Source organism: Trachinotus anak, unplaced genomic scaffold (genome assembly GCF_046630095.1).
Source record: "Trachinotus anak isolate AG129_WGS33_773 ecotype Australia unplaced genomic scaffold, CSIRO_AGI_Tana_v1 ptg000032l, whole genome shotgun sequence".
NCBI lineage: Eukaryota > Metazoa > Chordata > Actinopteri > Carangiformes > Carangidae > Trachinotus > Trachinotus anak.
In genome coordinates, this window is record NW_027273883.1 from 12,712,898 (window position 1) to 12,842,702 (window position 129,805).

General features: G+C 42.3%; 3 protein-coding genes across 4 annotated transcripts; all 3 read right to left on the reverse strand.

Moving 5' to 3' along the window:
* Positions 1-1,680: 1,680 nt before the first annotated feature.
* On the reverse strand, positions 1,681-6,600 carry slc50a1 (solute carrier family 50 member 1). The gene is made up of 6 exons (XM_071469376.1): positions 6,351-6,600; positions 5,998-6,075; positions 5,760-5,883; positions 5,504-5,665; positions 2,849-2,968; positions 1,681-2,761 (listed from the first exon to the last, which is right to left on the reverse strand). Exons 1-6 carry the CDS (start codon positions 6,416-6,418, stop codon positions 2,654-2,656), a joined length of 660 nt encoding a protein of 219 aa, XP_071325477.1. The 5' UTR covers positions 6,419-6,600; the 3' UTR covers positions 1,681-2,653.
* Positions 6,601-9,442: 2,842 nt separating this feature from the next.
* efna1b (ephrin-A1b) lies at positions 9,443-20,379 on the reverse strand. The gene is made up of 4 exons (XM_071469375.1): positions 20,080-20,379; positions 11,091-11,386; positions 10,806-10,994; positions 9,443-10,663 (listed from the first exon to the last, which is right to left on the reverse strand). Exons 1-4 carry the CDS (start codon positions 20,175-20,177, stop codon positions 10,542-10,544), a joined length of 705 nt encoding a protein of 234 aa, XP_071325476.1. The 5' UTR covers positions 20,178-20,379; the 3' UTR covers positions 9,443-10,541.
* Positions 20,380-51,146: 30,767 nt separating this feature from the next.
* Positions 51,147-110,057, reverse strand: efna3b (ephrin-A3b). Of its 2 annotated transcripts, XM_071470050.1 has the most exons (6): positions 109,612-110,057; positions 109,097-109,310; positions 65,118-65,410; positions 63,852-63,917; positions 62,624-62,701; positions 51,147-56,715 (listed from the first exon to the last, which is right to left on the reverse strand). In XM_071470050.1, the coding sequence occupies exons 2-6, from the start codon at positions 109,204-109,206 to the stop codon at positions 56,597-56,599; spliced, it is 666 nt and encodes a 221-aa protein (XP_071326151.1). In that variant the 5' UTR covers positions 109,207-109,310; positions 109,612-110,057; the 3' UTR covers positions 51,147-56,596. The 2 variants fall into 2 exon arrangements, with proteins under 2 accessions (XP_071326151.1, XP_071326152.1); XM_071470051.1 differs by lacking the exon at positions 109,612-110,057 and having other exon boundaries at positions 109,097-109,444.
* Between the last annotated feature and the right edge of the window lie 19,748 nt (positions 110,058-129,805).

Consider the following 129,805-nt stretch of genomic DNA (forward strand, 5'->3'; position numbering starts at 1 on the left):
TGAGTTGTACTCATTGTTCAGCTGATTACCCCCCCCCCCCCCCCCCCCCCCCCCCCAACACACACACACACACACACACACACACACACACATACATACAAAACATAAGCCTCATGCTACTCTTTGGCTGTCAACCAAAGATGTGTACACAACAGTGTGAGGGCTGTGCTCTGATTTCCTGCCTAACACTCTCTTCACGTCTCTTCACAATAAAGCCATAGTATCTAATGAGGGGTGTGTCTGGCCAGTCTATCTGACTCCATGCATTGTCCCGCCAACCTTATTGATGTCTGTCTCTTTTCACCAGAAGAATGGACAACACCGCACACTCCCGCGTCTTCTCCTGGACTCATCATTTAGTCATTTTTCTTATGGCTAAACCCCCCCACCCCCGCTTCTCGCCTTCCTTTTCCTCTGAAATGACACGCTGGATTATATTTCAAGTCAAGAGCAGACCTGATGACTCTGACAAACTCTTCTGCACAATCCTGCCCCCTTTTTTTTTTTTTTAATAAGACATTTTTTATTGAACTGATGTCAAGACAAATCCATACAATTCTCTCAGTCTTGCCCCAAGTTTGACTTTTTTCTCTCTTCTTCTCTCTTTATACACCGTTCCCTTCTGTTTTTTCATCTCCTGCCCACATTTTTAACCATGTTATGTTGTTCTCTCAGTTTGACACTTTGGTGTTACCACTATCCTGCTGACTTTTTCTTTAGAGCCACTGTGAAGTTGACATTTTTGGTTTTGGATGGATTGCCAAAAAAAAAAAAATCTTGTTAAACTTTACTTGTCCAGTACGTTTGGTTTCACGTTCTTAAGTGGACTTCGTGTTTTGTGTTAATTACAAAATGTTGGCAAGCTAACACAAAATTAAGAGGGCAAACATGCTAAACAGTTAGCAGTGTCATTGTGAGCATGTTAGCATGCTGACTTTGGTGTTTGTCTCACTGCACCATGCAGCCTAACAGCTGGCTGTTAGCATGACTGTAGACTCTTAGTCTTGTTTTATTAAACATTGCCATGTTACAACACGATTATAGAACAAGCCAAACTTAAATTTTTCCATGAGATTCTTTCATTCTTGTCCCTGGTTTTAGTGTTTTCTACCTCTATCTCATTTATACATTCCTCTTTTCTGCCTTTTCATCTGCTGCTCAAAGTTTTCCCCTTTTCTTTAAAGTTCTCTCTTTCAACTGTAGCTCACTTATCTCCCACTCCCAGTCTTCTCAGCTTAGCTTTTCTCCTACATAACACTCCAACACAATGCTGTGTTGTGTCTGTGTGTGCTCTTTCAGGGGCAGGCTCTTTGAGCTCAGGAAGAGAGGCCAATGTAACACACACACACACACACACACACACACACGGGATGAGAACCTCTGGCGTGGCCTTTCCCACCGCTGCCCTCTCTGTATCAACATACTCACAAACAAGCTCATTTGCACTGCTGCACCATCAAACAGGCTTTTGTCTCTCACACACACACCCACGCAGTTATCTCCACACATCTGCATGTAAGCTCATTACTGCATCCAAAACAAAAACCTTCAAACTACAACACAAATCTTCCCACTTCAAGGGTCAAGTGCAGCTTTCGCACTTTGATGAGCTACCAAAAACATTTCATCTTCACCCTGTTCACAAATTCATATTCAATCAGCAAAGAGAAAATGGATGGATTAATGGTTAAGATAAAAATTTATTTACATGGCACTTTTACAGATCTTACATCCTTTAGAAGTGAGGGAATTAGCATAATTTGCATAACATATGTCCTTATTAGAGATAATAATGAGGAACAATTTTATTACCCATGACAACAAGCTACCAAAGAAATAAGCATCATTCATTTCTGTAAACAAATATTGTGGTGTTAATCTTATCTTGCAATTTATTTAATCTCACAAGAATTTATAAAAATAGAATCAACAATATAGGTACACTATATATGATTTTGCACAAAAGCCCAACATACATATCCTGTATCAAAAAGATTCAGACACAAAATACATAAAAAAAACATTTATGAACAAATATAATTTACTGCCACTGATATGACTCAATATTTTGTCTATATGGTGAAACAGAAGCATGAGAACCAACTCTGAAAAGATATGAAATCACCATCACCTCACCAGGAGAAATGAAACGAAACTATATAGTACAGCCTTCCATACTACACGTGTACCTGGAAACAGAGAAACTCTATTAATAATAAAATAGCAGCCAACAAGTTACAATTCCACAAAATCTTTGGCTCGTATGAGGTGAGGAAGATTCAGTCCAGTTTCACTGGATTGTGAACAGAGAAAGTCTGTTGGTCAGTAAATGCCATTGATCTTTAATGGCAAACATGAGCTAATGGAAGGCACTTGAGAGACATGGAGGGGAGACACAGGTTTGACAAATAGCTGCAGAAAAAAAACTGCTTAACTGACATCATAACTTTTCTACCTAATCAAGTTTACTGTACTCATTTGTATACCTCCCCAGCAAACACAATACATTATCTCCACTGTCATCTAACGGCATTTTGTTCCTTGTCATGTGACTCTCTCTCGCTCTATCAAAAGCACAAGACGAGTGATGGGAGAGCTGCAGCAAACAGGTCTGTCATCTCTTCCTGTTTTCATAACCATCGCCCTCATATCTTCATATCTGCAAGGACTTATAGGAAGGCGAGCTTTGATTGACAGGCGCAAATCTCCAAAACAGATAAAATCTGATGAGGCTGGTCAAGATTCCAGGTGTGTTTGGAACCTGGAATGAAAAAGACATAGAAGATAGCAGTTTGCATTTCAATCAAGAAATAATGTTGAAAGCTTGTGTTTTACACGTGTGTCTTACCACAATATAGTAATCATTCAGCTGCAGGCCGTAGAGGACCCAGGAGACTGAAGTGAAGAAGGTGGCCACAGTCAGAGGGAAGGACAAGCACTGCACATTACCACTACGTACTATCTCTACCTAAAAGAGAAGAGAGGAACAGCAATTAGTTCACAAACAAATTTTAAAGCCGCATTAATCAATGTTTTTGTATTTACGATGCATCAAATTACTATGTGATATGTGAAGAATCGCTTGAGATGTGAACCCCAGGAAAGATTAGCAACCACTGTGTCGAAATAATTAAATAAAGGCGATGAACAAACAGAATTATCACCAAGCTCCGCTGTTCCCCTCAGGTCTGTGGAGTGCTTTAGTGTTTTCCAGCCAACAACTTTAAAGATCTGATTCAGTCTTTTCAACCCAGTTTCCTGTTTTCAGTCATAAAAGCTTTGATAAACAAACTGTACACCTGCAGAGTACCAAATGGCAGTCAGAGGAATTTAGGGATTATCTGGAGAATACAGTTTAGCATTTATCAGGTAAGGAGGCAGCTACTTCCCGCAGGAACTGGTGAAAAACAAAACAGTGCTAAAAGAAGAGCTCATACTAGATTCACATATGTCAGGTGCCCAGAATAATGATTCCAAACAAGTACTAATGTTGCCCCATGTCTGCTAGATGTGGAAACAGAAGCAAGTGTTTAGTAATACGTTTAGCATCACAACTTTATAATGATAATATGTAAATGATATGTTTACAGCTTCTTCTGCTGCTTATAAGTCACTAAAAAAAATGTAATGATGGTTTTAATACAAGCAGGCAGTGGTGGTAATCATACAATACGATGTATGAAATAGTTCTTTCAAAGCATAAAAAGTCCTTAGATTCATTAAATATTTGCTGAGGGCTGTTAGACAACAGTTGTAAAAAAGCCACCAGGGACATAGCAACACTAGATTTAGTGACTTTTCAACCCCTTTTTTAGAGGCGTTCTTTCAAAAAGCATGTAGCAGCAAATGTAGTGACTTTTGGACACACCTTAGCTACTTTCCATAAAGGAGAGTCGCCAGTACTGCCCCGCGAGAGGCACTCTTTGTGTCTACCGTGCTGAGTGGGAATGTGCTGCAATGTTGGAATGGAAAGACGGCCCTAACAGAGATGGCTTTGGGTTTGCACTCTGTGTAGAACCAACATCATATTACATAAACTGTAAAGAGAAAATGTAACCAAGGGGATGAGGCACAAACAGACAGAGACTGAGAATAACAGGAAGACACAGATGAGGGAAAGAAAGGCAGGAAACGGGAGTGGGGGTCATGTGGAGCTGTGGGGCAGATGGAGAGAAGGAGACAAACAGGATAGTAGATGGAACCAAAGGATGACATGAAGACACAAAAGGAAAGAGAGAGAGCAGGGGATTTGGTCCTTCACTGGTAAATAGCTGCACGTGCAGAGCTGACAAATAGAGGAAGGCCAAAAATGTGCTGTCGACAGTAGTACGTACTGAATACAGGTGGTGTGAAGTTTGTAGAAAACTGCTTTCACAACACACTCAGTGTTTAGAGATAACAGCTCCCTCCTGCCTCCAAAAATCGTGACTTTCAGGCTGTACAGAATGAATTCATATTCTAAGGACTGTAGTAAAAATTGACTCTTTATTTATAAATTATAAAAAGTTATCTTTTGCCTTTTTTAGATTACTAAGATCACTAAGCTCAATGCTTATCTTCAAGGTTAAAACTTGCTAGTTTTGTCTTAAAGAACTAGTAATTAACAGCAAATCCTTATATTTGAGAGCCTGGTACCAACAAATGTTCAGCACATTTGCTTTATTACAAGATGTTTAATTTATCATAAGTGTTGACAATTACTTTTCTGTCCATCAACTAGTCAATTAAGCAGCTAACTGTCTCTTTACTTATACCCTTTTTAAGCCAAAATTAACGAGTATAAGCAGGTTTTTAAAAATGGGCAAACCCCTGTAAGGTGATTGACTCCTTTTACACTGCCAGTCGAGTTTGCTGGAGAGGACACACACAACTGCAGGAAGCAATCACACACAAACAGAGAGAGAGAGAGAAGCAGGGGCGAACAAGTGAGCCTCTAGCTGCTGTGTAGTCTCATCCCCTGCTTGGTGCTCCTGTAAGTCGCAGCCTCCATGTGAGACACTTCAATAGGCGATTGTGTGTTTTTAAAACTAATTTTGGAGCTGCAGGTCTCTCTTGCATCCCCGAGTGCAGCGTAGCCGAGCAGGTGTGATGTGTGTTTACAGTGTCTGCGTCACAGCACAGAAAAGAGGCAGAAAATTAGCATGTGACCCAGGTGTGGTTGATAAATACCCAAATCTGCAGTCATTTCACCCGGGTGTGAATGCCCTTTTCCACTGCTGACAAAAGCCTTCCATTAGTGGGTCTTATCAGGTTTTTTGACCCAGTGGCTTTATATATAGCAATCAGATTTTCTGCATGTTAGCAGATATTATTTGACAATGAATTCAAATTTTTGTTATTATCATGACAATTTTGTTTAAATGATGAACTGTAACTGTATTCCAGATTATGGCACTATGGCATTTTGTTTCTGCATTTTCTAAGAGTCCAGTGAGAGGAGTTCATGTGACTCTGTATATGCTGTCTGTATGCTGCGTCTGTCTGTAATGCATGTGAGCTGTACCAGGTCAGCGAGTGGGGACAGGTACATGCTGACGGTGACCACGCTGCAGGTGAGGCCCAGCTGGCTGAGCCTAGTTTCTCCCTCAGGAAGAAACATGGTGAAGTAGAGCCAGCCAGAGGTCAACACTATCCCTGCACCAAGAGTCTCAGACATCACCAGCCTCTGAAACAAACACACAGGGAGACGCTGAGATGGTTACACAAACAAAATAAGCTGGATCTAGCCTCAGTGGGGTGTTTTCTGCAGAGCAACTGACCTTTTGTTTTGTGTATTGGAAATACATGATGATGTAAAGGAACTGGAGGAGAGCTCCAATAACGTTGACCAGGACAATTGTCCGATCTATCTTCAGAATCCCATAATACAGCCAACCAAGGTTACTATGAAAACAAGACAAGCATCAGACGCGTTGACCAGAGCAGGACAACAATGGTACCGAACTGACTGTAGTGAAAGTTCAACTACTGTGGACAAAAAGAAAAAAACAAACTCACTTAAGACATGTAGTGAGGAAAGGGAGAAACTGGATATTGTCAGCACTTTTTGATTCTCTCATCTTCTTCAGGTCGGTCCTAGAAAAATCACACACACACACACACACACACACACACACACACACACACACACACACACGCAAAGCGAGTCAACACAGATACACATACTTCGTAAATCAAAGACTTCACTTGAATCACTTTATCAAATGAGTTCGCACAAGCGCCGCTAGCAGCCATCTCCATTCGTCATGCCACTGCCTTCGTGTTTTCTACCAACCAAAATGAAAGTAACAGGATTAAATGAGACTGTTCACCTGCTTCGTTGCATGCCATTAATCATCAATACAACTTACAGTCCAGTCGAGAACATCCCGACTGTGAACACGATGCAGGCCCATGACAGAAGCTGCAACAAATCCATAGAGCGGGAGAAAAAAAAAAGTCTAATTCACCAGCCTGTTTGATATTTTACGTGCAGCGTCTACTTTTAATCACCAACGCTTCCGCTGCGTAAAATAAAATATGAACTATAACTATGCTGACGTCCCCTTCTCTTGCTCACTGTATTTCCGTGTTTGCAAACAGTCTGCTCAGAGTTTCTGCACTATGATTGGCTGGATCGGGGGGATTTGCTCCAATGGGGTGCTGAAACGAAGGCGTACATTGCGCGTTGCGTCATCACGTTGAGAGAATTTTGGAAGCCTGTTGGAGGAGGCTGATGGATGGAGGACTGTCGGAGGGGCAGCCAAGGACTGAAGTCGGTTCAATTAAACTTTAATCATCCCAAAATTCAGAGGACCTACATCCAGGATAAAAAAAAAAAAAAAAGCACCACTTAACATAAAGTTTATAATATATTGTGTGAATATGAATATGTTAACATATAACGTGTGTATGCATGCATTACTTTGATATCAGAGTTGTTTTATTACATTTGTGGTTTCCACTGATTTTACACAAGAAGTTTATTTTATTTGTCACGGCTAATACCAAGACTTGAAGACTACTTGAGCAAAGTGGGGGTGGCCCATGGGCCACTGATTTACCATTTGGGTCATTTGGGTCTGCATAATTTTATTCATCATACATTTGTTAGACATTTGCAACAGTAATATCAAGTATAACAGCTACAACCAGCAATCATTTTCCCTATCAATACATCAAACAAATGTTAGGTGAATAATACTAATCAATAATATACATTGGTGTTCTCCGAAGTCCAAGTTGACATATTTTAATAGCTCATTTTGTCTGATTAGCATTGAAAAAACTGAAAGATATTCAATTTACTATTATATTCACATTTGAGAAGCTGGTAGCAGATAATTTTTGGGACATATGCACAAAAAACAATCATCAAAATGGTTGCCAGTTAATTTCTGTCAGTCTGCTAAATGAATAATCAACTAGTCTTTTTCAGCTCTAGTACTGATTGGTTGAGATGTGTCATAAAGCTTGAGGGCTCTAATGAAGTTGCGGTTAGGTTGCGTTATTTGATCCTCACCATTCTTATTCTAATCTGTCTTCTCTGAGTTCCCTATGCTCATGGAAGTGTAATACTGCAGGAGTACTCCTTTACAGAGTAGGAGAGGGAGCAGAAGAAACATGTTTCTGCTACATTGAATTACACAAGCGATCACAAGCAGGCAAAGTTTGATTTAATGGGTTGCAATCCATAAAAGTTTGGAACAACTCGTTTACATAATTACAGGCATATACTATTGGTTCCTCAAAATTCAAAATGTAATGTTTTTAGTGTTTAAAATGACAATTAAAACATACTCGAGTGAGTGTTCCAATATAATTAAACATTTAATTCAATTCCATATCTATCATTTCCAGCTACTCAGTGAGCTAGTTAGGTGACAGAGCGTCATTTCATGGATATTAGATCCAGAAATTAAGAGTACAATTCATTTTCAAAGTTGTGAATTAAAATATTAAACTACTGCTACCTTCCCATTCACCAAGGTTCAGGTGAATTTAATGCTAATCACCTATAATGTGCAGGCATGGATGAGGCTTTTAGCACCATTGCTGCGAATCACAATCACTTTTTTTCAGTCCTCTCAAAACATCTCTCAGACTTGACCTTTAACAACTGTCTCTGGTGTATAATCTTTTCACTCCTCCCCTTTCATTTTCTATTTGTTTTTTTTTTTAAAGTTTGCATCTGTTTGACATTTCATTTTTTTCACCCTATTTTTTATGTCATTATTTTGAATGTCAGCTCTGTATAGATGCTGAACTTGGATCTTTGTTATTAAATTGTAATTTCTTTTCTTTTTGTGGAGATGTTTTTTTTATGTGAATCTCTTCCAGTTTCCTTTAGTACAAACAGAACGTCTATCTTTGTCTTGTATTAATATTTAGATACCCATTGTCTTTTAACAGTTTTTCATTTTTGGAAATGTTGGCATTTTCAGCAGTGATACTTCTATATTGTGTTACATATGCTGCAATAACTTGACACGGACAGGAACTATTTTTTACAGCAAGTGAAGTTCTGGTAATGCTTTTTTATTTCTATGCAACCAAAATTTTATGAAGGACTTGTTCTTCTATCTTTACTTTAACAATATATGGAAGCAAAGGATTTTAAAGCACTTTACACATTGCCATATGACATCATGTTGAACTGAGTGGTGACAGTACTGTGAATACTGCCATATTTGGTCTGTTCCTTCAGGCACAGTTGAAAGTTGTCCTGCACTAACATACTGCACAGATACATAGGTGCCACATTGCAACAAGATTTCTGAGCTGTGTGATCATCTGCAGTGAATTTAAACTGTGACGTGATTATGGAAAAACAAACAAGTCCATTTTACGTTCTGGTTTTGAATGTATATGTTGCATGGTTTTACAGGGGATGACAACTTTTGACAGTTTTCAGTCAGCTGAGAATTTTGCATGCATGAACGTTTGTGTACTCTGCTCCTCTTCATTCTAACACACCACTGTGCAGACGGATGTTTAGCTCTCCCTCCAAAGAGGATGTACAGAGTAGTAAAAGAAAGGGCAAAAAAGGAGAAAAAAGAGTGTGAGTGAGGAGGCGAGAGTGACACCTTCACACCCAGCTGTCAGTTTTCTTGTGGGCCTCTCTCCCTGCACTATCCCGCGCTTTCGCTCCTTCATCGTCCCCCATCTCGGTTCTCGTGTTTGGTTTTCAGACTGTGAAATCTAAGCCAGGGCAAGCTGTGTCACCAGGGATGAAAGACAGAGAGGGCAGTGGAGAGGGGATGAGAAAATAGAGTTTGGGAAAGACCTGGGGGTGGAAATGTGAAGGTAGCTGGAGAGATTATATCGAGTAGGAGATGGATAGCTTTGCAAAAATATTGAGTCATCCATTAAAATCTCGACAAGCTCAGTGGGGTTTCAAGATCCAAAGTAGGTAAATGCAAAAAATAAATTTCACTAGATCTGATAAAAAGCAGACAGATACTTTTAGTACATCACAACTTTTTTTTTTATTTCACAAAAGATTTTTCACATCTTAAAACAGTTTCTTATAGTTTTCTCTATGTACAAATTTACATATAAACACGTACAAAATGACACAGGTATGTTTAACAAATGGGTGAAGTCCCTTTAGTTTGAGGTTTGACAGTGTGCATGTGGGATCACATCTGCACACATCGGCCAGTGTACCATCATACCATGATACTGTCAAGACAGCAGAAATGAGTGAAGAACCATTAGTAGTGAAGAGGCTCAGCTCCCTGACACTCCCGCTAGTTTTAGGTTCTCCCAACCACCTACATGAGAACTTATAATAGATTGGCAAGGGATTACGATTTATGAATAATGGTTTTCTACTCTGTGCATAAACAAGTAACTATTACTTTAACAAAAAAAAAGTTTGGATTAGACAATTTGTTTACAACTGAAAAAAAAATGTGATGTCAAATACTTTCTGTACTCCCTAAACTGCAGCAACTGACTCAAAGTGACTTCAACAGAGACTTAAAGAGACATAACAGGGAGCTGAGTGCTACATGACAAAAGAAATCCTACATAATGTTTACCACTTTGGCAGTAGTCGACAACATTTCCAATACACAATCAATAATTTCTTTACATGAAGAGGAAGAAAAATGACATTGATGGCTTGAGATCAGTAATACAATGCACAGTTGTACCAATGGTATGAAAATCTGAAAACACAGAATGAGGACCTCTTGTCATATTTCAATCTGACATGAATTCATTCGGTGTTTCGATCAGTTCGCTTCCAGTTTTGTTCACAATGGCGGAAAAAAGTGTGCATCTTAAATGGTCAAAAATGAGAAATCCATCCTTATGATAAAGTAAGAAAGAACATCTTTGAGGTCTTCTTCTTTGGAACGATCCACGTTCCCCATTCATGCAAACAAACACAACACACACACACACACACACACACACACACACACACACACACACACACACTCTCTCTCTCATTGACCATGCTTGTATTAAAAAAATCTCTATAAAAAAATCTCTGAGTGTTCATGATCCCAATGACCAGCATTGGGTTAGCATTGTCTCTGTTATGGTCAGCCTTAGTGTAGCATCACAGCTAATAAGACTGGGATAATGGTAAAGACGAGTGAGAAGGAAACCAGCGGTGCTCCTGAGCTGCCGATACTCCTCTGGACGTTTGGCTCCATCACAGCAGGGTCATCTAAGGAAAGAAAAGGGAGGGTGAGTCAGTTTCACATTTCATCATTCAGGCAGGGTAAACACACCCAGCTGGGCTTGTCTTAGCTCCATTCACTGCTGTGAATATTTTCTATTTGTCTGGCATTTTGTAGAGGAATCCTCACCTGCTGGGAGCCGGTTAGAGGGGTTGTGCACTCCTCCAGCAGCAGGAAACTTCACTTTTCCTCCATCCAAGCTTTTCCCTGTCTCCTCTGCCTTGGATTTGTCTAGGTGAGCTTTTCCAGAGCCTTTATGCCCGACTACATCCACTTTCAGCCTCAGACAATCCTGGCCATGGTGATGCATGGGCTTGGCTGGAGAAGGTCAGAAAGAGAGAAAGGTTTAATACAAGAAACCTCCTCAGGATCACAATAGGTTGATTGAAAAAAAATCCAGTGATTGATACTTACAGATATAATAATAGCTCTCTCCCTGTTTGAACTCCTTGCCCAGGGTGAAGGGTGTGAAGCGCTGGAACTTCTCAGAGAATTTCTCAGGGGCATGGAGAGCAAAGGGCCGCGAGCACTCCCAACGGAGCTGGTCAAAGGAGTGAGGTTTACACACCTCGTAGTCCTCCCTCTCCACCATGTACAGCACATAGCGTTCAGCTACATTGGATAGCACCTCACCGTGGGTGTAGTGGGGGCAGATGATGTCCAGATAGTCGTTGATGCGCACTTCCACTGTGTAATCATCCCACAGGAAGCTGCAGAGAGACAGGAAGAGAGAGGAGGTTACTGACTCATGTCCTCATCCAGTATGCAAAAGTTTCTACTTCACCAAACGAAAAGAAACATGAATTACACAGGCAGATGTCATTTGTTTTGCACACATGTCCAACACACACCCTGGCTCATAGAAATGAATTGTTGACAGCGATTTTAACGAGGGCTAATCACGAACAGACACGTGCAGCAACAGAAACCAGACTTACTCACACAAATAACATGTGTTAACACACAGGTAGAGCTAACTAGCAGAATGCATTGGTGCGTTCCGGTATGCTTGTGCAAACCTGTCACCCTGACAGAATTAGAAAGAGCCTGATCAGGTTGGGCTTGTTCACTTTGTTTTTGGATAAGAACACACCTAGAATCTCTTAAGCCCTACCACCATCCCACTCACACACCTTTCTTTCGCTCTACCCCCCTGTTGCCTTCAGCAGAGACTCACTTCTCACTTGCTTACAAGTACACATGATTTGAAATGACATCTGTATCTCTCTCTCAATTTCCCTCCGACTCCATCAGAGACGGAGGCACAGTGGGTGGAGACAGCCAGACTGTCGCTCTCTTTCTCCCTTTTCATCTTTACCCTTCATTTAGTTTTATGGCTCTTTTTCAGCCTTCCCGTCTCCTCTTTGCTCACCTCCAATCCTTGTTTCCCCCCCTTGTCCTAATGAAGTATGGAGAGATGGTAAAAAAATAACTATGAATCCTGTATAGTCTCACTGCTTCTACTACTCTTTGTTAATAAATAGCTACTACTCAGTGTGGAATGGATTTGTTGAGGCAATGAATGACCTCTAACCTGGTATCTTCACTTTTAGTTTCACACTACTAATACGTCTTTCCTTAAAAATAATCGATGCAGGCGAGGCTGTGCTATGCTGGTACATGCGATGTATGGCTGACTGGCTCGCGCTGTGAGATCAGCCAAAAGCCAGGGGGTGAAGAAAGACGGATATGTGCATATGACTCCGATTACATCCTCGGGGGTAAAAACTCTAATCTGCTTAAACTGAATAATTGCTTGTGTGTTGTGTGTGTTTGTGTGTGACCATGTTGCAGAGAATGAAAGTGACAAAAAAAAACCAGCTCCTGTGTGTCTGCCATTGTTTATGTGTGCTGTAAGTGTGTGTGCCCCTGCATCAAAGCATGTTGCGGCTCCTGTTGTTGGAGCTCCTGTTGGGAGCCCCCCCACCCCCAACTCCCGGCCAAGTCAACAGACACACTGGCTCCAAATGTGGGCCTCCAACCCCTCCTTCCTTGACTCTGCATGTGTGTGTGTATCAGTTAGCGCTAACCTACCTGTCAAAACATGCTTTGTTAGCTGAGCAGAGCTCTACACTTGTTATCCGGGGCTAACTGGCTGATCACCACCCTCCACATACAATCACTGCGCTCTCTGAGAAAAGGTTCTTTGTTTGTGTATACACCCCTGTGTAGGTGTGCGCACCTTTGCTTGTGTGTGTTTGCCAGGGCAAGTGCTTCATTTAAAAGGGAAAAAAAAGAAACATCTGTTGCAACCTAATTGGCCAAATAATCCCTGCTCTCATCTTGTTCCTCTCGTCTTTGTTTTCTTTGAGTAAAACCAGTAATAACAGACTCAGAGAAAACAAGCTACTTGGAGATCTCTGAAGTGAAGAATAGTTTAAAAGAAATTGTACGGGATACACCTTTTTTCCCCCCACACTGTGTCCTTGTTAGTGGCCTGGCTGCCCTCCACATGAAAACACCGGCTTGTCAAAAGCCACCAAAAAACAGATTGTGTAGCTAAATTCATTAATGGATCACGCTTTTAAGAAAACTCTCCTTTTATCCTTCTCCTCACCTCCTCATTTCCCCCCTCCTCCTCCTCCTCTCCTCCATTGGTCTGGCTAATTAAAAGCTGTTAGGGGTCTGGGGCCAATGTGTTCTCTAGAAAAGGAGGGGAGGTGGAATGAATAGGGTGTAATTATACCCTTTCCCTCCCCAAAGACAGAATGCCTGAAGGCTACAGGGCCCCTTCAACCCTTGTACCTAACCCCCTGTGGAGCTTTCACTGCCCTCACTGCTGTGGATGTGTGTAATATGTATGCTCATATGACTGTCCAGGTTTGTTTATGGTTGAATGAGGCTTTTTTTTTTGCTGTTAGTTGTGTTATCTTCATGCGACCACAAGTCAAGAGGCTGGGCAAACTCAGTCGAACTAGGCCAGAGTCTTACAGCGCACACCCATGTCTTTCACTGGTCCTCTCCATCCACACTCCTCACGCTCTCTGCCCTCTTCACTCATCAAAGCTCTCAAATGCTGGAGACTTTCTCTGCGTCTCCCCTCTCCTCCGACTGGCAGTTCTCGCATTGATGTGATAGCTATGTCGTATGTGAGCTAGAGAGCCAGGTGTGTACGTTGTAACAACCCTACTTTCCACACAGCTTCTTCTTCCTGTGTGTTGCTTTGTCTCCCTGTGTGTGTGCGTACATGTTTTCAAGGGAGAGAGATTCTCTGAAGACCTTTATCCAGGACGTCTCATGCCTCAGGCTGATGGGCACATCTGCAGCCTACTGCAGCCTCCTGCGTGTTTGAGTGAGTGTGTGTGTGTGTGTGTGTGTGTGTGTGTGTGTGTGTGTGTGTGTGTGTGTGTGTGTGTGTGTGTGTGTGTGTGCATGAGTGCGTGTGATTTCTTGCATGTGACTGAGGTGTGGGTAAACAGCGAAGGTTGAAGGTGGTTGTTTCTCACTATGAAGCTACTCCAGCTTTTGCGTCAGCGTGCAAGGTGTGTGTGTGTGTGTGTGTGTGTGTGTTTGTGAGAGAGAGAGTTTGAGTGTGTGGTAAGGGTATAAAATAGTAAAATAGTTGTAGCTGTGGTGATTATGACAGTAGGTGACTTGTTCAACACTTGGCTCTGATGAGCAGAGCTTTGAAGTCTTGCCATTGTCCTTCTCCTACTGCTCTTCTTCTTTTCTCTTCTCCTGCCATCCTTCTTTCCTTTTCCCCATTCACCCTGGCAACCCCTCCATTTCCCCATTTGTCCCCTGAGCTCACGCTGGTTTTCGGTCAAACAACTGACACAGGAACTCTGTCCTTCACCGTCCCTCTGGGAAACGTTTCAAACTGGCAGCCGGGTCAAGGGGTTAGAGTTCAGAGTCGCAAACTTCTCACACGCATTACAATCTGAGTCAGCGCTGAAGAAATTTGTTTAACACACACACATGCACCACACTACAACACACTCATGGAGCAAGTCAGCACCACTGAAACACTAAACAGATGCACCCCCCCCACCCCCGCCACCATTTGCTCTGCAGGTAATCAGTAGTAAGTGTGCACGCACTGGAATGTCACAACGGGGGCCTGTGGTTTGGATGGTTTACTGTGTTCTCACAAGGCGCACTCATCAAATTTCCACTCGCACTCTCACACACTTTTACTTCGACATGCAAACTTAATACCCTATTAATTTGCTGTGGTATTGCAGATGCACACCTCCTTTCACACAGACTGAGGAGCTGTCAGTGGTTCTAATGGATTTAGCTGCTCACTAGTGGGATACTCCATAAAAAACAATCTGATATGCACTGAAAAGTCTTTATATATTAACCTCTGGTGTTATCTACCTTCATTCTTCCTCTAGCTTGTTTTTCTCACCATAAGAACCTCTGTGGAAATTCATCCTCCACTTGGCACCACTGAGTGTTTTGTGTATGCGTATATATCTGTATGTGCATGCCCCACTGTGATAGTTAAGACACTGAGAATCCCTTTGGCCCCAGCAGGATGAGAGCTTTTAAAATTGTCAACACTGCCGTTTCTCACTTATTCAATTCCAAACTTCTCCCCTCCCTTCATCCATCACTGTCCACTCTCTCCTCCCTCCGTCTGCCTCTCCTTTATTCTTCCAAAATTAGCCCATCCCCCCATCTCCCAATCCTCTATTTTGTCCTGTCTCTTAACGCTGACATAATATACCAGAGCTCTTCATCCAGGCTAATTTCTCAACACAAATCCCTTTCTCTAGTTCACCCTTCCCTCACCCTGCGCCCAGGCCCCTCCTCCTCTCTACGCCCAAAATCTTTTCACCCTCTCCCCATTTTGTAGCCTTCCATTCTGTCTGAGATGAATAGAAGAAGGCCAAATGGTATCATGCTTGGTTTAATATGTTGGGGGGGGGGGGGGGGGGGGGGGGGGTCAGGCAAAGTTAATCTGTGTGCCTGTGACTGTCTGTCTAGCAGAAAGAGAGGAAAAAAAGTTTTGCGGCTTCTTAGAATCTACGAAAAAATGTTAAACTTTTTTATTTTGAAAAAAAATTTCATTGACTGCTGCAAAAGAAAATCTCCTCAAATACTTGGGCAGAAGTCCATCTGTTGTTAATTCTGCCCTTTAGGGGGCGATGGTGGGCTATGAGTGGACCCCAATGCCAAGGTATGTCTGTTATGCTATGAATGATCAGTGCATGAGTGCACACACACTCACACACGCATGCTTGCCCACACATACTATGATAACGTAGGGCCTCTAGTGTTAGCAGAGCCAGGCCTGAGAGGTGCTCTGTCCTCCTCCTGTGGAAAACTACTGGGGCAAAAACAGAGGAAGGTCTGTGAGAAAAAGGGGGACTGATGGAGGGGTGTGTGTGTGTGTGTGTGTGTGTGTGTGTGTGTGTGTGTGTGTGTGTGTGTGTGTGTGTGTGTGTGTGTGTGTAAAGGAAGTCTGGACCACAGATAAGGAAGCAAGAGGAAGAGCAGAGAGAAAACAGAGGTGCATAGGTACTGTGACTCAGGAGGAGGACGTCCACAGACCTGAAATGCAGACATAAAGTATATTCTGTAGTTTGGTCATTAAAACTCCCAGGTGCTGCTGTGTGCTGTGATGTGTGAAGGTATGCACATATATTTATGTGTTAGGTAAGAGGGCAGTCATATCAGCAGGGAATCAACACAAAGCCGTTTGATAGTGAATGGGCAGGATTCATAGTGGGCTAAATGGAGATATCCTGTGGTGCTTGTAAGTGATTGTTCTGATGTAGGATAGATCCCATCTGAGAGATTATGGTGCGAATGAGCCACTGTGACAACGACAGGTTTATTTTATATATATATATATATATATATATATATATAATATATATATGTGTGTCATAACAATTACACAATAACCCACCTACCCAAATTAATGCACATACACACACATAGACAGAGGACATAACATAATGAAACAGGCAAGAGTTACATCACAGGATCACAGAAGCATAAATACATATAGAATGAAGCCAGCAGGACGATGGTTTTGTGTCTATGGGTCAGATGGTCAGATTACAAGCCGTCTGTAATCTATGTTAGTGTGTGCATGTGTTTGTGTGTGTGTGTGTTCTCATTCTGGTGAGATTAAAGACCAACAACCAGACGGGACATGGGCTGGGGAGGGGTAAATAATGAGTGGGAAAACAAAATAGAGGCAAAAAGAGGGAACAAAATGTATAAAATGTGAAACTGAAGGATTGAGGAGTGGCATGTGTGTGTGTGTGTGTGTGTGTGTGTGTGTGTGCGTGTGGGGGGTGGGTGGGGGCACCTTCCCCCATAAACTCATCCTTTAGGCCACATGTACGTGTCAAGGCAGGCCCGGCTGCCTCAATAACAACGAAAGGCAGACAGCGCCAGATACAGATGGAGATAAACTGAATATTACATTACACCAAACTCCTGATAAAGATGAGAAATAAACCCAGGCTACTAGAGATGGTTTGAAAGCAGATAAATAACACGGAGATAACACGTAGAAAAGAGGCAGTGGAGTAGAGTGTGAATAGCATCCATATCTGTGCAGAACAGAACAGATCCTGACTGTACTGGAATCAGTTAGTATAGAGATGGAGGGCTCAGGGCCCAGTGGCCAGTATGGGAGGAGACCCAGCTGTTAAAGAGAGGAAAAGGAGTGAAGATGGAGAGAGGAATAGACAGGTTCAGAGTCAGACAGACACACACACACACACACGCACACACACACACATACACACACACACTCACACACACACAGCTGACAGAGTTGAGTATAGTAACAGCAGGATGGAATGCTGCCTGTAACTAATATTAACATCGAAGTCCTCCCTCTTGCCCCCCTAGTGTGTGTAAGTGTGACTCACACATTTATCACGTCTTGATAAGACTGCCTACGGTAATGGCCACTCCCTATTTGACTCTGACGTCGGGGCAAACAGGCACACACACACAATCACGTACTCTCAGTCCACAACAAAAATAAAATCCCTTCCCGTTAAAAGCTAGTTAAGGGCATCACAAGTTCAAACTCTCTCATACACACAGACACTCACACTCATAAAGTCGACACAGGCAGAGACACGTAGTTAAAACAAGATGGAACCAGACTGAGAAAAACATGGCTCTCCACCTGTCACAAATACACACACAAACACACCAAGACTGTCAAATCCCGACTGTGATTTGAAGCACAGGTTTAAGTCATAATCATCGATCGACAAGTTAGTGAACACACGTACATACTGTATATTGTGCTTAGAGACACACAAACAAAAAAACAAACAAACACACACCCACACACACACACATACCTAAAGTCCTGCCAGTGCCTCACACCTCTATACTCTCCAACATGAATGGGCAGACTGCTGCCATCTGGTCACTGTCCTCCACCTAAGACAAATCACTGCGACTCACAATCAGACCAAGAATCAATTAGCATCAATTATCCATGGCCTGCTGCCATCGAAGGCCGCTGATGGATCTAAGTAATCCTCTGAACAGGTGACTGATTGATCACTGGGGTTTGTCTGGGGCAGGTGGGCTTTTAGTCAAACTGGAGGAAACCCAAAGACAAGAGAGATGATGGCGAAAGACAGGTCAATGACATGAGAGTGAGAAGAAGAGGGGCAGTCTGGGAATGTAGGATCATAGATTGTAAAATGTGGTACAAATTTCTGTCAGAAACTTTGTGAGACTCTATTTGCCTGCACCCCTCGAGGCGTGTGTGGGTATCTGAACGACAGAGGACGAGAAAGGCCTTGAAGATGTAAGACGTTCGACAGATGTCAGAGACTAGAGAATAGAAAACATTCATTCACATGTTTGTGATGTGTGACTTGTTGATGATGTGTGAAGTTTGTGCCTGTCTGTGTCAGGGTCTATGTTTAGCCATCTAGCAAAGGGGATTAGTGTATTAGTGTTTATATTATGTTTTTTTTCTCTTCTGGTTATGCAACTCCCATTTGACAGCAGAAATAGTCCAGGGCCGGATTAGAGACAGCAGACATAAGATCTGACTTTGTGTCAGACCACCCCGTTCTCTCTCTCTCTCTCTCTCTCTCTCTCTCTCTCTCTCTCTCTACCAGCCTTGCTTAATAGACCTACACTTCAGCTCCTGTTTCCTCTTTTATCCAGTTTTGACCAGAAAGACTCCTCTGGTTTCACATTTCCTTCTGTGAATTTACCTTCCCCCTCCATCTCACCTGGCCTAGAGCTCCCGCCCTCTGTCTGTAGTGAGTCAGGTGTAAAACTCAGGTGAATCGAGCCTGGGTTGCTGAGTCACACATGGACTTACCCATGACACAATCACTGCTCATGAAGAACTTTCCATTGGACTCCTCATCCAATTATCAGGACAATTGTTTTCCGTGTAGCACGGCTCTTTTTTAGCCCCGCGTCTATTGTCATTGTTAAAGGGCAATTAGAGAGCCAGTAATGTAATCAAGACAAGACTAAAAGGCTATAATGGCTTGTGCCCTTTTTTCGTCTCGGTGGCGGTTTATAATCGACCCATCTCTGCAGCGGAGAAGCGGGGACGGTCCTTCTGCTATAAAATAATCCTGCCTTTCACTCGCTCCACGCTAAAAGCTCAATAAATCGCACTGCGATATTGCGCGTCTGTCAAGCTCCATCGATCCCGCTGAGTGGTCGGATAGCATTACATTTGTGACCTCAAAACAAAACACACGGCAATATGTGCCTCTCTTCTCTCCGACACACACACACACACACACACACACAGTGGAAAAACATTTCAACACACTGATTCTTGATGTATAATCTCATCTGTATAAAACTGATGGAAATTAACCTCCCGCGATTCATTTTCATTAATAGACTTTCAGTGACACACACACACACACTCACACACACACACACACAGGTGCAGACCCTACAGACAGCGTCGCTGGCCAAGTTCATACTCGTCAGTCTATTTTCTACTATTAGAGTATGTCTGTGTCTATGTGTTGCGGTTAAATATAGTGGTGAATCTGTCCATCTGTCTGGGCATTCGCTCCCAATCCCCCTCGTTCACACTCGGCCGCTGATGTATGCTCTAATGCCCCACAATCACAATCCTGTTAGGCGAGTTTAAAGGAAGACCACACAAGCCTGCCTTTAAACGTCACACGAACCCTTTAATTGTCACATGAACGAAAACAAGAAGCTCAGCTGTAGCTGTCGAGGAAGGTGAGCAGCCTCGGGGCCACACAGGGGACAACGCAGACCCACGGGATGAGACTTTGCGTGTGCGGAACTGGAAGAAAGTAACAAAGTTGTACCCACTCTGCCTCCGGACGCGTCAGGAAACGCACGCAGCCACACAGACACAGCAGCTACTCACACATTAGACAACCGTCCTACTGCAGACACACAAACACACAGGGTGCATACACGCACAGAGGCGCAGGGCAGCACTTACTTTGGGTTCGAGCTGTTCCAATAGACGCTGTGTCTCTCCGCAGACGCGAACCAAGCACCGATGCTCAGCGCCAAACACACCAGACACACCAAATCCATAGCTCCTCTTCTCCGCGGGAATCTCGACAAGTTCAGCTAATGAACGATAATTTCACACTGCCTCTGTTTTTTTTTTTTTGTTTTTTTTTTTGTTAAAAGAGATCTGTATGCGTAAACAAAACAGTGGATTTAACGCTCCTGCTGGAGTAATAAACGCAATTTAGACTGGAGAACACGCCCTGACGCTGCTCAACTCTTGACTGGTTCACAGGAGCGCAACTTGTCTGTTTTGTCAGGCAATGGCGACACCCCACGAAGTGCCGCTAGCCAATAGCAGCGAGACAATCTGAATGCCCCGCCCACCTCAGCCACTGGAGACGCATCCTCCAGCTGCTCGCACTTCAGACCAGGGACACAGAAAAACAACCCCACCACAAGACCTATGAAGCACTGTTTAAGTCTAATAAACTAATTTAAGTTAAACTGGAATATCAGGGTGATAAGATAAAGTTAGGCGCTATAAAAAAAAAAAACAAAAAGTGAAAACATGAAGAAAAACACTACTGTATTACTTAAGAGACATTACAAGGCAAATAATATTTAATAATGACTTAGATATGAAATCAAGCTCGCTGTCAGCACGTTTTATCAAATGTAAAAGTAAACAAATTCAGTAAAGAGTCCACAGGTGAATATGTACAGACACTAGAAGAGAGACACCTAAAACAATCTTATAAAAATTACAGTGACGGAAAAAGTATTCAGATCATTTACTTAACAGTAACTCAGGTTCAGAGAGGTTTATACTACTGTATCCTTTTATGAGCAGGTCATATGTTTTGTGTGTAAAATGTTAATCTGATTTGAAATACATGCAGTTTAGCAAAACGTACAATATTTCCCTCTGAAATATAGTGGAATAGCAGCACAAAGTAGCATTAAAGAAGCAACTATTCAAAGTAAAAGTACCTCGCAATTGTACTCAAATGCAGTATTTGACTAAATGTACTTTGTTACAATCCAACACAATAAATACCTAATAGTTCAAGTGAATTTCTACTGCCATTGCCCTAGGCTATTTTCCTTTGTTGTTGGCTTTGTGTTTTAAGCTGTTGTTTTGTAACATTGTAATTTGTTGTTGCTGGGCTGTGTGGCATTGTTTTGTGACGTACTATATGTTGCAATTTTTTGTATTGTGCTGAGTTGTATGTGTTGTAATGCTTGTATCTTTTGTACTGTGCTATATCCCATTGCTTTTTTGTTGTGCACTTTGAAAGTGAGCTGTAAATATGATGCTGCATTATGCGGAGACAGATTACTTTTATATATTGTGTACAGAAGAGCTTTTGGCTCAGATTGTCCCACTGCTTGTATTTCAATCATTTGAGAACCCTCTGCAGAGACGTGTGTGTGTTCTTGCAGGCTGTTGTTGTCTAGGCACGCCGGTGCACTGACTACGTTTTGTCAGATAATAAAGAATTATTACTGTCTTATCAGTCCGTCTAATCTTGTGGTCTGTGCTTAGCCGTGTCCCCAGACAGTTAACTTTACAAAACAACCTCACAGATGGAGTGGATAAAGTCCAGACCATGGGGTGTCAGCAGGATTGTGGCCCCAGCAGGAGAGGGCTTCCCTCGGGCAGGGACGGAGCCCAGCCTGGGTTAACTGGTTTAGAGCTCCAGAGCTGCAGGGAGACAGGAGGGGGCATTGTGTGTGCATGTGTGTGTGCATGTGTGTGTGTGTGTGTGTCTGTGTGTACAGACAAACTGTGTGTCTGACCGTCCCTAGGCACGGCTGGGCAAGCACACACACGTCCTGGCATTCTGAGAAGATCTCTCACACACAAGCACACACGCACACACACACACACACACACACACACACACACACACACACACACACACACACACACACACACACAGACACACACACACACACACACACACTGACTATGGATCCCGTAGGCAGTAGGAGGAGGGGGTTAATCATGGCTGAGGGTGCTTTTCCATTCTATAATGTTTCCCCAAAAATGAGGGGAAAATGAGGGGGAAGAAGAGTGAAGAAGTGACATAATGTGTGATGAAGAATAATGGGGACAATTTAACCATTACTGGCAGCGTAATCAAAAATTCTAGTTTATGCAAAACCCACGGAATATTTCATCCGCAAACAGGTATTCCTGTCGTGAACAGATTCTTTCACTTAGCTCTCCTGATTTTAGACACTGCTGTAAACATACAGTATATATTGATTTCCTCTAAGGAATGACTGAAATGCAAATACTGTTCCAGCAGCTCCCAAACAAGCCGGTGATTCAGACGTCCAGCAACAGGATCCATCAGTTCTCACTCATACACAAGACTAGACTGACTGTCAAAGTGTCCCACGTTGCCAGCAGACTTCCGCTGCTCATACATGGGATCTCCTCATGATGCGTTCATCTAACACATAACCAACCGTGTAGCAAGACCAAGACACAAATTTAGAAAATCACAGCCCACAAATGCACCTCCTCTCTGCTGCTGCAGCCAAGAGTCAGATGGCTGGGATCTCCTTTTGCACACATTCACATATACGAAATGTACACTATACACTATACATGTACACAAACACACAGACAGAGCCAAGTGTGCAAGCAAACATGTAGGTCTTCTCTGCAAGCTCTTTTGATAGTGTTGTTGCCAGTGGAAACCACAGATGACTCTCAGAGTGAGACTTAATCCTCCCACAGCCCATACAGACACACACAGATACACACAGACAGGGAAGACCAGGGTTTCTGTGAATCACAGTAAAGCAGAGAAAACTGGATGCCACAAAAAAAAAAAAAGAAACTCACAGAAAAAGTGTTTGAGACGATGGAAAGCTCCACAGTTCTAAAAGTGGATTAAAGGAAGTTGGGGGAAGACCTGACAGCCATACAAACCTTTCAGCAAACGGAAACCAGCTTGTTTATTTTCTAGGCACTTGTCTCCAGGCGTCACAGTATCTGCCACAAGTTGTTTAACATGCTATGGAAATCCCACAATTACATAACTTGCGTAATTGAGTAAAAGAAAACACAGAGAACATGTGGTGCTGCCTTTACCTGGCAATGCCTGATTTTCTTTCTCCTCTTGTCTCAACCAATTTAAAATTCATTTTTTATTGGAGAGTATGTATCGGAGAGTTTTGGGGGAGTGAAGAGATATATAAAACCAAAACAGATGGTGTCAGAGGACGAAAAACATCAGCCCGGCTAGAATAAATGTTTTGATAAGAGGGGTTAAGGATATGTGGGAGACAGCTATTTAAAAAAAAGACCTGAATCCCCTCAGCCTATTACATTTTCAGTCTTGCATCTTTCTTCAGTGTCTTCCTCTCCATCCGGTCGGCCTCAGGCAGGGATCAGAGCTGGTCGGGGATCTCTGTGTCAAGATTTGGAGAGGTTTCTTCAGACACACATGCACAGAAATGTGAAGCAGGGGTGTTTAATAGAGAGAGGAGAGAATAAATCAAAATGAGGTGGAGTGAAACTTAGAAAAAAAAAAAAAACACAGCAACTGAAGGGTGTTACAGATAAAAGACAGATGGAAAGACTGGGCGTCAGCCACACTGCAACGTAACGAGAACCAAACAGGGATGATAGAGAAAGTTAAGGTGTGTGTATGAACACATCTGCCCAAACACAGCAGGTATGTGCTTGCATGGGTTTTTATTGGCGCTTTAAAGTTATGTAGGAGGGCTGTGCTCCCGGCTGCTGTCTCTATTGTTGCCGCATTAGGAGAAGCGAGATGTTACCCTGTTGATCACATTTCTGCCTCTTATTTTTGTCCTGACTTCATCACGTCATCATGTGTCGTGCCCTCGAGCCTCTGCCTCAGCTGCTGATGTGCCATTTGTGCCTCTCTGCCCTAACCTTTCCACAGAGAATGGCCATATCTGGCAGTGGAAAAAAGGTCATATGGAACATCAACATTATGATACGAATAGGGTATAAAGGGGCTTAAAGGGGCTAAATCGGTGTAATATGCTCCTTATTGACTCTAGTCGATCACAGATTGCATTTCAAATACTTTCCTTTTGTTCACCTAACCTCTGTCATTACCGCTAGCTTAGTCTTGTTAACATTTGGCATTGTTTCACCTACACATGGACAGCTTGTCACCCTGCTGCCCTCTGTCCTTTTATCCCCAGCCTCCTGTGGGCCCTTGGCCCTCTGGTCATAGCGGCACACTCCAACAAGCTGCTCCTTCTCTGGGGGACATGCCACAAAGGCATGTCTCCCGGCCCCTATTCATAGCCATTCATCTGCATACAGGTGGTCCCCCATTCAAACACAGGGAGACACACTTCTGCTTAATAGCGCTCCATGTGTCTAGATTTAGCCTGGTAGTAGGGAAAATAGTGATTCTTGCAGTGACAAGGTGGTGTTTCTTCTCTGAGCATCTCCTGGAAAGCCGCTGTGGAGGCTGAGCTGTTTCCAAATGTGCGACACATGAACTAACGGGGTATCAAAACAAGCCACAGACACACATACAAACAAAATAAAACAATGCCGCATGTGTGTGTTGGTAGGGGGTAAATGAGCCATGTCCCTCACTCCTGGACTAACACTGTGACACTATTCAGACCACAGAAATCATTAACTTGCCCAGTCAACAGGCACACTTCACTCACTCGCTCTCTCCCCGCTGCTCTGTCCTCCTTTCTGTCTCCCAGGGACTCTCACTCACATGCCCACGCACACACACACACACACACACACACACACACACACACACACGCACACAGAGCAGCACACAAAAGCACAAACAAGCCCAAGTGAAATATTTAACCACACTACTCAGCTTTCATTGCCTCTGCCATCAATTGTTATACTGTATCTGCTTGTCTGTCTCTCTGCCTGTTCTTTTAGCTCATCTGTTGTCTTTGCTGTCTTTCCTTCCTTTCCTTTCTTCTCTTCATCTGTTCAGCTCTCTTCAGCCCATGGCCAGAATGTACCAAGTGCATCTCTCCCTGATTGCTTTACTTTTCCTCTTTTTTCTTTTCACGTTGAGCATCTTTCCCTCCCTTTGCTCTCCTTTATGCTGTGTTGCTCCCTTTCAGTTCCTACATCTCTCATCTTGGTGTGGTCCAGTTTTCGTCTTGCTGCTTGCCCCCCTCTCTCACTTTCCATCTTTTCTTATCCCTGTCTTTGCCCCCCCCCCCCCCCCCCCCCACAAGTACCTCAGGCAGAGCATTTGTTAGAAGAGAATCCATTATCCTCCTCCATCCTCCCACCCTCTGTCCTCTTTCTCTCTCTCTCTCTCTCTCCCCGTCTCTTTCTGTATCCTCTCTCCTCTCCTCACATGCTCCTGGCCACAGCCCTATATTCATTAACATAGTGTTAATGATCCCAGATGGACTGACATGTACTCTATGGGGGCGAAGTGTGAGTGGCTTCTTCCAAGAGTGTGCGTGGGCGGTTGTGTGTGTGCGCATGCACGGCCGACGGGTATGTGTGTGCATAATTGTGTATACAAGCGTGCATGACTGTGTCTACATGTGTGTATGTGTGTGGGTACATGTGTTCATAATTGCATTTGAGTAAGAAAGCTTGCTTGTTTCTCTCCTGGCAGTAGAATGCTCTGTTATGATGATCTGTATCTCTGATGCCCTCCTTTTGAAAAGCCAACAATGGAGTTGATCAGACCGCAGCTGAGAGAGGATGTAGGTATGATGGGGATGACGAGGATGATGAGGAATTTGATGAGGAATTTGTTCTGCCTTTGAATAGAAAGAGAGTGAATAGAGTTTGCCTCTGAAAATTATTAAGTGTTATTTTTGCTCTACAGGTCCATTCTAATATGACTTTCATTAAATGGCCAAAAGCTTTTGTGTACATTTAGTCTAGGGCTCCTTTTAATGGAATAGTTTGACATTGCTACAGCATGTAGTTGTATGAGACAATCATGTGTTTCTAACTTTGTTGCAACAACTTGGGGAAGGCCCTAAACATGTTTGGTATGTAAATACTTGACTTGTCTCCAAACACCCTTGACCCCAGCCCCACCCGACACCTTTGCAGGATTTCAAATTCTGGTGGAAATCTGCAAAAGTCCACATTTCACTTTGTTTCTGTGCCCACATACTTTTAGCTCCTCGTGTTGTAGCACATGTCACAGTTAAACATACAAGTACTGTACATCAGTGTTTGAGCAAAACCCATTTTTAACCCTTACACGTATAAACATAAACACGAATGCTATGCTAAATGTGTCTATGGATAGGCCCAGAGGATCAACAAGTTAGAGAGGCAAGATGTTAAAATCCTGTGGCTAACCAAGTTTAGGTCTTGTGGTGCACAGGCATACATACACACAAATATACAGACGCACACATAAACATGCACACACTGCTAAGGTTACAATGTTACAGGTGCAAGGGCAAAGTGCATGTATGTGTGTCATGGATACGTTAGCATTCTCTGAATGCATACACACATTGCTTGACCCTCTCCAAATATAGTTTACTGCATGCTCACTAGTCGTATAAATCCCAACTTACACACCATAAAAAGTTTCCATTTAAGCTTCAACCAAACAGCAAAACATACCAAACAACTCAACTTTTTCTTTCAGTCCTTCTCTGCAGTGCGTCTTCTTCTCTTTGTTCTTTCTCTTTTCTTTTCTCTGTAATTCATCCAACCCCCTGTCCTCTCTGCCTTCTGTTCTGTGTCTCTGTTTTCTTCTTTGTCTATCATTGGCATGGTCGTGCTCGTTGCATAATCGCACAGTCGCTTTATTATCAAGAACTCTTGGTCTAGCACTTTCAATGTCATGGGGCTGTCCCTGTTTCCTTCTGCACGTAAACACACTCAACGAAGACGCACATGCACACAAAATCGATCGTCTTTACCTAAACCTTCATCTCTGCACCTTTTGTTTTCTCCTGTTGAGCAGAAGTGTGGCGTAAAGCTAATGTGCCACTAGAAAAACACCTGTAGAGGCAATTACAGAAAGCAACTTCCAATTTACACAGCCAGATCCACCCACACGCAGTCACACACTTAGAGTTATCATGCTCCTCTGTGCTAGATTTCATGTGCATCTTTTTGTTGCAGCTTTTTGTAGTTTCACATCGTCTGTAAAAGATCCCTGAGATCTCATTGTGCAAAACCTGATAACCATAAGTGTGCAACGAGGAATCACTCTGAATGGGAGTGCAGATGTGGCTCTTGAAGAGATCTGGCTAATGAGAGACTGGAAACTAATTTGGAGAGCACAGTTCATTAATAATTGATGTACTCTAAGTCAAACAGGAGATGTGTATTTGTTTGTGTGTGCACCTCTTGACAAAGAGTGGTCACCATGGTGATCTCCTCAACCAGGGTCTCCTAAATGACACAAGTGGGCGACAGCAAAGTCTAGTCCAGCTATCGCAGCACCACACACAGGCAAACACATGTGTACACACATATGAGGTTTCCTTTCCTAGTGAGGACTTTATATTGACAATGTATTAGAGTTACATTATGTTAACAATGTTGGCTATCAATCCCGGTGGTCATGATAGAAGTATACATGCCAAATTTGCCTAGATCTGGAAATGGTGCAACATTGCTACATCAGGGTGAGGGACTAAACTGCTCACTGACGACACCAAGCTGATGTCCTTTCTGAAATTTACACACCGCTAATGACACCAAGAGGAAATTACAATTGGCAATAACATGCATATTACATAGGCTATTGAAGCTAATTCTTTTTTTTTTTTTTGGATTAAATGTCTTTAAAATTGGATTTGTGCGGACAAACATCTAAACAAATAATGAATTAACGCCAGTGAGTAAAATGTGAGCAGAAAACAGAGGAATTTGCCTCTAACAAACACGGCTACATGCTAAGCACCTGAATCTGGCCACAACCATAATCCCTGCCTAAGCTCTTATCACAGATAGTAACCCCTAAATCAGTGGGAGGACTCATGAAAATGTCCTCACAAACCACAATGTCCTCATTAGATCAGTCAGATAGATTAGGTAGTTAGTCCTCACAAGTGTACAGGAGTTAAGCCTGTCCACACATAAACACAAACACACTCTAGCTAGGAGGTTTGGATGGTTTATCCTTGGCAGATGGATACATGCACAACATGTTCCTGTGGGATTTTCCGAAGTACAGCCAAACCTGATCAGTGGAGAGTCATCCACACACACAGACTGGCATATTTCACTCAAATGATTTATTGGCTCAAAGGCACTGAAATTATCCCAGTTACCTACGTGTGGACAGGTTGTGAGCCCAGTTTTCCGATGACAGCGGGTGATGGGTTGAGGGAAGGTCGGGTCAGATTTTTAGAGGTTATTGGGTGAGTTAAAACAGGCAATGAGGGAAAGTTCACTTGGGGTGGTGGTCTCCTCCCAAGCTCTTAACAGCTAACAGATGGTGTCCTCTACCAGAATGGACTAATGGAATAAAATACCCTGATTCAGTTAGACACACGCACAAACACACATTGATCCTGCAAGGAAAGAGGCTCATGGGGATCTGAAGGATGTTTTCGGGATCATTCAGTTGCAAAAGAAAGGGAGGTTCTTCTGGAGCAGCCTTTTCATCAGGGACTGAAGTCATTCATCTAAAATGTTATTTTCTGATGTGGGCTTTTATATGACTGTCAGAGATGGAATGTGCTCACAAGCAAGACGTCTTAGTCACTGTAGCATGATGCACAATCAGTGCTGCCTCAAAAATGAATGTGTTGCATTGTAATAAATTTTGCATAATGCATGTCCCTTGATCATAGTTGAGTTTGACAAAGACAGAGCTAAAAACAAAATCAAAATTGGATGGGTGTGTGCAGGCAAAATTAAGACTTTGTGATCATATTTGGCTTTGATCACTGCCATCTGCATAGGCTTGCTGGCCAAACCTGTCAAAATATTTGCATAGTTTTCACACATGGAATCACAGAGTCTGACAAGTTCCAGATCTGGATGTAACACTGACTGAAAAATTGAGATACTGACCACTATCCACTAACAGAATTCTTATTCTTATAGCCTGTATTTATTTACAGTATCATTTTGAACTAAATCTCTCTTGAACTTATGAGGACAAAGACTTTGTAAACCCTCCATTTGAAGCCTTCATGCTCCTCCTTCGTCTGGTCAACAATGTCTGTACAATGGAGACATGTAATCTAATAGAGTTCTAGCCGGAGGTGAGGTTAGTGGGGATACACTCAAAGGGCAATTCAGGGGGTTACACAATGAACAGTCAAAGAACAGTACTGGCCAGGATTACTTAGATCCTGAAAGTCTCTATTGTTACTCATACGATTAAAATCAATCGCATTACTGTGTCCACGTCTTCCGCTTGGGATAAGGTACAAAGAGGAGGCGTAGTAAGTCTGTTTATAACAGGCTTACAGTTAAGAGCTGTGAGCTTCAAAGCACTATGGATCATCACTCCGAACTCTCACTATTTGCCTTCTAATCTGTACAGCACCTCACTTCGAAAATCACACATCTGTTATTGGTTTGACTTAAACTGGAGAGGATTGATAGAAGGAGATGCGGAATATAAGAATAAATCCTGTAGCGTCACTGAGGGCTGATTTTATGGTTGTCTCGGTGCATGTGGGACCACTTTCCTCTCTTTACTCCTCTCCATCAATGGAATAAAGGAGCTAATCCCATTATTGGATATCATACTTAAGTGGGTTAACGTCAGTGGGTATGCCTATTACAGGGATGTGTGTGTGCGCGTGTGTGCATGTGTGCGTTTGTATTCATCTCACTCTACAGTATGTTGTAGTATGAAAACACTGTGGAGTATGTCAGTGCATTGGCCTAAATCAGTCAAAGAAAGGTGTCAGATTTTGAAATGATTATGGCAAACATGATATGCTTTTATCAACATCAGAGCAAAAATATTGTCTGGAGGTTTGTGTGTGTGTGTGTGTGTGTGTGTGTGTGTGTGTGTGTAAATATGTTTGCATCAGCATCATGTGTATGTGCATCTCATAAACAAACTGAAACGTTTTTTTTTCATATCTTTTTTATGTGTGTATAAATATGTAGTTTTTCAGCTGCCAGGGGCTCAATGGAAGCTTGTGGAGTAGCACAACTAATTTGATAAAACAGAAATTACAGTTTGATGAATACCACATGACTATGACACATGACATTAACACTAGTAAACAGAGGAGTTGAAATAATTCACTAAAAGTAAGGAATACATTTCTGAAACCCCTAAAAGACAAAGGTAAAATAAAATGGATAAACTGTTGAAATGGAAATAACTAAAAGTTGAGCCACCATTTAGCTAATGGTGGTATGTCTGACAAAAAGATTGGGAACTACTGATGTGAGATATCCTTTTTCTCTGAGAGTCATGGATGTTTGAACTTCTTTTATACTGAAAAGCTTTATTTCTGCTGTGTGTAGTTCTCCCTCCCTTTGTATAAAAGAAAATTATCACTCTCCACTGTAAAATAATATTGTATTTAATTTTACCCTACTTGACTTTGGAGCCACAAGTGCATTTAGCTTTCATGTGATCTACCAAACAATTGCTGGCCTCCTCTCTACACTGTACATTTTGGGTGTCGTAAAAATGGTAGAAATAAAATGAAGCTAGTTTTTAATTTCAAACTTGGTGGATGATACGAATCCGAATGCCAAAAATAATCAGTGAACCCTGACAACTTGGGAGACTCTCTCAAGGTTGTCATATTCTGCAAGGTGTGTATGTTTACTGATAAGCAAACTGCCTTCGAAATTGCAGATTTTGCAGAGACGTTTAATGTAGCATTTTTTAAGCTTTAAAAAAAGAGGAGTGTAGCTTGGCAGGTCCAGCACACACTAATGTGTGTTTGTGTAAGCTGTACGGTCAGTATAGTAGTTGACTGTTTTCTCTGCTTGTTTTCTCACTATTCTCGGAAAAGTCTAAATTGCAGTCCTTCATTGCGGTTAGCTCACTGTGGTTCAGGGCTGTACTCATGTACTCACAACACTCCTCTCTCTCTGTTACACACACCAACATGCACACGCACTTGGTTATGGGACCAGTCCCTGTAGTTTTGCATCACCTCTTTGCTAGCCTCCACTCCATCATGACCGCACTGGAAATAATTCCCTGAATACAAATGGCTGCCAACAGGGTTGTCGTTTGGCTGCCAACAGGGTTGCAGGTTTGATTCCTACTCCAGCTGTTCATCTTGTATGTCTCTGTTGAAGCAGGGTAGAGAAATGGCCAAAGATACATAATAGGTCAGCTCTGACATTTCTAATTACAGAACAGGACGTAGCAGGGAGAAGGCTGTTAATGCACTGTGGTCCATTCAGACTGACTGCTATAATTACAATCAGGCTGGATTCAGCCTGGCATGGCCAGGCCCCGTCTATAGGGCTGAGGTGTTAAACCACCCGTGGCTCTCATTAGAGGACATGAGCTAATGAGTTCACTCCACACACATATACTGGGAACACACACAAACACACACACTGTGTCCAGAGTTCACTGTGCTTTTACTGGATTCTGGCGAGCTTAATTTCACACTTTTGCCTCCAGTGGCACACACAGACATACACACCCTGAGAGGGGTGTGATTTTAAATAGAGTTATTATGAATGGAGCTGGGGAAGAGCCAATTAAGAGTGTGTGATTCTAATTATGCCATTCATTTTACTGCGCGCCAGTCCACAAGGGAACCAGAGAGCGCAGGAAATGAGCGTGAGGCAGAAATTTAAAGAGGAAATAAAATGGTGGAAATAGGTAAGAGAGGAAATGTTTCCAAAGATACAAGAAAATGGGGAGACTTAAAAAGAGAGACAGGCTGAAAGAGGGAGGAGAGAAGAGGGAGCAGGAAAGAGGGATAGGGTGAGGGTGAAGGGGAGTAACCTGATCTCCATCCTGATAAAGCCAAATTTATTTTTGAGGGTAACAGAAACAGCTCTGTGTCACCACGCAGATCTACAGGGCTGGGGAGACGAGGAATGGCTGAGCCCCATACTGTCAATGAGAGTAAATGAGGGAAACCTGTAGATTGGGTGGCAGGAGGTTGACTATAAAACATGATGTTGGATTAGAAATGAGTGACTACGTTACAGTGGTGCTCCTAAGAGTGAGGAAAAAGAGGTGAGAAAAGGGAATAGAGGACTGAATGACTGACTAAGAAAAATACACAGACAACTTGAACCAGCGTGACTGCTGTGAGATGACAGACCATGCACACAGGCAGCTGTTCTTTGGAAATATAGAATCAACATAAATCACATGGCAGCTAACAGTCAGGATTACGTAGACAAACTGGCTTTGTCAACTGAAAAATATCAAGTCAATGAAATCACAGTTTTTTGAGGCATACACCCATCAGACTTATTGGTCTCTGGGGCCTGGGTGGTTTCTAAGTATTTGGGTGGGGTGAATGTGCCTTGGGGCTGAACCATGGGGTGTTTGACTTGTTGATCTAGTCTGTGTTGTTGGCGCTGTCGATGTTTTACTAGGATTGGTGTTGACTTTTCCGACTTCATGTGTAGAGACAGCAGTCTAAACAAGAGCAGCATCACTCAGATTGTCTGTCTGACCCAATAAAGAACAGACTGGATGAAAAAACAGTATATTGAACTTGGCTGTGTCCATCCAAAGGGACTGCCCTGACCTACATCTTACTGTCCATAGTTTCAGACAGCTAACAGTAGGCTAAGCCCTACTTATGCACAACATTACAGACACCTACTGCAGCTTAAAGGATGCTGGTCAAGTGCCATTAGTACAATGTTAATACAGCTGTTGGAGAAAATGAAGGCTGCTCATTTGCTTATGTGAATTAAACTGAATGATGGTCAGGCGACAAACTGAATTTAGGGCAGTTTTTCCAGATGTTCAGCCCTGATCCCTGTGACCTTAATGCACTGTCCAGCACACCAGAGTCTTCACAAATTAAAGACTGGTTTTTACAGACTCAAACAGCCTGAATTTAATTGACATATGCCTGGCACATAAAGAGAGCCGACAGTAAGCACTGTGTCTCGTGTATCGATGGAAAAGCTACATTTTCTTGTTTCTGCGGAGCCTGAGTTGTAGAGAGATGAAAGGATAGGAGAGGTTTATGCAGAGAGGGGAGAATGTAGGGGTGGAAAGAGGGGGATAGGGCGAGTGCGTGGAGGTCGGCAGATTGTAATTAGGTCCTGCTTCCGACTGTTCAACCCTTCTGGGTTACCTTGGCAACAACAGACACAGCTGGGTGGTATTAGGGGATGTATGGGATGTAGAGGTAGTGATTTCTTTACATAGCACAAGCTGCCAACACAACAACACAAACACTCATGAGAATACAGTCAAAAAGATGCTAATAAATATAATGCTGCCTATCTGGTTGGTTAATAGAGGTGGATGATGTGCGTGAATAACCTTTCACTACGTGCTCATGTTAGCGTGATGTATGTCCATCTGTTGATCAGTCACATGAGAAGGTCTACGTGCGTTAGGTCATGGTGAACACTGTAATTGTGAGAATTACCCGGGTGTGTGTGTGTGCACTTTGTTCGAGAACAGATAAGAAAGTCTTACGGCAAGAGGTATAAAACAAGAGAGGGAGAGCCTGTATGGTTGTACGTTATCATAACTCAATAAAACTTTTATCCTCCAAGTGTATGTGCAAAGTTCACCTCTGTTTCTCAAGAACGGACTTTGAAAGTTGGGTTGTTTTTGCCGAACAGACAATGTGTATTGTAAACTCGGCTCTGAAACCTTTCTCTCTGTGTGTCTGGCCGAAGAGGGATCCATTAAACTCCCACAGAGACAGGCACAGCAAAGCTCACAAGGCTTACACAGGCACTATTGTCCCGTCATCAGACCACCATTGTCTCTGTGTGTGCATGCATGTGCATAGTTATTGAATGGTGCACCAGTGTGTGCAAGGTCTGTATTAGTGTACATAAGCATGTGAGTTTATGTATGCATGCATGATGGCATGCCAGTATGTCTTAGGAGAGGGAGATCATGGAGTTCAGGGTTTAGTCGACTCCAAAAAAAAAAAAAAGAATTAAAAAAAATAACAGGTATAGATGTTAAAAGACACAGCTAGAGAAGTACAGCAAAAGAGAGAAAGAGACAAAGCAAACAATTTGAGATTGAATAAATGTTGATACAGCCTGCAAAAAATGTTAACAATCCATGTAAAAACAGTGCATTCAGCCAGAGTTTGAACAGATCAGACTGTCTAAATATTGTTGCCATAATACCAGAGGAGAAAGAAAGAAAGAAAGAAAGAAAGAAAGAAAGAAAGAAAGAAAGAAAGAAAGAAAAAGAAAGAAAGACATTGGCCTTTTATCTTATCACACATTAAACAGGGTGACATCATGCCTGCTGGTACAGCGGGTCACTGATACTACACTATTTACATCATACAGAAACACTACTCCAGTTCACCTCACCACCTGCTCTGTGTTCCTTCATCTGAGTCAACCACCAACGTGCTACAGTGTCCACTCCTGTGTGATGCCATGGTGTGGTCAGCATTATTCCAGGCACTGAAACTTGAAACCTCCTACTTAGCGCCACAGTCTATGATACTGGATTTATATTACCACCCCTCTATACCTGCTAATTGTAGCTTGTCTGTTCTTGTTGGCTTAGACTTTGTTATTGGAGATTTGATTTGGTCTCAGGAGACAAGCAGACTGAGCTGAGTAAACAGCGAAATGCAGTAACTCTATGAAGTAATAGCTGCTGAGAATCCTACAGAGAAGTGCAAATTTATTTTATTACACTGTGTCCTTTTGTTATAATACCCAAGGCCACAGTAACTAACTTGGTGCTTTTGCAGCATAGAAATGCTCTTATCAAACCATCATAATTATGAAACTACTAACGACATTTTACAATGAAAACAATAGTTTCATGTTTCTCACATTACTTTAAAAATTTGTCCTGCTTTTTGTGGAGCGCATCATCTATATGTTAATTACGAGGCTACCACTAGCAGTGGTTCAGCTTGGCTTAACATACAGACTGGAAACACAGGGAAAGAACTGAGGTGACCTTGTCCAAAAATTACAAAATCTGCTCACTGGTATTTCTAAAGCTCAGTTATAAACTGCCAAACTAACAACTACCTTGTTTCCAGCCTTTGTGCTGAGCTAAGCTTCATATTTAGCATACAAGTATGAGGATGGAATCGATATTTTCAACTTGCAAAAAAACAAATAACAAAAATGTCTATTTCTTTAAAAAGAAATGCTAAATAAATTCTTCTGCAGAGCCTAAATTACACTCTTCTGACTCCACTTCACTCTTCTTGTAGGGTAAGAATACAGAGTTGTAGTAAGCGTGACACTACAGAAACCAGTGTAGCCTAGCTCTTGATTCTAAGTAAGAGCCCATCAGTCACCAAATCTCTGTTTGGCTCCACTGCCATTTCCTCATGCCACAGAGCTCTCTGTGTCTGTCAAAACTCGGTTTGTCCCTGCTCAGTGATGGATCTGAACAGAATTCTGTTTGTGTCCGAAGGGAAACAATTAGATCAGTGTATGTGTGTTTGTGTGCATGGGCTGGTGGGCTCTGTGTACCAACGTGTGAAGAGCAGGCGTTCAAGGCCATCGCTGAGCAAACTCATTAACTGACCATTTGTTAGGCCTTAGACAGGACCAAACAAGATATAAAGAGAATAGAGGCAGATCGGAGATAAATGTGGGAGAAAGAAAAAGAGAATGGAATTCAAAACAGACAGAGAGATAAAGTTTGCTTGGGCTTAATAATCATTGAACCTTTGTCTGGAAATCCTTGTCTTTTGAGTCAGCAGTCACAGTGGACACATGCACACCCATTGATCAGACGCTCACATAATAATATGCTAGATGTTATTTATGATGGAACTGATTGTACTAAGATCCTTTCACTTGATAATGATGTCAGACATATGACATATGACAACCCTCATCATGGCCTCAGCTCGTCTCCTGAGTCTGCAGCTTTTAAAGTGCATAACTGTGTCAAAAATGATCATGAAACAACAGCAAAAGAAATCCCAGTAAGGATGAAAAGTCCCTTCAAGGTGGGTTGTGTATTTTCTAAATAATGCACATTCACTGCCTTTTTTCTTAAACCAACATTTAAATACTAATATACTAACCAGTAAGTGAAACCAATGAAAAATGACTGGTAAATAGATTTAAATGACTAAAGTGCCAGTTCATTCATTTATTTCCAATTGACTGTAATTAAAAAGTAAAAAAAAAAAACAAACAAAAAAAAAACAGATCTTTTTGTTAGCTTAGTCACCGCTACTGTGCAAATTAGATAAGCAAAATTCAACATTCTCCTAAAATGTATTTGAAAGATGATTTTTTTAAAAAAGCACAGAAACACAATGGAATATCTTACTCCCCTACAACCTTCCATCACTACAATGGGGAAGCTGCTCTTTCTCTTTTTGCACAAACAATAATAATACACAGTATTCACGGTAGCAAAGCACAGATGTGACTAATTCTCTTCAAGTGTATCATATGTAGCAATAGAAAAAGCACAGGTGTAAATAATTAAATTAATGATGGCTGAATTCCCATTGTTAGCTTCAATTTCAGGGTCCTGGACGTTTTCGTGCTGGCTTATTGTCATACCTTATTGGGACACTCAAAGAAGCTATTTGTCAGTTCTGCTATTTCTACATAGCCAATGTTAGCATTAACAGCTGTTTACTTACCAGTTTAGAAGAAACATTGTGAGTTCAGCATTAAATTTAATTCCTTTACTCGCCAAGAGCCGTCTCCGGCAGAAGAAAGCAATGCCTCACATAATTCCTCTATTTCACATAATTCCTCTATTTCTATTAATTCTATTCTTCTGTTGAGTTAGTACACGAACCAGTTTGCACCAGTTTGGATGGACTGTCTTGTTTCCGATACCGGGTCACTATAGCGTCCAGGCTGTCTTGAAGAAGAAGTGCTGCTCAGAGAATGTATTATAACCTCTTGTATTGTAAATGCAGCAATGACTGAAGCTCTTGGCATGACTGTGAAGTAACCGGCTCGTAATGCTAACAACGACTATGTAGCAATGGCAAAATTTACAAATAGCTTCTATAAATAGAACCATTGTTTATGTTATTAATGCTAACATCTGTGCTCTTCTTACTATACCAAGTCAAAATATCTGCTGTGAAAAAGGCAGAAAGAAAAAAGCAGGTCCCATACTTATTAGATAGTGGTACTGTACAACATGTAGGTATGCTGGCTGTATATGTTTGTTGTATGACCAAAGGAAATGACCAGATGTGGCTATGACCAGTAAATAGTTAGTGAAGCTGTAGTGGAGATGAATGTAAACACAGTAACATCAGTTGTTTATACTAGCCTGCCAGAACGGAACAGAACTGAAGATCAATGCCACTTACCATTTTGCACTGACTTTCAGTGGAGGAATCCTCTGCAGAGGAGACAAAGAAAACAATCTAATTCCTCACTGGCAGCGGCCTCAGTAGACCATGATACAACACAGCCATCAGACATGTTGTGTTTTGAGTAACGGGCACAACAAATATCACTTTTTCTCAACAGGGAGCTCTTGCTTTTGCCATCATTATCACCTCCTCTATCACCATTGCAGACTGCACCTACATATAAACAATGGCTAGATAAGTCCAGGCATGTTTGCTGAGGAAAGGTGCAAGTGGTTCTGGGAAATGTAGGAAATGACTTACTGAGGCAACAATTTGTGTGAACAAAGTAAGAGAAAAAAGAGATGAAGAAGAGAGGAAGACATCACGTCTGTGCCAGCTGCTTGTCCAGATGTTTCCAGCTTATTATTTTTCTCTCTCTATCCCTCCATTTCTCTGTCGTCCATCATCCTTCACCCTTCTGTCCTGCCCCACTGACTTACTGCTGTTGATATGTGTAATCCCCACCTTTTATCTCCTTTCTACCTCTGCCATGTCTTTATTATGTATTTGTCTGCCCATCACTCTTCACTTTTAATCTCTTCTCTGATTCAAGCGGTATTTTAGGACTTGTTATGTATAACTGTTCTGGAGGGCGTGGGTGTATTTATAGCCTGTAAACTAGAATGGTATAACCCCCTGTTAGACATGTGTGTTAATATGCTGTTGATGCCAAAATGAATCAAGGACAGCCTGCAGGATGTGTGTTAATGAGGTGTTTGGATTCATTCTAATGTACTGTACTATGTGTGTCAGGGAGTGTGTGTGTGTGTGTGTGTGTGTGTGTCTTGGCTCTGAGTTGTTTTATGTGGGTCTGTCTTTGTGAGCATGTTACACAAACTATTATATTCGTCCTTAGTGAAGACCTAAGGGAGAGGATGAAATGTTTTCAAATGACTATCATATGTGCACCAGATAAAACTTTAAGAATGGGGGCCTATTTCCGTGCCAAATCTAGTTTTTATGCCTCCACGCTGGGGATAGCCAGGGCAGGAGGCGTATTGTTTTCAGGTTGTCTGTCCATCTGTAGGTAAGTGAGTACACTTCACTTAGATATTGCTTTGAGTCCAGGTGAACGTTTTTACCAAATTTGAAGAAATTCCCTCATGGCGATTGCATTTAAATGTTGTTGCAATTCATTCTGTGGGGACACCGAACCTCATGGCAATCCATACAGTCATATAAAAACAAACTTGTCAGTCTCCTGACTTTGGAAAAAGTCAGAGATTCACTAAATTCCATAGGATTTATCCTCTGGTGACCATGAATGTCTGGATCAAAATGGTGGACCAACAGTCTGACAGACTGCAAGTCTGACATCGCCATCCCTAAAGCCTCACTTCTTGAGTGGCTAAAAATAACAACAGCAAAACAGCATCAACAAAACCATTACATGCTTCACTATCATGATCTATTGCTCGGCTGTCATACTTTATTGTACATGACTGTGTGGGTGTACCAAATAAATTGGTAACTCAGTGAGCAGCACTCAGTTTTAGAAATATGAATGTACAGAACCCAAAACATGAATATACATCCTCTCAGACAACATCCCTGAGGGCAGATCATAACCTTCTGTGAGCTGAAATTACATTTCTGGAAACACTGAAATATTTATCACCATGTTATCTGTGTGTAATGATGCACATCATCAGGTGTTTAGGTGAAGATGATGACTGACACAGTAGCAGTTCCATCTGAAGTGGCAGCACCATAAAAAGTGATGTGTCTGTGCTTTATCTGACATACCTGATTAAAAAGGCTATGTTGGTCAAAAACAAAGGTAATAAGATCATTAAACACTAGTAACTGCATACACTGGCTGTTGTACATAATTATCCCTTTTGTATGACTAATAAAGCAATTTTTACAGAACTGAGGTAATGCTGGACAACTATAGCGTGTTGTTCAGCCATGCTAAAAGGGGAGATGGTTCGTTGAACTGATGCAACTCTAGCAACCCAGGATGGAAGGATGGACTGAGGATTGGTGGAAATGAGTGAATGTCTCCGGCGTGACACCTGGATGTTACTGGCTGAGTCCTTCTCTCTCCAAAACTCCTGAAACCCAGAGGCGCTGCAGAAGTACAGAACTTTGGTATGCACAAAAACACAAAATACTTTTTGTGTATCTATTTTGCAATAGCCCGGTGCTGGTTTTAGAAAACTAACACTGGATGAGGCAAGGCTAACTTTACATTACAAATCAGAAGCTGCAGATTCGAAGTGAATACCTGTCCTTCAGCTGTTGCCTTCTGGATGGATATGAAAGGGAATATTCTCAGATATCCTGTCAGCAGTTGGAGATAAGAAATATCAGTAAGAATTACCTCATATTCTAGCATAGTACACATGTAACTTCTGATGAAAGGATGTCTGTGAAGGTATAGTAAAACAGACAAGCATAAAACACATAAAAGAGTTTATGTGATTTTGAAGAGTCTTTTTTTCCTTCTACCACACAGTGCTGGTGTCTGCACCAAATCTAAGGAGGAGAAAAAAAATATTATTTAAGACATTTGATGATGAAATTGCCATGGTGATGCTATCATATCAGCACTTACAATGTGGCATGTATGCAGGCAGAACACAGTTGCCACTTCACTCATGTGTAAAGGCTGTTGTATTTAATTTGTGACCAGCATGAAAGCAGGGCTCCAAAGCCCAGAACAGAAATGAAGCATCAGCAGAAGTGTTTTCTTTTGATTCACAGCGCACAACACTACAGTAATAATCCCAGCAAAAAAACATGAACGGGTGAGCGTTACGAGTTATGAACGTTTTTTTTAGAAAGCATCCTGTAGGGAAAACAACATACTGCTGCTCACTTGTAAAAAGGAGAATTACACCTGATGACGCTGTCAAAACACACATTTACAGTGATGAATCTGGAGAGCACTTCACTGGGATTTAATGAGCAACCATTAGGCTAAAATGTACTGCAGACTGAGCAAGGGACCTGATACAAAAGATCAAAATAGGGGTTATGTCTGACTGATAGTGAAGTGGGAACAACATTAGATAACATACCCATACACTGGCTAATGTATGAGTATTTTATGTAGTTCATTACTAACGCATTGTTGCTGAAAATAATGTCTGTAATACATTCGACCTCTGGGTCAGTGGCACCATATAGTAGTGCATTATTTTAATGAGACAGTACTGACAAGATAAGGACCAGCTCAATCTATATTATGAAATGCTGTGACCTGAATACACACTTTGGCTGTAGAGGTCACATCTACTCTAGCGGCAGAGATTTATCACAATAATAACTGTGTTATACAATTGTAATCATAATACTTCACTTTGCATTGTCACGATCAAAACAGTTGGTGTATTTCTGGCATCTGCCTGATGTGAAGGTCAAGGGTCAGGGCAGATCAGGGCAGAGCAGCGAAAAAGCCTACAGGCTCAGTTATGAAACCACTGGATCATTATGAGCCATAGGCTTCAATGAAATCCCATTATAAAGAAACAACTTGCATAAGCATTTTATGGGATAAATGCAAGTCATTAAAGAAAATGTATTTAAATATCTGAAACTATTTTCCCCTACAAAAAACATTAAATCTCCATTTTGTAAATTTTTAGGTTTCTAACATCTGGCATTTATCCTCACATACCAAAGTCTTGAACTCAATAACACATCTTTATTTCAGAAAGTACAGAGGGCACAGATTATGTGTGATACAGCTCGAGATAATCCTGGGGAGATTTTAAATTTAGATCTTGAGGGTTGATTTGAGGTAACTTACCCCCATAGAATGAAATGGGGCATGTCTGGGACACAAGAAGAACAGCTTTGAGAAATTCAACATGAAACTCCCACAACATTAAGCCAATGTTGATTTGTAATTACATGAGATAAGAAGATGAGTGGAGGTTTAGTGCATGTCTTGACAAAATGAGAGAGGTTATTTGTGTTCCAGGGGGCACGGGGATGATACACTCATTTTACAAGCTTAGGCCACTGCGCTGTCTGTTCAGAGCATCGGGGCCATGGGAGGATGCTTCATTCCCTCTGTAGTACCATGTGACTAACGAATACACGTGTAATTAATCATACAAACACACACGAGCGCGCACATGTACACGTGTAACAACACATTGACAGAGTGGCTTTTTTTAAAGTTTTTGTTCTTCAGTTCCTGTTTGTCACCTAAAATGTGCAATAACCTACATTGCTACGATGCAGGTTACAGCCTGGGAGATGTTCAGTAGTCAGTGTGTGTTAATGTGTGAAACAGAGAGAGCGAGACACTGGCAGATGAGCTTATACTGTGTCAACTGGAATGCTTTGATTTTAGATCCGGTTTTCCTGCAGCTTATTGCCATTTGGAACAGCATGAAATGATGCAGTACAATTTAGATTCGAAAAGACACTAAGAGACAAACATAGAGGAGAGCTGAAGTGAAAATGATAAATGGCCTGGCAAAATGAAAGTATCTTCAGTATCGTCTCCTCAAAACTCAACTGACAAACGAGCATCTCCATGAATTTTAGAGCTGATAGATCGAATGAAGAATGAATGAAAGAGGGCAACAGACTAATATGTGTGCTGGTGAAACCACTTTGTGCCCTGAAATCACTCCTTGCTGCAGATACTGATAAGGTTTTTTTTAATTAACTCTGAAGACCTGGGGTTCATTTAAAAGCATATTGCATCAGCAAGCATCTTGATTATGTCAGGAAAAACATGAATTCTAAATGACTGATTTTCATTTCGCCGCATATTTAGCCTGCATTTATACATGTATTTTCAATTTAGACATACAGTATGATGTCATTCCAGCACTGATAAGCATCTATCTAACCAACCAGACTATCAATTCAAAGTTCAAAGTTTCATGCGACTTCATCACTGTAAAATGAGGCCAACAGAGGAAATAGGAACAGCAGCTTTAAGAATCTGAACTTGGAGTTGCTGCAAATCAAAGCCAGGATTTAACAGTAATTAAACATAAGATTAAAAAAATGTGAGAGAAAATCAAGGCACTAGTATTAGGGACACAGTCCACATTGGTCAGTGTATCACAGTCTTTTGAGAGCTGATTCAGTAAGACACACACACACACACACACACACACACACTGTCACATTGTCCCACTAGGACAGCCTGTTACTTTTTTTCCTCGTTAGTTCCTCTGTTTGGCCAAAGGAGGACTCAGCAAGTTGCAATGGGCTTGCAGCCTCAGTCACGCTCATCAGCTCCCGTTGGCAAGACATTTGTTTCAAAGTCGTTGGGCATTTTAGAGACTTTGTGCAGATAACAGTAAAACTGGGACTCTTGTAGTAAAAAAAAAAAAAAAAAAAAAAAAAAAGAAAGAAAAAAAAAGGCTCCTGCTTTTTATGCAGGACAGAAAAGTAGACATGTCAAAATGAGACACATAAGAGATTAAGAGGAAATCTAGGGACAAATCAGCAGCTAGACGACACACCATATGCCCCATGGCCCATTATCCACCACTTCAGTCTAGTTTGCACTTATGTGCACCCTGTGGATTTTCAAAGCTCAACTTTAGCCAAACAACAAGTTGAACATTAAGGCTTTTATTTTGCTACTAATATCCAGATAAATAAATGCGACATGAACAACTGAATTCATGTGGATCACAGTAATTCATTGAGAAAAAATGTTTTCTGTACTAGCTTAAAGTAATTCTCTGCCCAATGTGACTTTTTAGTACTGACCACAAGGCTTTAAAAGCAGACGCTTTGGAGGAAAAATATATATAATATTTTGGGAAATATGCTAAACCTGGGAGTTGATTAGCTTAGCTTAGCTCAACATACAACAGAGGAAGCAGGAGAAAACACCCTGACACTCTCCAACGTTCAAAAACATGGCTACCAGCACCTCTATACCTCTAACAGGTTATATCTGGTTTGTTTAATCACCAACCAAAATGGAAAAATGGCAAGTTGTGGATTAAACAAACAGAAAGATGCAACATGCACTTATCAAATAGATGTAATACCTAATACTTAGACGAAGGTTTTCCACTGCACTGTAGCTTTACTATTGTCCTTCACTTGTAAATCGCTTTGGATTAGAGTGCCTGCCAAATGAGTAAATCTAAATGTAAATGTTAATTAGGGAGCTGTAGAGGTGCTGGTAGCCATATTTTTGAACTTTGGACTGCCAGGCAGGCTGTGTCCCACTTTTTTCAGTCTTTATGCTAAGCTAACTGACTCTACCTAGCTACAGGGTAAAGGCACAGACACAAGAAGAGCACTGATTTTCTCAGCTACCTCCCGACAAATAAGTGAATAATTGCATTTCCCAAAATATTGAACTATTCCTTTAAGGTAACATACTTTTGATAACAACAAAATTTTGGTAGAACAATGATGTTGCAGAAGTGATTAACAAAAAAATCGCAGCCACTGTTTTCCACAGACAGGGGTATTAAAAACACATTAAAGCCACCTTTCAAATTTACAGAGATGTATTTTGTTTTAAAACAATTTTTTCTGCTAGAATGTAAATGCATGAAAATCGCCACTTTTAAACAAACAAACAAGCAGAGATTAGTCACATCCCCATGTTGGAGAGCATCTGCATCCAGTTATGTACCAGAGAATCATCTCTGCCATTCTGACCTGACATTTGGGTTGTGAAGTAAACATATTTTGCTCTTCACGTGAGGCATGAATAAATGAATAAATGCATGAATTATGGAACAGCGGTCGTACTGAGTGCTGCAGGTGGTTGTACTGTATGTGTGCACATGTGTTGTATGTGTGAAGTCTGAAGGCCTCACATGAAAACTAATGACACAATATGTCCAACTTGAATTGATGGCAGCCCTGGGTGTGTGAGTGTCAGTTTCTATGTGTGTTTCAGTGTTTGTGTGATGCATATGTGATCTTAGCAGAAGGTTTTGTGAGGGCGTGTATATGTGTGTACGTGCATGTGTGTGTGTCACATCTTTGACGACAGTAATGATTCAAACGGGCTTGTCACATATGTGTCATTTACCACGTGTCATTGAATGGTGCCATTGTCATATGTGGGTTATGTACATGTTCTTATGCATTTACGTATTGTGTATTACAGAATTCAGAAGACCTTTGAAAAGTTTACCGTACACCTCAGAAATTCAGCGTTGTCTGTTATTTCCTGTGGTGGTCATGTATTCCTTCTGTCTTGTTAGTTATAGGTCTAATTTGTAGTTTTTTATGTATCATTAACAAGAAATTCTGCATATCTAAGTGAGGAGTTTGACATACTGATTGAAAATACATATGTTGTTATTGTTAAATAAGTGATCCTAATTTAAACCACAGGCCTTGCAACAATGAGGCAAGTAAACCTGACAACCTGTCATTGGCAGAAAATAATAATTACCTCAACATGAAGTTTCATTCTTGACCTTGACCTACTAGCTTTTTCTGGTGCTTTCAGTCATATCACATAGTCATCATCAGCAGATGGAGCTGCTTAGTCGTCATGGAGCTGTATCTGTTGATATGCAATTTCAGGAACTGTTTTGATTGTTAACTATTGTCAGTTAAACCTGAACTGATGAAGACCATGTAATACAGTTAAAAGCACTGTTAAAAACAAAAACAGCAAGTGGACACTGAGTTTTTGGTAAACAGTGAGATAGTAAATTAACTTAAATTTTGATGTAGAAGGCAGGAAGGTTGCCCTTTACATTTGGATCACACACTGTACCTTTAAAGAGATGAGAGATATTTTCTGTTCACTGGTGATTGTGCCAACAATCAGTCTCAGGAAAAACATACAAGAAAAGCTACAGACGTCATGTGTCACAGATAGGACAGTATTGTGGGGACTCCTCCCCGAATGTGTCACCTAAACAGGCAAAACAACTTGTTGTTGTTGTCAGTAATACACAAACTCCAGAATAAAGACTAGAAGCCGTCACTCCGGAAATCAGATAATCTGGTGATTAGAGGATAAGAAAAGAGGACATGGCTGGTAAGATGTACGGTTAAACCACACAGCTTCACCGCACTGGTTAATCAATTAGATCTAAATCCATTAAGTCTATCTGATACCTTGTCTGACCTTAAGATCAGTTCCAGGATACAGTGTGATACACACACACACACGCACACAGACAAGAGCAAACACTCTTTAATATTAATGCACACATTTGGACAAAATCACTCAAATATGGACAGTCACACACAACGTGGCCGTTGGGAGTAATAATGCACTGACCTTGGGCTGACACACACTTCAACTATATACAGTATGAGCATATGAAAACACTGTCACATGTGTCATGTTGCATCATATGTAAACTGTATGCTTTTCAATGACCTGACGAAGCACACTGGGATAAGTCGAAGGATCAAATGATACTTTCAGTGTACATATTTACTCTGTAGCCTCAAGAGTTTTATTAATGAGCACTTCATCTCTATTTAATTTTTGCACAGTGTTAAAGTACATATGTGTACTGAATGGATGTGTATGTGAGACAGAGAGACAGAGTAAATATAACCCTCCCATCTGTCGGGGCTGTACAGATGCTGTCTCAGAAATAGAGGATTAGTGCTAAACTTAGAGAAGAGGGGGACATGTGATGAGAGGATGAGGGGAAAGCCAGACGGTGACTAACACCAAAAGCATAAATCTGGGGGCGACTGACAGCGTCAGAGCAGCCGTTCGGAGGGAGGATGAGAAAAGTGAGGGAAGGGAAAACAGGCAGTGTAAAGTTTTGATGGGGCCAAGCGCATTGCATCAATTTGAGGAATAAGAAATTGGAGAGAAGGAAGATCGAGAAGTATGTTTACGGACATGTTAACGTCATGGATATGTCCGTAATCTGATAGGTAATGTTAACTCAGCTTGACGGCAGCAAACCATGTTTGATTGAAGCAATTAAGTGTCAGCCAATCACAATACAAACAGTGTTTATTAGCTCGCTTACTAGCAAGCTATCCATACCAATCCAAAAGAGATACTTAAATAAATTAAATAGGTTAAATAGATGATGTAATAAAACAGCTTTTCATTGGTCATTTGGATACCCTATATTAACAGTAGACAGAGGCGTATGTGCAAGTTTCATCTATAGTAAAAAAGTCAAAATCTTCAAAAGTGGAAATACGTGATTTTCATCGGACAGCGACAAGGTGCCCACTTGGCTGAAGTCTTTGAAGAAACTGCGGTCCAGGTATCTCACCTGCTATGGCCACCTGGTATGAGCGAGCTCCCCGGATCACTGATGCATACTCAGCCGGAACATAGCTGTCTCTGTCCACAATCTTCTCTCAATCACACACTGACCAGAATCGAACTCAATCAGAATCAGAATCAGAATCAGAATCAGAATCAGTTTTATTGCCAAGTATGTTTTCACATACGAGGAATTTTTTCTGGTGATTGGTGCAATTGAGGATCAGGGGGATCAGCAACAGTGTGAGTTGAACAATCTGAGTGTGACCTCTTTCAAGACACTTCTGTGTTACTGGCGTCTGCTTTTCAGATGCAAACTTGAGAAGGATATTGCTTTTAAGAGCAGGTTTTGGTTGTGGTAGCCGCATCCATCACTCCACAGGATGTATTCTTTATAGGGGTTTGTTTGAAGAAAGTCGACCAGCTTCACCCTCATGCCACAGGTAATTTGTAGCATCATGTGAGGTCATGTTAAAGATGGTGAGGTTATGGATGCTAAGTTTGGTCTTATAATGGAGGACAGAGGCTCCGCTTTGGGCAAGCAAGAGCCCCTGTAGGTCCATGCATGCCACCAAGGTCTTCTCACCTGCCTTTTCTTTGTAATTTTGCTTCTCACCTCGTGGAGTGTCTTTTTTAATGCAGTGCTCCTCCCATGTGGCTGCTTCGACGTTCCCAGCTGGTATTGCACTGGTCTTTTTTTAGGTGAAAGAGAGACAGATTTAAGTAATTGAAAATGGTGGGAAACACTTGCCTTCACAGAGCCTGGATACCATGTTCTGCACATGTGCGCTTATATTGTGTGTGGAGGTGACTGATAGACTTGAATATGGGCTCCAGGTACAACTTAGATGAAGAGGATCTACAATATAGTGATGGAACTTTTGGCAGATCCAGGAAGAAGGTCTAAAAGAAGTCTTGCTCTTCTGTCATCACCCTCACTCTTTCAGTCTTCTCAGGGCTTTGCCCTCTTCTTCCTACACACTTCAAGAAACATCACTGCTTAATGCCGAGGGTTGACAGAAACATGTGTTAGCACACTCGGCTTCCTCTACTATCCACGACAAAGTGACAAAAAAGGGATGCTGATCTACTGGGTTCATCTCCTCCTGTACATACCTTAACATAAATTCTCCTCTCCTTCCAGTCCAACTTACCTGAAAAGTACAGTCAACATAATTAAATGTATTTGGTTGGAAAAATGAGATGTTACTGAATAAATCTGGGTCAGTGATCTAATGTATGAGTTAACAACACTGTCATCATGATTTTAAAATAAGCTTTTGGGCTGTTATAGCTCGCTACTAGAACGACAACATTAGCTTAGAGGCTATATTAAAGTTTCAAGTCTGCATGGAGGATGGGTTGAGATAGATAGAGAAAGTGAACATTCTTTGTCTATGAAGTAATATCTTATCTTATCTGGTCAAAAATATCAACTGCATACTAAAGTCACATTGATGTGGTTGTTGGTCTGTAGGGAGTTGATGTGTTCCTGCCTACTTGAATATGCCAACAATGAATGTGGTATTTCAGAGAAAAAATGAATTTTGCTTCATGAGTAGTCAGTGGAAACATCATGCCAGCACAGAACTTCAAGTGATAACCCACAAGATGCTCACTCTATTAATTTATTTAGTGTGATGCTCTTCAGGCAGTGCTGTATTTCCTTCAAATACAAGATGTAGAGAACTGGGCGGCTTTGAGAGCCTATAATCACAATGTCATTTGTTTTGCATGTCAGATTCAGACACAACATTACATTGGGAAGCAATGAGGCACCAAAGGCTGAATGCCTTTTCATGCCTGGTGCCAATGAAAAGTTTAGTTGTGTCCAAAGTCTCTGTCGAGAAGCTTGTGGGCTGTTCACATGTCACACTGATGTGCTGCTCACAGTGTGACTATGAAAGGGTGCGAAAGACTTTAATACCTTATACCAATTCTGCAAATCACAGCTAAATCCTAAATTAAGTAACATCAAACAAGACAGGCATTGTCTGCAGCAAGGTTTAAGAAAAAGGAAGGAATTTACAGTACTCTGCATCTTTTTCTTTCTCTTTGGATTTTTTTTTTGTGCTGTAGTGTAAGTTGTTTTAGGCGGCTCTGTTTTCAGTGTCTGCCCAGCCAACACTCAGAATTCTTTATTACCATTATTTTTCAAAATAAATTTCTTAATTATTCCTCTATTTTTCCTTAAACAAGCATAAATCAAGATTTTCCAGGAAAGGTACAGGTTCGTCAGAAATGTAAAACAAAAGAATTGTTGGTAAAGCAGGCAATGACTTGATTTCATATGGAAAATAAAAGCAGAAATGTAGTTTGCCACAGATTATAACTTCAATCTTATGGCTTTCACCAGGTTTGAGGTTTGTGAAATGGAATGATCAGCATCAGTGATCAGTGATGTAATTGCATTTTTTTAAACCTGCTGAGAAATCCCTGTGAGGAAAGAAAGAACAAGAAACAAGTTTTAAGTCTTTGCTTTTGATTTGAATCCAAAAAAAAAAAACATGGAAAAGCACCAAACTAGCTGATAAATGTCAAGTTTTCTTTAGATGAAAACTACATCTGTGGAGGAACTGCTGTTGTGTCGGGGAAGGTTTACCTCCATGAGTCACCTGATCAGCCACCTGATCAGTTCAATCAGCATGCAGACTTCATGATGAAGCAGCTGGACCAGAGGGTTTTCTGAGTCTGGCCTCAGGTGCCACAACGTGACATCAGTGACTCAGCAAGCTTTCACCTTCTGTGGCTCTGGAGAGGTGCTGCATCACTCAGTGCACACACACACACTAATACACTAATGTTACATGCCCACCACATACATGAGCATCAAACACCGTGTGTATACATCTTGACGCAGTCAGACCTTATGTTCAGTGCAATGTCTGGACTGAAAGGAACATAGCATTCAGGGCTCATCAGTTAACATAATGTGCAGGCAAGAAAAGGCGTGTTCACGTGGCAAGGAGCAGGTTCTGTAAACAGGAACCATAAGGCAGAGTAGGAGGGCTTCCCCTGCCTCGCTACACCAGTCACAGGACTCATCACCACACAGACGTGACTGAGGGAACATGGGGAGCAGGGTACGTGGGGATCATCTGTTTCATATCTAATGTGGTCTTTCTGCTTACGTGTCTTTGGGCGTGTTGGAGATGGATGGGTGTAAGGAGGTCTGGGGAGAGGTGGGATTCCAAAATATGGAGACCATATGTAAAGATAAAACTGGAGTTTATTACCACTAGCATCGCACAGGCCATTGATTGTACTGGTTCCAAAAACATGGTCCTCGTCAAAGTTATTTGTGAACGTGGCAACGTCACTAACGGGGCAACAAGGATGAGCTGTCAGATGATTGTACAAGTTATACATGAACCCCCAAGTTAGTCATTCTTATCTGGAGAATTGTCTGGTTTAAACATGCACCACAGTTCACAGCCTGACTTCCTGGTTCAACCTTGACTTTCATACTCAAGGTAGGTGTAGTTGTGCGTACTGAGGAACTGTCAGCGTCATTACAGGCTTACTTTTCTCCATTTTTAAAATACTTTGTTGGGTACAATGCTATCACAATCAATAAGGCAGACAAACAAACAAGCAAAATATGTGTAAGAGTGTACCCACTTAGTATGAATAAAGTTTATAATGTTTGTCTCTTCCTTGAGGGCTTGGTCTTCTTGGGCTACACTTGTGTTTATCATTTAGAATAGAATAAAGATGAGCTTTTGGACAGCCATGGTATTACGCTCAAAGCGAGAGCCTGGGTTTTTATATTGGTGTTAAAATTCATAGTACTTTTAATTAAAGTGTTTGCTCACTGTGGGAAATGTTGGGTTTGTCTCTACGGTATTGCAAGGTCTTGAGTTTATCTTGTGAAGTGCCTCGAGATAACGTATGAGATGATCTGGCGCTATAAATAAAGTTGAATTGAATTGAATTTAAGACAAGACTGGAGGTTAGCCATGCAGTGCCGACATTGTACAATTGTAACATCAGTGGTCCTTACAAAAGGACAGAAACAATTGTGTGTGTTGGAGATATTGGTGGAACAAGCCTATTGTAAACAGCTTCATATTTACAAGGCTGTACATACATAACATTGGTTTCTCGGTAAAACAAACACAATCAGAGAAGGAAAAAAAAAATCCCTTCAGCCTGGCTGTGATAAATGAGTGCAGATAGAAAAGCTGCCTTCAAGATTGGAAGACCTTGAGTCTGAACAGTAATCTGCTGAATAGATAGTCATTGCATAATTTTTTTTACTGCCCAATGTATGAGAGTACAACCCTTGGTGTCCACGTACACCTTCCCACCTTTGGGGAGTTAAAACTATCTCTCCTCATACACTCTCCTGCTTCAGCACGCTGCAAATAAATAAACAGTTATGTCATAATTCAGTAAAATAATTCTGCATTTTTAATCCCAATGACTATAGTTACACAATAACCATTGTGGCTTTAATAGAGTTATGTATTCAGATAAGGGATTACAAGGCAAGGGCACTAGGGAGCAGCACCTCTATTCACTGTGACTGAACAGTGGCACCAAGTGGTCAGCACTGGCTTCTGCTCCTGCTCCTGTAGCAGATTTGATCATTTATGAAATCAAAAAGTTACCTGACATTGCACAGTTGTGTATGCTGCTAACCCAGGCCTTTTACCCAATTTGATGCATTCACCTTTTTGTGCATCTAGATCGGGACACATGAACAGAAATTAAATGAAAGTGAAATTAAGACATATTCATGATTCTGACCCAATATTCCTGGTGATATGTTAGTTCCTCTTATGTTTAACCCAATGACAACAGTAAGCTTGATGAAGAACAGTAGCCTGAGATTAATAAGGGCTTAAGTGTATGGACTATCTAAAATTTTGACAAACATGTCTGTGAGCTTGATGTCAGCCTCAAGTGAGTCAGGGTGATTCTCAGAAAGCAGACCTCATTTTGGCAGAATATGGTTTGTTGGGTGGTGTCACTCATATTATTCACATCCCTCAGGTTCACTTTTCAAATGTCGTCCAAGGTCTGAATCACTGGCTGGATCCTCTTTCACTGAGCTGGTGATGCGTCTGTTTCCATATGGAAATGATGATGCTTTTTTGGAACATTAGATCAGCAGGATGGTAAAAACCTGTTTGTTCTATAGTACCAGTCAAAAGTTTGGACACACAAGTGACCAAACCTTTGTATGGTACTGTATATCAGTTCATTGTATTGTTAATAAAGAAAACAACTGGACCACATATCTCTGTGCCAGATGAAAAGCCAGTTTTGTAGATGTAATAAAGCTGAAAAGAAAAAAAGTTGTACATAGATCAGTCCACAGTGCTGTGGGTCTTTGGGAAGCAGAAATAACAGTACATTTTCATCTGGTAAAGAAAGATAAATGCATGTGCATGATGTCATATGTCAGGAAATTGTGAAAAATGAAAGCCACAAAGCCCACACTGACACGTTAACTTTGTTTTGTCTAGCCCATGGTCTAAAGCCAAGAGACATTCAGTTCACTATCACACAAGGTAAAAAAACAAAAAAAGTGAGGTGAATATTCAGTAACATGCTTAAAAAAGTCTGAAACACTTAATAGATGATCTAGATAGTTGCTTATTATTTAGATGATCAATTAATAGATTAACTGACAAATCATTTTAGATCTAGAACATACAGATGGGCAACAGAGTAGGAAGGAATGGGTCTCTAAGTGTATAATACACAGATGTGAAAACTGGTGGCTGTTGGTGTCCAAGCTGATAAACTCCATGAAAGAGTGAGATATAAACTTTTTAGTTACCTTACAAACCTGCACGTGTTTGATACTAGATGAAGTGGATGTTGTGCAGAGTACTACTTAAATATTTTATATTTTTATAATACTGAAAAGCTTAGCTTTCAAAACCCAAGTTGCATTACATTGCTAGAAGGTATCTTTTATTGACCAACATATTGTATAACATCTGCCTATCTTCTCCATCTCTACCTCTTTATCTTCCATCTCTCTACCATACCTCCATCTGCTGACCTCTATCTGTCCATCTTCTTCCTCGTGATGTCCTGTCAATAACTCCACCTGTATGACAAAGACCTGTTGCATAAGATCACAGACAGTGAGCCTGACTGCGCTCCTACATCAGCAGCGGCTTTATCCCGCCATCAGCCAGTGCAGACATACAGGTACACACTGCCGACATGTCCCATTGTCATTCAAATGTTGGGCTGATGATTGAAGTGCTTATCTCTCCTAATCGGAGCGTGTAAAGGTATTACTGCTGAGGGAGCACGTCGCCACACCAACTTTGATATGGAAAATCACATCTGTGAGCTCCCAAACAACATTATCTACAGAGAACTGGATATACCAGGTAAAACCTTCCCTGCAACCCCTCCATCTGTTGTCTTGGATTAGCTCCATGCTTATTCCCATTTTTTTTTTTTTTCAGGCTCTCAAAGACAGAGAGAGCACGCACGGTGGGGTGTGGCGGGTGTTGGAAAAGGGAGGCAAATAAAGAGCCGAACACACATCTTGTTAAAAGTAAGATTTGTAAGCTTATTATTTTGTTATCATGATCATTGTTATAACCTCTGTTATGGTTTGTTCAGTTTACAGTTTATTTTCAAGTTCATTTAAAGTCATTCCAGTCGAAGGTAAACATGATTGTAAATTGTTGTTTCCAACACTATTAAATGCTTTTGTTGTTTTGCCAGACAACAATCAGACACACTCTCGCACACATACACACATGGAAAGAGCAGAAACAAAGAGTGTTGCTCACTTGCTCATTCATTCACTCACGCACCCACATGTACACACACTGACACCAGTACACACATAGACAGACAGCATCTCATGCTAAAGCTCCTGCACACAGCCATGACGCAATTAACAGAAATGAGCTCTCCCTGACAAACACACACATTCAGATGGCAACACAAACGCACACACTGTCTTGCTCTCGTGTCTAAGTTCTTAAGTGCAACTTCTTGAAGAGTGATTTGCCCTCTTGCACAGCTCTTCAACCCTCCCCCTCCACACCAGAACCCAAACCTTTCCTACCTCACCCTCCCACCAAGAGCCATACATACACCTGGACTGGTGCACACACATTATTACGGTCTCTTACATGAGCTCAGTTTGTTTCCATAGAGAGATGCTCCTGTTAGAGCTACTACATTAATCTTTTGCTGTTTGTCCTGTCCTTACCACACAAAAGTTCTTACCACAAGAATTATTAGATAATTTGACCTGTTCTAAAGTGTTCAAATACCACCTTCTGAGGGAATTTGGTCACAGCCTGGACCAGACATATGTATCCTGTATGCAGATTCTGACAGACATTGCTTTGTTTTAACGGGTTTCCCAGCAATTTAGTATTGCACTCCCATAAAACTGGGGGCCTCACAAGGAACAGATGAAAAAATATTGATCAAAATTGGTAAACCAGAGGCCAACAAAAACTCTGAATCCTACAATTTCCATGATACAACTTGATAAAACCCATTGTTAGTCCATTCCTGCCAGGTGAATGCCCAAATTTTTCATTAGACCTCATTTGTAACTCTGATTTTCTATTATCTAAGACACAGGTCAAATCTGAGCTAACCCTAGCGGCATCATCAGGGTTATTTTCTCAGATTTGAAAAAGCTCCCTCCAGAGACACAGAGGACATCTCATACGTTTTCACTGGCTGTGAAATAATGAGTCCCTTTAAGAAAACAAAAATTTCCAAAAGTCTACAAGATAATTCAGCTGTAAATTTGAATAATCACTTGGCTAAGAGATTCACAGAGAGCAGCCCAGGTTTACATATGGCTCAACCCACCCAATATTTTTACTTTTTAAACCCCAATCAGGATAACCAATTCTACACCACAACAAAATGATAATTAAAAGAAAAAGAAAAAAAAAAAAAAAAAAAAAAAAAAAACAACCACAAGAAAATTGAGCTTCAAGTTTGTAAAAATGCTTACATCACATTTCACCTCGGCAGATTTTATAACATTGCAATTCCATTCTTTGTCTGTATTTGACATTTACATGGGTACTTGAATGTCTCAAACGCCACTGTCGGACCTGGTTGGCCAACAGTCAGCTCGAAGTCCATCATCAACATCATCTTCATTATCAATATAACCATCATCACCATCATCATTGTTATCAGCTACTATGGTAAGCCATGCCCTACTAGAGTCCATTGTTGGCAGGGTAGGGTAACCATGGTGAATAAGGTGCTAGTTGCTATGGAAACACTATTCTGAAGCAACCGACTGGTACAGTTGTTTGAATTTTGAATTGCCGAACCTCCCCACCAAAGCACTTGGTTTGTGTGTATTACTTGTTGCTTTAGTTGTGTTTTGATTTTTTTTTTTTTATTTTGCAGTTTCATACTTATAAGATGTACAGTATGTGGATGTATTTTCAGGCTGTTAGTACCATTTAAAATATTCTCACTCGCTATCAAACACTCACACATGCCACACTCAAACATGTGTTTTTCTGTCTCAGATATATACACACACACACACACACACACACACACACACAGTAACAGAAAACTGTTTACATGTTGCATCTGACAAATGAGTTTACAGAGATGAGACTGGTAGAGCAGGCTGCTACACCAACATGGACCAGCGGAGAAATTCTTTTTTGGGACTTGGCCGGGACTGGACCTGTCCTTAGATGCTTGTGTAAGTGACTGTTCTTCCTCCTTCGTCCCTCCTCCTTGCTCCTCTTCCTCTCCTCCAGACAGCTTGCAGTCGGTTGAGAGGAGGGCAGTATTGCTGAGTGTATCCATGGCTGCTCCGTAGCCACCGTGTGCTTTAGTTAACCTCGGAGATGACAGAGGACTAACCGAGTACTTCAAAGACGGCACAGAAAAGTAACAAAGCAACTTATAACATCAATAAACCCTTGCAGTTTCTGTGTCAATGGCACATCTATGTTCCCCCTCCCCAGATAATTTTTGAGTGATTGATTCATTGTTTAAATGCTCTGTATTTCTGACCCGATCCAGTCCTGTTGCCTTCTTTAGAGACCGATGGTGAACACAGGATGACACAGCAGAGTGAAGATGGCAACTAAAACACTGGTATCTGGAGTCCCAGGGTGTGTTTGTGTATGAACTATCAGCTACTTTGACCAGTCTCCTACACAGGACCAGCACAGTTCATCAGCTGGTTCCTTTTTTTCCTCTATGGACTGGGACAAGTTCCCAGCATCAAGATAACATCAACAATAACATCAACAAAAAAAAAGGCAATTTCAGTTCAATTCTGCTGAAATCTATTTGATTCAGTTCATCTGAGTTCATTTTAAGTCTTGTTGCAAGAAACTATGGCAACTAGCCCTAAGGAAGTGTTTTAGCCAATCAGATCCAGGGGAAAGTCTTCAAATGGTTTTGAATTGGGTGGGTGGATTTGATGCCTTTTCTTCTTTTTATTATGATTTCAGCCCTGTCTCTCTCCTGTTGTATAAATGCTTTGTGTGGTGTGTATGATTCAACAAGCTCAACCTATGGCCTGTTCAGACACACACACACACACACACACACACAAACAGACACACACAAATGCACACTCACACACAGTCTACCACACCTGCATCTGTGTGCACAGTCTGACTTTAATGCAATATACAGTTCAGTCTGTGTCACGAAGCGCCTGAAGGTCTTTAAACTCCACCAAAACCACACTCTCTCAAACACACAGCTGTACAGACACACACACACACACACACACACTGTGATGCTTGAAAACTCTCATTTCAAAGTCTTGCTCCTCTTGCCTTCTGCTCTATTTGTGGTATCCGAACTCTCCTCTCCTCTCCTGACTCCCCCACTTCTCTCCCACCCTCTGATACTGTACACCCTCCCAAGGCTAGTTGGCATGGTGACGCTGATGGGATGGCCGTTGCTAGGAGATGAAGAGAATGGCCAGAAGGAGCATCGTCACGGTGAGGAGAAGGCGATCCCTGGATGGGCTGCTTCCGCTGACGCTCTTCTCCAGCTTGGGAACGAAAGGGTTAAATTCATCTGGAAATACAGTGACAGAGAGGAAGAGAGGACAAAGAGGGAGAGTGATGTCTTTATTTTAATCTTTGACAATGCTAACAGAGAATTTCTCTACACTTGGAAACCTTCATTGGAAAATTTTAAAGATGCGTTTTTCTGAGCTTCTAATTGTGCTGTAATCGTGTTACACAGCAGGGCCGTTACTAAAACATGACCAAATGTGTTTCAATGAAACAGCCTGACTGAACAAAAGGCAGCACACACAGTCTCACTCCCACTGAAATGTGGTTAGTGTGCCACAAAGACAACACAACAGTAGTGCCACAGCAGACTGCAGCTGTTATTAGAGAGCTCTCATTGTTCTCATGCACTGATCTCCCAGCCACACACAGTTGCATACTTTCACATACACACTTACTGTATGCACTGTAACCCCCCCCACCCCTCCAAGTCTATCTGCATGAGCACCTGGAGATGTCCTATAAATAGTTTGTGGTTTTTTGTCGCAGGTTACGCACCGAACACTGTCGTCTAGTCGATGTACAAAAACAAGCCAGCAGACAGTTCGCTGCATGCCCACACTTATGAGACACACATGTGGCCAGACACACCCTTTGTAGTCACATGATTAATGAGACTGGAGACCAGACAGAAGCACAATTTTCTGTCTGTACAAAAGTCACGTTGATGCTGATTAGGAACTATTGTGTTTACGGTCCGATTGGGATGGAAACGAAGTGGGGCTGTTGCGGCACCATATCTAGTTCCAGAGTATTTCCAGCTGCTCTGTGGGTCAGACAGCAGAGTAATGACTGGCTGACACCTGGTTTTAGAGATGGCCTCCTCTGGTATGCTCCGCTGGCCAATCTAATGAGGTCTATGCAGCAGTGGAGCTCAGGTTAAATGCTTTGACCGCTCAGTAACTGAGCATGCGGCTGAGGGGTCAGGACACTGTGTTACTTTGGCTCTGACAGACAGAGGAATGTGGTTTTGAAGACACAAACACCAGACTGCGGAGAATCTCACACAACTGGTTCCCAAGTCCGGCTCTACTAATCGCCTCATTACACACCCACACACCCACACGTAACCCTGTCTCTCACTAACTGTCACAGATAAACACAATCATTAGCGTGCATTTTTGGTGCAATGTTTGCACAGGAGTGTGTGTGACGTACATCGTGACCCTCTGATATGTTCAGTTGTACACATGGAAGCTGTGTGTACAACTGTGTCTACGTGTGTCTATGTGTGTGTGTGTGTGTGAATGCACGCCACATTTTGGAGCAGAAAAGCAGGCATCATCTGCCTGATAATGAGGAAGCGCAGACACCTAGAGGCGCTGATGAATCTGAATGTCATGTTGACAAGAACAAGGAGACATCTTAGTCTCTGATTGTGGTCGGTCTCTGTGCGGTGTGCTTTTGTTTGTATGTGTGTGTGTGTGTGTGTGTGTAAAACAACATGAGTGTGTTTGTTTGTCAGTAGCCATTATCTTCAGTGGTTTATCTCTGAGCTAAATTGTAAAGAGATAATGTAATATAATGACCTAAAAATAGAAATCCCATACACACTGTTCAGTTCAATTCAATACAAAAGTCCTGTAATAAAGACTTCATGAAAATAATTATCTTTTATTGTTGTTGACCACTCTGTCAGAGGAGCATTGATTCAACTATGTGCTCATCTTCTGTGAAGTTATAATTTGTGGTATTCCCCGACTAGAACGCCCTCATTAAAAGGTCGTCCCAGAGAAGAAGTAGGCTGAGTACTTCTCTTTGTGGCTCGTAAATTGAGTTTCATGTATAAAATCAGTGGAGAGTCATTGTAAGACAAAGAGCAATTGTCTAAACTTGGTTAGAGAGGCATTGGGTGCCCAACCAATGACAACTAAATATAAATTGGTGAAACAATTCTGACTTAATTTCTGAGAAACTCTGCAACCTTTCAAATATCAGCTGAGACTGTTCATGGTGGAATTTTAGTTACAGCCTCTGGAAGAACAAACAGAAACAGAAGTACTCTTTGGAGGGTATAATTGATAAGCTTCAGTTGATTCTGTGATCCATTCATTTTGCTTCATGATGCAAATCAGCCAAATTGTGCAAATTCTGTCATGAAATATGGTAAGTGATGTATTGCTATACCTTTAATAAGCATGAGTGAGACCACTGATTTAATAGACATTTATCTATGGACAATACAAAAAAACAAAAATAAAAAAAGCAATGACAAACATAAACCTTTCACTGACTTAACTTTGATAACTATGATGTATGGAATCTGTGTAGTCATAATACTGCAAGACAACATACTCAGTTTAGTTTTACGAAGTATATATTTATCACTGTATCCAATATGTATCACAGGCCTTAACATGGCATCTTCTGAACTGACTGAATTAAAAAAAATAGCAGCTGTTCTTACAAGTGTGATAAAAACAGAGATGACAGAGTTCTTAACAGCTTGTGTGTGTGTTCTGCCGCTGACATCCAACCTGATGTTGCTGGCAAAGCACACCAAACACACTATCGCTTAAAGGAGTGGTAATTGCTACAATAAACCCCATTAAAGAAAAAGCTTCTGATTTCTCCACTAATGGCCGGACCTGATCGTCAGATGCGGTAACCTGAGCCAACAGGGTTGGTAAATGAGTATCCTCCCACTGAAAGCCATCAGTAATCACATAGCTGCATGGGGAGCTGCGAGCACCATTCCATCTGTGTTGTAAATGAGATCTAAATGAAATCTAATACTAGAGGCCGTATTCAGGAGGGAACCACTGTTGAGCTGTAGACACTGATTGAAAGGGGCAGTGTCCAGGAAATAAACTGTGAGCAGTGAAGGGAAGCGAGAGAAAGAGTGAGTGAGAGAGAGAGACGGGTGGTTTACGATATGAGCCTGCAACATTCAGCTTGGTTAAATATTTCCAGGCACGACAATCAGACAGATTGGAACTGAGCAGTTTGTGTGTCGACTTGTGTTTGTGTGAATGTGCTGATGTGAGCATTGAATAACAGTAATTAAAACTATGATGTGATGAGTCTAATCGGCAGTCAGGAGGACTGAGGACGAGGGAGGGGAATAGGAAACTTCTTTGTTTTCAGTTCATTTCACAGCTCCCTGCTGATTTCCTCACTTCCTCTCGCACCACTTGGGTTATCCAATTAATTTAATTGGCAACACAGCACTACAGGTGAAAATGACCCATAGGAGCTGAGGTAATTTGTGCTCTGCTATTGTGTCAGCCATTCACTAAATATTAACAGTACTGTCATGTACTCCATTTTCCTTATCTGTTCAAGTACATTGAATACAACTATTCTTCTGTAGAAATTATCTTTACTTTTCCTTATATTCTTGGATATACCTTGTAAATAGTTGTGTACTGCATGTGATTTGTGCATGTTCTTCAAGTGGATCTTTCATGTTACTGGAATGAGCATCTTTTGAATTTACTATGTGTTTACAAGTATGTGCTGCAAAGGATGGAAGGTGTAAGTGGTGAGGAAACGTGATGAGAATATATAGCAAACAAAAGTACTGGTGAACTAACTCAAATCTGTTACCACAAGGTAAAAAACCATGACCAAACAGACACAATATAAATTTTAAATAAAATTATTTCTTTTGTGTGTGTGTGTGTGTGTGTGTAGTTTACATCACTGCAATCGTATCAATACATAGAAAGAAACCCTAAAATTAATATAATTTTTTTAAAAAGAGACGTTTACAGAGGGAAAAACTCAATTTCACACATCAAAAGGTGAATAAACTGAGTTTTAGAGGCTTTCCCCTCCACTGCATTCCTACTAGTGCTCTGGGAGGAAAAATGGAGGATGGGAATTAAAGGGTGGGAGGATGAGGAGGGCATGGAGAAAGGAGATGGAGTGAGAGAGAAACAAGATGAAAGAACGATGGAGTGAAAAAAAAAAGTGAGGGAGAGGTATCTCAACAAACTCATATGACCTGCAGCCATTCGGCGCAGCCAGTGATGAGTTTTCTTATGACAGTTACAAGAACAGACTGAGTTATTACACAAGCACATGCATGCAGGCGTGCATGTGCACACACATTAACAACAACACAGCAGAACATTTTACAGGCAACCTTGGAAAAGAGTGTGAAAACTGTACAGGATGATGATTGATGCCCACATGTCTGGTTGTATAATGGATGGCAGCTAGCGAGGCCAAGCTTGCTATACATGTTGCTATTGTGCTGCTGCACTGTTGTTGCCATAACACTTAGAAGCAACCACATGATCATCTGAGAGATTATCCGAAAGTCTGTCACTTTCTGATTTACTGCTCAGCTTCTCCCTTGAACTGGTGCCATATTTCACACAGTTCCAACCCTAACAGATTTAGCATGATTCCAATGATTCCCATGAACGCACCAGTCGTGTAATCCTGACGAGAGCAACATAAGGACAAACGGTGAGCACACGCCAGGATCAAAAACTAGAGAACCACAGGAAATCCAAGCAGGCCTCTCCTTTTCTGAATGAATTTGGAGTTATATTTTGGTAAATCACCATGAAACTCTGTGTTCTGTGCTTATCCGGGTGAAAACAGCAAGTGTGAAATGAATATGCATGTAGTTGTTTAGCAGGATCAGCAGCTTGCCAAGCCAGCTGGTGCTGTGAAGTTAACTGTGCTGGAGGTTTTCTTTTGAAAACGGCACATTTCTGTTTGGTTTGGCCACTTTTGATGCTGTATGGCCGATGAACTGGTTGCTCTGCCATCACACGTTATTGATCAATCTGCTGTCAATTTTTAGAGGACATATGATATTCTATATTTTTGTTATTGTCAAAAAGTACTATGAAGAGACAAGGGTGAACTTTGCTCTAGGAATTGTGGGAGGGAGGGACACATCCTTTACTTTTCTAAATCCAGTTTTTGTCCACTGCATTTTTAAAGTTTCACAGTCACAACTACAACGACTCACTGAAATATCTCTAATCTAGAGTTTTAAGTTGATAAAAATGTGAAAGTGTTACTACACTGTGCCAACAGAGCAGAACAAAGTGGTTTGGGGACTTTTTGCCGCCTGACTTTTGCCTGTCAGGCCAGATACAGCTTGTTCTGACTATGTGATTGGTGGACATAGTTGGGGCTGGATGCAGCCTGATAGGACGCTCTGATCAACAACCTAAGACAAGACACTAAAGGACAATCCCTTCACATAACAACTGATATTTGGTAAAAGATGCAAATACTTTAATGGTCTGTATCCGTGAATCTAAATGTTATTTTCTGTAGAGTTAAGCCATTAATAATACAGAAGTGACCATTCCTAACTAATATGTTGGGCCATACCATTATAATGAGTGAATGAATAATGAAAGGCAAAAAGACCAGTTTTATCACAATGTGTCATTTACTAAGCTGATGTCTATAAATGCAGAAAATATTAATGTGCCACATGCACTGAGAGACATTTTCATTACAATAACCATGGGCACTGCAGGTTAATTAGAGTCAATCCCACGTTGACCCTCCTGTAGCTGGAAATACTCACTAGTGCACCAAATGTGTATTAATCCACTGCTGAAAACAAATGCATCATTTACTCCTGTTTAACTTTTGCTTTCAAATATGAAACTATATACAGTATTTGTGAGCAGTTTTCAAAGTTTTATATCTTCTTTGGGCTATGTGCCACAGACAGGGAAGGGAAGATAGGAAGTTGTTTTGTGAGATTTGTTGACAAAAGGACCAAAAAAATTACAATAGAATGACTATCCTTTGATTTCAATGTGGAAGCTCAAGAAGCGTGAACCATGATTTGAGACTGATATGATCTGAATGACAAACACAAGTCTGGGTCTGTTTTTGTGAATCCAGGCAGGACGGATAGATGTGTTCCACATTTACTCAACTACATGTATGTATAAGTTGAAGTGGCTGTGTGTATGACTCACCGATATCTTCAATTTTTAGGCCTGGTCTAAGTGTGTAGTCTGGTTCTGTAGGCTCTGGCTCATCATCCACGTCAGAGGCTAAGGGAGGGAGAGAGTGAGAGAGAAGAAATCGAATGAGACAGGAAAAAGAGGGAGAGGGAGAGTGAGGGAGCAGGGGTTAAACCATTTCTCCGACCCAAAGGATTTTAATTACATCCAACTTGACATCTTGAGAGAAACATGCGAAAGAGCGGCAAGGCAAGGGTGTACGGGTTAAAAAAAGATCCCCCGGAGCAGACAGACTGACAAGCCAAAACATCACCAGCAGGCCTGAGAGAGAGAGAAAGAAAATGAGTAAGCAAGTGAGACAGAGGGAGAGAGGGAGAGAGAGAGAGAGAGAGAAAGAGTTAGAGAGAGAGAGAGAGGGGCGAAGGTGAGGGCAGGAAGATCAAACTGAAGAAGGCAGTGTGTGAAAAGGGATGGAGAGCGATGGAGTCGGGAGGTGGGGGTGAAGGAGGGAGGGGAGGTTAATACTACAGGGCTGTGGAAGTTAAAAGGACCGGACAGGCCAGGGATCAAAGTCTGTGTGTATGTGTGTGTGAATGTGTGTGTGTGTGTGTGTGAGTGGGTGAGAGAGGGTCGAGAGATTGAAGGACGGCAGCAGCGTGAGTGAGAGAGGTTAACACTATATATACATAGCCACCCACTGACCGCACACAGAAATAAATGGATTCTGACAGGGAGCGAGAGAGGAGGGGTGGAAGGGGAGGACAGAGGGAGTAAAGGAGAGGAAGGAGGTGGAGGGATGAGGGCCTTCAAAGCTGGAGCTGCTCCTCTCTGCTGCTACAGAAGGACAGAGGAAGAGAGCGAAGAGAGGGACAGAAAAGAGAGAGAGGGAAAGAAAAAGGGGAGCAAAGGGGGGTTTTGTGCTGTGAGCGAAAATGCTGCAGGGGAAACTCAGCAGGAGTATTAATAGCTCTGCCTCCTTTAGACTGTATTTAGACTGTATATGCATCTGTATGCAGCCAGTGTGTGTGTATGTGTGTGTGTGTGTGTGTGTGTGTGTGTGTGAGTAATAAGTGTGTGTGAGTGGTGGTGGTTGGAGCCTGGTGCCTGCAGAATGGGTAGATCAGCCAGATGGGTGCAGGTACTGTCTGCAAACAGGTCCAAGCATTGCATTACAATACACACACACACACACACACACACACACACACACACACACACACACACAAAGTGAGAGACTTACCTGTGGAGCAGCAGACGTACACTCGTAGTCTCAGACAGCTGCGGCCGTGGTGATGGGTGGGCGTGGCTGAGAAACAAAGTGCACAACTGATCAGCATGGTGCAAGCCTGAATTCGTGCGCTCACAGTTGGACACAACTAACTCTAACTGCTTAACTGCAATTCACCAAATGCTGTGGATAGTTTCAAGTGCAGAATGTCGGCTGTAAAACTGCAGTGGGTTAAAAATGTTTAGATGACATTCTTATCTCAACAACACAAATGTTGTCTTGAGTAGCTGTTTTCCACACAGCGTAATTCAGTCAAATAGACAATCTTTTTTATCTGCATACTGAATCATACATATCATATATACAATAGCGTCCCAGCACTTGAGTTTTGAAGCGATGCTCATATCGATGTTGAGGAGTTTTAAGATCTGAGATATGGTGCAGACAGAAACGTTCTGAAACATGAGATCATATGAACTCTTAAATTACAGAGTGGCATATTTTACAGTAGAGAAATCCACTCAGAGCAACACACACTCTTTTAAATGACCTCAGACCTAGTTTGGTATTTATCAGCTAACATGGAATACAGACTGATGTCTCAGTCTAACTCTTATATATAATCACCTGAGGAGCTTATTTCTCTGGCTCTACGAACATAACTGAAAAAAACAAGGTTTAGTAAAGATCCAACCCGAAAGCCTGTCTTTGTAGTGACGCACGGGGCAGCTTTCTGATTTCGCTGCTGCAGAACAAAACAACTTTCTTGAGACGTCTCCCATCAAGTAATGTAGGTTAAATGAGTACAGCACTCATCATGCAGCCATTTAACACACGAGACATTTATCTTTAGCCTGAAATACTTGTTTTCAAATTGTTTTATGACAAGCTAAAAGTTCATCATTTTGACAGTGTCATATTAGCACAAGGTGTTGCGAGTTAATTTGATTAGCAATCAACAAAATAGATGAGCCTGCCTGACTGCAGCGTGATATGATTAGATGTGAAGCGGCAATTTGTTATCCAGAAATTACCTGAGGACAAACTTCGACTAATCCAAACTGAGGATTCATCAAATCCATTTAACAATAATAAAAAAAAAAAAAACATTTAATCTGCAGGAGTGTCTGTCAGATTCTAGCTCTAGTCTCACTGACTTCCTCCTGCAAGAATAACAACTATTTATCCTCCTTTGTGTTTATATTCTGGTGACATACAGTACACTACAACATGATATCGATACGTATTGACATGATGTTGGACACTGGTTCCACTCACAGATGTAGTAGTACTCCTGTCCGACGTGGAACTCGTAGCCCAGTGAGAAGGCGCTGTAGCGCTGGAACTTCTCGGAGAACTTGATGGGTGCGTGGGGGGCGTGAGGCCGGTTACACTCCCACCTCTTGAAGCCCAGCTGGGGGTCGCAGTTCCTGTAACCACGGTAACTGACCATGTAGAGGACATACTGCTCTCCGGTGCCAACCATGCGTTGGCTGTCGTTGTAATGAGGGCAGTAGATGTCCAGGTAGTCGTTGACGTTCACCTGCATTGTGTAGCCTTCCCTGCGCAGACTGCAAACACACACAGGAGGCAAGAATTAATACAATTACAGAATAGTACAACGCACAAAACACATCCTAACTTTTCCACTGACGCAACACACGCACACACACGCACACAGAGACACACACACACATGCACACACACATATGCACTTCAGCTGCATTTTTGTTGTTTTGCCATAGTTTGCATAAAGTTCCACATTTAGCACGAATGCTGTTAACTGGCACTAATTCCAATTACGTATGCACCATTTTAAGACACACACATTTTTGGCATTAACACAACACTCACTGTCACACACACATCACTGCAAAGAGAGCTCAGCATCTCAGATTGTTGTATGGTATGTTGTGTTTCAGATGCTTTACTTGCTTGAACATTTCACCCAAGGGTCAAACAGATCTTAGAAAAATCCATCCAGTTATTAATAACACAAAGCAGGTGAGTGTGTGTGTGTGTGTGTGTGTGTGTGTGTGTGTGTATTTGAGGCTGCAGGGCTGCTGCATGCAGAGAATGCGGAGCTGGCTCTTCAGTATGGACTCAAGGCCCCAGGGCCACAGCTCCTTCTCCTGGTGTCAGCGTAGCGCTGTCCCCTAACCCCAGTGCTCGTACATCAACCTGAGCACAACGTTGCGCTCACGTCAGCCGTCAATGTCGTGGCCACGCCCCCCCCCCCCCCCCCCCCAACGCTCATATATCAGCGTCAACCCTAAAAAAGACTCGGCTTGACAGGAAGATAAGGTCTGATTCTGTGTGTGTGTAGATGTGTGTGTAGTTTGTGTGACAAAGTGAAATAGATTCTTTCCTGACATCCAAAAGCCCTCTTTTTCTCCCCATCACAGACACGGGCCCATATCTGTGTGACAGAGACAGGTTGCAGTTGTAAATCATACACACGTCGATGAGCATGTGCACGCCGACACACACACACACACACACACACACACACACACACACACACACACACACACACACACACACACACACACACACACACACACTTGGATGTTCAAGTGGTGACACCATAAAATCACAAGGGGGCAGCAGTGTGTCATCCTCAGCCTGATGCTTCCTCTCTCCCTCTTTGCCAGTTCTAGGTCATGTCTCCAGGGAGATTATTATTCAATTATTAAATGAAGATCGAAACACTGCTCCCAATGTCTCCCTCTCTCCATCATTTCTTACCGTGCTCTTCAAATCCTTCCTGAATTTGTCTTTTTCTCCCTGCTCTCCATTTCTCTCCTCCCTTTCTTTCAGAGCAACATGAAGGCAAGATGAATTGCTCGACATCTCTCTCCTCTCCTCTCCTCTCCTTTCCTCTCCTTTTCTCTCATTACATCATTTACTAGCCTGCAGAAGAGATTTACTTCTTGTGGTATCAGTGGTAGAAAAAAAAAGCGTAAAATGCTTCAAGGGAACTATATTTATAGTGAATGCAAAAAAAAAAAAAAAAAGAGAGAGGGAGATATGGGGAGTGAGAGAGAAAGAACATGAGTGAGGGATGAGTTTGGTTCCACCAGGGAGGCGTGAATGCAAATTGAGTAAAAGAGCAGTGAGAGCCAGAACGGAGCAGACAGAAAAAAAAAAGGAGGCGGTTGGAGAGTTTTACGCTACCAAAGAAAAGCACGTTCTCCGAGATGAAGGGATAATGGGAGAAAAGAAAGAGAGAAAAATGAGGGGGAGGGCAGCTCGGAGCATCTTGAGTAATCTGAAAGCAAATCACTTCTCAAAGATAAAAGCTGGCTTTAGGATTCCCACTGTGTATGTGTGTCTATTTGTATGTCTATGTGTGCACCTGCTTTAGTTTGTGTGTGTGAACAAGCATCTCTATGTGTCACATCAAAGCATACCACCTTAAGCTGCCAACCTTTTATATCTGATAGTGTGACATATTTAAGCTGAGTGTCTCTGACGAAAAATCGCACATACAAACAAACACTAAACACACACACAAAAAAAGCAATGATGACCAAAAGAAATCTGACTTAACAGTAAATTCACTACCATGTAAGAAAGTGGCATCAGAATCCTTTGTGTGCAATGTTGCAATAATCTATCTGAGACCACAATATGTTTTAGTGGATAATCAGAAAATCAGATGTGGCCTATTGCAGAGTGAGTAAAACCATTGTTTTTAATCTTTTACCTCTGCAGTCTCATTTGTACGTGACAATGACTTTGCATTAGCAGGAAGTTGCATCAAACAAAACGCTCCTTAATTGCCCCTAAGTTGCATCAACAGCTTTGCACTACACCATGTACAGAGCTTTGTGCAGGTAATAAATCTGCGTTTGAGACAAGCCATCAGCATCAGCACTGGGCTGGGCTGTTATTTTGGCATCGTGGCCACACTGCTGTTGGTCATGTGACGTCCTCTGGCCCACAAAAACTCTTTTCCTTACACAAGTAGAAAGACAACGCTGGCTGCAAACTGTGGCTCTGGCTGTAAGTGAGGTTTTGTGTTACAAGTCATGATTTTCCTCTGTGCCAGTCGGCCAAGTTCTGTGTTTTTACCGAATTGCATTGTGCTGTGAGTGACCAGAAAAATAGAAAACTGTACAGTGTGATGCAATCCAATACAACAGCTCAGTACAAACTATGTGAAACGTACAGTAACTGTTGCACCCATCGCTGGTACCCAGTCTGTAGCAACACAAGACACAACAATATAATTAAAATGAGGCATGCTGGTGTATATAACCCAGTGTGGAGGTCTCAGTGTAAGTGAAACCTCGACAAGGCAGAAGAAAACGTGAGATGGATCCCTGTTTGCACTGTAAATTTAGACTGTCGCTGTCACTGTGTCAGAGAGGTGATGATTCTGCTTCTCTGTAATTCTGAGGCTGTTGTTTTGGTTTTTCTTCTCCTTGGCTGCATAATCTGGTGAGGTGTTTCTGAAATTTTATCGCCTGCAGTGCACATGTCAATAAGTTTGAGAAATTATGCAGTCCCATTCAACAACACCACAGTCACAAAATGTACCAGAAAATTTGGTCAAGTACATTTTTTCATCAATGTTATATCTATTGCATCGACACTGCATTGGATTCATTGTTGAGGTTTTTTTTTGTTTCTGGTCACTTGGTGTTTTTATCAATACAATTTTATCCAAAAATGAATCTGCTCGAACAATTAAATAGACACAGCAAAAGGAAAAATTCTGAATTAGTTTAAAACAATCGAATGAAAGTTCCATGAACTGACCGCACTGTGACTTCAATTTTAGTGTTTATGCTCATCATTTAAGTGAAGCAGTTGGATATAAACTGTCTGTTGGGAATGTGCCTCTTTATTTTGTGCAAAGTAGATGTGACAGCTCCACACTGACACAATCACATTACTCCTTCAGTCTGCTTCGAGACAAAAGAGAATGCAATAAATATTTTAATTTTAAGAAGGTTTCCCAGAGAATTGTGAGTAAAAATACATTCTGACTGAGGAAGGCCCTTTTCTGGAGGCTTTTTTTTATTCCTCCTTTGTGATATTGGAGTTTATTGAATAGTAATGCTTCCTGAAAACTCTAAATAAAGAGAGGTGGAGAGACACAAAGGTGGAGGAGTTTATGAGATGTCATAATGTGTTGCTGTCCCCTGCTCTCTTTTGATGTCTCCCCTTCCTTTTGTGTTGGATCACCACTAATTTCCTCTTTTAAAAGTGATACCTGGCTTCTTGAATCTGTTGGCAGCGAGAGCCCCGAGATGGAGCGGGACGTTATATTAACGGCACGACCCGGAGGAGCCGAGCAGCGGCTTCCAAGAGCAGAAGAACGCTTATATATAGAACCATCAGAGGCATGGAGCGATGGAGAGAAAGATGGGAGGCTTTATAGGATGAGACGAGGGGTAGTCGGGGTTAAAAGCTGCAGAGTCTGGCCACCAGGGAGCGGAGGGTGATAGCGGGAGGGAGCGAGAAGAAGCAACAGCTAAGAGCAAGATCAAAGTGGGCCTGGATCAATGTCACTACTGTAAAATCACATCAGAGAGTGTGAGAGGGAGGGAGGGAGAGAGACACAGAGAGAGTATGTTGCCTATATAAACGCAACATAATGCCACAGAGTTACCCCCTGCCTCACTATTATCTGCCTGGCCTGTTGGAGCACCATATAAATAAAACACTTTGACAGTGACAGCAATCATTTCTCTTTGTTCTCTGTTGGTAGGATGGTAGATTTTGGAAGGAAGGGGGTGAGGGTCGGGTGGGGCACTTTCGGTGACTGTAAGCTCAAAAGATTGCAGCCAGTGAGTGTAGCTTTCCCCTCCTCATAGCATAGCATGATGCTTCACTGAATATGTAGCACATTGGTCAATATGGCACTTTATTATAAACATGGTAACTTGATTGCAGACAATTTCTCTTGTGTGCCCAGAGCCATCTCCAGCACTATGCTGTGCCGCCAGTCTGCGATTCTGAGTAAAAAAAATGTTTGAATTGTCTAAGTGAGATTTTTCTACATCAGGGGGCAGGTGTGAGTGCACACCAGTGCTAAATATTCTCAGGTGGGAAATGTTACTTATTAAAGCACATTTTGCACATGGCTTATTAAACCCTCTTGTCATGACGGGTCAGCAAATGTAGAAGAATGCCCCTTAATAGCAACATTTTTAAATAATCTCATCAGTGACCTTGCAAATTGCCATGGAAACCAGGAGAGGAAAGGCATAAGGAAGCACGAGGGAGACTTGAGGAGGCTCAGCTCAGCACCCCGAGGTCCAGTTAGCAAAGTGGCGAACCACTTAAAGCCTAAATGAGAAGTTTGAGCTTTGAACAACTTTTAATAAAAAGCAGTTAATTGTTTTATTACTAATAGGCCTTTTGATGATGAGATGATAGTTAAAATAAATGATGGCTGAGTTCCATTTAGCTGCTGCGTCCTCAATCACTGTCATGTCTTACTGGGAAACTTGAATGGAACAAAGCCACTGCAGATGTTATTAGTGCTATTTCTGCTGTGACAAGTCACAATGTCGGCTGTTACCACCAAAAACTATCAAAAGCGGAAGTAGTTCTAATTTCCAATTTTGTCAAATAATTGAAAAAACAATCACCGAAATGCTAGCAGGTGCATCAATTTGATTAAAATTATAAAATACCCACACTCTGACTTATCACTTATGTATTTAGTGTGACATTTTTACACATGTCTTCTTTACCTTTAGTCTCCTTCTAGGTTTTTTACAATTTGATGTTATTGATTACAGATTATATTTTTAAAAAGGACCATTTTGCTAAATTTAATGCATCAGCATCTAAATTTTTCTCTGATGAGAAATGAAGCCAGCCAGGGGTAATTCAGGTGTCCAAGTTTTTGTGGTCTTTCTAACTACTAAGTCCTCAGTGATCAAAAGTAGAAGACCGCGGGTGGCTGATTGCGTTGCAAGGGTGTAAGTGTCGCTGACTGTGGGAGCATCTGCAGACTGCCAGAAAAACATGCATGCCAAGAGAAATCAAGGTTAAAGAAAATCAAAGGAGACACTTGTGATGGGCACAAGGTTGGGCTGGATTAAAACTTGTCCAGCAGTGTCACAAATGATTGCCAATCAGGACTTAAAAGCCACTCTCCCTCCTGAGGCCAGAATTCTTAATCCCATCTCACTTCGCTACAGAGATGCTAACATTGTTGCGGGAGGACTCCAATCAGCCAGCGGAGCGGGAGTTATAATTGAATGGCTCCCCCATTGAATGGAGACTCGCAGAGATCTGTAGCATCAGCGAGGCCCTCATCAAACACAGACAGGAGTCCTTCCTGCTGTATCCTCCTGTATCCTCCCTTCCCTCTCTGCTCTGACTTTCTTTCTTTGCCTCTGTTTGTTCTCTTGTGATGTTTCTAAGTTTGCTGGAGAGAAATCATGTAGACAAGGGTTAAAGAAAGAACTTGTGTGTGTGATATATGCCCCTTAGTGATGCCATCGAATTCAATATTGGTTGGCATTGAAGAGTTTGATAGGCGTGGCTGCCGGTGAAGTAAGAGCACCACCTTTCTCTGTTCACAGCCTCTGTCTCTTTTTGTTCTTTTCCTCTCCATCCCTCCATCATATCCCCCCTGGACTGAAGGAGGAACGTGTGTGTGTGTGTGTGTGTGTGTGTGTGTGTGTGTGTGTGTGTGTGTGTGTGTGTGTGTGTTGGTGGGGGGGTGGGGGGTTTGTACAGGGTTTGATAGGGTGCAGTGGTTGAGTAGGTTCTAAATTCTCACCGTTCAAATCAATACCTGTCTAGAGGGTGTCCAACAGACTGGAATATGCTGCCTCCTCTCAAGGCCACAACACACACACACTCCTCTCTCTCTCTCTCTCTCTCTCTGTTTCTCTCTCACACACACACGCAGTCCTGCCCTGTACAGCGATGGTTCATCATTGGTAATTGATCAAAGTATTACAGCGAACAGGGTTTTGTGCCAAGCGGCCTCACACTCAGCACTGACATGATCCCATAACGCGAGCAGTATCCTCCAAATCTCTCTTTCTCTATTTCCACCCTCTTCTCACATCTTTTCTCTTGTTTGCCTCATTTTTCCGCTCTCGTTTCACTTCTCTCTCATGCTCTTGAACACTCTTCCTCCCTCCTCCTCTCCTTCCTCCATCCATCATCCTCTCCCTCTCTCTCCCTCTCTCGGCCAATGGATATTGACTATGTGGTGTGAGAGAGCGAGTGTACCAGCAGCACGAAAACCCTAATGGCAGGCGTTATTAGCCCTTTGAACTGAGCTATCTCGCCCCCCCGCCCCCCCGCCCCCATTCAACAGACACACTCCCGAGCCATTACGCACACAAAGAGCATGTTCCACCGCACATGTATGTTTTTGCAATCAATCATACATGCTTTACTTTGTGGGTTTTTTCTGAGCACACATGACACAGATGGATGGGTGTGAAGAAAAGAAAATGAACAACTGCATGAAACAGCAGATGACGAAAGCCAAGGCCGAAACACATGCAGAATAAGTGGACAAAGAAAAAAAAGAAAAAAGCCAGTGGAGATCACAGACGTGGGCAGATGAAAGGATGAGCGACAAGAATGGGAAGGAGCAACGACAGAACACTTTCATTAAGATAAATGTTGTTTAACCTGTGAATAAGACCAGCACTTGTGGTCTTTACCTTAATTTGCGTGTTCATTGATTTTGTTTTCAACTTTAATTTATCGTCCGTTTTACCACCATCCCACCCACGCAGCCCATTTTATGCTCCAAAGGGTTTCTTCACTTTAAGGCTTCTTCTATCCCTCAAACCCCAAGTGTCATTCACTACTTTTCTGCCAACACTGAGCACTCTCTCTCTCTTATTCTATCACTTTGCTCCCACCAATCCTTCCTGGGCCACTCTATCCCTCTGCGTCCTTACATCTCCCCCTGTCTCTGTTCCCAAAGCCCTTACAAGAGCAAGAGTGATCCCATCAGACACTGTGCCAGCAGAGGCAACACAGAGAGGAGAAAGAGAGTGTATGTTCCCTAAGCTCTACCATGATTGATAGTGATCCTGTCTGATGGCTGTGTATAGACTCAGCACTCAGTGAGACATTACCCTCTGACCCAGCTATTGATTCTTGCAATGGCTGCCCCGAACACACAACACTAGCCCTGACCCTGCCCGTGCACAAACCGCACAAAAAAAAAAATGCACACATACACACGCCCGCCTGTGTGTACAGTCCTACAGATTGATAGTTTGGCAGCGTCCTGTGAAACCTGATCAATCTGCTGCATAACAATCATTCTCCCCTCCCTGCCTCAGCCCACTTCCTGGCCGAGTCACATGGCACCTGTGTCCCGCTGACTGATGTGTTTGGGTCAGGGTCTGGAGGCTTGGATGTCAGGGCTGCGGAGAAAAGAGCTCCAGCGCTCGTATACACCGTTCTTGACAACAACAACAACATTACTCAGATCCCTCTCCTGAGCCACATTTAATAAGTGATCCGGGGCAAGAAACAATGCTTGCCAGGCAGAAGGACAATGTGGAATAGGAAGTAGCACCATCCGTCAAGCAGACCTGGGTCAGATAGGACTTGCAAATAATTCTTTATCTTCTTAACCCACTTGACCTGGTGGCGGGTGGGGTGTGCCATATAAAAGATATCAGCTGCTAAAGGAAACTATTTAAAACTCACTTTACTTCTCTTCTGTGCTGTATCCAACTATGTATGTGTGTGTGCAGTCAGCTTAGCTCACTTAAGAAAAAGACAAACAGTTCCCAATCAAGCACTTCAAACAGGGTAAAACAAAGGCTCGGAATGATTTGCAGCCGTTATTTGACCCATGTCCGATATCACGGAGAAGTTAACCATGGATAGGATATTTTTCGCCATTGTTAGTCCAAGAAGGCGAAGCCAGAAAGAAAAGCGAGACAGAGAGGAGTGCCAACTGAGCTCCAGCCTAATGGGCTTCCAAGACAAAACCACAGCTGGCTTTCAACATTAGTCTCCATGACGACAGAAGAAGCCCTCGCTGTGGAGCTATTGTACCAAAAAAAAAAAAAGGGGGGCTACAGGGGTTCATTGCTTTGTGCAAAAACCCATCTATCCCCTCTTTATCCACCATCTCTCCTCTGGCTCTCTAATGGCTAATTAAGTACCACTTATAACTATTTCACATTACCACAAAAATCAGTTATTACTGTGGCAAATTTCTGTTTTTCACCATTTTCAGGGGGAGATTTTTTTTTTTTTTTTGTTACAGCTCAGATTGGCTGAAAAATAAACAAAGAATAAAGGCTAAAAGCAGAGGTGGGGGAGCAGGGGTGTGTTACTAAGGGCGACAGGCAAAATCTGACTTGTTCATGTACTGTACGACCAGCTGGATGTGCAGCTCTGTGTGCCTTCTCGTGTGGCTAAATAGGACATCCAAAGGTGAAATAAGGACAGAAGTGAATATTTTATTAAAGTTTAGACAGTGGTATTTCTGTTACATTGCTCTCTCAAGCCTCTTAATTTCTTTAGAAAGAGACAAAAACAGCGTGCAACAAGGCCAGAAACAAAACAAGCACATGGGTTTTATGGGGCAAAACAGAGGTTCTGTTACTCTCAGGCAAATACAGATGGATAACACACAAGCACATGCACGCGCGCACACACACACACACACACACAAGGGCAGTGAGATAAATAGTAGACTTGATAGCACAAGCAGGCCCCAGCATGAAGTCTTTAAGTGTTTAAATGCATCTGGGTATTCTTGTCAGATAGAAGATGACACCGAGCTCTAACAGTTCAAGCATTATGGATGTTCTATTAATGCGCTGTGACATGTGGAATTAATTAAGTGTATTCACATATATTCGCTCGCAAAGGCCTGAAATTAAAGCATGCAGATTGAGACACAGTGCTAATCTAAATGATACGTGCTCAATTACCCATTTAGGGAAAATAATTCTCTTGCATGGAATCATTGGAGTAAAACAACAGAAGGAGGAAAAAATGCGTCATGCATTCAAAAAGTCAGAAAGGAAAATGTCCAGCCTCACTTCATCTCCAGACTTTTCTATTTTTATTCTTTATCAAAGCGGAGCATAAAAGACAAGCAGAGCACAGATGTTTCAGTGCTGAGACCTTCCCCGGTGCACAGGCCAGCCTGACAACAGAAACAAAAAGATATTTGCTGGGTGATCAACGAGCCAAATCTCCATCAATGCCAGATTTTAACTCCACTAAAATCCAAAACACAATAGGTTCAGAAGTGGTGAAATACTCCAGAGTGGAAACTTTGACTTTGTGCAGCATTACTCAATAGCATCAATGTGTATGTATATGTGTGTGTGGTGGGGGGGGGGGGGGGGGGGGGGGGGCTTTAACAGATGCAGCTGTAAGCTTTGGGTTACAATCTTCCATCAGTTTTTCCTTCTAACCAGGCATAAGAAATGTTTCCAGCCAACACTGAGCTCTGAGTCTGGGCCCTGCTGCACAACGTCTCCCTCACACGCCACTGAATGACCTGTCAGAGAGACACAACTCTGCAGAGCTTGTGAGAGTCGATACAAACAATAACAAGATGAAAGTAGAGCAGGACAATGATGAAAAAAAAAACAATGTAAGGAAACATATTACAGTAGCTTGTGGACGGGCGACAGCGGGACACGTGTTGCTTCCTCGCGTGGCAACTAAAATGTAAATAAGTGGAGGTGCAGCTGAAGGAAACCTGTTGGTAGACGATTACTCACATTAACATCTAGATCCAGCTTCTTCTTACAAGCTTCTGCACCTGAGTTTGTGAGTGTGTGTGTGTGTGTGTGTGTGCTTGTGTGTGTGTGTGTGTGTGGGGGGGGGGGGGGGGGGGTGTCAGCGTCAGTATACCATGATGTGGCTGACTCTCTCCACTGAACATAGCAGGCTCTGTCAGACTCGACAGTCTATCAGTGGAACATCCCTCTCTCGTTTCCCTCCCCTCTCTCTCTCTCTCTTTCCCTCTTTCTCTCCCCTCTACTATCACTCACTCAGCCCTACTCTCCTCCTCTGTCTCTCCATCCTTATCACTGTCCTTCCATCTGTCTCTCGTTCAATTTTTCATTTCAGGTTCAATCTTTCTGATGTCCTCTCACTCCTCCTCCTCCGACACCTCTCCCTCCCTTTCAGTCTTCCTCTACTGGCCTGTCAATCTGTCGTCCCTGCCCCCCCCCTCCCCTTCTATCGCTCCCTCTCTACGCCGCGAAGTCAGTATGCCTCTCCATGTGGTGGCGACCTGTCAATCATCACATGACAGTCAGCAAAATGTGCATTCATGTGGACCTTGTGTATGTGTGCTTGTTTGGGGGCAGTTCTAGCGTGTTCTGAGAGCACCTTTGGCAAAAAAAAGTATTAGAAATGAAATGTTCCTGCACATCAAGATGTCAAGATATCAGAAATTATATATCTTTTAGCGGTTTGCCTTAAATTACACGTTGTCATGTTGTTCACAATCCTATGCAATTCTGTGCATTCTGGCGTGCAAAATGACAAGCAACTTCTAAGATACTGTATCATGGACTTGACAAAGCAATTCCACCAAGCCGAAAAAGCATTTTTTTCCTCCGTCTGTACTTGTGTGTGGGTGTACTGCATGTGTCTGTGCTCGCACAGTGACTTACTGCTTTAATTTAAGTGGTAACACAGAGACCTCCTTTATGTTTTGTTATTTTGGCAACATCTTCTGCGCTAAACCGATCATTGCTTACTGCAGGTGCTTTCGCCCGGCACTTTCTGTAGGTTTCCCTCTTTTCTTTCATTCTAACCTTTGAGCTCTTTATTCTGTTTATTCCGAAAACAAACCTCTGCAGCTGCCGGAAGCATAAAAGACATCACTTTCTGTGTGCCTAGGGGTATTTCTCAAGAAAGAACGGGAAATGAAAAAGATATCTGTGGAATCACTGTTGCGTTTTATAAATGGAAATGGAAAGTAGCAAAGTCAGCATTTATTCAATGGAAGATAATGCTGGTTATTACTTTAACTCAGCCACACTGTCCTTTGCACTGAGTGGCATGCAAACGTGACAACAGCTGGGAATCATATGACGGCCACAAGGGTCCATTTAAGATCTGATAGTGTATGCCTGACATTCAGCTTTATGGATATGTAGGTGTCTTCCTGAAAGCCTTATGAAATGTGTTGTATTTATCTGTACTTGGGCGTTTATTCAAACAGGACAAAGCAGTGGGATGTGTATATGAGCTCTCATAAAGTCAGCCCACGTCCCAGTGCAACATCCTGGCCATATAAGCAATGCCTGCTCTGCTCTGCTTTGCCGCTGGAATATGAAATATGCATGGACCATAAAGAGCATATGGACCATCCATCTCAATATCCGCTACACCAGACCATCAAAAAAGATCATTAAACCTAACACACACAGGCTCACTCGCACGCACCTGTACACACAAAATGGCACATAAACATGCACTCCCACGTCGTGCATAATGGTTTATCAGTTTCAACGGCAACTTTCTGCTGACAGTGCACACGCAATAACGGCCAAAGGCACACACACGCACGCACGCGCACAGACACACGTGCAAACTCACACTTCGGAAAAGGGAAGAGATTTGTCATTTGTGCACATTTGCCCACTTCAAATTTCCAGTCTTGATCTAAATACATTACAAACAGCTGTCACATAATAACAGTGGCTAATAGTTTTCACATAGAGAATCATGAACATATGTCTTTGTTCCTCTGTCTATCAAACACACACACACACACACACACACACACACACACACACACAAACATGTGTCACCCCTCTAAGCTGTCACTCCATCTGTATTTTCTTTACCTCACCTCTGTCAGACTCTGTCACTATCAGGCTCTCTGGCCCTCCGCTGCAGGGAATTAAAGTTTAATGGAGAGAAGAGAAGAGAAGGAACAGACAGACAGACAGACAGACAGACAGATAGACAGATAGACAGATAGACAGATAGATAGATAGATAGATAGATAGATAGATAGAGGGATGAAGGGGAAAAAATAAAAAGTGAAGGTGAAAGATGAAGAAGAGGGCGGAGATGAGGAAGAAAAACAGTGTCGCAGGAGGAGAGGAAATTCTCATTCACTCAACTGCACACCACTGTATCCAAATCTATCCATCTGCCCTCTTTTATCTCTTCCTTTTCTACCCCCCCCCCTTTCTCTCTGTCTCCATTCCCCCCTCCCTTTCTTTCTCTCACATCTCTCTAATCTCTTTCTAACTATAGTATGTGTCAGTGAGGAGCCTGACAGTAAGTCAGCATCATATTCTATCATCCATGCAGACAGAGACAGGAGCACATGCAAACAGCACAGCTACAAGACGGGTTTGGTCTTTTTCTAATCTCTTTACTCCTTCAGCCTGTCCTTCCCTCCTTCCCTCCTTCCCTCATCCCTCCATCCTGCTTCCCCTAAAACTTGTCAGGAAAGGTGCAGCCACCATCAATGTGCTAATAGGCGCTGCTCTCTTGTTACTTCACACTGCGACCCAAACAGCCCCATTCCTGTCCGTGGAAAGCTCTCATCTTATTAGTAAGAATGGGAAAAGAATAAGAGTTGGACTAAATGCGTGCGTGTTCTTTTTGCCAGTGTCCAACTTGTTTGCACTTTCACACAAGAGGACTAAAGTTGAGGAAATTCAATCTCTGTTGCTGAACTCTTCTTGCAGGTATAGTAATTGCGTGTAGAACTTGGAGGAACTGCTAGTTGCAGAGGTATTTTTTTCCATGGTCAGTTCCAGTATTCTCAACACAGAAACACAGGAGTGTCCTGGAGAACTGAACAATAGTATAGGTTCATGTTACCATAGCCAATAGTTTCAAATAATTCAAGTTCATTTCTGAGAAATTCATCCCAAATTGATCCATAATCTAAAACTAATCTGCTGAGTTTAAGCATAAAGATGTGTTTAGACAGAAAGCAAAGCAAATTTCTGCCTCCCATCATTCACATGTATGCGAGTACTGGAAAAAGAACTAACTCTACACATGTTAACGTAAACTCTTTCTCTGAATTTGCAGCCTTTCACATCTTTACATTAATTTTATTTCGAAAATCTAAAATCTGTTTCACGTCTTCATTTTCTGTCACACACTAATAATTAACTTCCAGTCACCTTCAGAGACATGCACAGCTACATTTTAAGCTGCATGACTGGATAATTGGAGTCGTAATTAGTTCTTTTCTGCTTTTTAATGTACAAAGGCTTTTAACTTTAACTTCTTTTTTTATTTTTAATCAAAGAACCAAATATTTTCTAACTTGGTTGCCCAACTTTTGTACCGATGATTCAACCCCATCCTGGGGCGATGTGCGTCACCTAATACTGTCTGTGTACAACTGTGTACTGTGTACTTACACCCTGAACCATTGAGTTCATCAGCCTTCTGTTGATACACCCCACCCCCAGTTTGCGACAGTATAACTCCAGAAAACTGGATATGCCAAAAATATGAATGCAGCTTGTACTCTGGGACTGTCACTGGTATCGTGCTGCCTTCTGGTATGAGATTTAAAAATACCTCTTTTGAAACCACATGTGCCACCTGCTCACCTCAGCTGCTGCGTAGCTCTTTTGACAGTCCGACTCCCTGCCTTGTTAACAGCACTTTGATCAGCCAATTTCAGGAATATGAAAAAATGCTGTTCTGTCTTGGGAGGCCGTTGTTGTGCCTTTATGGATGGCTGTGTGTACGTGTGCAGCTGGCTAAGGATTAATGCCGTATGAGTTGGTGCTTTGCGCGCCTTCGCAGATGTGTATAAGAACACAAATGGGCACAGCTGACATCACAAAAAACGCATGAGAGAAATGAATCAACAGTGTTTGCTATTTGACATTTTCATCCCCTCTGGCAAGGACTTTCTCCCTCGCTCACCGTCCTTACTCCCCTTCAAACACACTTTTTTTTTTCCAGTCTTTTCTGCCTCTGTTTGACATCACCTGTTCCTCTCGGCTCCTGCACCTCTCTGTCCTCCCTCTCTCTCTCTGTCTGCCTCTGCCAATCTATCCACCCTGGTGTAAAGTTGTAATCCTTTTCCCCCTTTCTCTCCTGTCGTTTACTTCCCTCTCTATCTTAGTAATTATCTCTCTGCCCTGTCCCCTCGTTGCACCCCCTGTCATCCATCTATCTGCCTCTATGTAAAATATCTCCCATCTACTTTCACTTTCATACTCCATTTCTCATTCCCTGCCCTCCCTTATCTCACTGGGCTGACCCCTTCATCTTTCCCCTCCTTCCCTCCATCCTTCTATCTCTCCCGCTCTCATCAGCGCCCTCCTTCTGCCTGCCTGCCTCCATCTTTCCATCCCTCCTCCCGGTCACAGGCTGATTGAAATTCAAACCCGAGCTTTATTATCGGTCCGTGCGGTTGGTGATTTGCTTAGCACACATTCCTGTCCGAGGCCGTGGAGGTTGTGAGCAATCTGGCGTTGGGTGTAAAGAGAGAAGATAAAGCAACATCAGAGGCCGCGGCGGCCGACTCGTCCGTCCATTAGTTTGCTGTAATGTTTATCATTACCACTGAGCTAACAGCAGCAGCAGCCAACACTCGCTCATCTGTCTGAACTCTGAACTTAGTTTGTCTCACAGAGGCAGAGTTAACTTGCTCTAAATGCATCCACTCGTGCATTAAACTCTAAACTCCCCTTCCTTCCTTCTTCTCCTCCTCTCTCTGACACCTCCATGCATTATCCTCTATTTCTTCCCGTCAACCAGTTTTTCTCACCTCTTCTGCTCTGACGTGATCAGTTCCCTTCTTTTTTCTTAGTCAGAGGTGATGGTTGGCATTAGGGCCGACAGGTGTCCATGCATGTACTGTTAGAACGCGGCAACAAATAAATGTAATATCAATATGTTGAGTGCTGAACTTATGATTGAAGATATTTACTTTCAAATATTACAAGATTTGAGTTATCACCAGTGCAAATTCTCATTCGTTTAGTCAAATCTAAAGACAGCTTTTTAATCAAATTTCCAGAAACTGTGTTATATCATGATATGCATTACTATTCTCCTATAAAATGATATCTTCTATTATTTTAATCAAGGGCTATGTTGATCAATCAGTTTGTCAATCCATAGAAAATGCAATGCTATTTTGATAACTGATTAATTACTTGGAGTCATTTTTTCCAGCAGAAATGCCAAAAAAAAAAATGATTATAATATCTCAAACATTCTTGGCTTACATCATAGTAGACTAAACAAAACAAGACATCTGATTACATCACTTTGGGGATTTTTTTTGTTACATTTTGTTTTCTGATGTTTTAAACCGCACAATTGATTGAGAAAAAAACTGGCAAAATTTATCGACAATGAAAATAATCAATAGCTGCAGCCATAATGTTTTCTGTGTCACCCACCCCTGTAAACAGTCTTTGCATAATTGGGAAGATTAGAGTGAGGGTTGTTACACTGAGCGCTTTTTAAAACCGGAGCAAATTAAGGTGAAGCTTTAGTGCCCACAACATTAGCTGTTAACGCAGAGATGATAAGCAGATGGTGTGTGTGTGTGTGTGTGTGTGAATGAATGTGTGTATGAGAGTGTGTGCGTGATGTAGTTATGAGAGAGATACATTTGTTTTCTTATGTGTGTGAGCAGCAGACAGGTTACATACACATTTGCAGGTGTCACAGCTGCTTCTGCAGGCGGACTCGTCCTCATATGTGCATGCCTACTTGTGTGTGTGTGTGAGTGTGTGTGTGTGTGGATACACTAACTGTATCCACATGGAATTGTCTGGCATGTATGTGTATTATCTGTGAGACTGTCATGCGCAGGACAGCTGCTTCAAAGATGGCAGTGTGAGCTTTTGTTCTCTCTCTTCAATCAAAGTGCTTCCCTACAGCTCGGCCTGCCAGACAAAACCAAAGTCAGCCAACACTGGGCTCCGAGCTCGACTCACTCGGACTGAGAGACAAACAGAGAGGGCGAGACACACACACACACACACACACGGAAAGAAAGAAAGAGAGAGAGAGAGAGGGGAAGAGAGAGACCTGTGGGTGAGGGGCCACAAGGTCTGTTTCTGTCTCTGGTGCAATGTGATGAAACCGGCGGGCAGCCAATCCGACATGACGATGAGCCAACCAGGGAATAACCTGCAGGTTAGCTAACACACAGACACACATGCACACACACACACCACACAATCGTCCTCATGTGCTTGTTTGAATCATAGCATTGTTCACCGAGGTCTAAGCAGAACTTTTCTTGATATCAAGTGTTGCATGTAGAAGGTAATTGGATTGGTTGTAATTGGTTGTGGTCGGCTGGTTTGAATAGCAAATGCTGGCTTTGCATAAACACACAAATTAAATCCTTGTTTATGTTGTGTGTCTATGTGCACACATAACACACAATGCTGCTGTTATATCTGTTACTGTGCTGATTGCGGAAAAAAAAAAAAAAAAAAAGAACAGGCCTTAAGCAAATTTTTTGCTGGTGGTGAAATTGGCGAACAGGATGAGGAGTGAGTGATGTGAGGAACAAAGGAGCGAGAGATGGAGGGAGGAAGTGAGGGTGGTCAGGGAGAGAGAGACAGAGCGAGAGGCCAGAGAGGTCAGGGGGAAAGTAAAGGGGAGGGGGAGGACTGTGCTGATGTTTCCAGCAGCATAAACCTTCAAGCTTGGCTAATGTTCTGTGTGTGTATGTGTGTGTGTGACCCTTTGTCTCAGGCATTGCGCCATTACAATGAGTCATGAAAGCTATAACAAGGAACAGATTGCTGTTCATTTATAAGTAGGAGGCCTGTGTGTGTGTGTGTGTGTGTGTGTGTGTGTGAGTGTGTGTGTTCTAGAAGACCCTGGCGACTCTAGGTCTTCCACATGCCAGTGAAGGCAGCGGCAGACAGTCCAGACATGTATCTCATGCACAAACATCCGTGGTGTGTCGTGAAAACTAAATGAGACAAAGAAACTTCAGAGGTGTAGGAAACACACAACACTTTGGACCTCCCACAGAGTACTGATGTGCAGCGTCAGCCTTCATGCCTCTGCCTCCACTTTATTACCCCCTTGTCTCTCGCTCTTTCTCTTTCTCAACTTGTTAGCTTTCCTCTGTGCTTATTCAATAACACCCCCTTGCTCCACCCCTCCCTCTCCGTGCAGTCGCTGTGGCAGAGAGGCAGCAGTCATGTCATGTCATCATGTCTTCGCAGTGCAACTGTGCCTATATGATGTCACTTATACATCTCACTGCTCCCCTTGCCGTGCACTAAAAAGGGCTAAACACACCATTTAACAATGACACGATGACGTTACTGTGTGGATGGTGTTTTGCATGTGTGTGCTACCAGTAAGAGCACACTAGTCCCATCTTTACATAACCACTGTGCGAGGAGGAAAGTGGGGCAGCAAGTGAGACAGTAAAACACTAGGAGTGTGTGTTTTGTCTTTTGAATACCCTGTTTTTTGTGTGTGTGTGTGTGTGTTTCTCTGTGTATGTGTGTGCACCAGGGGTCCGAACGACAGGGAGATGTTTTAGGGAGGGAAACTCTAAAGAAATGGAGACAGGCAGGCAAGCAGGCAGGCAGTCTGGACAGCGAGACGGAGGAAAGAGAGATTTGGTTCTTCATCTCCACCCCGCTCCATCCTCCAGCTTTTGTGCAGGAAATCGATCAAGACCCTCTTGTTGTCTAGGACATTTCATCTAGTTCTCGGGGCGGGTGACACTTTTCAGCGGAGCCTGAAGAGAGGATGCACAGCTCCATCCTATCTGAAAGCCTTTAATTGGAACGTGTGACGTATACAAAGACGCTTGACTGACCAAAGACATCCCGTTTAAGTGTTGCACGGACTCATCTGTCCTTACATCCCTTTCTTCTTTTGTAAGTGGGCAGAACTAAGGAGCAAGGAGATGATGCAAGTGAAGGAAGTGAGGAGGCACAAACTGGGACTTAAAAAGAAGCCAATAAAAGACAAGCAGAGGGTTTTGTTTAATGATGGGAAGGTGAATAAACAGTAAGAGAGGAGAGGGAAAGATAGTGGATAGAGTGTAATTGGTTACTGTTTATTAGAATCATCCCTTTCATTGATTTTGAAATAATTTTTCCCTGCACCATGTGCAATTTCATGTTTTGCAATCAAAACTTCTGTGCACTAATGTTGAAAAAAAGCATCCATTTGATGTCCTAGCTAATTTACTGTGGAGATTTTAATTATGTTTTAATTTCTTTGAAGCTTTAATTTTCCAGTGCGAGTTATCTGAGCCTGCCTTCTCCTCCATTTCTAGTGACTCTCCGCTATTCTGAACTGTCTGCTGACAGTGTACTGCTGGTCGCTGAGCAACTCTGTGGCATCAAATTCCACCTCGTATTTACTTTGGATTGCCTTCAGTGATTTCGTAACAATGCTGCAGCTCAGGTGATCGTAACAGCTGATCGTAGGGTTGGTGGTCTCATCAGTGCCTTTTCCTCTCCTTGTGTTGGATGTTGAACCCCATGTTGTTTTAATATTAAGAAACAAACACCTTTGAAATATTACATCACAGTGACGCCTGTTTAAAGCTGTAAAATCCAGATCTCATTAACTGCTAGAAGCGTCTTGCTTTGGTTCGTCTATAGATTTGTATTGTCTGCCTGTGGGGTTGTGATTTTCCAGCAGGCAGCCTCTAACACGTCTATTTTTTTTTTTTTTTTAACTTAATTCCCAATTTATGCATCCTCGCCTTCTCTGCCTTCCTTCCTCCAGCCTGTGACCCAGAAATCAATTGAGGTCTACCATCCTCCTAAGTTTTATATAGAGAGGAGAAAGTAGAAACTCAAACTCTGGCTCTAGTTTTCAGGTTTTAATGTGTTGTGTTTTTTCCACGCTTCTCTGAAAATGTGTAGATTTATTTGAAAAGGCAAACTCAACTTGTTGTTTGCAAAGCTCTATAGCTGATGCAACACTTTAAAAAAAACAATTATTGGCTTCTCATTCACACTGACTGATTACTTTTACTGACTGAAGGAGATGTCTCTGGGGTTTTCTGTGCTGTTTGTAATTGAATGGGAATTAATGAGCCTGAGAGGTATGGCAAGACATACTTAAAAATGTCTTTAACCATGCGTATCAAAACAGAATTAACAATGAAGGGAGGGAAAATGTAAGAAATGAGCAAAAAACACCAGTCGCATCAGAATCACTCTTTAAGTGCCTTGCTGATGGGCATAGAAACAGCATTTGCTAAGTGAGAATTGAGCATTAGGCTGGAGAGCAACATTAGCGCTGCATGGAAAATGCAGCCCCTTCATTCATTTCACATTGCAGTGGTGCAATCGCAGAGTGCTCTGGCCAAATACCACATCTGGACCTGGCTCGACATCTTGCTCAATGCAGTGTCATCTGCCAACTCTCCATGTTGGACAATCGACTACATACAAGCTCCCATAGCAGATTACTGAACAGGGTTATTCTAATCTGTGTTTACCAGACAAACACTAAGATCCAAATTATTGTTGTTGATGTTCCAGAGTTGTCAAGTCCTCCTTCGTAATATTACAAACCAGTGATTTGGGGCTGATAAGCCTTGCAACTCATTGATTCATTACTAAGAACAATATGTTTGTGGATTCTTTTACCGTCATACCAGCAGTACATGAAGCCTCACTTCTCCACTGGGGCAGCCCCTTAGTGGCCCCTCAGCCCCGTCCTGGGTGGGAACCTTCCAGCCTTAATCTCAGGCTTCTCACTGGTTCCAGGCCACTGCAGCTCCTGTGTCATTTTGAAATGGCTATCACACAGCAGGTCACTCTGCTCTCCTACATATTTAAAGAATTCATTAGGATCATTATTCAGGAAGTAAAAGTTAAAAACTGATGAATAAGGATTACGCTCTACGCCAGTCAGTGACAGGGAGTGGCAGTCATTAGCTAGAGATATTAATAGACAGGCTATTAGCTTAGGTTGGAGCTTTGTGTCAGACTCTGTTACAGTTACACTGACTTTCTGTCTCCCTCCTCCGCCCCCCTCTCCCTTCGTTGCCTTCCCCCTATCCCTCTATCCCCAGCACATCTTCTCCGTCTTCCTTCGCCCAGCTCCAGCTTATCCACTCTGATTCCCTACCTTGACTCATTTATGCCTCTTTTCTCTTCCCTCTATGTGTCCCTCTCTCTCTCACACACACACAAACACTCTCTCTCTCTCACTTTGGTACACTGGCTCCCTCTGTCACTTTAGTCACTCATGCAGTCCTCCTCACTACAGGCCCAAACCACTTCCCCGCGGCGTTGTCTATCTAATCCTGTTTTCCATCATTCCGCGCTCTCCTCTCTTTTCTCACACTCACATCATGCTATTTCTCACCGTAATTTCTCAGCCCCCCGCCCCAACTTCAGTCGCCACGCATCATTTAATAACACACTCTCACCCCGCTCCAACCCATCTTTTCCTATCTCGCTCCCTCTCTTTCACTTTAGTCATGACCACACTATTGCAGATATGTTTGAAAGCACAGTTTTTGTGCCAGACAGGCTTCCTACCACCCTTGCATTTCTTTCTGAAACTCTGCCATCCAAGCTAAAACAATAAAAAAAAAGGTAAATCTTTTCTTCCTTGTCTTTTGTTTGGCAAACATAAAATTGTGCTTTGCCATCATCAACTAAGAAATGCAGACATGGTTTTCGAGGGGAAAAAATGTTCAGTCACCTAAGACCATCTGTAATCACATTCAGCCAAACACAAGATGCATTCTTACTGACATCTGAATCTTGTTCTGACCTTTAAAAACACAGACACCCGTGGGACGCTTTGGCCTCAGTAGCGTGTACTTTAGGTGTGTCTTGACACAAACTTGACAAATTACTCATTGTTTGAAAACTCCTGATTCTGTCTTGCAAAGTATTTTAAGATCCCCCCACATCAGCTGTTCACACACAATTGGTTCAGACTTACATTATGACTATGGCTCCAAAGTGTCTTCCATGCAAAACGTACTACAACAGGCCTTATATTCCCTTTTTTTATGCTGAAAAAATCCAGACGAGGCAAAAAAAAAAAAACATTCTTATCATCTTTGTGCCCATGTTACTTTGGTATAGTATCTTTTCTTCCCAATCTGACCTTCAGGTTGTAAAATTTAAAAGAGCTACTTTTCAGTGGAGCCCAGGGTTAGTACTGGAATCAAAAGCGTTTAGGAACAGGAACCTTTTTATCGTGGGTACATTATTTTCAGGCTTGTGCGCAAAAATGTGGGTTTCTGGGGGAACAAATGTGAGAAACCATGAAAGACTTCCTGAGCTCACAACCGCGCTAAGAAACATTTAATGAACATGAACACATAATAAAAGAAACATTCAAAATCCCTGCACAACTAAATGCTGATATCCAGGCAGAGATGTAGCAGCAAGGACACAGAGCTCAGCGGTGTATGAAGACTGAATGAGCAGCAGGAAATAGGTTGTGGACATATGTGATTGAAGGGTGTATGGAATATGTGACTATAAAATTACTTTTGTGCCTCCCTGAACTATCACAGGACGCCATAATCTTCCATTTCTGTGGACAGACTGTGCAAATATTTTGTAGTGATTTGATCGAGGGACTAAAATGCTACTTGCTAAACAAGGCAAGAGTTAAGATTGGACGACTCCTGTGCAGCTGCATTGACATCATCAATCATATGACACCATTTCATAAGTAAAGAGGTGTCAGTACAAAATGAATGACGACAGAAAGTGGCGCCGGCAGGATTATATTTCATAGTACACACAAGAACCGCCTTTCCGCTTGTAGGCCACCTTTAGGTTTCCCACTAGGGTTGCCACCCATCCCGTATAATGCAGGGTCGTCCCTTCTTTAATGATAAGATGCTGCATCTTGTATTCAATCAATACAGGCCGCAATTTGTCATGTATCCCCTGCTGTGTGAATAATGTAATGTCAAGTAAACCCAAACTAATTATGATCAATGAAGTGCAGCACACTGATGGCTCACCTGGTAGAGTGCAGGTTTTGAAGGCTCATATCTAACCACAGCAGTTCAAGTCCGACCCGAGGCCCCTTTTCTGCATGCCCTCTGCAAATTTTAAAGCAGTAGTACGCTGCATTTTTGTTACCCTTGATATATTTGGGTTGTAAGCACATGAAAGAGTGTGTATTGGCATTTTGAAATGTCCAGAAATGTTCGCAAAAGTCGGCATTAAGCAGCAATGGATTCCCTCATTACGCTCAGTGCGTACAGGATTACAGCTGCCGGCGCCACTGACGACAGACAGTCCGAGGTAATCGACAGTCGGCTGCTCAATGTTGCTGCCTGGATGAGGTGTATGATATGGACAAAATCAACACTAATTTAATAATGTTTATAACACCATTAATTCAGCATCAGCATGAGGTTATATTTACTTATTGTCCACAATCATATCAGTCATTGCACCAAGTCCAAAGGAGATTCACTTCAACTGCACCCTGGGTTGTGTCTGAAATCCTTCCCTCATTCTTTCATTATAATAAAAATTCTAATAGTCACTCAATAATTGACACTATAGTGAACAGCAAATTGAGATTTTAGACAATGGATCATCACTGTTTTGGGATTGTTTTTTATAATATTTTTTTATTAAGTGTGTATATTTATACTTGATGTTGAACATATACTGAACAATATACTGCACTGTGTAGAAAATAGGGAGTGATATCAGACAAATCAGACATCGGTATGTCACTGAAAATTTCTCCGGATAAAATGCTGCAGTATTTCAATATGACATTTATGTGTTTAAATAGAAAAGCAATTAATAAAATGGGCTTTGTTTGTAGGGTGGAAATCATCTGCTTGATATAGCACAGCAACAAAAAATAAAAACACCTTCATGTGGACATGGCCTTGCTCTCCCTCCTTCATCTACTGTGGCTTCACCCTCACACTGTGTCCCCTCTTTATTCCCCCCTAATGACCTCTCTGTCCATCCCTCTATCTTTAACAAATTCCCTCATTTCTTCCCAATCATCTTATCACTCCTCTTATCGCTCCTCCATTGAGGAGTTGTGACCCCCCAAGAGAGAGAGAGAGAGAGAGAGAGGTCGAGAGGGAGACAGTTTGAGAGAGGGTAATAACAGCGAGAGAAATGAGAGCGAGCGGCAGAGGGTAAGGTTTCGATTTCGCAGCAGACAAATAGGCTGACTTTACGTAGGTAACCTCTGTAAATGGGTTTTCGATCTCTAATTCTCAACAGATCCCTATAAACGATTACATAAAGACACACGTGTGAGACAGAGGACAAAAAAGGGAAAGAGAGAGAAGAGGAAGAAAAAGAAGAAGAGAGAGGGAGACTCTTCGACGGAACACCTACATGAAAATCAACAAATCACCTCAGAACTTCCCGGTGGGTTCTCAGTCTGCTCGATGAGTCAGAGAATCTACAGTCACACTGACTCCTACATTTAACAACACAAACACCAATCGACATTTCAACACAGATGTAGACATATGGTTGTCGCCCACGCTGGATATGGTTGGAGTTCCAACCTCAATTGGTCTCCTTCTGTTTTGCTGGTTTGCCCGATGGTGACCAGACAAGGCTTTGGGAAAAGATCTCAGCGTTTATTTGTGGCATGTTATAAATTAACTCCGGACACCACTGATGTGATTTAGATTAACCTTAGAAATGAAGCATCTCATTAGAGTGTTGCTGCACTTTCAAAGTGAGACACACAAACACGTACACACTTACTTTCAAACTAAATACTTTACATAGATACTAGAGTGGGGATTTGTGGCCAATATCACCTGCTCCCAAGGCGCACAAAGACCAGAAATAGTGTGAGGTCGTCAAAACTTGGAGTGTTAAGAACAACTTTATTGTAAGACCAACACATTTCAGCTTGAGGCCTTTAAAGAGCACTCTACCAATTTAGCATTTCCCTCCTATAACATAGTCAGACTCACAACAGATAGTTTTTCAAACAGGATCAAAATCAATGCAGCAAAACCAGAGATATCGTTTCCATTGTCCACAATACGACTTTACCGAACTACCATCGATCTGGCCATCCATTTTTTATGCTTATCCAACGCGGGGTGTCGGGGGGGTTCAGGTCTATCTGTACATCAATGGAGCGTTAAGGTGGGGTACACCCTGGACACAGCGCTCACATTGACAACTATGAGCACAAATAAGAGTTTTCAGTTCACCTGTGTTCAGTGATTTTGGAAAGTTCAGACACTGGAAGAACTCCACACAGAGGAAGCCCAGAGAGACAGAAAAAAATGAAGTATAGCATCTTAGTATTTGCAAAGAAGTAATAAATAAGTTAAAAAGTAAGCATATATCAATAATTTAATGGGGTTTTTTTTGTATGATAGTTTTTACAACAAAAAAATATATGTGGTTAATCGAGCAATAATGTCTCATATTTGCTGCTTCCAGCTTCTCAGATTTGCTTTTGTCGTATTTCATTTCACAATAAATTGAACGTCTTTGGGTTTTCAACTTTTTATCGAAACAAAAATCAATCTGTCATGTTTGGCTCTGCAAAACTGCGATGGTCATTTTTTTCACAATTTTCTGTCATCTAAACAATTAATCTAAAAAAAATCATCGACAGACTGATCAAGAATGGAAATAACTCTAAATCTGAAAAGTGTAATGTGTTCTAGAGAAACACATCTCTTATTACAACGCACTTACGTTAACATGCATGTAATCACTCAGAAATCACCTCTCTCTAATTTCAAGGAGAATTTCTCTTTGGTTCGTCGGTCTATGAATCAGCAGATATAAAGTCATACTGACAGAGAGTTGGAAGCCAATGAAGAGAGAGAGAGTGGGAGAGAGAGGTGGCGCTCCCCCTCCTCTCTTAATAAGCCTGATCAGTACTTTCTGTTTATCCCGGCTCAGTCCAAATTGCTTCTAGGTGCGGCTTGTTCTAAAAGTAATTCTCCTCCACCATATTTAATTGTTTTATTGTGTCATTACTTCATGTTGGCGGAGCATTAACGCGCCGCGCTTTCCACTATGCCTATTAAACTGTAATGGCTCTACAAAGCAATATACGTCGTGATCAGACGTACACACGCACGCAAACACCATCAAACGTACACACACTATTAAGCGCCAATGGTGCTGGGGAGTGATATGAGGCAATATTGCGGGCGAGCAATCTGATGAAGTGTGCAGAAACAGTCATTAGCTGAGTGTCCTCGTCCCCGTTCGCTTTACCACACACTTAACATCTTAACGAAGGAGCCGCGCTGCTTTCACACTGCAACAGCTTCTAATCACCTGCAGAAACACTATCAGAATTACAGCACGCACTCACTTTGTCACTCATTTATACACCGTGAAACGCACACCGACACACGCATGGATTTGCTGGTGTCTCTCTGCTGACGAGGGAGAGCCTGAGAATATGTGCATACATTACGGCGCGTGTAAGTGCAAGCTAGCGAGAGAAATTCTTAAATGTTTCTGAGAGTGTGAGAGGAAGTAATAAGATGAGTGGAGTGCGTTTGCCTGCTGAGGGATGATGGATTGTTGAGGAGAGGCAGGTGAAGTTGAATATCTCCCTACAGCTCCGGTCATAAAGCAAGAGAGCAGCCTCCTCTCCAACAACACAATGAGATCAAATAACCTCCAGTGCCTATAAGCACAGGCACAAACACACACACACACACACACACACACACACACACTTGGAGGTGAAAGCAACATCAGTGGCTGGCACTGATATTCAGGCTTCGCTCTGTTTTGAAACATCCATCATATTCTTGAGCAGAAAGGGAAGCAATGAAAGTATAAAGGCGAGCGCTCTTTGACACCCCCACCCCCCCGCCCATCTCTCCCAAAAACACATATAAGCTCACATGCACGGGGGCACACGCACACAAATAAATACACAGCCGTCCGTGAAGTATGCGGGTGAGAGGAGGTGAAGTAAGATGAACAAGCAGGAGAGGAGGTTGAAATAGAAGAACAAATCCGAGTGGGAAGAGGAGGAAGAGAAAGTAAAAACCCAAAGTGCTGAAGTGGAAGGAGGGTCACTGACAGGAGAGACTCTCCAGGGCTCAGAGGGGGGATTAGGACCCAGGGTAAGTGTGTGTGTGTGTGTGTGTGTGTGTGTGTGTGTGTGTGTGTGTGTGTGTGTGAAAAAGAGAGAAAGAAAGAAGGAATGGCATCAATCTTGCTGAATCTGATCGTTACTTTTTTCATAACAATAAACCTGTGAGCAAGGCATTTTACAACCAGCATCTGTCACAAAGCCTTGACACCACCACAGTCCTGCTCCCTTTCTGTCCCCGACAGTCATTAACAGGCCTCCCTGACTTCTCACTTCAGTGTGTCATTGTGTGTGTGCACTTGTTTGTGTGTGTCTATCCACATGTGAGACTCCCCATTGCTACACAATGTGTGTGGAATTTCATGCTATAATCGGTTGGGGACCGGAACACATGGCAAAACAAAGCGATCCACACAACAACGGCCCATCTCTTCACACACACACACACAACACACATAGCTTATAGACGCACACAGGCATCACGGACACACACACACACACACATCTCCTGGACAGGCTGGTGAGATGTAGTCAGCTTTGAGATTCTGCACTCTGCCCTTCTCTGCAGATGGCCAATTACATGATCAGATGTGGTCCGTTACACTGCGGCCACACACAAAATGCTGCATGTTCAAATGCTCCCTCCATGGAAAATTCACACACTCACACACATAGAATCATGGGATGCCAGATCATAAAAACATCCACCAGCATGCTCCGAGGGGGTAATTTAGGATTACGGTCTGTGATGCTAAAACATGCTCACATTGATATGGAAATTAGACCAAACTACAACTGGTGCAACTGGCTAAAAACAGTTAGTTAAATGGCTAAAAAAAAAAAAAAAAAAAAGCGTGTACAAGCGCACACACATATAGAGAGAGGGAGAGAGATATGCATATGAATGGCATGCGAGGGATCTGTCCCAGAGCTTGGTTGTGCCTATCAAAGGCTCGTCTCTCCCAGAGACCAGTCGAGGCCCAGCATTACACACTTAGCATTAGAATACATCAATGGCACAGGAATGGAGGCACGCAGGCTTTCATACTCGGAAAACCCACCTTCAGCCTCTATCTTCCCCTTTTCACTCCCTCTTTGGTCCATCCCGGCCCTCCTCCCCCACTGTTAGCCCTCTTCTATTATCTCTCGCTCCTCTTATTCCCCCCACCTCCCCATCTCCTTCTCCGTCTTAAGACTCAACTCCCCCCTCTTCTCCAGAAGGAAGCCTTTTTAACCGTGACCAGAACTCAGAGCCGCATGGACCGTGACCACATAGCCATACAACACCAGATAGGCTGTGTGTGTGTGTGTGTGTGTGTGTGTGACTGACATAAAATAGTCATAGTTAGGCCTGCCACTGCTCAGTCACCCTCAGTGTTGTGTGTGTGTGTGAACAGGCTGCTTCAGATCCTGTTTATCTCTGTGGGTTTCACTGTCTGGCCATCAGCATTCACCCCAACACTTCACCGACTAACTGACAAACTCCACTTAATGGAATCAAACTTGGCCCATCAAATGTGTGTCAGTGCATGTATTTGTGTTTGTGTGTGTGTGCGCGCCCCGTCACTTGTCTGTCGATACGCGGAGACAGCCTTCAGCCAGAGAATAGAAGAGAGAAGCGAGAAAAAACACGCCAGCTCTCCTTTTCTCTCTAATTACAAATGACAAACCTGCTACCAAGAGTCGGTCTGGCACCTGACTTACGCATGATAACCTCTCAGCTCTCTGCCGATACTAAGTGACAGACTCGAGGCTATCTGTGAGAGTGTGTGTGTGTGTGTGTGAGTGTGTGTGAGTGTGCTGACTGACAGATTAAAACAAGAACAGCAAATCAAACAGCGTCCTGCCCAACGGCTCTGATTTCCAATGACAAAGCAAGAAGTCTATGGCCATTACCTCACCTGTCTTCCTCATCTTCCTCTCTTCATTGCCCTTTTAGTTTCCCATCCTTTACTTTAAGCCATCGATTTTCTCCTTTCTTCCGTCCATACTTCTGTCCTCCCTTTCTTTCCACCTCATCCTCCGCTCCCTTCTGCATCATTTACAAACTAGGCCTTCTCCTCCAGATCATCCATTTCCTCCCCATGGCGTGATAATGAGGTTAACACTGCATTGTGGCTTGTACTCTCACTGCCAAATATCTCTAATTGCATTGTAATGTTATCAAAGGCCATCTACTGCGAGTGTCATGTGATATAATATCCTCACAACACAGGAAGGTTGTAACCTGTTCTCTCTCCTTTTACACACCCTCAACTCTGCTGTTTTAGTCTTCCTCTATTTGAAGGAAACTGTGCAGGGTCATGGAAGACATCATGCTAAAGCAGATATGATGCATGATATCAATAGCAAAACAATACTTTTTTTCTTTGAGAAAAAAAAAAAAAAACAAAACACAAGGTACATGTAGCTCTTCTGTAGAGTTTGAGGACATCATATCACCTCAATCAGTAACATTAAGTTCAAAATTCGTATATCACTAATCAATAAATATGTTGCATCATACAAACAAGTGAACTGAACCAGCAGCTAAAGCTAGCTTTAGCTTTCTGACAGTATGACCTGTTAGAATGAAGAGTTAAAAGAGGTGGCCTAACTGATTATGGTCATAGTCAAAATGCTGTTTAATACTGATGTTAACTGGGAAGATTTTACATTACATTTCCTAAAAAAATAAATGGCAAATCAACCCATAATCGGTTATGTCCACAGACTGTGTGAATTCACATATTTTTACATGTACGCACATATAAATAAAATAAAGTCATACAGATTGGCAGTTAAGTTTAATACATCCTTTTGAGACAGCTCATGTCACAACTACTGTTGGCACTGTAACTTCCTGTTTATATTGTCGATCGCTTTAGAAAAGACAACACTGCTATGACTTTGCCTAAATTTTACTGGTGCAACCAAATTTAGTAAATCACAAGTTTGAAAGTAGATTGTAGCACTTGTGAAGGACTACACCACCACACAACCTCAGTAATGAATTTACAAAAAGCTGTGCAGGCCAGTCCAAGTGGAGTTTGTCCGTTCGGAATTACAGATGTTCAATCTTACTTTTTTCTGTGCAATTTTCTAAACAAGTTTCGAAGATGCGATTATTGTTGTTTTTGATCTAATAAAAGAATTCAAATATCTCAAACAAAGTGAGATGTTAAATGTTGACGAGCAGCGGTAGAAGAACTTGGCAAAAACAAAATTGGCAAAATCTTGATTCCAAACAGAAAGTTTGATCCAAGAATTGTTGAAGAAGGGCAAGCCTTCAATGCCAACATTCAGGATTGGAAAGTTTTTGATGGTCTGTGCCACGGTCGCATTTCTGTTAGCACCAAAAACGTATTGAGGTTCGATAACCCGCCCAATACGTGAGAACAACTGTGAATGTGAAAATGGGCAGAGAGTTAAAGCAGGAATGAGAGACACTGAGAGACTCACACAAACACAAGCCTGAATGCACCGCCAGACATGGGTTCACGCTACAGGAGTGAGCTTACACTTCTTCCCATTCACACTTAGCAATGAGTTAGCATTGACTCCCCGCTGAATAGCCTTGTGAAGGCACAGGGCGATGCTAACCGGGAGGCACTATCACTAGCCGCCCTGCTCCTTGGCGGAGTAGCTGGGGCAGCATTGATATGGTAATGTAAAGGACGTTTCAGGGCCAAAGCTTGGGACCGTGGGCACTCTGTGATCCTCCAAGCCCAAAAAGGACAGATCTCCAGGGCATTGTGGTTTCCCCAGTCAAGGCCCTGAGTGATCAGGATAAGCCCGTCCATGCTGCTTTAGTGCTGTCACTCAGCTGCTATTGTGGTCATGTGAACGGCCATTTTCATCACAATTGACCTCGGTTTTGGCAGTACTGTTCTGCAAGGCCCTCCTTTCTCTATTCTTCGGTGCCCTCCCCTTCTTCCCCTTCTTCCCCTTCGCCCTCAATCAATGATTTTTTTTCTCAGTCTGGTCTTTCTTGTTGTGTGCTCGCTCTGTCTGTTTTTTTCTCTTCAGCAACAACAGCGGCCAACAGATATGGCTGATGCAGAGTTAAACTGGTCTCTTTGCCTATCCGCTCCCATCTCTGCAGCCCTGTCAGCTATAAGAAGTGGGTGTCAAGGAGCCTTTGATTATCTGAACTGATACTGTAGGAAATGACAATGCATGATGCAGTACATATGCTGGGATTTACTATTCACCTCAAGAGGGGAAAACTCTCAGCGTGTTTGGTGCGAGCAACAATTTACAACACACGCAGCGAGTGGGCGAATGGGTGTCATCATTCTGCGTTTCATTCAATCACACTTTAGCAAACATAGGAGTGTATCGTGTGTGTTTTTCTATATGTTTGTGTGTGGAGGAGTGCGTGTGTGTGTGTGTGTTCTCTCTTTGCTCCACTTTATTTGATCAGGGCTGAAAGAAAATAACAATGTACTCCCGTGAGGAATCTGTGGGAGGTAATGACAGATATTGTCCCTGTGAAACAAGTTTTCCCTCTGTGTGTGTGTGTGTGTGTGTGTGTTTGTGAAAGATTGTGTGTGCATGTATGGAAGTGAGAAGTGAGGAATATGCATATGTATGGGTCTAATACATGTGGGTAATGTGTGTGGGTGGTATGCTTGTAGGCTGTGGGGCATTCACTTGCCTTCTTTCTCGCTTTCTCTCTACACCCCACACACACACACACACTCATACACACACATGTACGCACATACTAGGGTGGGAGGAGAGTTTGCCTGGCTGCGAAGAACCCTGCTTCATCAACACAACACATCCTATTTCGCAACATCTCCTCCCACATCTACTCCCCCTCCACCACCTTTATTTCCCTCTCTCCCGGGAAGTGACACAGAATTCTTTTTAACTGCAGTACATTCATTACAACAACCCTGCAACCCCCACATCCTCCATACTCCACCCCCTCCACCCTCTTGTCTCCACCCCTCTCTAGACTCTACTTTCTTTCTCCCACCCTATTGAACAAGCGAAATGAAGACAGTGTACGTATCCACCTCCAGCAGCCGTCCTGGACTTTCATTAAAAACACAGTCGAGCAGGAGAGAGAAGTTGGCTGTGTGAGATAGTAAACACTCATTCATATGCGGCCTTACTACAGCAGCGCTAGCACATTCCTGTGCCTCAAAGCGTGGGAGCAGAGAGCAGAGCCTACAGACAGCGTGGGTGTTAGCACTAAGGCCAGCCAGCATCGCTAGCATCCTCGGTCTCTCTCCCGCTGCTCACTCCCTTCAGTGTAGACATAGTTGTCCATGGAAATGCATGTGCACGCTAAAAAAAAACAGACTACAATTCACACCAAGGGTCAAAAACATGGAGTTATACATGAAATCACACATGCACACACACACACACACACACACACACACACACACACACACACACACATAGATGCAGTACCCCTTGCAGGCAATTTTGAATGAATAGACAATATATACTGTGAATCAATAGGAATTTGTCGATTGTCATTAAAGGAAAAGTTGCAAATCATTGACCGGGGTTGCTTTATGGTCGCCATGCTTTATGGATTTTTGCACAGCTGTGATGAAGTGCCTGGATCTGTCAGGTATTTAATTACTCGATGAGACAAAAACGACTTTCCCATTTGTATATTTCACCTAAAGATGATTTCTCAAAAACATTGTCAGCATGGAAATTCTTGCACACTAGAAAATTGTATCGACAAATGCATCACCCTGCACACGGCTGATCGCTTCATTCATTTTACTAACAATGTTTTAACTTCTGATGCCTGAGAAGTCTTGAATAAAGTGTTTTTTTCTACAGAATTTACAGAAAATGCCTTACGAAGATATTTACATAAATATTGCAATATAAATTAGATTTTAAGGCAGCAAACTATAATTACTTTCATTATCAATACATCTGTCTGTTAAACCATCTAAATTCCAAAGATATACCATTTTAATTTTAGGGAGAAATAAGCTGATCCTTACATTCAAGAGGCCTCTGTTTGCCATTTCAGCTTAATAAATAATCTTAAACAATATATCAAACCAAATAGTTGTAAAAAAGCCCTTCCAAGCTCCAGTCCGAGATAACATCCTAAAATACCTTACTATGTCCAAAACTGCGACATATTCAACAATAATATGAACCTGAGAGAACCTGACTGTCCTTGGTCCAGGCTTCAACTCCATTAACTCATTTTCAAAATCAGTGTAGATTAATTTCTGTAGATTGACTAACTGACTATTTGATTCAACATTAAACCACACACATATACAAAGAAACACACAAATCCCCTAAAAAAGCAGTGAAGAGTTGTAGCGTGTGTTGGCATTCAGCACAACACAAACTGGCCAAGACGTGAAGCCAAGAACAGGAATCCCTCATAAATAAGTGGCAATAATCACTCAGAAAACACACACACACACACACACACACACACACACACACACACACACACACACACGCACACATACACACACACACATGCATACACTGAGAGCTCATTGACTGATCTGAAGAGAGACTTGTGAGTAGTACGATGCTGCAGAGGAGGACAATGAGGAGGAGAAGAGGAAGTGATGGCGAGAGGCCGAGCCAAGAGGAAGAGGAGGGCAGAGCAACAGATACAGATACAGAGAGAGAGAGAGAGAGAGGAACAGGCTGACACATCCAGGAGAGGAGTGCAGTGTCTGTAGGACGCCATCGATCCAGCACTGACAGAAATAGACAGCCAGACCAGAACCAGCAGAGGCACTGAGACACACTGACACACAGCAGTGCTGTTGACCCTACACACATCTGAACAGCAAGAGCCATTCATACATGAACAAGCACACACACACACTCCTAATCCACACACAAGCAGGCACGCACACACATACATCAACACAAACACACACACACAAAAATGTGAGCATTTAAGGTGAAAACGTGCACACGCTTGGCAGAGCTACTCAGAGTTTCCAAGTTTTTGTTCATCGCACAGCTCCATTCTCTGCTGCACCACCTGCAATCAGTCAACATCACATGAATACTTATATTTTTCACGTGTCCTGTGTGCTGCATATTTACTTTGTTTACTCCTGATTCCATTCACACTCCTCTTCTCTTTACTCATTCCAAGATCAATCAGTTTAGCAGTTTAAGGACAGACTTTTACTGGAGTTGTCAGACGATTTGTGCAGGTACATTAACATAAATTTGTGCACTTAGATTAACACGCAAGCATAAAACCCTCAGCAGGACTATAAAGAGAAAAAGTAACTTAACTCTTGTACTTCACCTGATAATTTAAAAGCACATGTCCCAATCTGACATGAATCTTCTTACAGCGAACAGTCCTTGTGTGAGTTTTTCCCACAGTTCTGACAGGACAAAATCAGGACAAAATATCAACATATTCAGGTTTGGGCATAATGGCTGAAATCAGTATCACAAAATTAAAACAACTATTTTTCAGGTCATTTATTAAACACAAATGTCGTTCTCTGGTCTCAGCCTCTCAGATTCAAAACGTTACTGCTTTTCTCTTTTTCATGTGATTGTAAACTGAAGATTTGGATTTGGTTTTTTGATGACTTCACCTTTAATCAATAATGTAAGATAATCATTAGCTGCAGCCCCAACGACCTTATTGTTACAATACAATTCCAAAAAAATAACGGTAACCAAATTATAGTTTCAGTCACTATTTGAAATAAAATGCCAAAGATTTTCTTTTGCTGGAGGAAATTACACAAAGCGAAAATTTTTCACTATTTTCTGACATTTTATAGACAAAGCAATAAAACAAGTTAATGGCTGGCACATTGATCGGTAATGAAAATAATCATTAGCTGCAGCCCTAATTATTGCCCTGCCCTACACACATGGCTCCTCATTCTTCATGCAGAGACAACACACAACAGAAGACAAACTACAACTCAAAAGGCCGTCACTTCAAAACCACTTCAACCAGCCTGACTGACTGCTTTCCACTGACACAGTTGAGTCAGTTTTACTGACTGGTCGCTGTTGCCATCAGGAGCAGAGTGCTCGAGCAGCCAACATTTCTGCCTCCTTCCCCTGGCCTGGCTGGGACTGATTAAAGCCTTCTGCTGAAACAAGGTCATAATTCACTTAGCCATTTCCCAATTTCCGCATAATTACCCTCCTGCTTCGTGAACGCTAACACGCGCGAACGCACACACGCGCCCACACACATTCGCACCGACGCTCAGACACAAACACATTTCCTCTCTGATTTGTGTCATTACTGAGAGGAGAGTGGTTAAAAGGTTTCAGAGTTGCCCTCTTAGTGACAGCTTAAATGGATAAAACCTCAATTAAAGACTCTCTCCCTCTCTGCCGCGCTCTGTGTGTGGATGGAATAAGCATAATTCTGTGTCCTCTGCAGTTTGTTGAAGAGAGGGCCCTGCTTTTGCCTTTTTATTCCACCTCTGGCTGCTAAATCAAACCTTTGCAATCAAGACTTTCTCATATCCCGCCATAATTGCTTCGTATTAGCAGAAGCTACCTTCAGAATAGAACTGGACAAAACCATCATCACAATTCAGATCTGAAGTTGTTTACGTCTTGATGAGCCGATAACACCATCCATAATCACAGCTCAACAATAAGCATCATTTCTGCCCAGCGAGCATTGACAACAGATACTTCTCTTGTCAATGCAGTGGTTCTCCTCCCTGCTGCTCCTCTGTCCTGTCCTGGCCAGCGACAGTTGATTCCTGGTGCGTGTGGGTTTGATGAAAACGGCTGCATTTTCACGTGCAACTGTGTTGTCTGTATTTTCTGTGGAGGATTCCTAATTGTCATGTCGGTAGAGTTTATTAATGCTAGATCACACTGCTCTGTTGTGATCAGGCTCAGCATATGGCCTCAGACTGCTGCTACGCTGCTATCATTAGCCACGTCACAAACACACCATATGAGCATCTGGTGTGTGCGTGTGTGTGCAGGAGCTGACAGTCTACATTATTAGTGCCCCCCCTGCACCCCCAAAGCCCCAACAGCGCTGGCGGGGAATAGAGTAGACATCTCATAGAGAATACTTACACTTAAACACACACAAATACACACACACAGATACTATATAAAGCGCTTTGAAACAGCTTGTAAACATCACAGCCTTGTTATTAGCACCTGATTACACTGTTGGAGCTTAGGCATCAGCTCAGAGAATAATGTTAATATCAACAACATCCTCGAGTGTGTACATCTAAGTGTGTGTATGAGTGGTTTTGTGTGCTGCCTCCAGCCCATCGCTGAGGGATTTGTTCTCTGTGGACAATTTGTTCAAATTTAACACATGGGTGGGGAAGATAAATTCTTGTTTTGCCCCGCATTTTTGCCTAAAAACTACAGATAACAAGGGAGGACGGCCATTCAGTAATTTGGCTGTCAAGAAAAAGCAATTCATCCGCCTCAGACAGCAGCGCTTTAACTTAAATCGGCACAAATGCTGTATGACTCTGACACAGCTTCTCTTGTTATTGCAATGTGAGAATTCATCATTAAGATCCAAAAAAAAAAAAAAAAAAAAAAATGTTGCCCAGCCAGACTGCCCTGAAAAGATCTGTTCAGTGACAGGAAAGTGAGCTCTACATTTCCTTTCTGTGCCTTTACATTAATCATACAGACAGTGTCCTCAGATAACCTCCAGGTTATGCAGAACACTTCACACATCCCACCAGGCTTCTTGTAATCAGCATCAGAGAGGCAAGTGTTGATGTGTTTGACTTTGTGCAAACGTCTGTGTGTTTAAGTCCCTTAATTGATCCCACAAAGGTTTGGGGTGTGTGTTTGCTAGTGTATAAATCAGCCACATCTGCTCATTCACGGTCACCGGGTGAGTGGCAGGAGAGCACAGAGGCTAGTTAATCAACAGCCTGAAATATGCTCCTATAGAAAAAGTCAGATATTGCATCATTAGTGGTGTCATGAAAGTCTTGTTTGACCTTTTTTTGGAGCACGTAGAAGCAACATGGAGAGGGGGGAAAGAGTGGGGTAATCGCTGGTGCGACATATTAATAGGCTACAGAAAATAAAACATTGTATTTACATGCATCAAACAAGTAGCCATCCTTCCCTTGTTTTTATTGAGAGCCAGAATGGAGTCACTGTGATCCAAAAACATGGACTGGAGGTGAAGGGAGAGTCTGTCTATCGACTCATATCTGTGCCAGTTGTTTTTCTGAAGTTGATCCCTATTTTGGCTGCAATCCTCCTGTCTTTTCTCTGGAAGCAAACAGCCTCTCTGTTGTTGCCAACATGAAAGCGACTGGTGCGGCTCAGCAGTGAACGTGGACAGGGATAGGGATGTGGAGGAAAAAAAAAAAAAAAACAAACTCACCCCCATTTTTTCACGCCAGTGCACACCTGGATGCAACGCAGGTGTGGCTGTCAGATTTTGGGTTTAGGAAAGTTACAGTAATTGGGCAACGCAGGCACGCCTTGTCCCAACACCTGAGAGGAGATTTTAATCACTATCAGAGAATCCAGACAGCACCACAGCCGTAACACAAGGAAGAGCATGCAGAGCAATCATTCACACTCTCAGTCACACCTTTGGGTAATTTAGATTGTCCAGTCTAACTGATGACACAGGGAACCCACACACTTAAGCATCTCTGTTTAGGAAATCTTTCTTCACTGATTCAAAAGTCTCAGAGTAACTAACAAAAGTCTGTCTGCTCCAGGATTTAGCTGAGCTGCACAGCTTCTCACAGCTGTTCAGGGTTCCCAGCAGGTGGCGAGTGATACATTTCAGCAGATGCAGAAATATTAAATACAGCATATTCTATTTACAACAACAATCAAAGACATTCAAAGATACTGGCTGGATTCAATATTTCAAATGTGTTGTGAATGTTTTTATCTGTGAATGTCATTCATTCAATACTGCAATAACATGGGAAATAACAACTGTGATAGCACCTCAAAGCTCCAACACCATACATTTTCCTGATATTAGATGTGATGGGAAAAAAAATTTAAAAGATTTTGCCTTCTTTTATGACTTTCTGGGATTTGTCAGTGTCATGAGTCACATAAATCACTGCTTCAAGCACTGATAAGGACACAGTCCAAATAAATCCATATCCCTTCATCATCACATATTGGTTCTGCATGCATTATCCTTGACGCTTTGTCCAAATGACACATAGACGTGCCCAGACCATAAAAACATCATCATTACTTTGAGCAAGGTACATTCACATTTATAGAGAGGTAAATTCGAATATCGGTTATAAGTATAATATGTATGTGTATTTATCAGTCCACCAAAACAGCTGTAAGACACAAAATGTTTCCCATACACGAAATCTATTTGTGTGGCCCATCCAAGAACATTTTCCCCCTCACTCAAACTGAATTTTTTCTGTATTTATTATTTCCCCTTATTAAAGTTTGTGTGATGTTGAGGATGAAACTGAGAACTGAGTCTGCCAGAACGCAGCATTCATGTGCAGATCTCATGAATTCACTGCAGCCCACCACGCTACACCTCCACCTCCCTTGAGGTTGAGAACCAAAAACAAATTCTCAAGCAGTGGGAAACACTGGCAGTGACACTGTTTTCTGTATCTCGTTTCATATTCCCTCCAACAGCTTACTGTATTTAGATCATCTGGCCATCGTCTGAACTGAATCGAAATTCTTAAGATGAACTAATCACCGGTTCCGCCACTCTGTGATTGTGACGCTGTTTGCTGTGAAACAGTGGTGTTGGTCTTTTCCTGCTCACTTCGCGTGGGAAGTTTGATAAAAGAAACCACTTAATCCTTCTCTGAGGTAGAAGTGTTTTTAATTCCAGCCGACCTTTCGGTGCGATTTCTTCTAGCAATGATTCTTAAAAGCCTGATAAATACAGCCTGCAAAGCATCTGCGCTAACCACTGAGCCACCAGCAAGGAATCAGCAGTCACTTAAATCAATACCAATCCTAGGCCGGGCATTTATACCTGTAAGACCCTTACTTTGTGTCAGGCTTGATCAGAATTGCCTGACTCAGTCTGAGTCTCACATAAGCTTGGTCTTAGCAGAATTACATCCCTAAAATCCCCACGAACCAGCTTCCTGTGAATCCGAACCATTACACCAACCAGTTAGCGTTTGACTCCAGACCGAGCTAGCACGACCACTGAACATCAGTGCTCCATTTTCATAGCAATGCTTTTGATTAGTCATGTAAGCGAGACGGCGTTTGAGGAAATGAAAGAGCCAATCAAGATATATGGAAAAACAGGGTGGGCTCCATATTTCCGGCTCTTCTTTTTCTCAAGATCGGTGTGAGTGTTCTGTGTGTGTGTGGAAATGTATACGCCGTGCAAGGAGGCACGTTAGGAGAATGCCACATAAGAGGTGGTTTTGGTCAAAATCTAAAAAAATGTGTGACATGTGGGGAGTGCTGGGGAAGGAAAGAAAAGGAGAGAGTGGGTGAAGTGAGGTGAAGGGAAACCAGAGCTCAAAGAGAAGCAACATATTTTGTAGGACTGGAAAGATTCAGTCCACTTTAATTTGACAGAGAAGGAGTCTCACAACATTCACTTTAAAACCACACAGTTCCCAAAACACCCCCCCTCCCCCTCCCCCCGACTGATTTCCCACCAGGCAAATGGAGGATGGGGGAAGAACAAAGAGGTGGGAGCCTACTCCTGAAATCTAACTCTCCCCCAAGGAGAAAAAAAACGATAGAGGAAGAGAAAATAATTCATTTCTTTTCCTCCTCTCTTTTACATGTCCCTTACCACTGAGTGCACCTACCCGACAACACCTGTCCAATCAGAAAAATGTATTTACTCCCACACACACACGCGCGCACACACACACACATAGAGAGCAAGAGCACGAGAAAGAGAGAGAAGACCACTTGATCTTATTATGCAAACAGCAGTCATCCATCACACAGGTGTTCCTATTGCTTTTAATTAATGACGTCTCCGCGACTGTCTGCACACCACACACACACTCTCACACCCACACATCGCCATGCAAACCAGGATCCATTCACCCGTACGCTATGTGGCCTTATTATTCGTTACTAACGAATCGCCTGATCGCTGCGTCTATGTAACTGTTATGATGATCACTGAGAGTGTATGTGTGTGTGTGTGTGTGTGAGAGGTTTTATTGTGTGTGTGTGCACGTGTGCAAAACACACATCGCAGTAGTAAGCTGACATGCGTAGCGGCAGTGCAAACGTCCATGATGGATGGGTTGTATGCACACACACACAGGCAGGCAGGCCTTGTGATAGTGAGTGAGTAATACTCTCCTTTGTGCAGATATTCATAAATGTAAATGTTGTTGTCCTAAGTGGGGCTGGGAGACAGATAGGTTTGTGTTGCTGTCAAGGGGATGGTTGATTGGCCTGTTTAATCCGCTCGTCTGCGTCTACGTTTCCCTCTCCCTTTCTCATTCCCACACACACACACACACACATAAACTAGGCCTGTGTTATCCTGTATTACTGTGCCTAATGTGAGAACTCAATGTGTGGATCAGGGCGCCAGCCAAGCATTATTATCATTATTATGATGACCTTCTTCCCCTGCTTTATTATAATTCAACACAAAAATCCATCTGTATTCGTCCTGATTTCCTCCCTCCTCTAGCCAGTCCTATAGCATTTCTCTCACTGTCTCTCTCTTCTCATATTCTTGCATTATTTCTCTCCTGCCCTGTGTGACGTGTCTCTGCGCACTCTGACGAGCTGGATGAATATAAAACAAGTTCCACCTTGCCGTCGATTACCACACATAATGCATGGGCATGCAAATTCTGCTTGCGATAGCTGGCTTCACTCCAGTGGCATACGTTGAGGTGACAGTGTCATGGACACACACACACATGCAAACACACACACAACTGTCTAGAAATGTTTATGCGTTTGTTTATTCAAAACCTAATCGCTTCCGGAATATACAACTGATAAATTAAGAGATATCACCAGATATCTATTATGCAAATCAGTTAACTGCTGCGTTATTAGATTACACACATACACATGTATATGCATGCACGCACACTCACACTCACAGCAGTGGCTAATTGCCAGGTGGTGGAAGATAATGTGTGATTTAACGGACTGATGGATTTGTTTTTGTTTCAGTCACCCATCAATGAACAGAGACATCTGTAACAGGGCAAACACACACACATACTCCAGGTCGCACACATAGAAAAAGAAACACACCATTATCCACACACTCATGCCCAGGGATATCGGTGACAAATGACTGATTGGCAGTGGCAACAGCCTTTGTGCAAGAAGCAAACACAGGAAATGATCTATCCTCTCAAAAGAAAAAAAAAGGTACACTGCAGGGACGTGAGCGTGTTTGTGTGTACACTCACAATCATAAATATGTGCAAATGTACCGACGTGAGCATGCATGTTTGTGTCCGCATGTATGTGTGAAGTAGTTAATCTTTTTTAACAGTCTCAGCCTGTCTCTTGTGGTTGATGAGTGGCTCGGGGTCAGAAGCTGGTTGAGAAGCTGCAGAGTCCTGAGGCCTTACAATGTGTTTACCACTCAAACTGACAGCTATACTACAGCTTATTATTGGCCTTCTAAACCTCCACACTGCACTGCGAGTTAGAGAAACTCCAGAGAGGCCGATCGCCACCGGCTAGAGACACGCCAGCCAACCCTACAAATGTTGGATGTTGTGGTGTGGAGTGCAGAGATTAAAATAAATGCTGGAAATAGGATCTGTGCTGTTGAAAAATGGCACACAAGTGTATGAAAGAGTAGATTAGACAGGTTATTCTGCAGTTTATCTGCCTTTTGTGTGCCACTGTCCATGGGCCCTTTGTCTCCTAATTCACTAAGTAGGCTGAATTGAAAAAGTTATCCCCACTCACTGCTTATACATTGTCATTGTGCATGTGTGCAGAGAGAGAGAGACAGAGACAGAGAGAAAGAGATGGGGAGATCAGGGATGAGGCAGGTCCACTGAGATGCACCATTCTTTAATTAACCACAGTCTTTTTTAAAAGACACACACTCTAAGGCTCACACTGCAGGGGCTAAGAATATTCTGCCGCTGGGATCAAAACAGTACTGGTGGTGAAAGTGTGGAGAGAGGGAGAGAGAGAGAGAGAGAGAGAGAGAGAGAGAGAGAGAGAGAGAGAGAGAGAGAGAGAGACTGCAGGGCTCTGCAGTACTCAGGTACTGGACAGTCAGGTTAAAGGTTAGGCTGCTCCAGACTGCTTTAGTCCTCCCTCTGCCTTGTCTGAAACACCAACTGCAGCTTTTTTTTTTTTTTTTTTTAACAGTAAACACACTGAATGTACAGCAGAGAACAGCTGACATATGACTTAACTGAGGATACATTCTACCGAGTTTAAAACTGCAGCTATACCGAGGTCCTGGGTTCATCTTCGCTTTCCTTTATGCCTTTAAGCGCAATTTTTTCACATTTTATCTTAGTTAACTTCTGTCTCTGATATGAAAACCAAAGGTGGAATTTCATTAGCATTTATTATCAAATTATTACTGAGCAAAAAAAAAAAAAAAGAAGTAGAATTTGAAACTGAGCACTCTTCATTTTGAGTGTTGCAGGAAAAATATTATCTAAAATGCACTAGAAGCTACTGTGCACGCAATATTAGTTTTTTCTATGATGTGCGGAAATAATTTTCTCACATTCAGGAAAACTAATATTGTTTACAGAATCATACCACAACCAATAACCTTGTTTTTTCCGCTCCTATTACTTTACGCAGCACTTCATCTATAGTAATTCTGCTGTGAGGCATAAATTCACTCATAGTTTTATTTCACGCTGTAAACTAAAATCATCGGCCTTAGAGTTATTGTTGGTGAACAGGATCCGTTTTCAAATTGTTTATGTCTTTAATAAGTGTGCTCATAAAGTGTGAGCTGCTGTGTTGTCTGACTGCTCATCTTAGGAGCCCAGCACATTCTGCTGAAGAGGTAAATACCACATACTGAGATGTTGTGAGTACAGCCGAAAGCACGGACAAACAGGCTTCACTGCAAGATGGAGAACGAAAAGGAAGGTGTGTGCCTGTGTGTGACATGCGCTCTTATGCACCACTGAGACCTACAATTTAGGCTGATTGTTGCACTATTTTATGACCTTATCTGGGACTTGAAATAGATGAACTGCTTGTTAAAATTAAACCTTAAAAAAAAAAAAAGACCACTATTTTTCCCGTCAAATCTGGCATTCACTAGTAAATTAGCAATATTTTGGGGAGAAAGCAGCTGTAAATTGAACAAGCGAGATGTGGACGCACAAATTAGGAGGTGATGAAACACAGATGGTGCAACATAAACTTACAAGATTCTACTGTGAATGGTTGGAGGAGAGTGTGTTACTGCAGAGTGACACTATATTCTTGAGAATCCAGCAGCAGAGCCATGGACTCACGTGGACAGTATTAAAAAGGCAGCTTTCAAAAAGAGAGAGAAGAAGAAAAAAGTCTTTTTCACTTGAATCAAGATCGGAGCAAGGAGCGAGGGATTAGGAGGATAACAAAAAGGCCAACGGACTGAGTGTAAACAAGAAAGGGGGTTAGAGAGGGATAGAAGGAGAGAGCAAGTTGGAGAGGGAGCGAGAAGGAGAGATTGAATAGTGACACTGCTACAACACAATGGGGTCAGGATGAAGAAGTGCTCCTAATTGAACCAGATAGAGGAGAAGACAGAGAGAAAGAGCCCTGAAAGACTGAGAGAGAGGAGAGCCACATGACGGAGAAAGGAGGAGGAGGAGGAGAGGAAGGCGAAAGAATCACATGTGATTCTTTTTCCTTTCCTTTCTATTCCTCTGCCATGAATGGCTGACTGTAGAGGAGAGGTGGAGAGAAAGAAACTGGAGTATGCACAGATAGGTGTCGGACTGAGGAGCAGAAAGTAAATATGTCTGACCAGCTGTGCAAGGCAAGGTGATGACAAGATGGTTTAGAGCCACCTTAAATTCATAATCTGGGTCTGACAGAGCAGTTTGAGACTGGAAAATGCATTTACCATGCAGAAAAAACATGACAGACCTGTTAAAATGATTTGTGGGGATCTAAATCATTTCTTTCAGAAAGATAGAGACGAGAAAGGTGGTTGCCACAACCCTGATAAAGCATCAGAGGGACATATGCAAGCAAAGCTCAAAAGCTGCAGCAAACCACTGACTAGCTGAAAGTGTGAAAGTATGAGCCTGACAGTGCAAATCAGGACATTCCCCTCCCCTTTAACAGGTGGAGAACAGAGAAATCAAAGGAAATGGCAAGTACGCACACACACACACACTGTTAAATATGAGGAGTTGAGGGGGGGGTCTTACTGTATGTTGGAGCTGTTCCAGTACACGGAATGCCTGTTGGCTGACACCTGGAGCAGGTTCGCCCAGGTGAGACTCGTTAGCACCCAGAGAGACAGCGGTACCAGAGCCATGCTCTCGGCTCCTCTCTCGGCCTCCGTCCCCTTCGGTCTCTCCGGCCGCTCTCTCGGTCCCTTCACCCCACCAAACAACGCGACTCAAACATCCCAGCAAATGCCTAACAGACGAGAGAGGGGGGGAAACAAAAGCTTCATGCATGCATACCAACGGATACGTTCACAGACTATTAAGACTGGCTCTGGTTAATAAGTGCTGTAAAACTCAGAAGTCTATTGTGGTGTGAAGTGACTTAGGTCCCCCCGCCCCCTTCCCCCATAAACCAGACACTGCGAGCCCCCTCCCCTCCTCCCTCCCCAACAAATCCTGGGGCTTCAAACAAGGGGGGGGGGGGGGGGTCTGGAAGTCCTTATGAGCGGGCCCGCTTAGAGACGGAGCTGCGCCCGGTCCTGTCTTCTCACCGGGAACTGCTGCTTCTGAGCCCGCCAGAGGAGTGTGGGAGGCCGGCACTGGGTCCGAGCGGGGGGTCGGTCTTCCAACGAGCACGAAACGGTCCTGTCCTCTGGGAAAGAGTTGTGTACTGCTTACGTGAAATGGAAATTACAGGTGAAAAAAACAAACAAACAAAAAAACAAAAAAAAAAACCCAGTGGTAAAATAATAAGATAATAAGCAAGTCCTCTTCCCTTTTCTAACTGTTGTTAATCTGCGTGCTGCTGCAGTTTCTTGTCTCCTTCCAAGGATCCGAGAGATGCAAAGCACGCCGGGTACTGAGCTCTGTAACCGCCGCAAACAATTCAACCAGCCAGTTTCATTAGGTCTTCAAGACTCTATCCGACAACCATCGTTTACGGCGAGCAGCCTGCAAGCCTGTGTCTCCCTCCCTCTCTCTCTCTCTCTCCCTCTCTCTCTCCTCCTTCTCCTCTCTCTGTTTGGTAGGCAGCGCTCGTCCACTTTGTAACTCCACCCCCAGCGAGCGACAGAGGCGCATTCCTCCAATATTGTGGCCGAGCCGCCGCACATCAGGCACCGCTGCGACTTGAAGTTTTTTTTTTTTTTTGTCAATTATTCGACCTCCACTGCCGGTGTAAAAGTAGAAAGCTTTGAATCCCCCTCCTCTGCCACATACGTCTGCAACCACAATCTGTAGCCTATTTTCCAGCGTAACACCCCCCACACATACTCATATATATACACACACACACACACACACACTGCATTTTTATTACAAAAGCTCAAAAACACCGACTCACTCACGCACATATATCCACCGCCGCCACCCCTCCTTGCGTGGACTCCCAGACACTGTAAGTCAGTCTAATACAGCACTTTTATCATGTGCAATCCTCTTATTCTAGCTGCAGCATGTCCACGCACGTAATCTCCACCCACCATAAAGAAAATATACAAACTGTGTACTGCATTGTACACCGGGATGTTTACAGTGAGAGCATATTGATCAGGCTTTATCTAACTTTTGATAAGAACTGTCTGTTTCTGCTGTTTCATTTTGCCAGTTATCCCATAACAGATCCATAATTAAAAGGCAATTAATATATAAGTTTAGAATAGATGTTAGAGTTCTTGTCATGCAAGTGTGGCTCATATATCCCTGAGTTAGAAATGGATGGAGCGACTCAGTCCTGCAGAGACATGGTGAAATGTTCGGTAATTTACCCCCCTCTGTCATCTCCACTGCCTCAAACTGTGCATCTCTAAGGTGAGTGTGTGTGTGTGTGTGAGAGAGAGAGAGACAGACAGAGAGACAGAGAGAGAGAGAGAGAGAGAGAGAGAGGAACAGGCCAGACATGGAAAGAGACAGGAGGAGGGAGGGAGAAAAAGAGAGAGATAGCAGATAGGAGAAAGATTGTTACAGTTTTCTTGCCGCCTGCTGGGAATGAGTTGGTTAAGGAGAAGTCAGAATGATTTATTGGGAGAAAAAAGGAGGGAAATAGGGAGAAGGAGAGCAAGAAAGAGAGAGGGATGAGATGCCATCGGGGAATCCCTCTGTCTTCTCAGGTCCTTCCATGCCTCTCATGAGCTGTCCATTTAATCCCCCCTGTCTCTCTCTCTCTCTCTCTCTCTCTTCTGAGCTTATTCTCTGATTTCCAATGCAAACTTTCTCCACTCTGTGGTCCCTGCTACCTGGCTCTGCTGTTTTGCCTCTGTCTTTTGTTAGCGTTGTCTCTGGTGGTCTACCTGTCTCCTTTGCCTCTGCCTCTCTCTTCATCTCTCTGCGTTACAGCAGGCATGCAACTTTTTAATGAGCACTCCTCCTTTGCCTCCTCTCCGCGCTCCTCTGTCCATCATTTCTCCTCAGTGTCTTCATGTTCTATCTCTGTTTATCGCAGTGTTGTGTTATGTGGTATCACAGCAGTACAGTCAAACACCTGGTACAATTAAATATACATGCCTATGTGCCTATATATATATATATATATATATATATATATATATATATATATACTAACACATTCAGCCTCCATCGCTCTGCCCTTGGAGGGGTGGTTAGCCCTAACTACCACACTTTTGGGTTTGTTTGCTCAACTTTTGTGATATCTGTTTCCATTTCTGTCGTTACCCAAATAAAATGCAATTAATTGAATTTCATTTTGGTGCACTGAAAAAATTGTTTTAAAAATTAAAGGAACAGTTTGACTTTTTTAAAAGACTCCGAACAGGAGGGACATAGCTGCGTGGCTGTGTGTGGCTCTGAATTCCTGATTCTCCATTAGGCTGCGGAATAAGCTAGTAAGTGAGAATATTTCATCACACCTATAAAAACGTGTTTGGAGCGTGTTCTGAGGATTGTCCAGAATGACAGGGATACTGTTTCTGGAAAGAGGCACATTGTCCTACATATTATATGGGAGACAGCAGAAATCTCTGAGAAGATATCTCAAAATGTGGACAAATAGAACCAAAACTATCTATATGGCTAGATATCCCTAGAAGCAAGTGATGAAATGTGTTTTTTTTTTTTTTTTTCAGGTGAACTGACCCTTTAAATTCCAGCCTATACATCATGGATGATTGACTGTATGGAGACTACAGGGGGCTGGGTTGTAAATATACTGTATGGTTACATCTTAAAGGAAACTATCAATCAGGTGTAAGAAAACAAAGTTGGAAATCAGACACCGATGGATGCAGGGATTCTATACTTTTTCTAAACAAAAACACAAATTTTATTTCTCACTTTTCCGTTCAGTTTCTTTTAAACAGATGCTGACATATTCTGTTCCAGCAAACACCCCTGTCAATTCTAATCGTCCAAGTTGGATGTCCCAGGCGTGGGTTGCAGTGCTATTGGATTACTTTTGTATTGAGGTTATTATGAGAAACGACCTCGAGGCTGACTGCATGTGGTGACACCGCGGCTCTTATGACATTTCCCACCCAGAGTTGGCCAACAACACATCTGTCAAGTGCTCCTTTCTGCAACCTCAAAATCTAATCAGAGCTTTCTCCTAGCACTGATAATTGGATATTAGGCCCCCGTAGGGCTCACATCCCTCTCCGGGACCCCAGGAAGTAAACAGTGCACATATGAATTCAGCAGGACCCATGTATGTTCACGAACATCATATGAATGTACAGTGAACACCTTTTTTTTTTTGGTACACTTGTATGTACGTTGCATTTCAATGGCATTCTTGAACCGCAAGTCTCTTTCTCACTCCGCCTCCCGCTCGCTCAGTGTCTTGGCCTGCTTCGCTGTTCACTGTTGTGTTAGTAAATTGTACTGACACTCCCCCCGCCTCCTCTCGCTCCCTCACCACCTCTGCTGCTCTCCCTCCCTCCCTGTCCCTCTCTCACCCGACTGACTGACACGAATTTTCAATCTCTCTGTTTACCTTTCACTGCTGTGCCTAAAACAACACTGGTACAGGCTAAGAGCGAGGAGGAGACTAGGGGTGGAGTGGAGGCAGGGCTGGGGTGGGTGGTGGAGATGGAGCCGAGTACGAGAGAGCGTTGGAGGAGGGAAAAAAGGGGGGGGGTGAGGAGGAGAGGTGCCAATAAGATTGGATGGGAGAAGGAGAACGTGCAAGAGGGGGAGGCGGGGAGCAGGGGATGCAAAAAACGAAAGAGGTGCAAAAAGAGAGAACAGGGCTTTCTCTGTGTTTTGGTTGGAGAGGAATCCGAGGGGGAAAGAGGAGAGAGAAGGAGTGAGGGCTTAAGGGAAGGAGAGGAGGAGCGGATACTTTTGAACAGTCACGCAAACTGAACCAGCAGAGGGGACAGAGGCGAGGAGAGGAGAGGAGAGGGGAGGGGAGGGGGGAGGAAAAGGAAACGAAAGGGTGGAAGAGAATGGAAGTCAGGGTTGGGCGAAAGAGTTAGATGGGGCACAGAGCATTAGGAGTGCAATGAGATATAGAGAGTGGGTGGGGGTGGGGGGTGAGATTTATAGAAGTACAGAAAGAGGGAGAGGACAGCAAGACTGATGTGTAGAGAGACATTTTTTTTTTAAGAAGACGAGAGGGATGGAGGAAGAGAGGGCGTATATATAGAGAGAGAGAAAGAGAGAGAGAGCTCAGAATAGATATGCTCTCAACAGCATGAAATATTGAACGAAGGAGACTGAACACAAGGAGGGGCGAGGAAAATGGAGGGACTGATAAAGACAAATACAATCGTTTTGTGTGTGTGTGTGTATATGTGTGTGTTGTTTTGGAGACAGAGGAAGATGAGAGAGAAGAAGAGTAGGTGACAGGAATATGAAGAATGGTTACTAGTGGCTTGAGACCACTCACACACACACACACACACACACACACACACACACACACGCTGGCGTTGCCTTGAGTTTAGATTACTCCCATGTGTGGATGAGATGGAGCAGAATACGCAGAATACGCTCATCACACACACACACACACACACACACACACACACCCTTCCTTTGATCTCACTTCTCACTGATCTTCTCTCCTTCCATGTCAAATATTTAGGCTGCATTTGGCAGGTTTGATGAAAATTACCATGGAGAAATGACGTTATTTATTTAACTTCCACATCAGAAGTCAGTGTCAGTAGCACCGAGAGGAGGATCCTAAAATTTCCACGAAAGGAGGCCGGCACCGATCCAAAAAAGTGGAATCTGCTGAGTTTCCCATTTCACATACGACATTTAAATGCAGGGAATCTCTGTCAAAAGATTTCCAACGGGGGAACATTAACAACTAATTTCGAAAAGTCAATGGAAAAAAAGTAAGAAGTTTAGACACTGTGACATTCACACACACAAGATGATGAGTCAACACCTACATCATTTGCTATTAAAGTGTCATGAGGATGTTTTATGTCTCTAAATAAATGTATTTTTTTGATTAATTCAGACTGTGCGGGCCTGCAGGGAACTTTAATCTCCAGCTAAGCTTGGGAGCCCTATCATTTTAACAATAGCTCTGATAGAAATATCCAACCAGCATCGCACACAAAGAATGACGCACAATGGCAAATCTCTCTTTTCCCCGTCTCTCTTACACCATCGCCCTCACACACACAGACCTGTATTCACTTACTTTGCATTTTTTAACCTATGATCTTGACATAAATCAGATAGAGCGCATCAGTGAAGAGAGAGATGGGTTCCCAGTGGCTGAAGATAAAAGAAAATGAGGATGAAGAAGAGCTGCAGTAACAACTGAGGATGTACTGGGCTGTAAAGACACCTGAACACACTTGACTGACTCGATACTTGACTTGTGAATGGCAAAAATGAGTTTACACATCCTTTTAAGAAGAATACAAATCTTTGTTTTGGTGCATAAATACAAAATACTGGAGAGATGAAAGATACATTTTCTAAAACAAACAAATGCCTGAATTAATGAGTAGTGCAAATACCTCTGCAATTGTTTATCAAGGTGATATCACCTAATGAAAATGACAATGACAAATTTCATAGTTCAGAGTTTTAATTTAACACAACAATACCAATAATATTTGTTCATGCAGCAGAAAAAGTGCCTCACATATACAGACGGATGACAAATTAAAAGAAAAAACAGCGCTCTTTGGCACAGATTCTACAAGTCTCTGCAATTCTGCTGGAGGGATGAGTACCGCTCTTGCAAAAGACATTTTGTCATTTGATGTTTTGGTGATGGCAGTGCACTGTCTGACAAGCCTGTGATGGACTGAGCAAGTAGACACAAAGATGCAGGGTTTAGATTTCAAAATATTGGCCATTATATATGCAAAAGAAGTGAAAATAAAAAGTTGAATCTTGTCAAAAATGGGCCTAAAAAAGGACAAACAAAACAGAACTAAATGCAAAGTACAGCAAACTGAGCTGCAGTAGAATCGAACAGTTGACCTAAACAAAAAGACCCCCTGCAATGACATACAGGGGATCACTGGACAAAACGAAGTAACTGCAATAGTTCCAAATAAGACAGAAAAGCTCCATCAAAACAACTGTAAGATAAACATAGCACTGACATCACAGCATTAACTAAATGTGTGAATTACTTCTAGAAAATGACCAAACACGCAAATAACCTTTGTGTAAAGTCATCCTTGTGCGTTGTCGTTGAGCTAAGTTGAGTTGAGCAGACATGTGGTTATAATAGTTTTTAGCCTGCTGGTTGTGACCCACTCAGTGACCCCTCGTAGAAATGTTTCATCACAGAATAAAGTGAATTAGACCTTCAATTCAATTTCAATTCAATTCAATTTTATTTGTATAGCGCCAAATCATAATATACATTATCTCAAGGCACTTTACAGGGTAAGGTCAAGACCTTACTTTGTTACAGAGAAAAACCCAACAGTTCCCACAACGAGCAAGCGCTTGGCGACAGGGGGGAGGAAAAACTCCTTTTTAACAGGAAGAAACCTCCAACAGAACCGGGCTCAGGGTGGGCGGCCGTCTGCCTCGACCGGTTGGGTTTAGGAGAAGATAGAAAGAGGGGGAGGGGGAGGAGAGGGGAGAGAAGAGAGAGAGAGAGAGAGAGAGACCAGGAACAGCTGTGTAGGTAATGGTGTTATCAATAATAATGACAGATAACAGTGGTTAATAGTAAAGATGAGTAGTGGTGGATCTGGATCCTGCTGCTCCCGAGGCAGAGATACCTGCAGAATGAGGACAGAGAGAGGGAGAGAGAGGAGAAGCACAAACTACGGGAGAGAAAAGGAAACAAAGTTAATGGCATGAGGTCATCGAGAGAGAGAGGGGGAGAGAGACAGAAATAGGGAGAGAGCGCCCAGTGAATCATGGGAATCCCCCAGCAGTCTAGCTCTATAGCAGCATAACTAAGGGATGGGTCAGGACATACCTGAGCCAGCCCTAACTATAAGCTTTACTAAACAAGACAGTTTTAAGCCTGATCTTAAAAGTAGAGAGGGTGTCTGCCTCCCGAACCCACACTGGGAGCTGGTTCCACAGGAGAGGAGCCTTTTACTCTTCATCCAAAATCAGTGTTAGCTGGGCTTGCTCAGCATTTTTATATGGGAGGATATGATTACTTAATTAAGTTATTATCCAGTCCACCTGAATGGGAGCATCTTTCTCATGTTTTTCCTCTAGACCTAAAAGTTTAGGCCCCTTATGTCGATAGTACAATATGTTCATGTGCGTGCCTGTTTCTTACAAGCAAGTGCATGTGTATGCACGGCTGCAAGCTTGTGTGTAAGACTGGTTGGGCTTTGGGGCTATTTAGACAAATGTTCCTGAGGCTTCATATATCACAGGTCTCAGTACTGTATCATCCCCCGTTAGTGTGCTTCTGCAGACAGCAGAGAAACAACGAAGACAGCACACATGGATTAACGAACACGTACACAACAACCACCCCCTGCCATAGACAGACACACATGCACACGCATGGAAACAGAACAGGTGCAGGTTGAAAAAGCCAGCTGCCACCCGTTCTTTGTAACATCTACATTTCATCAGCAGCAGCAGCAGTAGCAGCAGCACAGGTGATGCCGAGCCCAGTGGGAACCAAGATTAGGAGAGTGGGAGGAGGTTTAACTTACTCTGTTATCTAAGGTCAGATTTGCATTTTCCTTTTATTGTTAAAGGTTAGGTATTCCAGTGACTAAGCTGATCTGAGATCAATGCCAAAAGCCACCTTCCGCCCTCAAGCACGGCTCCTTGGAGCTTCTGATGGTGACATCATATCTGTGCAGGAAGTTGAAAGGACAGCGAGGAGATTTTTGCCCATTTGGAACATCGTGATTTGGTAGACAGTCGGTGTCATGTACCCCTGCATCTCTCTTGCTCACTGTCTTTCTTCTTCCTTTTCCTCTCTGTTCATTTCTTTCTCTCTTGCCTCTAGCTTCCTCTTTGTCATTCTATCTCAATCCCCTTATTTCTGCCTCCACTGCTATCTCTGTCGCCCTGTTGCTCCTGGTTTCCTCCTTCCTTGCTCTATCTCTATTTACCCGTTGCTCTCAGCCCCCTCTCTTCCCTCCGCTCGGATGCTGTGAGGAAGTGCTGTCAGGTGAAAACCTGGTAGATTAACCTCTGACCCTCAGCAGGAGGTGGGACCGATTGGCTTGTAATTGCTATCAATGTAGCGTGTGTGTGGGTGTAGGTTCAGTATTTGTGTGCCCTTCCTCCATTGGGGCAGTTTGATGGCTATCTGGCCCCGCTCAGGCAGCCATCACATTTAAAGGATGAAATGCATTCTGGGATGTGATGGTGCATTATGGGTGTAACTGGATGTTTGGTGTCCATACCAAAGAGGATGAAAAACCATTTCTGCTGTCCTCAGCAAACTGCAGCTTACTACAGTGTCCAGAGCAAACACGTTAACACACATACACACACACACACAAATAATACACTCACACACACACACCACAAGACATAAATACAAATGAAATGTACTTTTTCTCTTATATTGACTTTGAATGGCACCTGATTTGTGCAGCAGTGTGTGCTAAGGCCCCTCTTCTGCAGCTTGTCTGATTGGACTTGTGTGCATGGGTACCCATGTGTGCAGAATATTTACGACTTTATGCATGTGTGCAAGCGTGTGTGTGTGTGTGTGTGTGTGTGTGTGTGTCTGTGTGTGTCTGTGTGTGTGTGCGCAGAGATGGGGTGCTGTGAAACAGAGGCTCTGACTTCCCAGCAGTCCTTTGTCATACTGACTGACTGCTGAAAGGCTGAAAGCAGGAAAGCCATTTCAGACTGTGGGGCTAAATGATGGCAGGTACTCCGATCCATCCGCTGCTCACTACAATAACACAATACAGACCAGTCATCAACAGCCCTGTCATCTCCATCTATAAATGCACTTCACACAGTCTCCCCCCAACTATCCTGCTCCTCTGACTGCCTTTCAAACACTTGTGTAACTGTCCCCTAAATCCAATTGGCCCTCATATAGCTGAAGTAGAGCCAGATTCAGTGAAACCATTTATGTCCCTTGTTTCCTTGTTTAGTTCGCCTTGTGTCATCCTCAAGTTAGAGTTACTGCAGAATTTATTGGATTGTTGTCTTGGCTGGGGGTGGGGGTGTCACTTGGCCTGTCACTCGGAGTAACCATGTATTTCATGTGGTGTCGCTGCTACTTCTTGAGCCTATTGATGAAATTAATGACCGGGGTGACTAAATGGGCCGTCACATTACATGGCTCTGGAGACTCACAGGGGTGGGCAGGCTTTTACACCAGCCAAGCACTAACACAGGCAGCTGCAAGAGAGACAGAGCAAAAAAAAAAAAAAAAAAAAAAAAAAAGGGAACTCGAGATTTTTTTCAAGGTGAGGCAGGGAGGGAGAAAGCAGATGGAGAGAGACATCATGGCAGAAGAATGCATACAGTAAAAGGATGGAGAGAAAGGCGGAGTAAAAGCGGGTGACAGGGAGGAAGGCAGGGAGGGAAAGAGAGATAGTGAGTGAGTAAAAGCAGGTCTGGTCCAGGTGGGGTTCAGGCAGTCAGTATGTTATTTTAGGAGGGCAAAGGGAGGGAGGGCGAGAGAAAGGGATGGATGGAGGGAGGCGAAGATGAATGTAGTTAATTAAGATGAGCAGGCGGAGGAGACAGTGTGGAATTACACAAACACTAATTAGAGTCTTCGTTAGGGGGCACAAAATGAGAGCAGCACATCCATCATCTCAACCCTCCATCCCTCTTTTCTCCCTCCTTCTTTACCTCTGCTCTCCACTGCTCTTGCTCTGGCATGGCAACCATATTTCCTCTCACAGTTCTCCTCGCTGCCCCCACCATCTCAGGTCCTCCGCTGCCACTTTCCTCCCCACACTTTTTGCTCCTCCATCCTCTCTCCTCTCCTCAGTTTTTCCCCATTGATCCTACCCACAGCTGAGTCAATAGGTGTGAATTAACATCTGGAATCATAATCGAAGCATCTCTCTTTCCTTCACTGTGATTTCTATTCTTTGTTTTCACATCATTCCTTCTTTTTTTTTTTAATCACTTCTCCGGGTAGGATTTTATTTCCACTCTCCCTCTCCCACTTCCCTGTTACATGCTGACAAACACACACCGGGTTAACTGTACTATGTCAGCACTATTTTTATTGTCTCGCCAAGCCAGTCAATGCCTCTGGTTTTGCTGCTCCTGCTCCTCTCCTCCCACATACAGTACACACGGCACTGTAAACCACTTACCTCTTCTTATCTTGCTTCCTCTCCTTTTTTTACACACAGGCTCTGAGCACCACTCTTGTCCTCTTTATCGTTTCACTGTCCTCCTCAGGCTCATCCTTCATTCTCCGCTCTAACCAAAGAGCAGATCTGACTCTCACCATTCCTGTCTGCGTCCTTCTCCCCTCATGAGACCACTGGGAATAACGAGGGATACGTTTGGATGGACCTAATGGTGGGTCATGCCAGGTCTTCTAGCATTTGTGTATATATATAGGGATACACACACACACACACAGATACAGCACAATGCAAAACAATACCATATGCACTTTGTAGTCACAATGGAACTGATTGTAATTAGGTACTTCAATGAGTCAAGTATTTCCTGCTTTACATGTTTTAGCAGATTATCGACACGTTTACTTTGATTATGTTCATGTTTACTCTGAGTCACCACCTTCCACTGAGCTGTGGCTTCCAGTATTTACTTACTGATTCCCATACGGTATGAAAAAAATCAGTGTGTAGAGAGGAAATGTGCAGTAATCTGTTGCATTCAGTTACTTTATTTTACATGTTATCAAAGCAATTCTACTGTTTATTTTCAACCATATGTTTTAATGCTTCCTCTTTTATTAGATTTGCAGTTGTTTAATGATCTAAATCTATTTTTATCACAATTTATTCATGTTTTTACAAGTATTTTGGGCCACACTATGAATTAAAGAGTTGACAGTAGAGAGATGGCAGAAATTGACAGTGTGTGGAGAGAGAGAGAGAGAGAGAGAGAGGGAAAGAGATGAGGAAGAAAATGCAAACAAGGTCCCTGCCCAGATGTTGCAAAAATGATATACATAATTTTAAATGAAAAGGCATACTTGCATTATTAGGATCAGAGACTTACTTAAAGATCCCCTTCTGACATGTTTTAAGGCATATAAAAATAACTCTGCTTTAAAAAACAACAACATGTCTGGTGCAAATATTTTTCATGTTGAAAGTTTAACTGCTGGACTCCGCTCTCAGTCTGTGTGCACTGGGGGTTTGAAGTTTCCTCATTAAATGCGTGGAAGTTGCACACTGGAGCATGAATGGCTTTCTACACAAGCTGTGATGTCACAACATCATGCTCGTACTCACACGTGTTAAACTGAGATTAAAGGTGAACACAGAGAAAGTCTCCACCTTCAGCTGATGCATATGTTACTCTGCACACTGAGGGTCAAATATCCAAGCTCTGAGATCACAATCAGGGGTCTTCATCCTATCTGAACACTGAAACACAACTGTTTAAAATCTGCTTTCTACATAAAATATTAGAACACATTATGTTAGTTCGCTCAACTACTGCAAATGACAGAAAAGGGAGATTCTTGTGCTCTCACTGCATCTTCCCTGAAGGAGAAAGACCACAGCAACAAGCTGATGGTGGTGATTTGTATGAACATCTCATCAGAGTGGAGAAAAGACACACACAGTCTCGCACACACTCTCATAAACGAACACACACCTTGTTCAGTACCAATGCGTCATGACAGTGACTCAACAAAGGATCTGAATTTTAATACTACATGAGAGAGTCCCAGTGGAAGCTAGAGAAGTGTTTTCTCATTTGTTAAACCAATAGCAGTGGTGGGATAACAGCAGTCAATATAGCATGACCAAATATGAATATTGCAGAATGTTATTTGGCGATCTCATTCCTTTTCTCCAGGGTTCCCTGTGTGAATACTTATTATTTACTGTCTTGCTCCCTGACCTCTGAACTCTGTATGAGCTTGTTGCTGAAGGGTCACAGACAGGGAGAGCAGACGGAGGGGAGGACTCCCAACTGTTTGCAGCTCCAAACTCATGTCAAAGGTCACAGTGCGCTCACAGTTGGAGCCTACTAACAAGCTACTGTCCACCTGCCCATCATATCTAGGTGACCCGAGAACAGCTATGGCATGGCAATGCAGCAACTACACTTTGAACACAAAATACCTACACACAGATTATTAATGTAGCCAGCAGAGCAACCAGCCTGTGACCATGTGATGTGTATGCACATATATATATATATATATATATATATATATGTGTGTGTGTGTGTGTGTGTGTGTGTGTATATATATATATTAATAGATAGAGAGAGAGAGAGAAATACAAGTAATGTTCAGCTGATTCAAATGTTACTCAGAAGAAGACAAATCTGAGAAACAATCATTGCAGGTATCTTTCTTAAGATGATTTACTTATCATGTTTAACTATGTTAGCAGTACGGCTCTCAGGATGATAATGTCAGTCACTTATTCAGTCCACCACTTTTTTGGTCCAAACTGAAATATCACAACAACTCCTGGATGGATTGCCATTAAGTTCTGTGTAGTGTGAAAGTAAATTAGAATGAAACATTAAAGTTTATGATTTGTTCACTTTGTATGTGCTTATGCTGCTCTGTACGCTTTTTTAACTGCACTGCTCTAAAAATACTGCATCCCTGCTGTTCAGACATCCTCAGCTATTTCCTGAGAAGGAGCCCCCACAGCTGACCTCTTGTCCTGTTGACCTGGAGCTTGTGGTTTGTTGAGGTTACCACAAAGGCTGATGTTGTTGTTGACCTTGACTCTTGCTATGGTCTGGCAGTTTTCCATTGAATGACTGTCATATATAAACAACAGAAGGTTGATCATGTGTTATTTCTAAACTAGAAAACTGTGAAATCTGTTCCTTCTGGGAGGCATATCCTTCTAACTTGTGACTCCTGTAAGGTATTGTCTCCATACTGTCCAACATATATCTTAATCTTCACCCCATCACTGTTTTGTGTTATTTATATACTGAGTGCTTGCCAGCAATATCCACCACAATAGACATTCATGGGTGGATTGTTGTGCAATTTGGCACAGACATTCATGCTCCCCACAGGATAACTGGTAATAATCCTGATCCTCTGACCTTTCAGCTAGCACCATCATCAGGTCTAAATTTTAAATTTTCCACACAAAAATCTGTTTTATTTACTAAACTAAGAACACTCCCAACAGCCTCAGTTGTAATGATTACTGCTAATTAGCAAACGTTATCATGCTAATGGTGCATATGTTAGCCATAACTGCCAAACACTGGCATGTTAACATTGTCATTTTGGGCACGTTAGCAATCTGTTTAGCATTTAGCCCAAAGCATTACTGTGCCTATGTAAGGCCTTACAGAGCAGCTAGTGTCTTGTTTCTAGATGATAAAAAATCAGTGTAAAGATACATTTGAGTGACATTTGCAGGAGGTTTTCTTAGAAATCGTTTCCATCTACAGGCCCCATTATACCAGATCCTTTCATAAAACTAAAACCTTTAAGTTGTTGTCTCACCTAACAAAGCTTGCAGTACTATTCTGTATTTACTTGGCTGTTTCTGTGCAGTTTAAGGGTAATTTTTGTATAATTTATATGCCTCTTCCTAGGTTTGACGTATCTTCAGCCATCTACAATCAGCTGGGACTTTATTTCAACAGCAAATCACTCTGTAAAACCAGCACCATGGGCATCAACTGGTTTCCTGTCGTCCATCGGTAACCATTGTGACACATTCATAATACCTCCTGGCCAGCACAACAGCAGCATGCTAATTTACTCTGAAACCACCGTAGTGTGTCCCATCACCGCACCTCCTGTAATCCCTGCAGGTGAGAGAGAGGGAGAGATGGATTCCTGAGTATCTGATTGAGCCGCACACAAGATGAATAATTGATATGTAGGTTCTCCATCCCAGCGAATACACAGAATACACACAGATGCATAAACACCAACTGTCTTACAGCCCATGCAGTCACCAGTCTCTCAGGTTAAACTAATCCTCCAGGAAATGTAATACGTGATTCAATTAGTAGCAGCATATAGTAGCAGCTACCTTCTGTGTATGACATGGTTAGGTGTTTGTGTGTGTGTGTGTTTGTGTGTCTTTAGGCACTCTAAGCACAGAGCTGAACTAAGTCCATTCATTAATGTAAAACCATTTATTAATTTAAGGTGCTTCCCCACATTTCACTCAATGTGAGGAGGCAAAAATTGATATGCTGAAGACAAAATCACAGACACAGTAAAATGTAAAACAAAAAGGCTATGTAGGCTAGTAAATTAAGATTCTGATAACGAAAATACTGAATCAAACTGTGCGAGTTTGCATTTAAAAAAGCAGAAAATGTAACCTCAAGGAACAGCAAACAACAGCCTGACCGTACAGTCTCAAGCTAATGTTCTCTCCAAATGATCTCTGTTTGCTTTTCCATTATTCATCAACTTGTTTTCAAGCGCTCTTTTTTTTTTTTTTTTTTGATGCTCACAGCAGTAGGACGATGCCATTGTCTTTCAAGTCTGTTCCTAAGGGTTAACTCCTGCCTCAGACCCTGAAGGCTGAACATGCAAACAAAAGGCAAGAAAAGTTCACTGGAATCTAACTGAAGGGTATAACCAGTGAAAGTTTTTCCTAAATTTTAATTGCTCTGTATTTCAGAGTGCTCACTAAAAGTATTCAGGTAAAATATTAACAAAAACAACATTTCATTGTGAGTTTCAAAGTCGGTTTCTCAGAGTTGGTAGTATAAATTTAATTAATACCTCTGGATTAGGGTTCCTTAGGGTTCCTTTTGACTGGCGTCTAATTTAAGACAGTATTAGAGATAATGTAATAACCAGAATAATCACATATCAGCCACAAATTGTAGGCAGGGAAGCATTTCTATGTTATTAAAGGAGACAAGCTGTCAAATCTGTGACTTTGTGAGTCCTCAGAAAGATCCATGTCTGAAGTTTCCAATTCTACCATTGTCTTGCTCCATTCACGATACACTGTTTTCATCACTTGGCTTCTTTTTTACAACAGTACCTTAAATTAGCTCTCAGCAGGGTGATTCCTAAGTTCTATTTTTATGCATTGTAAAGTCAGATCTTCACCAAAAAAAGGACTTCAACAACACTTTTACAAATATAAAAACAATGTCCTTGGAGGAAGCTTTTAAAAATTACATAATTATTCTCAGATTTGGCAAATAATAACCGTTTTCTTCTTGTGATGCACGTAGTGAAATACAGCCCATCTCATGGTCCAGTGGGGGAAGAGATGGAGGAGAGAGAGCAACAGTGTTACTCTTTATTGCTCCATCTCTCTTTCACGCTCCCTGAATCTCTCTATTACCCTGGAAGTCTCCTGAATCTCCAAAAGCACACACACAAGCACAGTGTCCATCTGTGAAAGCTAGGCAATATACAGCATGTGGAAAGGAATAATGAGTACGTGTGTGTGATTTTCATTGTGTATTTGTGTGTCTCTGAGTTATGATTGATGTCTCTCTTCTCATATTAGGCATTTAAAGACGAATGGGGTAGAGGAAGGCAGCACAGGATGAAGGGGGTGGGGGGTGGGGGGGTTGGTGGGAACTCAGCCTCTTAAGAGGGCCTAAACCATTTAGCCACTTAACCTCAAAGCCCTCTCAATGTCACACTCAAACTGCCTTCTCTGTCCTCTGTCTCCTCTACACTGCCTCTCTCTCAGATTCAGAGTCCCTTTATTGCCATTGATCATCATTAAGTAATGTATATTACCATCGCATGTTGTACAAGGTTAACAATGTACAGTGGGTATAATTCGATTTGGAATAAAACACAAAGACAACCAGTTTGTATACTACACTGTATACTCTTTACAACTGGGCTATACCACTAGCAATATTTTTTATGACCCACTCTTTAGTTTATTAAGTGTCACAAAATGACAAAAATGTAAATTTTCCAGAGCTCAAGTCAAAATCTTTAAAACCGAAATATATTCAATTTGTAAACACAGAAAAGTAGCAAATTTTCATATTTGAGAAGCTGAAACTGAAGAAGAATTAATCCATTATTAAAATTGTTGCCAGTTAATTTTGCACCAATTGTCGAATCGATATCAAGGATATATGTGTAAGTTTTGCAATCACCATATAGCCGACACTATTTCGATTTCAGCATCAGACTTCATTCCTTTACACTCCAAGAGCTGTCTCCAGCAGTGGAAAGAAAGCATGTTAACTCTTGTCTCTATCACGTCTTTTCTTGCACCAAAGTTAGTATGCTAACTAGCTAGCCCTGGCTCGTATCTGCCTGTCTCGTCCCTTCTGTAGCGACTCACTGTAGCCTCCGATCTGTCCTGAAGACATAGCACTGCAGTGGGCAAATCACTAGCTCTTGTATCATTAAGACAATGATGGCCCAAGCTCCTGGCAAGAAACCACGTTCAGCAGCAGAGAAAACTTACAAATAGTCCCTTTAACATTTCTTTAACATTTTGATCTTTTGATCTCAAGGTTTAAGCCAAAATGAACAGGAAATCATTAACATGTTCTGAAAAATGACAATTTGAACATCTGCACTGAGTAAAATCCATCTGCTGAGAAAAATCGTGTGTGAAAATCATAGTGAGTATTAGAGTGAGTAACAATTGTATCAGCTCTAGTTTACAACATTATATTATATATGTTGTATAATGTATAATATATAAACATATATTATTATATTATTATATATTGTACATTACTGTATAAAGTGTAAGAAAAGAATATAAGAATATTGATGACATGATGAGATATATGATGAGATATATGTGTATTAAACAACTGAATGGTTATGGTGAGAACCAAAGAAGAAAACGTTGAAATGGGCAGATTTTGAAAGAAACAAGCTGTTGGTTTTCCTCTGAGCTGTGGCACGGTCTGACATATTTTGCTCATTCTATGACAAGGTCAGTTCCTTCCCCAAGTAAATATTGAATTTTGTTTTGGTTTGGGAGTGTGTTGGACTCTTGGTATTTGAGTTTTATTTTGGTAAAGAAGTTGGCTCACATTTCTTTGCACGGGCTGTAGTGTGGCTGGAAGTGTTGCTCCATTTCTGTCTTCTGTTGTTGGCAGGTCCATAATACATACTAATTTTACACACTTTCTGTTTTTTTCCACACTGGAAAAGTGACAAACTTAAGCATACTCATCATAGTAAACATGGATAGTGAAAAACGCCAGATTTTTGAGTGTGCTGTTTATGGACACTATTGCCTATTGTCTTGCAATGCAATAGATAAATGAACTAAATGAGTTACTCACAGCTTCACAGCTTGAAAAGAAACTGCAGATAGTGATGAGACAGCTCCAAAAAGAGCCTGGTGTACAATGTGCCATGTCCTGTTGGTGTCAAAAGGCAAAGATTTCTGGTATAATAACTGTAAACACTGTACACTATGAAGATGAGTATGTAGCAGTACGTAGAGTAATACTGTATGGATATGAGTTGTAGCATCTGTCTGTGTTTACCAACTTGTGGTTATTCAGTCCGTACTTAGTTTCTTAGTTTTCTGTTTAGTTCTATAAAATCATTGAAGTTTGTTTTGAGTTTTGAAGTAGATGTCGAAGAGTTAATACACTTTTATTTTTATTTGGCTATAATTTGCCTCATCCAGATTGAGCGAGGGTCATGTAGAGGGAGAGAGAGAGAACTGACTTTTTAACATCCATACATCCATACATCAATCCATAAGTCCATCCATCCAATCAACTCATTTCCCTTCATTCCTCAAATAATTTTGAGCTGAAGTCACATTTGCCAAAAGAGAAAGGGAAAATATTTATAGTTGCCTTGAAAATCAGTCGCTCAGTGACTGACTGATTTGCAGTGATGGTGATTTAACCCTGATTGGCCGGCCTGTCTTTCTGTAATCAAAGTGGATGAGGCGAGGGCAGGCTTCAGACCGGCGGGATGAGACTCTCATTATTTTCCTCGCTACTTTCTTCTCCTCTCATCCCCTACATCAATTTATAATACGGTTCTCTTATTGCGTCTCCTCTCCCTCTTTCCCAAGCCTTCTGCTCATCAAATCCTCCTCCTCGACTTATACATTCCCTATTTTTCATTTCGACATTCTCTCTCTCTCTTTTTCTGTCTCTCCCCTTTCTCTCTCCCTCTCTCTCCCCTGGATATTTAGTTTGATTTATTGCCTCTTGTTGGAAAGGTTGGCGTTTTAATAACTCAGCTCCTCCTCACCCGAACGAGGAGAGAGAGAATGTGCACGAAGAAGAACTTTAGTAAGCACAAAATAAACGTGCGGACAGACAGAAAGGTTTTTCTAGTGCTTTTTTCCCTGGCACTCTCCTGCTCTTTCATGTCTTCCGGTTCCTCTCGCTGTTCACTCCGGCTGTGGATATGAAAGCTAAACGTGCAGCCGAAATGGATGTCAATTTGAGCTCGTCTCTGATCTGTGGAGAGAAAAATACACACACACACGCAGCCATCCAACAGCTATAATGGACTGAGGATGTGAAAACTGACAAGCACATAAAAAATGGACCATCTGGTTCAAGGTAGAGGAAAGCATACATTAAAAAAAAAGGACTTTAACTACTTTAACTAGAAGATCAGTGATGAAAGAGGGATAGCGCACAGTGATAATAAGTATGAAAAGCAGAGTTAGAGGTGTGAAATCAACAGAGGGACAAGGCTGGAGAAGTATGTTCATCAGCTAATGGGCCATCGGAGAGTTAAAGAGAGCATGAGCGAGACAAAGATAGTGAGAGACAGACTGGGAGATTTCTACCAAACAGAGCCTTTATTTAGACGGCAATTATTCACACTGGTCATTAGAGAACCATATCACTTTCCCTCATTTACTGAAAGACAGCGAGGGAGAGGGGGCAAGGAGAGAATGAGAGGGTAATCATTAGAAGATATCACTTTCACCCATCTTCTGATGAGGGGAAGAACGGCACAGCAGACAGATACAGTCTGAGAATCCACATCCTCAAGCAATAAGACAATAACTAGCAATTAATAATTCAAATCGCAAAGCAGCAGCCACCGTGTCGACACGTGGGAGCAGATGAAAGCTGTTAACAGAATCGTTTTTGCTCTTGTTCATTTAGTTTTTCAGCGTGTGCATCGGAGGTAAATCTTTCCACCTATCTAACTAAATTTAAGTTTATGTAGAGTTAATTACGGAGCCTGAAGTGGGATTATTGGAAAACATGAGTGCATTTCCCATTTAATTAAATGTTTGCAGGTATTCATTGTAAACCTGTCAAATGTTGTGATGTAAGAACAGCAGGAAGCAGGCGTTTTAATGACACACCAATCCACAATCACACACACAAGTCTCTCTCTTTCTCTCTCCCGCGCACACACACACACACACACACACACACACACACACACACACAGTGCTAGTGTCTGATTCCGCAGTAATAACTCACAGGAAAAATCGTTGATGGGGAAAAAGTCATTGACAGGAAAAAAAAAAAAAAAAAAATCTGCATTTTTATCTTCAGCCCATAATTTTAAGTGGACCGGCCTGTTTGAACGTTTCCTAAGGGAACAATTAACTTGCTTTTAGTTCCTACCACATAAGCATGTCTGCCAAATCCCCATCAGATCACTGCCCACAAAAACACACATTGACAGTGAGGGATTACAGACACAAAGACACAAACTGGAAAACACACATACATGTGCACTTCATGAAGAAAGCTAAGAGCTTCGCAAGAGGAAGAAATGAGGGAACACATGGAGGTTAAAACAAGACAGAAACTACATGTGGTTTTGTTTGTGTGTAGATGTGTGTACTGTTGTGACTCTCATTATCAAGGTGTCACTGTCACTATTTGGGCTTTTCTATATTGGTCACAAGCATTTATAAAAACACACAAAATGACAAGTGTTGACCTTTCCTGATCACACAGCTGCGAAAAAAGAAGGATGTTCATTTACATTTTAGTCTCTTCTCTCATTCAGGGCCACACGACTGGGCAGGTGAGGGATCAGGAGTCCTCCTCAAAGGCACTTTGATGGGGTTCAAAGCTGAATGTGTTGTAATGGGACAGACACTTCAACCACTCTTCTGCCCTGCTACCTGCTCTTTGTATTGAAATGGAGATTTTGTTTTCGGCACTGAACTGAAGTGATCGTTTTTAGACATCAGAGCATGAACTGAGGAGGCTGCAAGTCACATAAGTGGAGTGTCTTGGCAGTAAATAGATCAAGACATAACCTTCGCTGCATTTTTTGGCAGAATATCACACTGCATGCGCAAAATACCATAGCCT

What these genes read in the sequence shown, in the direction of transcription:
- efna3b (XM_071470050.1), bottom strand. Translation starts at nt 109,206, where the DNA reads ATGGCTCTGGTACCGCTGTCTCTCTGGGTGCTAACGAGTCTCACCTGG. An exon ending in GTACGTCTGCTGCTCCACAG is followed by an intron (nt 62,702 to 63,851) that starts GTAAGTCTCTCA and finishes TCCCTCCCTTAG; the next exon opens with CCTCTGACGTGGATGATGAG. An exon ending in CCTAAAAATTGAAGATATCG is followed by an intron (nt 56,716 to 62,623) that starts GTGAGTCATACA and finishes CTGTATTTCCAG; the next exon opens with ATGAATTTAACCCTTTCGTT.
- slc50a1 (XM_071469376.1), bottom strand. Translation starts at nt 6,418, where the DNA reads ATGGATTTGTTGCAGCTTCTGTCATGGGCCTGCATCGTGTTCACAGTC. An exon ending in TTCCTCACTACATGTCTTAA is followed by an intron (nt 5,884 to 5,997) that starts GTGAGTTTGTTT and finishes TTGTTTTCATAG; the next exon opens with TAACCTTGGTTGGCTGTATT. An exon ending in TGAATGATTACTATATTGTG is followed by an intron (nt 2,762 to 2,848) that starts GTAAGACACACG and finishes TTTTCATTCCAG; the next exon opens with GTTCCAAACACACCTGGAAT.
- efna1b (XM_071469375.1), bottom strand. Translation starts at nt 20,177, where the DNA reads ATGGATTTGGTGTGTCTGGTGTGTTTGGCGCTGAGCATCGGTGCTTGG. An exon ending in TGGAACAGCTCGAACCCAAA is followed by an intron (nt 11,387 to 20,079) that starts GTAAGTGCTGCC and finishes GTCTCTCTGCAG; the next exon opens with CTTCCTGTGGGATGATTACA. An exon ending in CTCTAACCGGCTCCCAGCAG is followed by an intron (nt 10,664 to 10,805) that starts GTGAGGATTCCT and finishes TTCTTTCCTTAG; the next exon opens with ATGACCCTGCTGTGATGGAG.